This window comes from Meriones unguiculatus, chromosome 6 (genome assembly GCF_030254825.1).
Source record: "Meriones unguiculatus strain TT.TT164.6M chromosome 6, Bangor_MerUng_6.1, whole genome shotgun sequence".
NCBI classification, from domain to species: Eukaryota; Metazoa; Chordata; class Mammalia; order Rodentia; family Muridae; genus Meriones; species Meriones unguiculatus.
Window position 1 is genome coordinate 53,620,568 of NC_083354.1, and position 144,179 is coordinate 53,764,746.

The window sequence follows — 144,179 nt, forward strand, 5'->3', positions numbered from 1 at the left end:
GCCAAGTACATAAGGATATCTACACCCCAAAGATTGCCTACCCCTCAAAGAGATGGAGCCTGTGGAGATTAGCTAAACCTGTATCCTGCTCCAACTGTCTGCCATAAACCCTGCCTCCCTGTTTATCTGTACGCAATAGCTCCCCTCCCTGGTCAGCTGTCTGCAATAATCTCACCTCTCGGTTCAACTAACTCCATATGAGAAACGCCCTGAACTTCTGGGGTGCTGTGCTTTCTCCATCCAAGAGCCCAGACCACCTCACTCCAGTATTTCAGTGTCCGGGTGTCTGTCTGTTTATCTTTCCTTCATTCCGTTGATGCCCTAATAAGGTCCATTCCTGGAGTCATGACAGGATGTCACAAGGCAGGTATGTTGAAGACTGGTCCCTAGGTGGTGACATTATTGACATCTCCTAGGTGATCTAAGATTGAGTCAAGTGACAAGACGTATTAACAATCACCATAAGCATATGCTTATATTTAAAAAACTAACTGGCTTTTTTTTCCTAGACTGCCTATCCCATTTTATGATTCCATTATCAATGGGTGGGAATTCCTTTTGCTTATGTCCTCACTAGCACTGTTATGATTTGGCATTTTTAATTCTAGTAAGGTAGATAGCAAAATCTCATTATTGTTCTAATTTGCATTTCATCAATGCTTAATAAGAGGGGGGTGTCTTTTCATGTGCTTCTTTGCCATCTGTTTGCCTTCCGTGATGAAGTATCTGTTCAGATGTGCTTTCTATTTCATTGGGTTATTTGCTATGCTAATGAGGCATTAGTCTGTACATGTTCATCAGACATGGCTGTCAGATATACAATATATTCTTTAAGCTTGGGGCTTCTATTTTAATTTTACACTAATGCATTTTAAAGAAAAAAATTTAAATTTTGAAAATGTTCTGTTCAGTACTCTTATTTACAGTCCTTGATTTCTGTGTTCATTGTAAGAAATATTTACTAATCCAGATGCCACTAAAATCTTGTCCTAAGTTTTCCCAGATGTTTTATAATATCAGCTACTCATTAAGCATGGTTCACCTAGGTCTGTGATCCACTTCAAGTTAATTTGTGTCTGAGGTGTGAATTAAGGGTGGAGATTCATTTTTGTACTTTATTTTCAGCTGTTGTACAATCGATTATATGTAAATATTGTTTTGTTACACATTAGTTTGCCTCTAAACCGTTGTGGAAAATTTAAGTTTTATTATTTACATTTCCTTATTGGGGAGGGAGGGAGTGCACGCTCTGGGGCCGACATGGAGGTCAGAGGGCAGCTGGCTGGAGTCCCTCCTGCCGTATGGGCTACAGGACTCAGAGGACAGTTGTTGGCTTCGTAACAAGTGCTTGCACCTGCTGCTGAGCCACTGAGATGGCTCTCCTTGGTTTTCTGGGCTGTGTGTGTGTGTGTGTGTGTGTGTGTGTGTGAGAGAGAGAGAGAGAGAGAGAGAGAGAGTGTGTGTGTGTGTGTGTGTTAAGTAATTGTCTCTCCCACACACAGCCCTTTTCCAAGAGAAATAACCTCTCAGGGCCAGACTTAAAACCGGTAATCCTCCTGCTGGGATTATAAGCATGCCCTAACATGACCAGCTATCTTGATCCTGGGCAGCGCAAATATTCCACCTTCATCTTCATTTAGAGTAGTTTCAATTGCTCTAGGTTTTTTTTTTTTTAATTTCATACGAATTTTAGAGTCAGCTTCTAAATTCCTAAAATTATCTTCCTAAGAATAGGATTTGTGGGCGTCTTTTGAGCCTGAACACTGTAACAATATTGATCCTCTGGCTGGTTTATACCTTACTCCTCTGTTCTTCAGCTCATCTCCCATTGGTGCTGTATGATTTTCATTGTATAGGTCCTACACAGGTTTCTGTGATAAATTTACTACTAAGGTGGACCAAAGAAGCATTATAAATGATTTCTTGTTGCTGTTTTGAGTCAGGGTCCAGCGTAGCTCAATGTCCTCAAACCCACGAAGTATATAAGGATAACACTTAAAATAGTCTTTCTGCCTGCTAAATAGCTGGATCAAAGCATATTTTTTGTTCTTGTTTGTTTGTTTCCGAGAAGGCTTTTTTCTATGTGACCCCGGCTCTCACTAGACTAGGCTGGCCTTGAACTCAAGAGAACCATCCTCCTGCCTCTGCCTCCGGAGTACTGGGATTAAAGGCGTGCGCCACCAGCGCCTGGTGCATCTTAATTTCTTAAGCAGGTAGTACCTTACTGTCAAGAAAGGTGAAGTGGAACAAGTTGGCACCAATGAAAATGGCAAAATCTTCCCTGGGCCTCCTCACAGTGGCTCCAAGGGAGCACGGAGGTTACGAGCTGCCTGCGCTCTGCCCGGCTGGAAATTCCACAAAGAGCCCAGAGTTGGAAGATGGGAGAGATGGTCACATTCTACAGACCCTCTTTTCACGGCTTCTTCTGTGTATAACGAGGGAAAGAGGGGGCAAGGCTCTCAAAAACACACAACAAAGTGGAGGGACCTGGGAGTACTTTGCTCTCTTGACAGTTCATTCTGACTGAGGCGAAATCTCGGCGTGGTTTGGATTTGCATTCCCCTAATGACTAACACCGCTAAGCAGTTTCCACCTACCCGTTGGCTATTTTCATTTCCGCTTTTGTGACTCATCTGTAGGATTCATTTACCCAGCCGCCGGCCGTGTTATCTGTCCTTTCGATGTTGGGTTTTTGAGATATTACCTTCTGTCAGACGAAAGGCTGGTAGGTGGTCTCCTGTTCTGCCGGCTGTCGTTCTGGTTGTTCCTGGAACCCTTCGCGGTGTGGGGGCATCTTAGTTTGGATCAGCCGTTTGTCAATACTCTTTCCTGAACTTCTCGGTCATCGCCTATAGCTCTATCTTGAAATGTTTACCCTACATTTTCCTGTAGTAGTTTCAGTTTCGGATTGACTTTTTCTCGACTTTTTTTTTTTTAATCTGTCAAGAACAGAGGATTGCAGATAGATATTTTTTATTTTTATTTTTTATGTATGAGTGCTCTATCTGCATGTATACCTGCATGCCAGAAGAGGGCGTCAGATCCCAGGTTAGATGGTCGTGAGCCACCCATGCTGGGATTGAACTCAGGACCTCTGGAAAAGCAGTCTCCTTAACTGCTGAGCCATCTCTCCAGCCTGACATTTGAATTTATATCCAGGTCTACTATTTTATGGCATATGATGTAAGTATTTGTTGCAGATTTTTGCACATATGCTCTTCAAAACACTGGTCTATAGATTTCTTTTTATTGTGTCCTTACCATGTTTTTATTTCTTTAAATTAAGATAATACTGGCCTACTAGAGTAACCTGGAAGGATTTTGTGTGTGTGTCTATTTTATGAATAAGTTGAAGAGCACTGCAGTTGACTCTTCTGTAGAAGCCTGAATATTCTTCAGTCCTGACTTTTCTTTGGTGATGGGTTTTTGTTTGTTTGTTTGTTTGTGTATTTGTTCTTTTTTTTTTTATTGCTCTCTAGTTAGGGTTTTATATTTCTTGGTTTAATTTTGGTAGGTCATATGTGTCTATAAGAACATACCTTTGGTCCAGATTTTTAGATTTATTGGCATCTAAGTGTTTTTACATCTATTTATTTAGTGTGTATATGTGCACAGACAGGCAGGCATGTTGGCACGTTTGTGGGGCCTTGTGTGAGTTGACTCTCTCTTTCCACATTCACATGGGTTCATGGGATCAAACTCGGGTCACCAGGATTGATGTTTGAACACTTTTAGCCACTAGGCTCTCCCTCCCACCCTTTGGTTTGATTTGTTTTAAACACAAAACCCTCATGGTCCTAAGCTTCCCTCCGTGCTGTTTTCCCCAGATTTTTGGTATGTTAATTTTAATTTTCCTCTTATTCTAGGATTTTTTTTTTTAAAAAAATCCCCAGTGATTTCTTCCATAACCCATTGAATGTTTAAAACAATATTGAGGCACCACAATGGCTCGGTGAGTAAAATGCTTGCTGGGCAATTCTAATGACTCAAGTTCGAATCTTCAAAACACACAAAAAGGTAGAAAGAAAGAACTAACTCCACAGAGTTGTTCTCTGACATCTATACAAAACACCCCCACACAACCATACTAATATGTAACAATAATAATACAGTTTTAAACCCACTGCTAGTCTCCCTGTGTCTGTATATTTATATAGTTCATACGCTCTCCCTTACTGTTGCTTTCTAGTCTTACTCCATTACTATCTAGTAATGTAAGAGAAATTGACAAGTCCATTAAAATCTCTTGTTGGGCTCACAAGCATCCACTTATTAATTCCTCCCGTTCACTCCCCTTTCTCCTCCAGGGCTGGTCTCCAGAGTGATGAACCCAGGATCTGCTTTCAAGCCCTCTGGTAGCTGTTGGAGTGGCAAGAATCAACAAGAGTTCCCTCCCAGATGGCTTCTAGACAGAGAAGAGAATCTTAGCTCTCATCTACATCTTGGGTTAAACAATAGTGGACCTGTCTCTCCTGGCTGTAGTAGGCAGCTGCTCCAGTGAGCTGAGGTCTGAACGCACATCAGGGCAGCATTTTTCTTATCAAGGAGAAAACCATTAGTGATACATAGTTGTTTAGACAACATCCCTATGGATTTAGGCCTCATGTGTGAGGAATGTGATCCCTTGGAGTACGGAGGGGACACACCAACCATTTTAGTCTTTGGTTATACTTTCGTGCTGAGTGTTTAGGACCGTGCAGGTGGCTGAAATTAACCACCTTCTTTTTACTGCCAAGGCCAGCTGAGGGTCTGGTGCTCAGGACTCATTTGGCCTTGAGAGGAACCTCAGGCCCCTCCAGCCTTCCTTTGACCAGTGAGGATGAGTTAAAGGCCTTGCATGGCTGTGGCTTCACTTGAGGGCATGGGGAAAGTTTTCCTCTGGGTTGACCCTCTTCTTTGAAGACCCGGTTAGAGCTTCTTCACAGGCTTCTTGAGCATTACAGGACATTTTATAGATGTTCTGTAGTCTCCTGGGATTTAGTTGACCTTGGAAGACAGGGGAGAAACATTCTCCCCTTTCAAACCTTCCAACCACAATAGTATAGGCTCCCACATATAGGCACTGAACACCCAGAAAGTGGACTACATCAGCCTGGTACTTTAAACTACTATGTAATACTCAGATAAAGCTCAGGCAAAATCCACGCACTTTAAAAGAAGCATTGCTTAGACATACATTTAAGCAGGGTTTTGACCTTAGATGTTTTAATATCATACATAAAGTCTCACCTTTTCCATCTCTTCATGTCGCTTGCTCAGACCTTTATGGCTTGCTTCAACCTTTCCAGCTTTTTTCTATTCTGGAAAAAAATTTCAGGTACCATAAACCTTATCAATAATCAACAAGGTTAGCTATGATGATGGTTCATAAGCAGGCACAGCTGGTCTTAGGAAGACAGCAATTATTTGGGTTAGAGCAGCGGTTCTCAAACTGTGGATCACAACCTTTAACAAACCTCTGTCTTCAAAAGCATTTGCATTATGATTCATCAAGTAGCAAAATTACAGTTATGAAGTAGTATGGAAAATGACTTTATGGTTGGGGATCACCGCAACATGAGGAACTATATTAAAGAGTTACAGCATTAGAAAGGTTGAGAAATACTGGCTTAGAGACTTTGAGGGTGCAATACCACCTTAAAATACAGGAAAGTCAAGAATCTCCACGCTTTGCACAATCCAAGAAATGAAGTGTTTTTGGTTTTGAACAGGTGCAAGTAGCAGTTAGAGAAAAGCAGAAACACACAGTAAAACATCATCAACTTGATGGTGGCAACCTCCCGCTGACTCAGCTAAGGAGGCTCTGTTAAAACTGTCATGCTGGAGCTCTTGGAAAAGGGATGGCATCACTTTGTCCTTCTTCTGTATCCTGTCAATGTCACTGTAAGTGGAAAGTCAAAACAAAATCAAGGTGCCTGGGGCTTGGTGCGGAGAAACAGAAGCAGACAATAAACATGGAGCAAAGGAGTCTTAAGAAGATAAAGAATGTTGTCTCGGTCAAAGAAAAATAGGCGTGCAGATGCCAGACAGGAAGAGCAGGTATCGATACCCATCACAGACCATCCTCATCTCCAGCCTCCCATCCAACAGGGAGGATTCTCTTTGCCTCCTGCTGTGGTAGCTCCTGCTGTCAGCAGCTTGTCTATCTACCACCTGGCAATCTACATTTGGGTGCTAGTTGGGAGCTGTGCTTTTCCATGGTTCTCCTAAGGTGACACAAATTCATAGAAGCTTTCCAAGTTTTGACATTTCAGGGTCAGCTCCCTTTAGTAGTGGCTAGCGTTGGGGGCACAGGGCTGGGGAAACTCTTAAGTCCCCTTTAAGAACCAGTAAATGTGTCATGCTAAACAGCTTGTTAAAACCGAACCAAACCAGGCCACTATGGAGGTAAAGTATTGCCTCCCTAGTCTGACATAAAAATGCATTGGCCTTGCCATTTGGCAAGAGAGTCCGTGCTGGAGTCTTCTCTGGGTCTCCCATTTCCATGATTCCATTAGGCATCCAGAAGAGGACTGGGGCATGGCACAAAAATTCTAGGGATGGAGGTGATTGCCTGAGGTCTACCGGTAGGAAGTTTCATGGGTGGTGAAGTCACTTAGTCATCTTCATCCTGATGTCACTAACCAAGACAGAGGTCAAATGTCGTGGTTATTGCCAACCTGATGCCATCACTCACCAAGATACCAGCCAAGTCACATGGTTGTCTCCACCTCAGTGAGGTCACTAGTCAGGATGGTGACAAAGCAACACTTTTTGATTGTGGTGAGCTCAGATCCAAGATAAAATGGGCCCATGCCTCATCAGGGGACAAGTCCCTGTTGGACCCACCCATCTCACACTGTGTTTTCTTTAAAACAAACACTCGAGTTAGGTTGGGGGGGATGGGGGAGTTGGGAGGGGATGTGGCTTGGGTATTTTGGCCTTAACAAGAGCAAAACAAAGAGGAAGGAATTCCACGGTTTCAGCTTCAAAAAAAAGGGAGTCCATATGTGTTACCACCGATTGTAAATAGTGAATGCCAACTAAGGTCATCTGGATCCTGTTTTGATCTCTCCTCTGCTCGTAGATACAGGCAGTTGCTAGGACTGGGAACCCATGAAGGGAAGGAAGGTGTGGTGTGCCCAACGCTAGGTGGCGCTGTTGCTCTGGGAACACGTTGAGACACTGGGAAAATGAGCGTGATGTCATTTTGTCCCACCCCAAACACGGTATGGGGCTGAGATCAGACAAGTCTGTGACCTTCTGTGCTCGATGCAACTTTAAGATCCTTAGAAACCAGCTCGTTAAAAGTGGTTAATCCTGATTTAAAACATTAGGAGCCTTGTTTGGTGCCTTTGCATAATTAGAAAGGCAACTAACTGCCGGGCACTGTAAGGTGTGTTTGTTCTCTCTTCCTCTAAATCTGACTCAGAGCGTCCCAGGTTCTCTAAGAGAATAGTGTGGAGAAGGCGCGGAGAGCGAATCCGTGCCCAAAGAGCGAATCCGTGTCCAAAGAGTGGTGATGACCGAGACAGGGTGCTGAGCTTCGTTGGGTCTTGGGGGTCTTTTCCACATTCTTCAAACTCTCCTTAATAACGAGAGTGGTAGGGCGAACAGGGTGGGTGAGCCTCTGGGCTAGCCAGAGGAATTGATTCTCCTCAGTCCGGGAGAAAAAAAAAACTGCTTCTCTTTTTTGTTTTGCTACATTGTTTCCCATCCTGGTTTCAGAGCCCCTCAGTCCCCATACTGAAAGTTTTTCTCGCTCTGACTTCCAATGCTTAGCCAATCTCTGACTGGTTCCTGCAGGGCGGTGTCCTGTGGTAGGTGCAACTTAGGAGCAAGCTTCTCATCAGAAGTCACCAGAGGCACTGGCCGAGCTATGGATCAGGATTCTACCTTTGCTTATGTGTCATATCTCGTGACCTCTCTTCCAACCTCCCGGATGACCAGACAACCAAGATAGGCCTTTGCTCTTCTTGGCCTTGTGCACAAGAGTTACCTGGTCTCCTTGGTATTTTCTTGGGGCCCTTTTTGGTGGTGGTGTGGAGAAACTGTCAATCCTGGGATTGTTACTGACATAAATAAAAGAGCATAGTTCACCTGGGAGCAGCCACCACAGCATGACATGGGTCATGTCACCAAGGGACACTTCCCGGAGGAATCTGAATCCAGGACAAGGTCTCATATTGTTGGAAAAGAATAATTTCGCCGAGGCACAAAAGAACACACAGAGTAAAAGTACCTCAAGCGAGGCGATTTCTCTTTGCAAAAAGGGTTTGCTAGAACCCAGACTGAGTTAGCAAGCACTCACGGCCAAGATGGCCCCTATCTTTTAATCTTAGCACAGTGGTGACTGTTTCTCCTCCCATTTGTGGGAGCTCAGCTTCACTGAGTCATGTGCTTTGGCCAGTAGAGCTCAGGAATCTCTAGGGGTTGGGTGAAGAGTCAAGTCACAAAATAGGGGAGGCTTAGAAAATATGAACCCTTGTTGGGTTAATTGCCTTTGGTAAGGGGATGGGGGAGGTTTCTCACTTTTCCTCTAATGACATTGATGCTACCAGAATCATACATTAAATTCTTTTTGGGTGACACTGTTCCTGGGGAAATGTGAATTGAAAAAAAAAAATTATAAGGGGAGAAGTCATTTATGGTCATGGTTCTGAAGTTTCAGCCCACGGTTGGTTGGTCATTGTTTCTGGGCCATGAAGAAACAGAAGCCAAAGATGAGGGCAGAGGAAGTAGCAGAACCAAGTTGCTTACCTCATGGTGGCTAGGAAGCAAAGAGAGCAAGAACCTGGGGAAAAGATATATCTGTCAAAGTCACACCTCAGTGACCTACTTCATTCAACTAGTAGCCCATACAGTTATGAACTCTTCGGCAAGAAGGTAAGATTAGACCCTCTTGATCTAATCACTCGTCGGTAGCACCACCAAACCTCAAGCACATGATCCCTCTGGGGCAACACTTCATATTCAAACCATGACACGTGTTTCCAGCGTACAGGCCAAGGAAGGTAACAGAGCAGCTCTTCCCGCAGACAGGGAATGCCAGCACAGCCCCGGACATGAGCATCTGCGGTGCTTTTTGAATCAAGCAGAATAACTGAATAAACTGTTGCCCAACAGAAAAGGCTGGACCAGAGTCAAAAGATGTCAGAGCCCTGCTCAGCCAGTGCTCACGAGTGTGATGACCTGGGCACACAGGGCTTTTGTATGCAGTCTTTGAAATTTTTTAAATCAAATTTCTTTGGCTCCTCTGTAGAGCTGCTTTGATGTTTTTGGTTTTGGTTTGGTTTGGTTTGGTTTTTGGTTTTTGGTTTTCCATTAGAAAAGCCCAGGCTCAGTGAAAGGGCCCTGAAATATCCAGAGGACCTGGGTTCCAGCTCACTATCTTAGTCTCTCACTTTGTGGGTGACTTTGGAGCAAGCTGATTATTCTTGGCCTCAGCTCTCCTTTGGCCATAGACTTCTGCATGAATTGACGGTGACTCTCAGTATTTTAACTCTGTTTTAGCTTCCATCTTGCTACTTTGGGCCCTAAGGGAAAGTCTGTGGTTGTACACAGAACCATTCTTTTTCATGGACCCTCAACTCCAGTTGCTGTAGCTCATGTCAGTATGAACTTGAGAAATCTCTGCTGGGTCCTTCATCTCTTCTCCTGTCCTTCCTGATTTGCTTCTTATTGTAAAATGAGAAGGCCATTCATATGCTCATTCATCTGGCTTTTATAAAGTGCTTACTATGTTCTAGGCACCATTTTAGAGTCAAAACAAAAAACCTTGCCACAGCCCTTGTCTCTTTAAAAAATACTTTTTTTATTATTTTATTTTATTTACATTGGTATTCTGCCTCCCTGTGTGTCTGTGTGGTCTTGTCAGATCCACTGGAACTGGAATTTTCAGACAGTTGTGAACCGCTATGTGGGTGCTGGGATTTGAACCTGGGTCCTTTGGAAGAGCAGCCAGTGTTCTCAACCGCTGAACCATCTCTCCAGCCCAGCCCTTGTCTTTTTACGATTTTTAAATGTGACTTGTGTGCATTCTTCTAATGCTTGTTTCTTTTGTCCTTGGAAACATCTCTCAGTCGTGCTGAGAGTTTGGAGGACAAAAGAAAATGAATATTTAGATCTATGATTCAATGAATTACTCTATTTTTTTTTCTTTTGGCTCAAGGTCAGGTTCAGAGCCCTCTTTTATTTTTATTTAATGTGGTTATTTTGTGTTCTGTTTTTCCAGATTTGGCTTTATAATTAAATTCCACCCAGATAGATGGAAAAAGGAGTTCACCCCGGCCCCCTCCCCCGTTGCTCTCAGGAGTGAGAATGGGCTTTCATAATAAGCCTGGTGGGGGTTGGGGAAGAGACCACAGCTGGCAGTAAGGAAAAGGAATCATGCATGCATAAATGAGGACAGACCACCCTGGAGCTGGGAGGGGACTGCCTTTCCCAAACATGAGTTTGTGTCAGGAAGGGCAGCTGTGCAGCCACCTAAGAACAGACTTTTAACCTTTTGCAAGAAATTTTGTTCTCTTTCTCTCTCTCCAAGGTTCTGGGTTTGCAGATGTGGGGTAGACAGGACAATTTCCATTTTAACGTAAGTATTTCAGTCAGTCTGATGTTCTCTGCTGTAGGAATCGACAGAAATCTATCCTGAATAATTTTTATCTTAACCTTTAATTTTGAGCACTTAGCATTTCTCCACATTCTTGTAGTAAATGAACATTCTTGTTATAACCAGAGAAACAAAACCCACCATGAAGAGAATCTTGAAATAATATTGCTCATTTGAACATTTTGTCAGGCAGCACAGAAATCCTGTTGGCTCTAAGGCAGAACTGTGGGCAATCCCAGGCCTTTGCAGCTTAGAGACTGGTTCAAATAACGTGGCCTGTTCCTCTCCCTAGGCAGAATCCTTGGCAAGGTCATTTGTTAGCTCAGGCTCTGCCCTAGATTAGGCACCCATGGCAGTGCCTCTGTAGGAAGGGAGTGGGCGGGGAGCGGCTTCTATAAGTCCACAGACAAAGGAGGCTGTGCAAATATTTGAGGCTTTTTTTGCTCCGGAGTCCAGAGTGACGCGCAGGTGATCATCTGCTGATGGCCGCTCCAATCCAAGCAGGGATGGCTGGGGCAAAGTGGCAAGGAGTGCTGCCTAGCAGAATATTCATGACTTGGAGCCACCAGTGTTTTCAGAAGACGGGCGGGCTCAGCTTTCAATGAACGTGGAGTGTTTTTCTGGAGGCCAAATGTTGAGTGTGGCAAGGACAAAGGAGTAGGCTGCAAGCAGCCGGGGAGGGAGGGTGGGAGTCAGTGGTGCCTTGCTTATTCTGTTTTACGGTTATCCAGGGGGCACAGTTTGCTGCCCTACCGGATGTATACTGATGATGACAACTAATGTTTTGCAGGACCATGTGTGACGCTGTGCTGGGGACTTGTCCCAGTCAGGACTCTCTCGGTTGCCAGGTCCAGAGAAACAGAATTTCGACTTCACTTGGAGGAAGGTAGGGGATATTTGGAATATGTACTTGGTTGCTGTCCACTGTGAGAGAAATCTGCTCCTCCATTCTGCGTGAGGGGATCTGCCATCCGGCACAGCCTCCTCAGCTGTTAGCCCAGTGGCTCCCGCTGCCTCAGGGTGGGGGGGTTACCCTATTTCATCACTAAAGAGAGGAAGGAGATTTAATGTGATCGCTGGGCCTGATATGATTCCCTGTGTATAGTTCCCTGCAGAAACCTTTCCTTTTCTTTTCCCTAAAAACCCTCCATCCTGAAAAGTCCTTAGGAAAGGTGGGATGCTTTCTCCAGAATGGGGACGACATCCAAGCCTTTAGGGAATAGAGGATGAAGGAAAGAGGCCAGAGAGCCCAAGGGTAACAAGAAGACAATCCTGGTCTCAAGGTAAGATGCGGGATGGCGCAGATGGAAACCCTAAGTGCTTTGTGGAGGAGGATACATGCAGAGGAGGCCTGTGTATCACGTCTAGCCTGGGCACTACCAGAAGAAAGCCACGGTCAGGTGGGATAGTGGCAAGAGAAGAATGGTGCCCTGGGGATGGCACTGGACCTAGGACTGCCCACACACTCCACGTGAAGGGCGAGAAAGCGGCCAAGAAAGGGAACCAACCCCTGTTGGTTACAGTGGTTGTGACAAAGGACTGACAAGGGCCCAGTCCTGAAGAAAGAGGGCAGGCTTGCCTGAGTAGTTGGCAGAGAGAGCTTAGTTTGGGGCTGGGGGGAGAGTTGTGAGCCTGGGTCTCCTGGAGCTTCCTGTGGTCCTTAAAAGGTAGTTAGTAGAGGTCAGGTTTCAGGCCTGAAGCTGCCCTAAGCTTTATTTATTTATTTATTTATTTCTCTATTTATTTATTTATTTATTTATTTTTATTTTGGTTTGAGCTTGTATGGATGTGATCGTTTGGCATTTGCAGCCTGTTGTGACTTGTGAAGGAGTGGAACTTAGAATTAGTGCAGAACTGTCAGAGTCTCCGGAGAGAAGGAAGAGAACATGGGGTCCCGGAGGGCCGGGGCGGGTGGTTTAAGGGGGAGAGGGGCAAGTGAGATTTCATGCTCATGCACTGCAGAACACTGTCAACAGTGCTCAAAGCATAAGCAGGCTGAAGGTGGTGCTGGGTCTGGGTAAGGTGGGAGGGATCGCACTAGCTAGTAGCTAAGTGTCCTCAGGCAGGTGCCTGCTGGCCATCAAGGCTTCGGATGAAGAGGACACTCCCGATGGCTGGACCCCAGTGGTAGATGGGATTGAGACCAGGGAAGCAGAACCTTTTGAGACGTGCCGATTTGACAGGGGAAATCGGAGATAGACAGAAATATGGGTAAGATATAAAGTGTTTGGATTTAGTCATTATTCAACAAGTTAGGGAAAGTCAAGTGCTGAGCTCCCTTGGAACCGCAACCTCACAGGAAACAGTGGCTTACTGCACCTGTTTTGCCCAGATTGAGTAGAGAGAAAGGCACACAGGGGTGTCGCAGTAGACTTGAAACTGACGACAAAGGCCTGATGATTGCCGTTGGTGAGAACCCTCTTAACAACATTTGAAAAAAAAAAAAAAAAAAAGACGACACACAAACTGATCAAATAAAACAACCGCATCACAGAGCTACTGCCGCGCGGTGTTCAGCGGCAGGCCCCGGGGCCGTGCAGGAATACTTCACCGTCTGCTACCTCTCTAGGGTGCCTGCAGGCCTTGAGGGACAAAAACCACAGCGAAGTCTAGAGTAGACACAGGCCGGATGTGGCCCGCGCCGGAAGAGAAGAGCGGGACAGGCGCGTGGGTGGAGGTGGCGCGGTGGCTAGGATCTTGACAGTTTGAGTTCACGCGGCACCCGGGAAGCCACGTTCGCGGCTACATCCGCGGCGTGGGGTCAGGCACGCAGCCCCGGAGCACCCGCTGGTGGGGCCGAGGCGGGTCCAGGGTCGTGTTCCGGGGCCCTGGCATCCTCCCCGGTCCGGCGTAGGGACAAGCACAGGCCCTGTGCGCTCTGAGTTGCGCGTGCTCCCCACGTCCCGGGCTGCGTGGCCCGAGCCTGTCCGGAGGGCCGTCTGGACACCCCGAGGACGTGTCCGCTTCCCAGGCCCCGGGGCGCGGGTCGCAGTGGCCGGCTCGTCCCGCACGGCAGGCAGCCTGCGGGGCGGAGCTCCGGGGCGCACCGAGCGCGTCGGGCCGGGCAGGGGCTCCGGCGGGCCCGGCAGGGGGCGCTGCGGAAGCCCCGAACCCGGCGTCCTGCGCGCGCCTCCGCCGCTGCACTCCCGCCAGGAGGAGCTGGCTGCGGGTGGAGAGCCCTACGCACAGCAACCGAGGGAGGCCGGGACCTTAGGCGGTGAGTGCGGCGCGCGCCGGGCCCGAGCGATTCGGAGGTCCGCGATGCCGGGGTCGGGAGGCAGGGGCGTGCTTTCCAGCCGCGGGTGTGAACCCCGCCACTGAGCTTTTCGTCTCATCTATGCGCTCCCCAGTTTCCACCTCTCCCCTACACCTCCTCCCCGCGCCGGGGGTCCCCGCCCTCTGAGCCGCCTCCCTTTTCACCACCCCCCCTCCTGCGCCCTAGAAGCCTGCCTGCACACCCCACTTTCCCCCGCGAATCCTCCCACGCCTCCCTCTCCCCGGTGCGTGCTGCCTCCCTCTCCCCGGTCGCCACCGGGGGGGGGCTCCCATTCTGCCCCCCGCGCGATTGCGGCGGGAATCGGAGTTCCGGGGGTCCCCTTCCCCCGACTGTTTCCAACCTGCGGTGCCCAGGTAAAAGGTAGCTGTAACTTCACGGCCTGCCCCGGGGGTAGGGCTGCTTCTCCACCTACCTGCGGCGCCGGAACCCTGGGCCCAGCCTGGGGCCACTCCTCGCGTGCAGGTTAAGCCTGTTCGGTGCTCTGCCTTAGGACAGTGTAGATACTTCCTTGCTTGCTTTTGCTTGGTGAACTTGGATAGGCTGCGATTTCTAAAAAGAACCCGGCTTTGTCACACACAAACATGGAGCAGGATTCCTTTGCGCCGGCGGCTGGCTTTCGGTAATACCTGTGGATGGGGAATGATTAGCGGTGGAGTCAGATCCCTAACTCCCACCCACTTCGGCTAAATGAAGCGCAGGGGAACGTGACTGTCCCCTCTTGGGTGGGCCAGTGTCTTTGTGGAAAGGCAAGGGTGCTTTCTCAACATTCAACAGGTAAAAAAATCAGTTAATTTTTTCAGATCTGGTGTGGATAGGGAAGCGTGGGGTGAATGATCAAAGAGGGGCCCTGGGAGAGTTCCACCACGCAGGGTCATTTGTAGCTCTTTCCGGCATACCCTAAGGTGGACCCCGACTGTGGAATTAGACAGTGCTGAGCTCAGCCTACCCTCTGGAACTGTCGGTCGGGCTTGGCAACAGCCCCCTCCCCAGAGGTGTTGGTGCCCTGTCGGGACATCTGTGGGAAGAGGATTTAAAGCAGATGGCTTGGAAAGCCTCCTGGTCCCTGGAGAGAGGCGGAGATGGCATGGTGACAGCCCAAGAGCCAGTGTGTGCGTTCACCCCTTCCCTTCTGGGTTTTTTTTTTTTTTTAATCTTAGATTAAATTAATTGCCTATTCAGAGAAAGAACGTGTGTGTGAAGGGTATTGGTATTTCTCTTTTAGGATTGGCTCCCGGCCAGTCCACAATAACAGATCCCTTGGGAGTCTGCAGATGGTACCAGTGGCAGTACCTGGAGTACTAGGAGCTGTGCAACCGCTCTATCTGGATGTCTGGTTTTTCTTTGATAGCCCCAGTGTTCCTTTACCATTGAATAGATAAGTAACTAGCCAAAGACACAGTGGGGGCTCATCGTGGCCCCTTCTGAGTGTTCACCACTTCCTGGGTAGATCTCCTTGTCCTCACAGTGATAGGCTGCTGTCTGGAGTCCCTCTGGCAGGATGGGGGTGGACCGATTTCTGTGACCTTAGGACCTGGCCAGGAGCTAAACACTGGCCTGTTTACTCGGTGTTTGTTAAAAGAAGAAAGAAAAACATAAAATACCCTTCTTACATCAGTCTTGAGCCTACAACCCATGTCCTCTGCTGTGCTTCAGTGTTTTCAAAATATCTCTCGATTTAACAGATTTGTATATGTATGTGTATAAATGTTAAAATCTCTCTTGCTGGAGACTGACTCACTATGAGTTAGTGGGACAAGGGCTGTGAAGGGGCAGATAAGGGGGAAAAGGTTTGGTTTCTAGGTTAGGCTCTGACAGCTGGACCTATCCCTCAGTGGAGGCTCCAGACTTTTGAGGAAGGAAATAGTTCTCTTCATCCCAGAAATGGGAGTAGGGGGGTGATCAGAGTTCTGGGGAAGCCCTAAGGATGTCTCCTGAGAGGTGAGGTAAGTCCACCAAGACTGACCCTTTATACTACTCTTACTTACTTATTTATTTATTCTGTCTGGCCTGGAATTCTATGTAGTTCAGGCTGGACTCAAACTCACAGAGATCCACCTGCCTAAGCATCCCAAGTGCTGGAGTTAAAGACCTGTACCACCACACCTGGTGGCCCTGGCTTCTTGGACATCCCCAACCCCTGCCTGCTGATGGAGGAAGCTGCTAGGGAGATGGGGGTCCCTTGCGTAGCCCCATCTTACTTCTTACTCTGTCGTTGTCCCTCTAGTGGTGCTGCCCGCTCCAGAACTGGATCCTGCGGCAGCCTAGGGGAGCCCCTTCCTGCACATTCCTGGTGACGTGGTTTTACAGTTCTGCGGGGGTAGGGGGCCCCTCCAGTGTTGAGGGCTGTGCTTTGGTCTGTGAGGGCAGCTTGTGGTAGGCCGAGAAAGCACAGTCCAGCTCTTTTGTTCATGTGAAAGGCCAATTTGAGGAAGAGCACACCTAAGAGTCCGGGCTGCAGGGCCTCTGGCCACTCTGCCTGGAAATCTGGGGAAATCTAGAATTCAGAGTACTACTTGCTGTGGTTGTCAATAGCTTATCTTTCCCACCCAGACTGTTTCTGTCCTCAGGTTTGGCTCTTACCCAGAATTCCTGCAGCTGGTAAAAATCTGTTTTCCAGAAGAGGTTTAATTAATGCCTGCGGTTTGTGAGTGAGAAAGGGAGGGGGAGAGAGAAAGATGCTACTAAATGGAGGAGGCAGGAGAGAAGATAGGAGAACAGTAGAGTCCTGACAACTCAGAAGAGGGGTTTCAGCTCCAAGATCTGTCCAGGCCTGAACTCTGGTTGGTAGGTTAGAAATGTGCCTGCATTCTGGTGTAGGGGTACGGCTAGTGGCAGAGTCACTGAGCTAGGAAAAAATGGGTTCATGGTGTTCTGAAGAAAAGTTTGCTGGGCTCACTATTCTGCCTCTTAAAAGACCTGGGAAGCCATCTACGAGATGGCCATGGCCAGATGGGAGGACACTGGGCTGTTGTAAACTTGTGTCAGGAGTGTGCTCTGGGGATCTGGTCCACTGAGCCAGGTTGGTCTGGAGGCTGGCGTGGGGGAGCCACCTCATTCTTTAGGTCGTGGAAACTGTCTAGAAGAGCGCAGTGCACCTGTGTTCAGTGAGTGAGGAAGAGAATTGCCTTCTAGTAGGAGTGAGGCAGTCTCTCAGGCACCTGTTCTGGACCTGTCAGGCAGTCTTGCAGATAGAACAGGGCCCACTCTTCCTCTTGGCCAGGACATTTTTCACACAAACGTTTCACCCATGGGTACATCCCTCCATCTCTTTACCCATCGTATGTTGGAGGACCGTTTGGGAAACTCAGATATCTAATAATAGATGGTAACAATAATAGAATATTTAGATGTATATAGTATATAATAGATGGTAACTAATATATATTATATATTATATACTATATATTTATAACATATAATAGATGGTAATGTAGAACACAGACAGTTCCTGGATTTTGGGGACTTGGATATTCTTCCATTTTTTTCCTCAGTTCCCCCCAGCTAGTAGGGACTTATAGGAACTTAGAAATTCATTTAATAATTACAGTCACACTCCAGCATGCACACTCACATCTCTGTTTGAAAGGTATTGTTTTTTCATCTCCTTGCCGCCCTCTGCATCACTGTAGGTAACCAGCTTCCTTAGGGAGAGCTGTAGCCAAGAGCCTGGAAACCAGACCTTTAAAAAACAGACCAAGATCAGAGTTATCATGCTTGGTTTTGAACCCCCATTCTCCTCCCCTTCCTTTCCACACCGTGTAAATCCAACATTTACACCGAATTAACAAATACTTTGAATGCTGTTTATCCTAGCCCCTTTGCTTTCTAGAGACCTCTCTTTTCAACCAACACATTGCAGTTTGCCCCCCTCAGCTGGCCTCATTCTTGGATCTAAGACTGACCTTTAGAGATAGAAAATACTATTTTGAGCATTTCAACTATAAAATAAAATGAGTATCATGCTAATTTTGTTGATTGCAAATACAGAAGAATCTGAAGATAGAAGAAAAATACTGCTAAGGCTTCACTTCTAAAATCAGAAAGTTGGGTTGCGCTAAAGTTGTTGAAGCTGTAGCAGAATTGTTTAAAAGCTTAGAAGTAAACCTGTGTGCCTTGAAAGTTACTAGTAAAATGTAGGGAGATACATATTTGAACTTCCTTTTAAATATAGACAATGGCTGGAGCAATGGCTCGGTGATTAAGAGCAGTAGCCACTCTTCCTGAGGACCTGGGTTCAATTCCCAGCACCCACATGTCTGCTCACAACCATCTGTGACTCTAAAGAATTTGTCGCTTCCCTTCTGGCCTCTATGGCCACTGCAGACATTTGGGCAAGGACAGAAGTTTGACCCCTATTTGTATGCCCTTGGTCTCATCAGAACCCTCCAGAAAGTCAGTGATCTGTATTGCAGTGGAGTGTGATAGTTTTGATTAAGTTGACAGGGTCTGGAAGCACCTAAGAGACACACCTCTGGGCATGCCAGTGTGGGATTATCTAGAAGATCTTAACTGAGATGGGGGGGCCCAGTGTAACTATGGGCAGTACAGTTTGTTGTGTGGGTTGGGGTCCAGGACCGAATGAAAAGCAGAAAGCGAGCTGAGCCACACGTTCACAGCTCTCTGCTTCCAACTGTGGTTGGAAAGCGAACAGCCACCTCCTGCTGCCCTGTCATTCCTGCCACAGTGGACTGCATCTGCTGAACCAGTAAGCCCCAATAAATCCTTCTTCCCCTAAGCCGCTTCTTGTCAGGTCATAGCAAGGGAAGTAATAAATAGCGGAGGGACGGGTCTTCGGGGTGTCTGAAAGGCTTGCGTCAGAACCCAGTGTGATGGCAAACGCCTGTGAACCCACACCTGGGAGGCTGCCACCGGAGGATTGCGGGTGTGGGGAGTCCAGCCTGAGATACAAAGAGGGACCATGTCTTTAAGAGAAAAACAGTAATAAATGAAGTCTCTCCTTAAAATTCAGCTCTCTTGAGCAGAGAATTGATTTGGATAATCCTGCTACAATTGCTGGCTAATCCGATGTGATTATACCGCCATTTGGAGATTGCAGGTGGCCTCTTAGCTGTGTAAGTGGGTATTGGCTTTCCTTAGAGGATCCTGAAAGTCAAACAAATCAGCCTGTGTTCTGTTAACTTCCTGGAGAGATCGCCCGGGTGTGCAGCTGTGGGAGTCTCTGTTGATGGCTTTCTTCTCCTTGAGGACCTGGCTTTGGTCGTGCAATTCAGCCCAGTGTGCTGGATAGCCGTGAAGACTCAGAGTGTAATTCTAGGTGTGGCCTCACTAGCCTTGTCTCCTTGGGCAAGCTACTTAACTCCTGTGCCTCAGTTTCCTTACTCGTAACATTGAGTACTTTGTGGTGTCATGCAGTTTAATAATATTATATGCCAAGGGTTCGGAACCTGTGCATGGTACATGCTTAACAAATATTAACTATTATTGCTGCTCATATTGGTTGAGATGCAAGTTATGTTGAGTTGATAGGTTTAGAAATAGCCTTTAAAGTATTTACGTGTCGCTGGGGTTTGAACTCCGGGCCTCGTGCATGCTGGGCAAGCACTCTTCTACTATCCTTTGTCCAAGAGGATAGATACAGGACAAAATACATATGTCCTAATGGAACAAAGGGTTTTAAGCCTCTGTTCCCAGCAAAGAACTAGTATGACAGTGAAGAACCATCTCAAGCTCTCACCTGGCTCATGGCCACCCTGTCATGGCTATGAGCAGCTGAGTGATGAAGAGGGAGAGGCTGGTGACCTTCAGCTGATGTATGCTGCTGTCATGTGGTGGCCTTGACAGCTGTTTAAGTAAACTGGAAACTCATTTCACTGCTCTGTGGTTAATACTTTAACTCATTCTTGGATAGGGATCATTAGTGGGAAGTGGGACCAGAGACCGGAAGCCCAGTATTTGCTCACCTACTAATATTCCCAGCATTATTATTGCTCCCAGTTGACAGGATGCTATCCCTGCTCCTGTTTCATATTGGCTCTTCAGCTGCCCCAGTAGCCTCCAAACCACTGGACTCCCAGTTCTCACTCAGTGAGTGGCTAGCTGCTGGAGTAGCTGGAGACAGAGGCAAGGAGTCAGGCTACCTGGTCTTTTGTATCTGCCATACCAAGCCTTTTTAACCTGAGAGGCTGTTGGTAGGTTTGGATTTACTAACTGGTCCATCCTGCAGCTGGCCTGTCTACCCTGAGCCTTGGCAGAGCTGACATGGGACCTGAAGCCATGGGCTGTGCCCTGCGACACCTCTGCGATGGACTCTTTAGGAACCTCAGCGCTTCCTGCTCTGAGTGTGGGTAGCACACCTTCTATGCCAGGAAGCTGGTATCCTTGTCTCTTACTGAGCAGCCTATTCATTTCTGTTCATTACAAAACCGCTTAAATTTGAAATGAATGAGGTTTTGTCTCAGAAAAAAAAAAATCTTGCCTCATACTCAGAAATGGCAAATGATTTCATTCATGTCCAAAGAATTGAGTTAAAAGGGGGCAACTTCTCTGGCTTGGAGCTCTGACTTCTCTGGTTTTCCTCTTCTCTTCCAGCCCAGTCCTCGTTTGCCGCCAATCTGTCTGCCTCTGTCCTGGTTCTTAATGGAAACTCAGACCTGAAAAAAATCAAAGCTTGGACATTAATGATTGAAGGTCATGGCCTAGATGGTTCATTTTTTTGGCTCTGTCTCCAAGGTGAAAAATTACTGACTTCTAGAGAAAGTATATTTTGAAAGCTAACTAAGAACCAGCAGGCAGAAGGAGCCCAGCTCACCCTATTGTCTCCAGCGTTTCTGAGCTGATGGTATCTGAGTTTTGATTTTTCTCCTCTTGTGCATTCTTGATCTAATGACCGGTGATTATCCTGGAGCAGCTGCATTAATGGATGGTATTTAACGACTCTGCTTGCAGTGGGTAATTGCAGTCCGCTCAGCTACGGAAGGTGCATCCTTTTTACTTGCTCTCAGCTTGAGAAGCCTTAACTTTGGGTGCGCAGTGCCAGAAAGGAGTTGAGAGAGTCTCACCTTGGTCCCGGACCGCGAGCCAGTGCTCCAGCCCCAGCAGATACTGGGTGTCCTCTCCGTATCTATCCTTCACACTGACTGCTCAGGGGCCTGTCTCTCAGTGGCGTCTGGGGAGTGGAGGGCAGTGTACCCAGCACATCTCAGAAGTGTTCACTCTTAACACAGACTGCAGTGAAATAGGGCCTCGTACATACTGAGTGAATAGGTAACGAATGAGCGAAGCAGGCGTTGGTGAGTGTCCTTGGCTGCAGGTAGTGTGGAATCCTGACTTAGTGGCCTGAGCGTAGGGCCTCATGTAGCAAAATGTCTGAAGGTGGGAGGCTGTTGTTTTTAGCAGCTATTGTCACATTTCCGATGTTCCTCCCTTATTCTTCGGTTTGTTGTAGGTTATAGGGACAGGTGCTTCTTCATCTGCAGCATCCTTCCTCCTTCTGTCCTTTTGTCTTGCACATCTGCTGAGCACTGCTGCTTACTCAGATCCAAGCCCCTCAAGCTGGTGGGGAGGGGAGGGGAGGGAAGGCAGCTGGCAAGGAGACTGATACAGGCCTGTAGTGCTGATGGGTACTGTTTGATGGGTAAATATATTTTAGAAATGCACCCTGGGTACTGAGGTTGTTCGGTATTGGAGGAGATCACCCATCCTTGGTCAAGCTGTCTGCCTCAGAAAAGTCACCAGCCACATTTGGTAACTTCTATCAGGAAAGGAGCCGTTTTCCTAAAGACCCCAGCAGAATGTCCTTATACTTAATGGTCAGAAATTTATCACATGGTTTCTGCCAGTTAAAGGGGCCATGTAGACATTTTCAGGGTCCACGGAAGAAGGTTCATGCTAACATAAACCAGATAACTTTCTTTTTTTAAGATTTATTTATTATATATACAGTGGTTCTGTCAGCTGCAGGCCAGAAGGAGAACCAGGTCTCATTAGAGATGGTTGTAAGCCACCATGAGGTTGCTGGGAATTGAACTCGGGACCTTTGGAAGAACAGCCAGTGCTCTGAATCTCTGAGCCATCTCTCCAGCCCAAAACAGATAACTTTCATGGCTACAGTGATAGGAATATGCTTTCTGCACACATGAGTCCAGCACTGGCTGTTCCTGATGGTGGGGGTGGCACATATAGGTAGCCATACTTATATGTACCAATCAGTGGTGGAAGTAGGGACATGGGGGCAGTGTTGCAATAGTTTATGGGCCAGGCTTGAGGTGGACTACTGCCTCTGGCATCTGTTGGTGAGGGTTCACACTTTCTGCAGGGAAGGCTGGGAAATGTTATCTGTTGCACATTTAGGAGGAAGAGGAGATGGATTGATGATTAGCCACAATCTTTGCTATACAGTCTCCTCCAAAGTCAGTGCTCTGTTAGCAAGGAAGAAGGGATGAATATTGAGGGGTAGCTAGGGGTGCTTCATCATAGAAGGAAAGGTGCTTGGAAGGCTCCAAAACCATTTTAATAATTTATTTTTTATTTTACGTATATTGATGTTGCCTGTATGTGTGAGGAAGTTGGATCCCCTGGAGAAGGACAGTTGTGAGCCATCATGTAGGTGCTGGGAATTGAACCCTGGTCCCAGTGCTCATAGCCTCTGAGCCATCTCTCCAGCTCTGAGACATCTGTTTTAAATTACTGTGTCTTTGCCTCCATTCGGAATTACTAGATGACTCAGTAGGAGAATGAAAGGTCTTGGCCCATGCCATGTTCTCCTCAGCCTGGCAGAATAGCTCCGTGTTGATTCATCACAGTAGCTGGAGATTATCCCAGGGAAAGTGACCTTCAGTTCCCCAAGACCAGAGGAGCCTGGGAATGTGCCTTGAGCCTGGCCAGCATTCCAAAGTTTCCCTTCTTCTAAAGCCCACTCTTCACCCATAGCTCCACACAGCAAAGAGTGACCTTCAATGCCCAGTCGTTTTTACTTGAGAAGTGTTTTCCCATATTTCCTGCTCGTGTTTGTCAGTAAGGAAAACATTGGTGAGAAGTGGCTGATTTATTGGCTTTCTCCAGTTTGTTGTAGGTTCCCGTGACAGGTGCTTTTCTAGCCACAGAGCTCTTTTTAGTGCCCTTTCCCTCCCATTTTCCCTTCCTTCCTCTTCACCTGCAACTTGGAAGAAACTGATATGAGCCCTTAATGTTGATGGGCATCCTAGGAGGGTCAGCCCTGGGCACTGAGATTGTCCCGTATTGAAGACTGTCACCCAGCCTTGGACTCAAGGCAGCCATCTGGGAAGGTGACCTCTATGCTGAGTTTAAGGATGATCAGGAATAAAACAAGTCAAGAAGATGTCAAGGCCAAGCCAGTGCCATGGACCCAGACACTAGTTTATGAAAATGGCTTCATGAGGTTCCTGTAGTCCAGTGTGCCAAAGCTGGGGTGGAGCAGCGGGGCCATTCACTGGCTGGGCGCTGTTGGGCTTCGGCAACAGAGGTGGCAGGAGGCCGTGCCTAAGGCAGCCGAGGGCCCAGCTCGTGGCATTCAGGGCCTGGCTGTGAAGTGCTAGGGCTGCGGCATTTGGGGGTCAGAGCTGGAGCAGGTCTTTGCTACCTTTCTAAACTCCCGCTCTGAAGAGTTTGCTGCTGGAAGCTGAGGAGGCTGTGGGCTTTGTCGCTTGTGCCGTCACCTCCCATGCCCTATCCCTCTGTCGCCAGCCTCAGCTGGTCCATTGCCCAGGCATTACTCAGGTTGTAAAAATAGAGTCTGGCATCAGAGCACCATCGAGAAGTTGGCGCTGTCATCACCTATCGAGACACTTAACCCGTGGGAGTTTTGATGCAGGGCTTTCCTGGAGCTCTGCGGATGAGGCTCTGAAGCTGGCGTGCACTTTCACTTTTCCTTTGGATTCCTACCAGTACCCTGTGCCACCTGCCCAGATTCGATCTGCTTGTGGTTGTATGTACCTACCTCAACTTTAGCCTCATACCCACACCTCAGCTCTAAAACCCACTGGATGGCTTCCTCTTGCCACACGTGGCGCCTGGTGTGAGAAATCAGGTCTCCTCTGTGAGACCATTAACCGCTAACCAGCATTCCAGGGGCTTCCATCTCCCACATGTGAGAACCTGGTCAGCCTGGCAGGTGTGTGGTCAGCTCAGCCTCCGGAGGATCAGCCCTCACACCCAAGTACTGCCAGCATAGCTGTGCTGCTGTTTCTCCTTAGGGAACTGAGGGCTGAACTGAGAGAGCTGTCAGCTGCCCTCAATGTGATGAATGGCCCCAAGGGCAATTTCCTTCCTTCTCCCTACAAGTTTTATTGCAGTGGATTTGGTGGGGGTGGGGCAGAGAGAGCAAGCTTCACACAGCTGAATGAACAGCTTTCTTTCCCTTTGCCTCAAAGGAGGTTGATGTGAATCCTTGGGAGTCTCTGACCGGTGGTCCATGTGCCTCAGAGACCGAGAATAACAAGGAAGAGGTAGTCATCATTCGCAGGCTCTGCAGGCTTTGCAGGGTGCATGGTGGTGACACCCTCCCCCCCCCCCAGTCCCAAGAGGCAGGGGATGCTCATTCCAGAGAACAAGTTGCTTTTAAATTCTCCCTAGGTAGGAAAAGAAGGATGGCAGTGTGGCACACAGGGACACAGCAAATATAACAAAAAGGGTGCAGTGTCCCTCATCCAGGTGGTGGCTGTGTCCCAGCACACCGGTGGGAGGTCACCAGATGGCTTCTCGATAGGGAGAGAAGAGAATCTTAGCTCTCATTTGCTTCTTAGGTTCAACAGTAGTGGACCCGTCTCTCCTGGCTGTAGGCAGCTGCTCCAGTGAGCTGAGTTCAGCTCACATCAGGGCCTCATTTTTCTTCTCAAGAAAAAAATTATTAGTGAGAAGTAGTTGTTTGGACAACATCCCATATGAATTTAAGCCTAATTGTTGTTTTAAAGAATGAAAATTCCAACCGTTCTACTTGACCAGTAAGACTCAAGAGCCAGATGCTGGGCTGAAAACTTGCTAGTTCAGAGAGGTGGAGAAAGCACCCAGCTGATCTTCCTTCTCAGCCCATATCACAGGAAGAAAAAGCCTATTAGCTTACCTGGCAGCCTAGAAGGAAAAAAGGCAAAAAGCTAAAAGCCAAAGAGCTAAACAGCCAAAAGCCAAAGGCCAAGGAGCTGAAGAGCTTCTCCAAACTGTCATAAATGTCCCTCTCTCAAAGTCCCTCCTTACTGCTTAATCCCTGTCAGCTGGTTTCTTGCTCCACCTCTTGACCTAGGGTTAACTTTATTAAATCCTGTGTACAGAAAGCTCTTGGATTAAAGGTGTATACTAGGACTGAGGCCAGTGCTAGGATTGCATTGGCCACTGTGCTATTTCCTCCTTGGATCCATCCTACCCTAAATCAGGTACTCTTTTCCCCCCTCCTAAAGAAAAGGAGGTGACTACCTACATCTAATTTGTGATGTTCACGTACCTGTTCGAAATAAACAAAGTTTTTGGATTAAAGGTGTGTGTTAGGGCTGAGCCAAGCCAAACAAGAAACACATTTTTACCGTTCACAGTTTCGGGGTTCACAATGGGATCAAATATCCTGCAGCACCTAATGTGTGAGGAATGTGATCCCTTGGAGTGTGGAGGAGACGCACCAACCATCTTAGTCTTTGCTTATACTTTCCTGCTGAGTGTTTATTACCACACAGGTGGTCAAAATTCATCACCTTTCCGTCCCTTTTACAAACAGTCAAGGCCAGCTGAGGATCTGGTTTTCCGCCTGGGACTCTTTCAGCCATCTTTTAACCATCCATCTACATGAGGATGAATAAAGTCCTTACTTGACCATAGCTTAGCTTGAAGGCGTGGAGGAAATTTTTCTCTGTGTTGACCCTCTTTGTAGGCTGGTCATGATGGTAAGAGTTTACCACGTGGGCTCCTCCTGGCCCTTCAACAAGAGGACAGGTGATTGCCCACAGTATACCGGACATTTTAGAGATGTCTCACAGTCCCCTGTGACATAGTTGGCATTGGAGGACAAGGGGGAAATGTCCTTCCCTTCCAATTCCTCTGACCGCATCAGGGTAGCTAAGCACTGTGTCTTACTTAGTCAGTGTTCTAGTGCTGTGAAGAGATAACATGACCAAAGCAAGTCATAAAGCATTTCATTGGGGCTTGCTTACAGTTTCAGAGATTTAGTCCATTGTCATGGCAGGCAGACACGGTGCTGGAGAAGGGGCTGACAGTTCTGTGTCCATATGTGCAGGCAGCAGGAAGGGCAAGACACTGGGCCTGACTTGGGCTTGCAAAACCTCAAAGCCCGCCCGCCCTCGGTGACACACTTCCTTCAACAAGACCACACCTAATCCTTCTCAGTTGTCACTCCCTGATATCTAAGCATCGAAATATGGCAGCCTATGGGAGCCATTCTTACTTAAATCACCACATACGTCTACTGATCACGGACTACACCAGTTGGTACTTTTAACTATTGTGTAATATTTAGATAAAGCTGGGATAAAAACAAGCACTTTTAAATAAACATTGATCAGACATAGAGTTAAGCAGTGTTTTGACAGCAATGGGTTGAACTTTGACCTTAGACATTTTACTACAAAGTCTTATCTTTTACATACCCCCATGTCATTTGATCAGACCTTTATAGCTTGCTTCAAACTTTCCAGTTTTTTTCCATTCTGGAAAAAAAAAAAATCAGGCATCATAATCTTTATCAGTAATCAAACAAGTCCAGCTTTGATAATGTTCCCTAAGCAGGCACAGCTGGTCTCTTGAGGACCTCCCTGGCCAAGACGTCAACAAAGCAATATGGTTACTTTGTGTTTGTGGAGAGTTCAGATCCGTGTTAAAATAAGCCTATCCTCCATCACGGCACAAGTCCCTGTGGGGTACATTAACATCACAAATTAAGTGTAGATAGTCATCTCCTTTTCTTTGGAGGGGGGAAAGAGTATCTGATTTAGGGTAGGATGGATCCAAGGAGGAAACAGCACAGTGGCCAGTGCATGTTGGCTCCCCAAAAAGACAGTAAAAGAAACAAGAAAAAATTCCATGGTCTTAATTTGGAATAGTTACTTTTCTATCAAGAGAAAGAAGAGAGAGAGAAAGGGAAGGAATGAAAGAAAGGAAGGAAACAGAGAGAGAGAAAGACAGACAGATGATATAAAATAAGTCTATAGATGGGAGGTTTTATTTGGGTTTGTGGTTCCAGAGGGGTGAGAGTCCATCATGGCAGCAGGGAGCTAAGAGAGCTTACATCTTCGGCCACAGCATGAAGCACACACAGTGAACTCAGAGTAGGGCCACACTCTACTCTCAAAGCCTCCCCCAGTGCCATACTGCCTCCAGCACGCCTGGCCCTTCTAAACCTATCTAAGCAACACCAACAACTGGGACCAGGTGTCCAAATAAATACCAGAGCCTCGGGGGACATTCCTTACTCAAACCACCACACTGCCCAAGCAGAGGGCGTCCATATGTCTCACCACAAATTGTAACCGTGGATGCCAGGCAATGCCATCTGGATTTTTGTCTGACTTCCCCTTAATTCCTAGAGACAAGAACCCAGGAAAGAAGAGAACAGAATGGGAGGTGAGCCTGGTGCCCATAGGTGGCGCTATTGCTCTGGGAAGAAGAAAATGGCCTAGGTGCTGTTTTTGGCCCCATCCAAGCATAGTTTGGGCTGAGGTTAGATGGGTCTGCGATCCTCTGTGTTGGCTGGAATTTAAGATCCAGCTTGTCAAAAATAGCCAGTCCTGATTTGATACCCAAGTAGCCTTATCGTGGTCTCTTTTACACTATCCGGTACTCTCCTTAGCAGGGTTAGGAGAAATGTATTGAATGGTGCTGGAGCATCTCTCCTCTCACTAGAGGAGTCGGTTCACTGCTGTCTTGGGGAGCCTGTTTTCTTAGAGCTCTTATTACCCCAATTGCTTCCCATCCTGGTTTCATGAGAGCTAACTTCGCAGTCTCACCGGAATGGACGTTTCTTTCACTCCAGTTTCCAGTGCTTTCTTAGTCGCTGACTGCCTTCTTCAGCGGGTGATGTTCTGGGTTAGGTGCTTCTGAGCAAGAGGGTTACCTGAAATCACCAAGAACACACATGAAGCTGTGGATCAGGGTACTTCATGTCAGGGACACATCTCATTCACCGCCTCATCCAAACTCCAGGGTGACCCAGCCACCAAGGAATGTTTCCATTCTGGGATCAGTACTGATCCAAAGTTCACCTAAGACCCTGGGAGCCATTGAAACACGGAGTGGGTCATGTTTCTCCCAAGGGAGAGGGCATCCCAGCACTCTGCCAGATGGATTTGAGATCCAGGGTGGGACCTCACACTGCTAGAAAAGAATAATCTTGGTATCTCATGAAGAACACACAAGCAAAGCGGAAGTAACTGAGCAAAGCAATTTTAAAAATGTAAAATCTTATCTTATGCCCGTGGCTGTTTCGCTTGGATTTATTGTCTGTGCACTTCATGCATGCAGTGTCTGTGGAGGCCAGAAGAGGGTATTGGGTCCTCTGGAACTTGAGTTACAGGCAGCTCTGAGCTGCTGTGTGCATGCTGGGAATCGAACCTGGGTCCTCTGCAAGAGCAGGTGCTCTGAACCACCAAGCCTTCTCTCTAGCCCACAGTTTCTTTTTGGGAAAAAAAAAAGGGGGGGGGGGACATTACCCAGAACCCAAAGTGGGCTAGTGAGCACAGAAGACCAAGATGACCCTGTCTTTTATCCTTAGTGTAGATGATGACTGTGTCTCATCCCATTGGTGGGAGTTTGAGTTCACAACTTCATATGATCGTCTGATGGGTGTGAAGGAGAATGCAGAGATTCAGGGTACACAAGCCCTTATTACTTTTGAAAGAAAAGGACCATGTCACACAGCAGTTATTTAAAATCCATCTTTAGCACACACACACACACACACACACACACACACTTAATTTGAATGGGTGTTTTGTCCACATGTATGTCTGTGGACCACATGAGTGCCTGGTGCCTGGGAAAGGCCAGATCATCCCATCCTCTGAAACTTGAGTTATAGACAGGTGGGAGCTGCCCTGTGGATGCTGGGATTCAAACCTGGGTCCTCTGGAAGAGCAGCCAGTGTTCTTAAGCACAGAGACATCTCTCTAGCCCTTAAATTCATTTTTTAAAGAAGCACTAGGTTCTGAGTTCCATATTAGCAAGAAAAAGTCTCTTATCTTTGTCTTAAAACAGGCAAAGCTCACACTCTGTCCAGTCTTTTATCTCACTGAGATCAAACCGGACACATCACACTGCAACTTGCTTTATAGTCTTACTTTTTCACTTAACAGTAACGTTTTCCTGTTCCTGGTGGTTTTGTTAATTATTCACAGCTACTCTAGAAGGCAAAACATGTATGAATAGGCCCCGAGAAGCCCTTCCTCCCCTACAGCAGAAATGACAGCTCACCTGTCTCCTGCCAGGCTTTTTCTGTAAGTTTCTGGAAATTTCCATAATCGTGCCAAGGTGTGCAAATGTTAAGTTTTGCCCAAGTGAAAAGTGAAGTTGCCGGTGTCCTGCATGGCTTGGTCCTGGAGCCCTGATTGGGGTAACAAGGGAGTGAAGAAAGGACACAAAGATATATAGGGAAGCTGGGATAGGATGGGCTGTGCTCACTCTAATGGAGGGCACCTACTGTGCAGCAACCTAAAACCCAGCAGTGTGTTATAGACAGCACAGGAGGAGGGGTTAGCCAGTCAAGGGGGGGGGAGGGCTCAGGGGCACAGCATTGGTTGCAGTCATCCCAGAGGAGGAAGCTGCTTGTGGGTTTTGCACATACTGTCAACATCTGCACAAGCAGAGGTAGGCTCTCCCAAGTCTCTGAGCATCGTCTGGGGAAGACTTTTTTGCTAGTGCCTGTGGTGGAAGGGTTTTCAGCCGAAGAGTACCTTGACAATAGGACCAAGGAGTACCACAAAAATCATACCATGCAACAGGCACCATGCAAGAGATTTATTGGAGAGGTGGGACAAGACACAAAAAGCTGCCTCTGAGCGGGGGATGGAAAACAGAGAGAAAGAAGCAGACAGAAGCAGACACCAAGCCATGATGGTATGGGCTTTGTAGGGGGTATGAAGCATGCACATAGGAAAAATACGTGCCACAGTAGTGACGTGTGGAAAGGTGTCGTATTGGCCTTTACTGATGACGGGGGTGGGAGGTTGGGGGATGGGGGCTGGCACCTGGTTCTGGAATGTGAGCAATTTTTAGTTGACTAGCCCATGGGTCTGAGGCACTGGCGTCCTTGACATGCCGTGCTAATGCCCACAGCACACATCCACTCGGGACTTCCCATATGGGGCAGTGCTGTATATGTTGTGGTTCTGGGTGTGTGTATGTGTAACTCTTACCCTTTTAAATTCCCTTCTTTTTAAAAAAAATAATCTATTCTTTGAGACTTTCATTACACACACAATGTATTTTGATCATATCCACCCCCACAAGCCTCCAGCTCCTCCCAGTCCCCACCACTGCACCTCCCTTCCGACTTTAAGTTCTTTAAAAAAAAAAAAAAAGTTCACTGAGTCCAATTCCTGCTGTCCATAAGCACCTGGGTGTAAAGCCATCCAGTGGATCACAGATAACCTACCAGGTTTTCTTCGTCCCTGAAGAAAACCCACTCTCCCTTCCCTGCCAGCCATCAGCTGATGCTAGCTCCCCAGCTGTGGGTGGGGCCTTCTGAGCCCCCTCTTGTTTTTCACTTGGCTGTAGGCCTTGGGTGCTCAGCTTCCACACCTAAGGCCCTCTCTTTTTTGCAGCCAAGTCGTGTTCCAGTGTGTGCCAGAACTGTTTGTTGTGTTTTCCCCGTTCTCCCATAGACAAATGATGCAGTTGTTTCCAGATTCTCGTAATAACTTCTAAAGCCTTGTCTGCACGGGGTAGTGTTTCCTTGAAGGACTCTGGCCTTTGCTGTGGTTCTCCAGTTCGGTGCTGTCAGAGCTCTGAAGCAGGTGAGCAGCCAGGCAGTGTCTGCATAGACTTTTGTGAGTTAGACTCCCGAAGCTTACATAGTATCTGTCCTGTCACATTCTGTTAAACAAGAGAGCCCCCATGGCCTGCTCAGAGGACCAGAACACTTCTGATGGGAGATATGACAGGTGGTAGATACGTTAGATTAAAACTAATGTATTTTCATATTCTCTCTCTGTCTCTGACTGTTTAAGCCTTGGCTTCAAACTTCCCTCCTTGTTGTAGTTTTGAAGAGTAAATGTCTCCACAGGCTCAAGGGGTGAATACTTGCTTGATCTTAGGTAGTGGCTCTATTTGGGATCAGGTTCTGGAAACCTGAGAGGGTACAACCCAGAGCAACCAGGTCACGGGGTGAGTCCTCGTGGACTCTGTCTTGTCCTCTTTAGCACTTCGCTCCCTCTCATACTCTCCCTCCTTCCTGTCCACTATCATACAGTCCCAGCTCTGTGCTCTTCTGCCCATGTGAGGCCAAGCCACAGGGCAAACTCTGAAACCATGAACCAAAGCAAGTGTTTCTGCTCCTCAGTTACAGGAAAGACAAAGTGATAGATACACTACCTGTCTCAGTTTTCTAGAACCTTCCAGAGTGAGCTCAGGGCCTTGTGTTGCAGGTCCAGGATGTGTTTCGAGAGTTTCACCTCTCTGCTCCTCAGGCATCTCTGGAGAGCCGTAGTTTTCCCACTCCACATTTTCCCTGGAGGTAGGGAGGCTGCTCCTTCAGGTTTGGCATCCCAGATGCCTCCTTGTCCTAATGGGTATATATGGACAGAACTTCAAATCCCCGGGGAGCAAAACTCTTCTGTAAATCAAAAGATGTGGAGAAAGTTGGGTGTAGTGGCCCATGCCTTTAATCCTATCACTTGGGAGGTAGAGGCAGGTGGGTCTCTGAATTTGAGACCAGCCTGATCTGCAAAGCAAGTCCAGGGTAGCCAGGGCTATGGGGTCACACAGAGAAACCCTGTCTTGAAAATTAAAAAAAAAAAAAAAAAAGAAAAAAGAAAAAAAAAAACGTGGAGAATAGGAGGGCCTCGGTATAGGGTTGGGTCAGAGGGTGGGGCCTTTTGGTTTATGGACCATGCTTCGTTCGTTCTAGACCATCATAGGAATTAGGTAGCAGTCCAAGGGAAAGAGCTCTTTGAAGAATTAGATTTATTTTTATTTTTTATTCATTTACTTGGTTTTTTGAGACAGGATTACTTTGGGGAACAGCCAGGCTGTCCTGGAACTCACTTTGTAGACCATGCTGGGCTCGAACTCATTGAGCTCCACTTGCCTCTGTCTCCTGAGAGCTGTGCCACTACCACCCAGCAGGAAGAAGATGGCTTTGCGTTAGGTTTTAAATCAGTGTGTTTAAATGATTTGTTTTACAAAAGGAGGGTTTCTTTTAGTATATTCTGAGGTCAGAGAGAAGCAGCAGAGAGCTTTATTCTGATTGAATCACTCACAACCAAGGTCAGGGATAGGGCAGCCTGTGGTTGGTTTTCACTGAGCTAGGAGCAAAGCCAGCCGGATGTGAGATGTGTTCAGAACAGTAACTTACTAAACCACACCCTATAGCAAACATACCTCGTGCAAGTTTACGACGCACAGCGGGTGCCCAGTCTGTAACTCGGCAGAGCTTGGAAGCATGGTTCTAAAACAGGCCTCCACCTACCGCACGCAGGAGCCTTCTTTGCCCATATAAGGTGCCCATCTAGACACTCGGCTTTCAGTGATAATACAGACTACCTACTTTTTTATTTTGGTAAGCTTGTAGAAGATGGATAAAAAGGGGTGCTTTACATTCTCCAGCCTGCTCGTGCTAACAGCCTTTCTCTCTGCACCCCCACCCCTGCCCCGAGGTTTCATTCACTATCTTTGGCCCATTGGCCTTAAGCCTTGTGTTTGCATGCATTGCAATGCTGAGCTAAGCCAGGCTGACCGGCAGTATGAATAAAAATGACTCCCATAGATTCTTGAATTTGAACAGTTGGTGGCGCTGTTTTCAGGGGTTATGAAACTTAAGGAGATGGAGCCTTGCTAGAGGGCATATATCTTTTGGGGAGGACTTTGAGGATTTCTAGCCTTGCCCCACTTCTTGTCTCCATCTCCCCTCCCCACCCTCCCTCCTTCCTCCTCCTTTCCCCTACCGTCTCTCTCCTTGTGTGTGAAACAGAATATGATCAGCCAGCTTTCTGCTCCCTTTTCTGCCATGATGGACTCCATCCCTCTGGAATGGTAAACGCTTTCTTCTCTCTCTAAGATGTTTTCGGTCCTTAAAGAGACAGTAACAAACAAGTAAGGAAGACTAAGTATTGGAATGCACAGCAGTGCTAGTACCTGCTTTCTCTGCTAAGGGCTGAGACCAAATAACAGTTTGTGTTCATTCCCAAGCTTGACACCTGTGAGTCTGTGTCACAATGCTTAAGCACAACTTGAAATGCAAAGGACACTAACGTTTTTGAGAACCTATTTTAGAGATCTGAATCAAGGACTCAGTGGGTCCTGACATGCAGAGGGTACCTGGGAGTGGCTGTCCAGCGTTGGCCAGATCCATGGACTAGAAGGTTCATTCTGTACCGTGACAGTCACCGCCACCATGGAGTGAGGCTGCAGGTTTCTGAAGCAGCGTCTAAGGCCATTGAGTAACTGTCTACAGGACTAGCAGTGGTCCACGGAGAACCTGGTGTCTGTCCTTGTCTTGATCAGGGTACAGATGGTCTGGCAGTGAGCCAAGAGTGTGGTTTCAGCCTGAAAAGGGCCTCGTGAGACAAGACATCTTCCTGCAGCCAACTTGCATGTTCTGGTCCAAGCATCCAAGCAATAAAGACAGTGTAGTCGATAGCCCTCCTTCCCGTGTGTGCCTGAGTCACTTTGCACACCTGTGATTCTTAAGTTTTGGGAAAGCTTTTTTGTTTTTGTATTTATTTATTTATTACTCGAAAAATGTGACTTTTATCCTGCAGACCATCATGTGCGCCACTTGCATTTCCAGTTTACAGCCTGTTCTACCCTCTTCACCTTTCCTTCACTCCCGACCTCCACCCCTGAGCCCCAAGACAGGTTTTTTCTTTGTAGCTCTGGCTGTCCTAAAACTTACTTTGTATACCATGCTGGCCTTAAACTGCCCGCCTCTGCCTCCCAAGTGCTGGGATTAAAGGCAAGCACTACCAGTGCCTGGCTTTCCTTGACATTTTAAGAGCCTTTTAATTGACACGGTTTGCTTGCAAAATAGGATTTTTAAAAAAAAGCAGCTATGCTTTTGAAGCAGCTTTGGTGAGTTAGCTATGCCAAATGCATGTTGTCCTTTCTCTCGAGGTATGGTTGATGTTCTAAAATAAGAACACCATTTTCAGATGTAGCTGCTCCCAAAACTCCAGGAAGAGCAGAGTGATAGTTGGATGAATCAGACTTCTCCTCGAATGTCAAGAAGAGGTAGCTGAAGCATACGTGAAAAGTGAACCCCCTAGCTTGCTGAATCCCTCGTTTCAGCCTTGAGAAATAACTGGCCACCTTGACGATTTAACTGGGGGAGCAGGTGGATGGTTTTCCAAGAGAGAGTCATTGGACCTTGCAGTTGACAAATTTAGAAAGAAAAAAAAAATTATTGGGCTTGGAAAGCTGGCTCAGCAGTTAAGAGCAGGCACTTGTTGCTCCTCCAGAGACCCAGTTATGGTTCCCTGTACCCACATCAGATAGCTCACAGCCACCTTTAACTCCAGCTCCAGGAGATCTGATGTGTGCACATACACACGCACACACGTGCACACAAGTAAAAATAAAATAAATATTTTTAAAAATTAAAAATAGTTCATGCTTTTAAAAACACCAACTCCATGAGTCACCAGCTTCAGAACTTTCTTGGAAAGAAATCACAGATACATAATTCATGCTGTATATTTTAGAAAGGCACATCTTGGAATAAAAGTTCTCGTTGGTTGGACGCACAGGCTGCAGGAAACGCTGCGTGAGGTTTGTGGCTGCTGGATTACACCTGAGCAAGCCAGCGCTAAGGGTTTGAAAGCCTGTAATTATGACAGGATGTGCTTTGATGGCTAGATCTGAAAAGTGCTGGTGCTGTCATCAGCTGACTGCACGTAGGAATCGCTTCTTGGGATAATTGTGTGTGTTGTCAAACCTTCTCCAGGTGTGGGTGGTAAGAAACCCTCCCGGCTCCCTCCTTCTGTTCAGGTGGATTCTCTTGTCCTTCCTGCTTGGGCCTTTGCCACAGAGTGAATCCTGATTGGTTTCACCCAGTTGTCACATCCATTCTTAGGTTGTTGGTTTGGGCTTGGGCATGGGACTTGCTTCTAGGGAGGGGAAGGAAAGTCTGTTGGAGGGCTTCTGGTAAAGTAGAGGCCCAGGGGGTTGTCTACCTCTGCCCTCTACCAGGCATGGCTGTGGTGTTTGGGAGTGTGGCATCAGTTTCTGACACTAAGAGAAGCCGGCCTTGGGAGAGGACAAACAGGGAGGTTGCCAAGAGCATCAAGTATAGAAAGATCTTGGCTCCCCAAATGGTGGGTGCTTTTGAGCTGTTGTTTTAGTGCTGTGAATATTTGTTGACAAGGTTGCCGCATCTTACTGGGTTAGCTGGGGGTTTGTTGCTGCTTGCCGTTACTGTCTGCAGCCAAAGCATCTTCATGGCTACACAAGGACAGAATATTGGGTACCGCTCTAATGGTGGAGCAGAGTGGGAGCCTCATAAGTCAAGGTCTCCAAACACTCTGGGGCAGTGTGCCAAATTTGCTCTGTCCTGGCCTTGAACTAAATGGCATTTAAAACCTCTTCAGATTCTGACTTTCTCTGCTATTCCCAGTAGGTAGTCTCTTGCTTGGGATGGGGAGAGTGAGCGGAGGCGAGGACGAAGCAGAATAAGTTCCTCAGATTTGCTGCTGGGCACCAAACTGCCTAAGGCTCACAGGCTGGCGCTTGTAGGCAGCTCTCCACAGTGATGTCTGTTACAGTCTTCACAACCAGGGCTCCATTTCCTCATGGTGAAAACCATGATTACTAAGGGTTGAACAGCTTTAGACCTAGGCCCCTGATCTGAGTCCCTCCTTTGTGGAAGGAACTAAGCAAGGAGGGTTTAGGGATAGTGCCAGATCATCAAAGGTCCAAAAGTGGGCTGAAGAACCCTGGGCCCATTGTGACCTTTTAATTAGGGCACACTTGGGGACTGACCTATAGTTCTAATCTGTATCCTGCACCACTGTGGGCTGCACTGTAACCATCACCACGCTGGGGAATGGTATTGTCATGGATTACCTTTCCAGGTACCCTGGATGAGAGAAGTGTCTGGGAAAGTGAGGTGTAGGGCAGACATTCAGGGGCAGTTGTACCTCGGGGCTCCCGTGTGTCATGCAGAGGGCAGGGGCCTTTCTGAGCTTGCTCCTGGAGGAGAACACATGCTGGTAAAAGATGGACTCTGAGCCTAGGAAACAAGAGCCAGTGATGAATTGAGCCTGTCACACAAGCTGGCACTGTTTGGTGGCATGTTTTTGCAAATTACCATCACAGTAACATACCAACTCCAGTCTGCTCTTCAGGGCCGGTTCAAATTGCCTCTTCCAGGGAGCCCACCTGCTGTCTCCTAGTCTGGGTCTGATCCCTTTGCCCTCTCCTTCCCCTGAGGCTCTGGTTTCCTGTGGCCTAATGTTTGGCTTACTCCTTACTTCACTGATTGGACTATTAAGTTTACTTTTAAGACTGTTATTAAATAAACTTGCTTTATTATGAGGAACTCACAAATACAACCATAACACTGCCAGATTAAAGTAGCCACTGAAACAAGCCCTTACCCAGTCTCAAACTCAATAATTCATCAGTGAACCCTTGTGTAGTTAGAATGGCCCATCTGAAGTCCTGGAACTTCACTTAGTGTTTTATGCTTCCATTATCAGTTACGTTTTTATGCACTTTTCAGCACAAAGAAAAACTATAGCAGAATCGAAACTAGAAAAACTTTATATCCTCTTTAATGACTCCTGTCCTTTTGCCTGCATTCCATCTACTTTAAAAAAAAAAAAAAACTTTAACAAAAAAAGCAGGTTTTGTTTGTTTTTCCCCTTTGAATGTCAGAGACATCATGGAAGTAGAGAATCCTATGATGACCCTTAAGGCTCCACCTCCCGGCTTCAGCAGTCACTAGCATTTCACCTGCCTCGTTATCCTCCCTTGAATCCCAGAGGTTGTTTGTTTGTTGTTTGTTTGTTTTTGAGGTTTACTTTCTTTTATTTTCATGTGTATGGGTGTTTTGGTATGTGCACTACATGCAGGCATTGCCTTCAGAGACCAGAAGAGGGCATCAGATCGCTTGGTCCTGAAGTTACAGATAGTTGTGGGCTGCCATGCGGGTGCTGGGAATTGAATTCCAGTCTTTTGAGAGGGCAGCCAGTGCTCTTAACTGCTGAGCCACCTCTCCAGCCCCATCCCATGAGTATTTTTACAGCAAATCCTGGTCTCATATCCTTTCTTCTGTAAATCTGTAGTGCATTTCAGCTTTGAGTTTCAAGATGCTCCCTTTTACCTCCCAGAAGTATTCTCTGTCCTCTGCACGAGGTCTTTCTCATTTAGACTAGCACCAGTTGATGTCAGGAAATACTTTGTTCTGGGATGACTTGTACATGCATGCATGAATGAGTGAGTGAATGGATGATGGATGGATGGATGGATGGATGGATGGATGGATGGGTTGGCATCCACTTCAGAAGCCAGCTTCCAAGTTACTGGGAGAGCTCTGGAAATGGGCTAACTGCTGTGAGCTCAGAGCACCCCATTTCAGTCTGTTCTCCTGGGCTTTCCAGCTGGCTCTGTAATTAATCCATCTTCATCAGTCTCCAAGGTTGGTTTATTCTTAGCCAAGCAGCTTTGATTTTGCAATTAAACCCCACTCTGTGGAGACCTTGGAAAGAGAGGAGCCTTCAGATGCAGCCTTAGCCTTGCCTGGTTCATGTTTACTTTACAATTACATGATTCCTTTTAAAATTATAATGTTCTTTACTTAGGCCAAAATGACTATGACCGAGATGAATCAGAGTATAGAATCTACCCAAAGTAGTTTCTTTATTTAATTCTATCTTTCTGTTCCTGGTAGTAGTACTTTAGCTGCACATATGGAAGATAATTGAATGCATCTTTTCTTTCGAGTAGCCACGGTCACTTTTAAAACCCTAAATTCTGTATGCTTTGAAGGGGAAACCAGAGCCTGTTGCCTGATGTGGCATTCTTGGTTCTTACAAGGTAACAAATAGTCCAGGGCTCGGCTCTGGAAGCCTCTGTTGATGGAACGGTAGCTTAGGGAGATGCCTTTGACGTGCTCCTTTTCCCTTTAATTCAGAAACGGTATTTACTGTGGTGTAAAGGGATCTGCTTATTATCTTGTGTTGCTTCAACTCTGCACTTTCCTTTTGCTGCTCAGATTTATGGTAAAGCCAAAGGGAGTTAGCTGGCTTTTTCTGTTTGTTTAAGCAGAAATTCAATGTAATAATTCTAGGTTTGAGGTATTTTTAACCAGGGACTAGAGCTATGTCCAGTAGATGGCTCATAACAGGTAGTGCCATGAGCCAGAACGTGGACCAGCTGTTTCCATAGGACTATTTTGGGGGAGTTGCATTTGGTTATGATGTGTGTTGGACCAAGAGCATCTTTTCCATGGAAGCTGGTGGGACCTGAGAGATGTTGGGGAATAGGAAGTGAGGGAGCCACAGTCCCCCAGAAGCGCGTCACCTAGCCAGCACAGCAGTGAGTCATCCTGTGGATTTGATTATCTGGGCTATCAAGTAATAGGCTTCCCTCTAGGCTGAGGCAGTTGTGACCTGTGTGAGTGTGATAGGGTGTCTGAGGAGCTGCAGTAGCCCCCCCAGCAGTATTGCGCGTGAAGATGGCAGGAAGGAAACCCAGCATGACTTACCAAGTGCCTCACTGGCTGGCATAGCAAAAGGGGAAGAGAGCATTGGATGAGCCAGGCTGCATCCTGGATGCAGAGCAGAACAGCAGCCATCCTTGGTAATCTTTGAGTTTTTGCTGTGGGAACTAACAAGCCGAGGCATACGTTCCAGGATGAAAACCCCTGGGCATGGCTGGACACAGCAGTTGAGCTGAAGGCTTGCTATGGAAGAGGAGCCACGAATGGGGCTACAGGTTTGGCTGCCTGCCCTGATGGCTAGGGACATGGGCCAGTGAACAGGGAAGTGCCCAGCGGCCAGGATCTTGAGAAGAATGCACAGCGTGAAGCAGGAGCCACAGTTCTGGAGGGTGAATTTGGGGCTTAGGTAGGCATGGCGTCTGTGTAGTTCTACCAGGGAGTTCTGGAGAGTCAGGCATGGCACATCTCCGTGTGCCATCTGTTTTGCCTTCTGCAGTGCTTACTCCTCACCACCTTTGCTCGTTCATGTTCTTATCCCCAGGAAACGTCATGCTCTCACAACTTAGTGAAACAAAGTGAGTCTCTCCTGAGAGCGTGTAGAAAATTAGCAGCAGAGCTGGGAACGGAGCATAGATCCAGGGGCCTCTGGAGCCTCATCCTTTCCACTCCATTAGGGTTCCCATCAACTTAGTGAGTGTCCCTGTTTGGGAGTCCCTGCAGCATCCCTCCCCCTCTCCCCAGGAAGCACACACTCAACCTTCAGCATCCTAGCTACAGTTGTATACCACTGTCTTCAAATCCCTGCCGATCTTGGGCCCTGACAACATCACTTAGCTATTTTAAAGACCAAGAACAGAGCGTAGTCTCCATCCACCACATCTTCTACTGCAGTGGACTCCAGAGAATGAAATGGACACCAGAAGGTGCTGTGTGTCTGCTTCCGGGTTTAGTCAGCCTCAAGCTGGCCTGTGTGCAGAGCCTGAGGATGTGACGCAGCACAACTGGAACCAGCAAGACGCTGACCTTGCTGGAGAGTCAGATAGGGCACAGAAACCAGGGTGAAGTGTGTGCGTGTGGAAGAGAAAACATGGGGCATATTCCCACTGAAAAGTCAGGGTAGGCAGAAAATGACAGCTGTCCGGAGATTAAGAGCTGCAAAGCAGTTACACGAGCTCAGCCATCTGGTTAACCCAGCATACCTTCTCTGTTTTACATTAGTCTAAATGCAATCCCTTTCTCCAAAAGTACTCAACAAGTTGAGGAATGTGGACAGGATAGAGGATGGCATCGTGGGGTGCAGATCCTTGTGCAAGACTTTTTTTTTTTTTTTTCTCTTTCTCTTTTCCATCAGTTAGCTTTTGCTTTGTATCAAGTTCCCAAAACTCACTGGCTTAAAACAGCAGTCGTTATATTTGTATGTGAATTTGTGGGTTGGCCTTGAATTTCCTCTGGTCTGGAAAGATTCCACCAATAGATGCCTGTAGGCTTGGCTGAGCTGGGTGGTCTAGGGTACCCTCATTCATAATGATTGGCAGGCTGGTTGTTTGGAGAAAGCCTCAGTAGGGGCTGTTTTTGTTGGTTCCACATGATCTGTCATCCTTCAGCAGATAAACCTGTAAATCCTCCCAGAGCCCAGCCCCAATGCATTACAAGCCCCTGCAGGCTATCCATCTGCTCTATTCCCATTATCTAAAACAAATCTCTTGGCTAAACTGGTAGTCAGTTTGGGAGCCCGTTACATCAGTCCATGGATACAGAAGAAGGAGGAATCAGAAGCCTTTGCACTAAGAAATGCATCATGCTGCAAACCTGGGTTTAGCACAGCAAGTAGCAGTTGCTGCTATCTGACGCCCACCTGAAAACAGCTCTCAGCCACACCGTGGCGAATTTCTTAGGAAAAGTCAGTGTCAAGAGAAACTGTAGGACACATGGAGCGATTCTGGCAGCCTGTTCTGCCAGTCACCGAGGTGGGAAATCCCCAAAGGGGCTCAGGACAGAAAGTTAATGAAGGGCCAGGTGGAGCCCAGAAGCCAAAGAAAGCCATTGTCTCCTACATGCAAAGCATGGGTCAGCCAAGAGGCAGGTCTAGCCTGGGAGGTCCTGGTGCAAGAGATGCCATCTGGACCCAAAAGTCAAGGACAGTTTTCCTGGGCCAGCACAGTGAGATTCCTAAATCTCAGTTCCTGAATGAGAGACCTGATTGGAGCAGATTTGAGGGAGAACATCAGGGGGAGAGCTGCAAATCAGAACACAAGAATGTCGAGTGTTCACCCATCCAACAGGAACCGAAAAGTGAGTCGAGAAACTCCACCCTAAACTGTTTCCCTAGAGGAAGAAATCAATTGCAAAGTTAATAATAAGCCATTTTCTCTATATACCAGTCCCCTGCATGCCAGGGAGTGTGCTTATTAGCTTTGAGTTTGGTCCACACAACACCCTAAGGCAATTAGTCCAAATTTCCAGATGAGAAACAGCCTCAGGGAGGTTAAGTAATCGGCATCAGTCACCAGGCTTGTAATGTGTCTGACCCCGTGGCACTGAGCCCATTCTCTGAAGCAGGCTGCTGCTGATGTCGGACATGACAGACAGCATCATTAGGCAGCCAGGCCCATAAGACCCTCTAACAGTAGAGCTTGGGAAGACCCCCAGTGCTGCCCTCCCAGGTAGAAGCTCTAGAAGACAGCCACGTAGAGGAGGGGAGCATTCAAAGATGGCATCAGCCACAAGAGAAGATGACAGAGGAAACCATGAAGCAAAGCTCCAGTTCACGTGATGATATGAAGATGCGCTAAGCCTTTCTTCCCATTACACAATCTTTATCTGCCCCCTCCCGCCCCAAACTAAAAAGATCACCATGGCTGTTAGCTAGGAGAATGAAACAAGTGGATTGTAAGTTTGAGACCAGCCTGGGCTACATGGTGATATCTGTTTTTGTTTTTGTCTTAAACAAAGCAGAAACAACAACAACAAAAATACCCCTCAGAATCATTGTCTTAGATCATTGATACAATAAGTCCAGTTGGGAAAGACTAGGTGCAGAGGGGTTCTGAGACCCACAGCCATAAAAGGAAGGCACAGAAGTTCAGACACCATCGGGCTGTGGCTGGAATCAGTGTGTAGATGTTGAGGCCACAAGAAAGAGCTCTAGAGCCACAGAGGCCTCCCCCTGGCACCACCTCTTAGTAACTTCTCGCTCTCGGCTCCAGTTTCCTGTCTGTGCACCAGAAAGGCACATAGCAATTTAGCAGACTGTGAACAAGGTGACAGTTAGGACACAGGTGGCGCCAGCTTGCACCATGGTGGATGGTTGTGAGCAGTGAGAAGATCCTGGTTCCTGGAAGGATGGCATGAAGGTTGCCCGCTGCCCAGCAAGGAGCCACGTCTGTTGTTCCCGCAGACGGGAGTTCCTGCTGGCCCACTCTGCTGTGCGTTCTGATTTGTGTCAGTGTGTTTTAATGTGTCTTTTAGCAAAAGCTCCCCCCTTGGTAAATAAAATTCTGACAGGCCACCACCTAAAGGACAGGTGCAGGGCTGTGGGGAAGGGGAAGGGAGAGCAAGGGGTGCCAAGCTCTGGCTCCTGCCTCACTCCCAGTAGATGTACTTTTTCACAGTCTATTGAGCCAGTCCACACCCACGAGCAGTTCAGCAGCCTCTCATACTTCCAGTCAGGCTGTCTTCACTTTAGCAGGGGAGCTTCTGTCTGATCTTGCCTAGCTGGGATCTGTGGGAGATTGTGGAAAAGGCTCAGGTTGGTAATCGATATTATAATCTTATTGTTAGAATCTTAAGAAGGTAATCTAAGGAAAATGCGGTCTCCAGCTTCTACAGTTCTACGGTTCTACTTAAAATCTCAGTGAGAACCAGAAAATAAGCCTGATAACACTGGTGAGATGGCTCAGTAGGTAAAGGTAAGCCTGGTGGCCTGAGTTCAATTCTCGGGACCCATGTTAAAAAAGGACCCTTATAAAACTGTCCATTTTAAACTGTACTTTTCAGCCTTACTAATGTTATGTTTTAAGACCATCTTCAAAGAATAAAAAAAAAAAAAGGAAGGACAGAACAAAGCCATCCACTGACCTGCGCAGGCGCACATCCCCCAAACACAAAGAATAAACAAAACCTCAAATGTAAGGCTGACAGAATAAAATTACGGTACGCGTTCCCCCTCCCCCATGGATGGAAAACAAAGGATCTTACTCCGTATTTAAAAAAGTAAAAGTTCTGTTACGCAGTGCTAATGTGGTCAGAAAAGATTAGAATGCGCAGGGGGGAGGCTGCAAGAAGACCCCAGACTGTAGCCAAGAGGCTCAGTGGTCCAGAATGGGCCGCACCTCTGATGGGGCTGGCTAGTGTAGGAACACAGCCCCGCATCCCTGAAAGCAGTATTATGGGACATATTACAATGGCTGATACCCAGGTTAGGATGCAGGGGCAAGGTCATCTTGGCAAACACACTCCATCAGGAGTTGAAGACGAATGTCTGACTTAAATGGGGTGAGCTGGTCCATGTGCAGGGTTTGTTGTCTGTGGCCTTGTACATGCTCAATGAACATTCTTTGCACTTCTCTCTGGAATGTCGTGTCTCTAAACAGCCTCCTCAGCTATTGATGGCAGATAAGGGAGGTGCTAGTGGGCCCTTTTCACTCGGAAGAGTCTTCTTACTTGGGCAAAGACTTACAGAGCAAGTGTTGTTCTCAGCCAGGGCATGGGCTGACTGGATTACTTCCGGGTGATGGACTTGACATTCTCCTTGAATATTCCTCGCCTTTGTTTTCTCCTCAGGAAAGGCTTCCGTTTGGAGGTGAAACCATGAAGAGGACGTAGACCAGATAATAATGCTTTACCGCAACCGCTTCTTGGTGCTGCTGGCCCTGGCTGGGCTGCTGGCTTTCCTGAGCCTCAGCCTGCAGTTCTGTAAGTACAGAGGGGAGTTTAGGTGTGAAGGAGGGTAGACAGCTTCACCAGGGAACTAAGGGCCTGAGCTTGTGGCAGCAAGCAAGCCCTGGAGCTTTTTCATTATTGGTACTCACGGTGAATGGTTGCACGCGGGAGTCTTATACTGACACCTTTTCCTCCTTTGAGCCCAGGTCTCACTCTGTAGCCCTCGGCGTACGCCACCAGCCTCATGATACATCCTATGGACTTGTGTGTGCATTCCTAAGCTATTTGCTTATTCCCATAGTCTTCATTGACATCCATCCCCAAAGTAGAGAGGACCCATCTTGATTCCTCATGCTGAGCAGAAACATTTGGTCCCTTGAGGACTGAGTGGCTGTTTTCTGTTCAGTCACTGATGGGGCTGGAATAGTTGAGGACAAGTTGGGGAAATTGGGTCACTGGTGGGAAACCTGGCCCCTGGGTGACAGAGGCTACACGTAAGGGCCCCCAGGTAGCAAAGTAAGGACTCTCTGCTGAAGCTTGTCTGGGGGCCTCTCTGTCCTTCATTTTCCACTGGATCCTTATACTCACATTGTACCCCAAATCTGTGCTCCCCACACTTGGGGACTATCCTGGAGCTCAGATCCTGCCCCAGTGTCTCATTGATGGTGGCTCTTCAGTGGTGGTCCATTGTCCCCTGCCTCCCCCCTCTGCTTGGCCCCCTCCAAAGAACCAGTCTCTCCCTGTGCTCACCCCAACCACCCTGCATGGACCAGCTCTTCCCCTTCTTCTTAACATCCTTTCAGCCCTTGCCTCCTGTCCTCTCAATACCTTCCATTGCTCCCAGGGGTTTGATGCTTCTGTGATAGGTATCAGGATTCCCTTTCACTAGTCACGAAGCCTCACTGTGACATTTCCCTCATGCCCAGCACAGAGTGGGCATCTCTCAAATGCATGAGTGAACCTATGTCTATGCTGAAAGCATTTTCCTTTGCTTTGGATTCTGTGTCCTGGAAACTGAGGAGGCGCTGATGCAACGCTGAGAACTCTATGTTTGCGGTCACCTGGCTTCTCTGTTTTACCACCCCACCCTGATGGGCGGAGGACAAGTGTTTGTCACCCCCAGGAGCTCTGTGGGGAGGTGAGATTTCTCTTTCACCTCGAGTGTCAGAAAGAGGAGCAGGTGGCTCAGTAAGTGGGATGTGGTGAGTGTGGAGGAATGTGGGGAGACTTGGTATCAGGAGGGGGTGGTTTGAAGAAAGGAAGCTTTGAACAGACTTGCCTGGTTTACCTCCAGAGTGGTACATGGGTAGGCTCACCTCTGTGCGCGTGACAGGCTATTCTAACCCTGAAGAGGCTTAAAAATACTTACTTCACCCTTCCAGTATTGGAAGTGGTCAAGAGGAGGTGACTGTAGATGTGCAGAAATACTCCAGATGGCCAGTGACCTGCAAAAATAGAAACCCTTTCCAGAAAGTCGGATTTGGCTTTCAGTGGTTTCATTGTTCGTAATTTTTCATTGGAAAATTTCCATGCTTCGGTGAAGGAGGTGGGACCTGCAGTCAGCCTGGAGTTTTCTCCCGAGCCCCGGGCGGGTTGTGAGAGGTGACTGTGGCTGACTTGTGCTCCCCAGGTACCTCTCGCATGAGCTGGCCTGCGTGGCACTGAATGGCCCTGTGTGTCTCGCCCGTAGGCCTCTGAATGTTCGTCTGTGTTAGGAGGGCCGCTTTTCAGCCACACTTTTTTAAGGAAAATTTTGCAGAATAAATTGGCCTGGCTGGCCCCGAGCTCTTTATTCTGGAGTACCTTGCAGTTCAGAAAGCTTAAGAAATGGACGTCCGTGCTGCCTTTCTCCTTCTAGGTAAACTGCGACTTTGGGACCTGCCTGTTTCTATAGAAATGGCACTTTTACTTGTTTTATTTATTTATTTGGTTGCTTTATTGATTGCTTATTATTACAGTGTAAGAGGCTTTATTGATTCACAAAACAAAGACTGGTTCTCACCCTAAAAGACATGGGCATCTGTCTTTATTGCTCCTTGTGACAGATTCTTGAAAGACACGATGGTGACATTATTGCTTGAAATAATACGGAGTTATCGGTTGTAATTTGTTGCATGCTTTACCTGAAAGGTAAGGTTTCATTTGCTGAAGCTCTTGCGTGTCTTACTGCATCTTGTTTGTAGATTACTTTTCTTGTTGCTGCTCATGTTATGCAAACATTTAGATGCAGGTTGGGATTGAGAAATGGGATTGTTTCAATAAGCATGTCTTCCCGAGGGCAGAGAGTGCCGAGTTATCAGGCTTCAAGTACTCTTCAGTACGTGTGCTCAGCACTGTAGAGGGAGCGGAGAAGGGGCCCGCACAGCTTAAGGTGCTGTATCTGGCTTCTCAATACCCATACACCTCGGATAACGATGGCTTACATACGCTGATGGCCTTACTGAAGTTACCTGGGTTTTTTATTATTTTATCTTCAGTTTCTTAATGCTGAAATATGTACAGTGAGAAAATAACTGCCCAAATTTTAAGAATCCATTGTTACGACATGGAAAGGTTATTAGGACGTGAAGACATCCGAATCATTCGTTTCTGCTTTTTCCGTCCATTTATACCCCCGACCTTTCCTCTTTGCAGCATTTCTTCACTGTGTATTTTGGTGCTCGTTTCTCCATGCTCTCACTGTCACTCCCCAAATGGCGGTGTGACAGGCCGAGACGGGCTCTGAAATTGTGGCCTTGATTTGAATGTTGGCTTCCTCATTAGGCAGCTGGCGCTCTGCATCTTCTTCCGTGAGACAGCTAGCCATCGTAGTTTTGCAAGGCTGGCGTAAGAAGAGACATTTCTGGAAAGTCCTTGGCTTGTGGCAGCCTCCTGGTCACCTGGTGCTCCTCCTTTAAAGTTGGTATGAGAACGTAGACTTCTTGGGAAAGCCCCTGGCTCATGGCCGTGACTGTTCCTTTCACAAAATGGAGCTGAGTATTGTTGTTCTGCAAGTTTGTTGGAGAGCTGAGGGCTTTTGGGGAAACCCTTGGCCCACAGCCGCACACTGACTGTAAGTCTACACGCAAATCAGAACCCCACCAGAGTGCACGTTCATGGTACTGCGGCATTCCAGAAGGTGGTCAGCGCATACGTTACCTCAGCTACTTGGTGAAAGAAGACTTGAAATTTACCACCGGTCTATTTGCGTTTAATCGGAGCACATTGGCAGACAGTTAATCCATACGGTGCATTTGGCATTCCTATCTGAGAGCCATCATCTCCCGGGCAGGGCCCCAGTTGACCACAGTAGGGCTCATTGCAGTAGTGAAAGCCAGGATTGTCTTCAGTGTCCGAAGCATCCTTTCTGCAAGCGGTGTTAGCCTGTTTTGTATGACCCAGATTGACACAGAGACACATTTGCATGCAATAGAGCTTCCGAGGACTTGAGTGCTCTATCAGGGAGGCGTGGGTGCTGTATTCTTCCCACAGGCATCGTCACACACTGGAAGGTCACTGTCCAAGGAGTACAGTATCAGGCAGGTCAGTGGGCCCGGTCACATTTAGAGTCTGTACCCTAAACTCTCTCCTTACTGACCCAGCGCATGTGTGAGTGAGCTTGTTCTTCAGCTAACATTCGTGAGTTGTCGCTGGGCTGGGAGTTCAGTCCTTCTGGAACCATAGGCAGCTCACTGACCAGCAGAGGTACATGAGGAGTAGTGTGATGCTGGGCAGGCAAGGGACAGGCCATGGTGGAGTGGACAGAGCGTGGACCTTGGAGCCTGACTCCAAACCAAATCCCTGTCCTGCCACTAACCAGAGCTCTGAGATCAGAGAAGCTCTTTGCCTTTCCATGCCTTAATTTCCCCTCAGTAAAGCGGAAATCTTGATTGGTGGAGTTGGTAAAGGGTTATATAACATGTGGCAGGGTGGGATAGAGGACAAGAACCCTATCCAGGCTAGGGCGTCAGCGAACATTTGAGGTCGTACCTGAGGGAGCGTAGGACAGGGGTCACCTGAGGTCGTGCTCGAGGGACTGTAGGACTGGGGACATCTGAGGTTGTGCTCGGGGGAGAGTAGGAGTTGTCTGGGGAAGACACTAGAGAAGAGTGTCCTGGCAGATGGAGGCTATGCAGAGGCAGAGCAAGAGGGAGCCCCAACAGCAGAGACGCCACCATGCAGCCAGCATTCGGGAGAGTGTACAGCCCAGTTCTGTGTTTGCACAACATGACTGTCAGAGGGCTCAGATCAGCACTGCCTTGGGATCTTGTTTAAAACGCACATTCCTAAGCAAGAAAAAAAAAAAATTACTGTGGTCCTCCCTACAGAATCTGACTCTTGGTGGGAGCAGAGCCCAGAAGTCCCTGTTAAGAAGCAACGCTGGGTGCAGCTCAGGCAGTGTGAACTGGTAGGAGGATGACTCTGAGTGATGCAACTCAGGCTGTTTGACTCATGCAGTTAAAGCCTGGGGGTGGTCCAGATGCAGGCATTGGTCCCAAAAGGAAGAAGCAAAGCCTGGAGTGTCGTGGTGTGCATAGGGCTTTGTGTGGAGGGACTAGTGGGACAGAGTGACTCTGCCTTGAGACCCAGGAGTCTGGCTTGGATGCAGTGCTTTGTTCATCCTTGTATTCATTCAGTCTCCTGCAGTGCTGATAGGACAAGCTGAGGGAAATGAAATGTCCAGGACATAGGCAAGGAGAAAAGAGGGCTCAGGGCAAGGAAGTGGGGCAGAGCGCAGGAAAGAGAGGTGGGGTGAGGATTGAGGTGCACCGGATGGCTGGAGGCCTCTGAAGGCTGGATGGATGCAATGCCGTGTCCAAAGAGGATCTCGGTCACAGGTCTCGGAAAGACTAAGTCTGCGGCCGCCGTTTGTGGCTTTGTGTTCATCATCGTGCAGTCTCGGCTGGGAAGGACCTTGTTTGGTTTGGCCCAGCCAGTGTTTTCAGATTTTAGAAATTATTTACCAGCCTCGCATAAATAAACTTTCCACTCCTGTTTGAAAAGCCATTTTTCCCTGGCGCCTGAGACGGCGAGTCCCATCCTGCTGAGTCTCTGCTGCAGCTGTATTTTTCCCTGGGAAAAGAAAGGAGGGAGGGCCAAAGCTGAGATCCTGGGGAGATAGGAGGGGATGGAGACAGCCTTCACTGGGTAGGGCCGCTTATACAGGAGCTGTGCAGAAGCTGGGGTGTCCTGAATGTCTCAGGAGGACAGAATTAGAGTCCCAAGCTTAGTCAGCTCTGTGAAAAGGGTGGTGTGTGTGTGTGTTTCTGTTGGTGCCTTTTTATCAGCAGAGCCAGCATTCTTCTCGTAATCCCCAGACTCCGCACTCTGCCCCTGCCCTGTGGTGCTTTGGATCCCCTGTCTACTGGGAAAGACAATAACAGCATTTCGTGGAGCCCCATGAATTTCAGCTGCTTCTGCATAGAGGGGCCAGGAAAGGAGCAGTAACGTTGCCCTTGGTTGCTCATAGACTCTTACTCCCTCGGCTTCATGTGCTCTCTATAGACATCTATTGCTGTGTGCATCAGTTCCATGGCAGCCCCTCAAGGCCTGTTGTGCCTGATATACATGGTCTTGCTTAGCACAAGTTTAGATAAAGGTATCTGAGAGTAAGCTCATTGGCTGCAGAACAGCCTGGAGCCTGTACCCAGGCAGGGGACTGGGCCATCCTCTGTTCTTTGTCTTGTGTACATTTTATGAAGGAAGGCATGAACTCTAGCAGTGTTCGTGAACTGGGGCATTTGGAAGACGTGTGTGTGTTCCCAAGGCCAAGGTTTAGAGATTGAAACCTTTAGAGAGCAAGGCTCTTGGCTGGCAGGGTGGCTCAGTAGATAAAGGTGCCCCCAAGACAACCCGAGTTTGATTCTCAGAACCCACACGATAGGAGACAACCAACTCCCACAGGTTATCTTCCAACTTCCACATTCACACCTCGGCATGTGTGCACGTGTACACATGGGCACGCACACACACACACACAAACGCGCACACGGGCGTAAAACGTAAAAGGTCTAACATCCGGTACACAGTTCTCATCATTCTTAATTGAAATGCTTAGGAGCCGAGTGTTCCTCCTTTTAGACTGGGGACTATTTGCATATTCATAATAGAATGAATGTCTTGAGGATCTGACCCAGAGCTAAACATGAAGTTCATTGGCGTTTCATATATACCTCATGCATGTAACCTGCAGGCATTTTGCAATGTTTTTCATAAGCGAAACTGTGAAACACTTTCATGGTGAGGATTTTCTTCATACACTGTATGTCAGTACTCCACTTTACAGGCTCTGGAACATTCTGGGTTCTGTATTTTCAGATTAGATACTTAACTTATATTTGACTCTGAAAGCCACAGTGGATTCCCCCCACCTTTCCCCTGCCTTTTCTCCTTCCCTCTCTTCTTCCTTTTCTGTGAGCTGGCTCCACAAATAATGAGGAACTGAAAGCGAGACTGTGGGTTTATCAAATCTCCATCCTGCCACTGGATGAGGTTTTCACCGGGTTTGTTAATTAATTTTGATTTTTTTCTAAATTCCTTTAAAGAAGTCTTACTTTTGCTTTCTTCTCCCTCCCTACTCTATTCCTCTTTGCTTCTGATGTGAGAGAATTTCTCATAATTTGATGAAGGGACAGAAGGTTTGTTTAAAATTGTGTTTAAAAGTGCTATTGCAGTATCTTTTATAAGAGGACACAGGAGTGGTGACTGTACTGTATACAGCGGTCCAGGCTTTTCACAGACAGCATGTAGGAGTTCATAGATCTCATTCTTTGGAGAGCTGTCTGTAGCCTGTTAATGGACTATATATGGTCCATTTTATGGTGAGTATATGGGTGTGAGGGGGTGTGATTCCCAACTTTAGGAACAGCTGTCAAAACTTGTTAGTAAAAATTATATTAGTCACTGAATTCTGCGTGCCTGTAGAGCACAAGACTAAGTGGAAAGAGAGACAGAGTAAGAAGATAATTCCACTTTATGTGTAAGCTGCCATAGTCAGTCCGTCTTGAGCCCAAGAGGGCTGGAGTTGATGGGGTATGTACCCCAGCTGCGCCCCGTGCCACCTTACTCCTTACTGACCTGAGGTTGGGACTCCTGCCCCTACTGAGGTCCCTGGAGCAGTGCCCCCCAGCCCACCTCAAGTCTGAAGAAGCTGGTGGAGAAGAGGCTGGGGGTGAAATCCAGGGAGCCCAACAGTGGTCCATCTCACTGTCTTCTTCACACTGGTGGCTAGGGAATGGTTCCCCAGCCTCATCCAGACCAGGCAGGAGAAAAGATGGGAGCGAGCCGTAACAAATAGCTCTCTATGACTGACAGTTTAGAAGGAGCCTATCACCTCTCGGCCCTCCCTGCTTGTCTTTCCTGTAATGGAGGCTGGGATCACATCCCTTCTGCTCCTCCCCAGCCCCAGGCAGCTATCAGGGTGGGGTAGTCTGTGTTGGTTGTGCCCTCATCCACACAGTTCCCCCTTGAGCCGGCCTCCCCACCCCAGACCTCTCCCCACTTGGTGGACTGTCCCTGTTTTTCGAGACAGGGTTTCTCTGTGTAACACTGGCTGTCCTGGTACTCGCTCTGTGGACCAGGCTGGCCTGGAACTCACAGAGATCTGCCTACCTCTGCCTCCAGGTACTGGGGCTAAAGGTGTGCGCTATCACCACCCAGCCCTTTTTATTTGAAAAAGGAAAGATTTGCTAACCTTTTTCGAAGGTGATATTGGAAATCTGCTTGTCAGTGTGTTGTGTTTTTAGCCCAAATCTAGTGGTTTCTGTATTGTCTCGCATGGTTGGTTTTGGGAGTCCTTCAGATCCCCAGAGAGATTTGTGTCCGCCACTTCCTCTGTCAACGCCAGTAGCCCTCACTGAGCTCTCAAAGTTGGACTGGAGGTAACCCAGGACGCAAGAAGCGAGAGAGCCAGGTTCTTTCCACGGTTCTTTTCCATGTCCATTCTGACCGTCATTAGCAGTTTTCATCGTGATTTGAAGCCTTTGTCTTCACATCACAGTGGGCCTGTTGGGAAGCAGCCAATCTGTCCCATCCCGTCTCCTCCCTAATTCCCAGTGCCCTCTGAGGAATGTGAGTTTCTGGTCAAGCGCTGTCCACTGAGGGGTCTGTCACACTCTAGTACTTGATAAACTTAAGCTCCTGTGGCAAATGCTGGAGCTGGGTTGTAAGTGGCGCCAGCCTAATAGGACTTGCTGGGCCCCCAACCCCTCCCCCCCCCCCCGGAGCCATACTCTCTGTGGTCCACTGGCTCGTGCAGGCAGCCAGCACAGTAGAGAGCCTTTCTGACTTACCACCTCAGGTGGCTTGTGATAAGGCGATGTTAAAATGGGGCCAACACGAAAGGTAGATACTGTGGCGCAGTAAGTTCACAAAGGAACTTGAGGTTCAACTGTTGATACAGTCTTGTCTGCATAAGCCAAGCACCTGATCCTCAGGTGTGGTTCTGCCCTTCCCCACTGCCCATAAAACGAGACCCAGCCCAGCCATTAACACAAGTGACCAGAAGTACATGGCAGAACCACAGGCTCTTTCTCGTGGTTCTGGTTTTCACGGGCAATTACCACAGACATCTTTTTGATCTAGTACATCATGGAGACGGGAGGATGGGCTACTAAGATGGTTTTGTGGACTGAGGGAATTGTGGGAAGTGGCTGTGAGAGCAGATCATTATGATCCCTCGGCAGATGGATGAAAGAGAGAACCCAGAGTCCTTTAGATAACAGAGAGAAACTGGAGCCATGTGGAGGCGGGACAGGGGTGGTGCCTCTCAGAGAAGATGCTGACTCCGGTGAACTGCATGTGTGCAAGAGTCAGAAAGGCTGCTGCTGTTGAGGTGCTGAGGGGGAGGGAGACTGGCTCGTTGTGCTTCTGGGGCCATGGGTAACAGCACTCCTGATCCCACACTGAAGAGAATACCTTTAAAGACATTATAAGGCAGAGGTTAGGGAGTGTAGGAGGCAGAGGATCCAAGTTCACCCACATTGAGGGGCCCAAACTGCCTGGAACTCCCAGCTCCAGGGGACCCGGCACCTTCTGGCCTCCATGGACACCTGTGTGCCTGTGGTGCACATTCACTCCTGTGGCCACATACACTTACGCATAAGTGAAAATAACAAAAAAAATTTTCAAAAAAAAAAAAACTTACAAGGAACAGGAATAAACATTTGAAGGACAGATGTGGAAATGGCATATCTTGATCCCTTAACCATCTTCAGTGCACGGGTTCATCCATCACTACCCTAATGTAGGTTCAACTCCCTTTTACATTGAGAGAGGTAGAGGCACCTGCCCAGAGCCAGGACTGGATCCCATGCCTCGCTTTTTGACCAGCCCAGGTTGAGGTCCCAGCAAGGGCAAAGCAGGCCCTGGAGTTAGGAAGGGAAAATGCAAATGGCAGGCCAGACCTTGTCCTCAACTGATTCTTTGCAGGTAGTGTTTGTCACTGGAATAACATGTGGGTTGTGACCTCTTGGGGGGAGGAGTCAAACAACCCTTTCACAGGGGTCACCTAAGCCCATCAGAAAACACAGAATTCACAACAGTAGCAAAATTACAATTATGAGGTAGCAACGGAAACAAGTTTATGGTTGGGGATCACCACAAGATGAGGAATTCTTTTAAAGTTGTGTGTCAAACTGTATAGGAAGGTTGAGGACCACTGCCCTAGAGTGACTTGGGGAGCAGCTGAGCCCAGAGACAAAGATGAAGTGACAGTGTATCCTGGTCATGTTTACAGTCTCTGGGATGGATACCTGTGGGTTCCAACATGGAACCTTGGTCCGTCAGAGGTCGGTACAGTGGAGGAGGAGCAAACAGACATATGCTGAGGGGCTGGTGAGTGGGCGGGCTCTGTTTGGAGCAGCATTCTCTGGAAAGGGACCTTGTTAGCCTGCTTAGAGTCAGGTTCCTTGCTTGGGTTAGTTAGCATGGCAAAACCAGGGCATGGGGGAATAGCTTGTTGACCCAGCTGTAGCACAGTGTTGGTAAAGAGTGGAAAAGCTGCTTATCACAGTTAGGGTTTGTGTCGCTGAGATAAAACACCCGTGGCCAAGAGCGACTTGGGCAAGAAAAGGGTTTATTTCAGTTATAGTTTAGCAGGCAGGGAAGTCAGGTCAGAAACCTGGAGGCAGGAACCCAGGCAGAAGCGGTGGAGGAATGCTGCCTTCTGGCCTGCTCCCGGTGACTTTCTCAAACTGCTTTCTTGCCTAGCCAAGGCCCGTTAGCCCAGGAGTGGTACCGTCCACAATCGGCAGGGCCCTCTCATGTTATTAACCAAGACAGTGACCCCACAGGCTTGCTTATAGGCCAGTCTAGTGAAGGCATTTTCCTCAATTGAGGTTCCCTCTTCTCACATGATTCTCACTTGTACCAAGTGGGTAAGAAAAAAACAGCCCGAACATTGCTCTCACCGGGTGCGGGCCTTCCCCACCGGAGGAAAGGAGTTGTTGCCATGGATGCAATACCATCTGCCTGTGCAGTGCCCCCATCGAAGTGGGTGTGAGGCAGCTGTGTGGAGTTTGCACAGGCGGCTAAAGCTGTAACAGGTACAAAAGGGCCGGGATGTTAGTTACCTCTGTGTCTCCGTGCTCTAGATACCCAGTGGAAACAACTGGGGCAAATTTCATTTTGGCTCTTGGTCTCGGAGAGATTTGGGTTCACCATAAAGGGGGAAGTGTGGCAGCTGGAGATCGTGGCTCAGACGGCAGTGGTAGGGGTCTGTGTTCACATCCTGGCAGGTCAGGGAGCAGAGAGCTAGGTAGGAACCGGGGCTGACTGTAGTCTCAAAGGACTGCACTTGGAGATCTCCTCCATCAAGGCCCCGCCCCTTCAAGGTTCCACAGCCTCCCTCCTTAGCCTCATCAGCCAGGGAACAAGTACTCAAACGGGAGCCTGTGGGGTCGTTCCAGATGTAAGCCGTAGCAGCTGGGGATCAGTAGATCTCTGCCTTCTGCTCTGGATCAGGGCCTTGATATGGGAAAGTGAGCTGACATCATAGACACTGGCTTGACACTTTGGAGGAAGGACACTGGCTTGGGTCTCTGCAAGTCAGAGAGATTCCCACATAGTGAGCTGGCCTCACACACTTCGCTGTAACATCCCCACCGACCCATTCATTACCAAGGTTGTAGGAATAACTGATGTTACTTGAGGGTCAGCCAGGAGCTGGTGGCTAATAGACTGTGTGGGAAGCTATAATAGTTCTGACTCTGGGCCATTTCTTTCATCCTGTAGGACCGGAAATGGAATCAACAAAAGCCAGAACATAATCATCAGATGTAGGTTTTGCTCCAAAGAAGTCCGTAGCTCTGGCGGCTGGGCCAGGTTCTCGTTAGCTAGGATTTGCCTGAAGGTGGCATTCATAGCACATCTCAGCATTTCTTCCGTAGCACAGTCCCCACCATGCCCCTCTTGTACTCCCAAACCAGTGACCAGGGGTTGCAGGAGCTGTGATAACTGAGGACTCTCCCCCCTCAACCCCCTTCCTTTAAGGCTTAAGTGCTTTCCACTCCCTTTTCTTACTTATTAGCCACTAGGGGACAGATACATAGGCATTAGCCTGAGGAGATAGGGCCTGGGTTTGTAGTCCTCAGGAAGCCCTTTGTCTCCCTTTCACTTTCACCTGCAGTACACTTTCTGGCTGATACTCTGCCTAGGTTTAGGGTGAGTTGAGCCTGGTCACAGCAACGTTTTGCTTCTGAGAGTAGCGGGATGTCTTAGTCAACATTGTATTGCTGTGAAGAGACACCATGATGGTGGCAGCTCTTATAAAGGAAAACGTTTAATTAGGGCTGGCTTAACAGTCACAGAGCTTTAGTCCATCATCGCCTCGGTGGGAAGAAGCATGGCCTGCAGGCAGACGCGGTGCTAGAGAGGGAGCTGAGAGTGCTACATCCAGATCAGCAGGCAGCAGGAAGAGAGACATTGGGCCTAAACCCAAAGCCCACCCCAGAGACACACTTCTTCCAACAGGCCCTCACTTCCTACTCCCTGTCAGATAGGACCACTCCCTAATGACCAAGCATTCAAATGTTTGAGCCTGTTGGGGCCATTCTTACTCAGACCACCACAGGGACCAAAGAAGAAACTTCTAAAATGGAATGTTCTCTGTCATTTCTTTGAGACCCCGTCAGTATCTTTATTCAAGCATTATAGGGGTGAGGACAGAAATAAATAGTTGGAGGCTGATGGAAATCTTCCTTTCTGCTTAGTGATCGCACTACAGAGAAAGTTCGTGCCCTCAGGCAGCCGGTTACCAGTGAGCGGCACTTCCTCTGTCACACATTCTTCACAGTGGCACGGTAGCCCCAGGGCACACACTGAGAGTCAAGGATTTTTTTCCACCTACACAGCAGAACTCATGATCCTTCCATCCGACTGCCCACTCTCACTCCAAATGCCACCCCCCACCGCCCCTTTCTCTTTCTCATCTAAGCTGTTGTCACCTGCTTTGGGACTTATTGTCCTGGGGAGTGGGTGGCGAGGCAGGTGAATTACAGGGGACGTGGGCAAGGGTCAATGGGATAAGTGCCCTCTCAGATCCCAGGTTCCAGATATTTTGTGTGTTCCCAGCCTCTGGTCAGTGTCGCAATGCCAGGATGGAAGCGTCCCCCAGCCTCAGGACCCCGTCCTCTGTCAGGGCTCATAAGGCTTCCCATGTGATACCCATTATGGGTCAGTTGGACCCGGTCACTCAGAGATCTGAGGCAAGCCTTGAGCCAGGTTGCTGACCACAATGTATATGAGCCTCTCAGAACAAGGAAAGACTGTCTGCAGCTATCTCCTCTCTAGGCTGCCCGGGTTAACCATCGAGATTGTCCAGGGAACTCCATGAAACACCAATCAAAGCACAGAGTGCAGTGTATGACTCAGAATAGACCTTGAGCTCAGCAAGAATTTTAGGAAAGGCTGTCCTCTGCTAGTCATTAGGGTACATCAGTATAAAAGAGGCATGATCTGGGCCTTTCAGGCGTTTGAGGTAGTGGAATGACAAACTGGGCCTCTGCTTACGTGTGCTCTGGTATATGCCTAATAGCAAAAATAGATAGATTTATGGGAGAGGGGTGTGGAAACCACACGTAAACTCAGAGTGGACTTCCTGGAGGAGGCAGCTCTTGGCAGATTCAAGCAAAAGGAACTGGGTGGACAGAATTACAAGCAGATAGGACCATGAGTGGGACATGCTGGAGGGCTAGGGCTCTGAGCAGCACAAATGCCGACAGGGTGAAGATGGTGCTGAGGGGACTGCACACAAACCTGCCTGTGAGCCTGTGTGAGTGCCTGGTATCCGGAGGACTCCTCAGAGAGGCCCCTGCAGATGCCTCACAGTCAGCACAGGGTCACCTCAGCAAACTGAATAATGGACAAGATGGAGGAGCCCAGTAACAGGAGGTATCCATGTAAAGTCTCCGATGGTGACTTGTTTGTCACTTGTCAAAACACTGCTTTTTTTTGAGTCGTGCGTTGGGCCACTTGTACCCAACCACCAGAGTTTCCCAGTTGACTTCCCCCCGGCCTCACAGCTTGTGCATTTGGATAATCCAGGATACCACACACTCTGTCCTCATGTTACTCAAATGTCTACTTAGCTGTACCCATACTTGGCCCAGCCTCAGAGGAAGGGAACCACAAGCCAACCAAGGAAACAGAATTTGATGGATTCCATATAAAGCTGAGCAAAGAACTGAAGACACCACCTGGCCAGAAGGGCCAGTCGTCAGGATGCCCTCGTGGGACATCTGCTTTGCTACCGGTCTCCACACAATAAATTAGCTCCCGGCACCTGAGCTGTGCACTGGCCCCTAACGTCTCCCACCTGTGGGAAGGAAGGGGCTCCACCTGCAGGCAAACTGAGACCTGGGGAATGGTCAGCTCCAAAAGTTTTCATTGTTGTTTTAGTAAAGCGTGTAAATACAGGCATGTATATTAAGATCTAGTAATAAATGCTTGTTTTTATGCATATAGAATGCATGTAGTATGTGACTGCTATAGATATCTTTATGTTAAACCGATGCAAATTTTTATAGGAAAACAAATGTAATACATGTTCATATGTGTTCCTGCTACTCCCCAGAGGAGAGCACTGTGGCACATCTTCTGACTGTGGTGCTGGGCGCTCTCAGGGAACACAGCCTGAATACCCTGTGTGGTGGCTAATCTTGTTAACAATGGGACCAAATCTCAGGGCAAATCTGTGAGGGACTGCTGTCTAGATTAGGTTAACCAAGGGGTAAAGACCTGCTCTAAATGTATGTGGTAACAAATTCCATGGTCTGGGACCCTGACTGAGTAAAAAGGAAGAGAGGGTGATGGGTTCAAGTATTCATTGTTTTCTGCTTCCTGATGGTGACTGCGCTGTGACCGGCTGGCCTCCTGTTCTTGCCACCATGGCTTCTCTGCTGTGATCAGAATGTATCTCCTTTGACTGTAAGCCAAAATAAGTTATGCTTTCCATTAGACATTCTGCCATAGCCATGAGACATGTAACCAATATAGAAAATGGATAGTGAGAAGTGGGGCCAGGCTGTTGCTGGGAGAAATGTGAACCTGTAGCCTTTGGAACTGCTTTGTGGAAGAGTTTGGGTGAGAAATGTCCTTGAATACTATAAGAGTGCTTAGTAAGCCATTCTGGTGAGAGCTCAGAAGACAGAATGCTGAGAGATTTTGAGAGTAGCGGCCTGTCTCAAAGAGTCTGTGATGAACTGGTTTAGGGCTATATTTATGTTGTGTTCTGGCGAAGAATCTGGCTACATTCTGCCCACATCCTGAGAAGTCCAGTAGGGTTGCTTTTAAAAGTAATGGATTAACTTGGTTGGCAGAGGAGATTTCAAGATGGGCCAGCGCTCGAGCTGTGTCATGATTTCATGATTATTGCACGTTGCTTTTATCCAGATCTGCAGTGAGGAAGGCAACTAGTAGAGGGGAGAAAAGATAAAAAACAGCCACTTGGCAGGGGAGGGAGAGAGTTTAAAGTTGTAGACAAGACAGGTGGTGAGAAGCAGCTATAATTGTTAAGGGTATTGTCACCTGCTGTGCATTGGGACAGCAGGGGCCACTGTCCCAGGACACTGGGGCACCTTGTGCACTGTGGGCTGCATCTATTGCAAGTGCAAATTCATTTGATAGGAGAATGCCTACACTAATAAGATACTGGCGGGGGTGGGGAGATCACTGCTTCTCAAAGCAGCTGCCTAGGGAAATGTGTCCCCAGGGTCAACACATAGAAAGGTGATGCAGCCATGGTTCGAGGGGACCAGGCTCCATCCTGAGCTGGCAGTGGAACTTGGCAGTATCACCCATGCAGAGCTGATTTTTGTGGGCAGGAAAGATGAAGGCCATGGAGTCTTGCAGTCTGTAGTGCTATTTGGAATCCCTTCAAGGAACCCCCAGAGGCCATTGTATGAAGCTGTGAGAGCCATAGGGCATCAGCTGAGGAATGTGTAGGGTATGGAGCTGGAAAGGTGGGGTACGGCCCTTTGGAGCCAGATTCAGTTCCATCCTGAACTCCAGATGCTGGATATGGAGCTAGAGTATTTATATTTGTCTTGCTAGAGTTCCGTCTTGCTTTGACTTGGTCAGTCCTCCTTATGCTCCCATTCTTCCCTTTTGGAATGGAATTTTTATTCTGTGCCATTGTGTATTGTAATATGTAACTTATTTCTTATTTTATAGGTACTCACAGTTAAGAGATTGCCTTGAGTCCTAGGTGATACTTGGACTTTGGACTTCCAAACAATGTTGGACCTATTAAAAATTATGGGGACTTCTAAAGTTGGACCGAATGTATTTTGCATTGTGAGATGGCAGTGAGTCTGTGGGGATAAGGAGTGAAAGGTTTGGGCTTACAGTTGTGCCAAGCTGACAACCAATAGAGTTGTAAGGGTTGGTCTTGGTTGTCAATTTGATGAAATTTAGGATCACCATGGAAATCTTTGGGAATGTTTGTGAGTGGTTATCTAGGTTAGATTAATTGAGGTGGGAAAATCCCACCCTAAATGTGAGTAGTACTGTCCTGTGGGCTAAGGTCCTGGACCACATAAGAGGAAAAAGATAGGTAAGCCCACCCATATGCAACTCTCCGCTTCCTGACACTGGATGGAATGTGGCCCGCTGCTCCCTCCTGCTGCCATGTGGTACATGATGTACTGATCCCTTCAAACTGAGCCAGAATAAACCTGTCTTAGGGTTTCTTTTGCTGTGAAGAGACACCATGACCACAGCAACTCTTATAAAGGAAAACATTTAATTGGGGCTGGCTTACAGTTCAGAGGTTTAGTCCATTATCATCATAGCCAGAAGCATGGTGACATGTGTGCAGACATGGTGCTGGAGAGGTAGCTGAGAGTTCTACACCAGGAAAGCAGCAGGAAGAGAGAACGGCACTGGGCTTGGCTTGAGCATTTGAAACCCCAAAGCCCAGCCCCAGTGACGCACTTGCTCTGATAAGACCATCTACTTCAGCAAGGCCACCCCTCCTAATAATGCCTCTCCCTATGGGCCTATGGGGACCATTTCCAGTCATAAAACCGTTCTTGGAATCACTCTGTCAGGTACGCTTTCACAGCAAGCAGAGAAGTAACTAATACAGTCCTTCATTTTGTTTTGTTGCCTGGCAACTTGGCTTTTTCTGTTTTGTTTTAATTCAGATAGACTGCTCTATTCTCTGGATGTGGCATTGTCTTCATCCAGTGATGAATTTTCAGATCCTTCTCCGGTTTTGTTACCGGCAGCAGGTGCAGCTAATCTCTTTGGCCGCCTTTGAGTGTGGGGACTGATGTTTTTAGAACAAATTCCAGGGTGTAGCTTGAAATCAAAGACAGCACATGTGTGACACACTTCTTCTGGAAGATTCCATTTTCCACCCTCACCTCCATCACGTACAAGGGTCACCCCTTGCCAGTATGGTGTGCTTTTTCTTCCTGGAGAAATACATCTCATTGGTAGTGGTCTTTTGTACTTCTGTAGTGATAACTTGAGCATCATGTTTTGTTGGTTGCTGGTACTTGCGCTTAGCCTGTTTGGATCCCTTACTGGATCTTCAGTGATAGTCCTCTTCTGAACCTCAGATATCAGTCACTTGTCTGTTCTGTGTGTTGCGAACATTCTTCTCTTACTGTGTTCATTGTCTTTCATCTTTGTTTATAGCATCGGTTTGGCAAGAGGAAGTGTCAAGACACTTACATAGAAGAAATTAGGGGATTTAAGCTGATGTAGACTAGTGATCAGTCTCTTTTGGGATATTGTTTTGGGATATGTGTATATATGAATATGAATACATATGTTTTTATTACTGTGGTGGCTGGGAAGCCTTTCAGAAGTTAACTAGATTTGCGGGCTCACTTGTTTGCAAGCATGTCCTCCCTAGTAGATGCCAAAAATAGAGTGCTGCTGAGCAGGGGTCTCTAGAAACCCTGTGAAGCTATACAAACATTTCCTAGTCACACAAGGACTGGGAACTACTGAGATACAGTGCCCGTGGAAAGGCAGGGAGATGGTGAGACCCCTCCATCCTGCTGTTCAGAGAACAGGGAGAGCCCCTTCCAGCCCACAAGGAAAAGGATTGTGGCTGCCCCGTCACTGCCGTCACAGATGCTGGTCACGTGTCTACTCTGCCAAGCAGAGGGAATGTTGTCATTGATAACTAAGCCAGTCTCCCATGGGAGCTGGGACTCACTGATAGAAAGATGGATGCCAAATAGACAAACCATTACATGACCCACACTTGACACACATAGGCAGTGGCAGGGAGAGCTAGCTCAGGCAATGAATAAGAGGCATTCGGGGTCCATTCACTGCGCATGGGTGCCTTCGGCTCAGGCTTTTTTCTGTGAAGAAGCCTCATGAGGACTAGTGAGCAGATCGCTGATAGGTGTGACACACACCCCATTTAGCACTTAACAGGCGCCAGTGGATGATTTTTTCCACCTTGATATAAGCTAAAAGCTTACCGAGAAGAGGGATCATATCCTCAGGCACTTGCAGCTCCAGTAACTCGAGAGTGAGGAGTTAGTTCTTCATCTCGCCTGCACTGAGGGAGGTCTGCTACCCAGGAAGTCCCAGGTCCACCTTAACTGAAGGAGAGAGCACCCCCAGTGACATTCAGCTCTCCTTGGGCCATGGCAGCTGACCTGGCTTCTTCTTCATCCGCTCTGCTTTCCTTGCAGTCCACCTGATCCCAGTGTCCTCAACCAAGAATGGAGGAAGCAGCAAGAGCCGGAAGAGGATCATGCCTGACCCAGTGACAGAGCCCCCCACGGTAGACCCGCTTTACGAAGCTCTCCTGTACTGCAACATTCCGAGTGTGGCCGAGCGCAGCATGGAAGGTAGAGCCAGCGTATGACCCGTCACAGTCTTGGTAGCCTGGGACTCGGTACCCAGGTAGAGGTCCTGAGGACCAAGTGCTGTAAGCAGCATCACAGTGATAAGAAGCTGGCTGGCTGAGGCTCAGATCCTGCAGCAGCCACAGCCTGAGGATGTGCTCCTGGGTCTCAACACACTGCACCGAGTGGTGGAGGTGCTGGTCTTTGGTGAGATGTGGGCAAAACAGATGAGGATGAAACTGGCCCATGCCCTTGGCTACTCAGCTTCTCAGGGTGAATCCATGATATACACAGTATGCCCAGGAGGCTTTGACGGCTCTGGGACATGTCAAGCCTTTCTGTGAGCCTCTGCCCCACCTCGAGGGGTTCTTTGGCATCGTCCATCCAGCGCAGTGGCCCTTCTCACAGTTCAGGCCTCTCAGTAGCGGCTCTGCCATTTCTGGGTTGCTCTAGGTTCCACCTCCTCCTGCCCCCAGCCTGGGCATGTACCACCCAGGTACTTGCTAAAACACCGTGGCTTGCTGTGTGGTGACTGGAAGATGTGTCTCTCTCACAGGTCATGCCCCGCATCATTATAAGCTGGTCTCCGTTCATGTGTTCATTCGCCATGGGGACAGGTACCCACTGTATGCCATTCCCAAAACCAAGCGACCAGAGATTGACTGCACTCTAGTGGCCGGCAGGTAAATTGCACTTTCTATGAGTATTTTCATGCACTCCTCTGTGTTTTGTGCAGCACAGCATTATGGGAGGGAGGAGGGAGCTACACTTTGGTGGACGCAACTGTTCAAAGTCTTCACTGTCTTGCGCTGCACACCGTTCTGTGACTCCCTTGGGAACGCAAACAAGCATCTGTTCAACCCTGATAGGGCACTGTGACAGATCAGAAAATGTCTCCACCCAAATTGAGCTGGGTGAGCCAGTGATTTTATTGGAGTTACCTAGAGGAGCATGGGTGCCTCACCGAGAAGCCCCCCCTTAGTATGGGTGATGACGCAGACAGCTTCATTGCAGTAGCCTGCAGGCAGTTCCATCACGCTGGCATCTCCCCTTAATGGTTACTTCCTGCTGTTAAAACCTGGGGATGAGGCCTTGTGACTCTTGTAACTTTCTGAGCCCTGGGTCTTAAGTTTTGTGTGTTATTCAAATTTCATTGGGCTTCCTGACTCTTATGAGTCTCCCATCTTCCTCAAGAAGAGAGCAAAGACAGGCCCAGGGCAGACAGGGCATCCATATCAGGCAACTCGAAAAAAAAAAAAAAAAAAAGACCACTGAGGTCTGAGCCCAGGCAGTCTGAAGCCAACTCTTTTCTTCCTGTTGTTCAGTTGAAGAAAGAAGAGGCATCATGCTGGGTGGTGGTCGTGGCAGCGTACACCTTTAATCCCAGCACTCGGGAGGCAGAGGCAGGTTGATCTCTCTGAGTTCGAGGCCAGCCTGGTCTACAGAGTGAGTTCCAGGAGAGCTGGGACTACACAGGGAAGCCCTGTCTCGAAAACCCCAAAAGAAATAAAGAAAGGAAGGAAGAGATACAGTGAGCACTGAGTTAGCAATCATCCACCGTAGAGCCGTTCTATGGAGGCAGCATGGACAAGCCTCCTGGTCCCGCTGAGCTCAGCTCCCCCCAACACACACACCTCTGAAATGGAAATGAGGAAGCTCTCAACAGGCAGGGCCGGGCTGAGGAATGGGGTGATTCACAAGAAGGAGTGCTGACAGCTGCTAAGGCCCGTGAGTGTAAAATGGTTTTTCAGCCATTTAATTTTTCACAGCATTAGAGACGGCCCTGTCTTAGTTGAAAGCCCTCAGGATGAAAAATAATTGAACAGAGAACAGAAAGTGCGTGTAGGGAAATGAGAAGCACAGTTAGCAACAAATGATGGCTTGGCTGTAGCCAGCGTGTACATAGCACGTAGCATCCATCCTGCGCAGAGCTTACTGAATGAGATCCGGAGACACGGGGCAATGCCCAGTGGGGAAGACGTAGCTTTGATGAGTGCTCCTGGGGTGCCAGCTCCTGGGAGGCCAGCCCAGTGGCCCCATGAATTGCTTTCCTACAGCCAGGGCTGTTCTTTGAGTACAGGAACCCAGGGGTTCCAGATACCTCTTGATGTCCTAAGCCTCCTCATGGGCTGGAGTTTGGGGAGGTGTTGTACTAAATAAAAATGGTGTTGGGCTATATAATTATTATTATTTGCCCTATGATTATTGCGGCAGTATTCTTTAGCCCACTATTACAATTAATAAGACACCTGTGAGATTTTATAATTGGCTGTTTTACCTTAGGCCAGGCAGATATTTCACCTGTGCTGTCTCAATAACCTCTCCATCCACCTCCTATCCCCCACCGAATGCCATCCACCTTACCCGTTCCTATCTGGTCTGCCTTCCATCCAAAATCTTATAAATGCTTGCTTGTATTTTTTTTTTTATCTCGGTGTTTTCTCCATCCATGCCATCCTCAAAGTCCTTCCTCCTAGCACGCGTGGTTACTTCTGTACACTAAACCATTGTGGCGTCCTCCTTCCTCCTCTCTTCCTGTCTGTCTGTTTCCCGTGATTCTCCAGTTCACAAAACCCAGGAACCTTAAGCCACACCTACCCCATTCTGCCTTGCCCAGGTTTTTGGCCTTTAATCAACCAATCAGGAATAATGTCCCGGGCAGGTTTACACAATGATGATAGGTTGTCCAGGCAGGAACCAGATCTGAGGACCAGTAATTAGCATCAGAATACAAGCATCCGACCAACCCCCAGCAGGGAGTAGTGAGCGAAGCAGTTTAGATAGAAAGGCGGTGGGGTTTTGTGTATTCTTCTCTCTGGTGCTGGAGACCACAGTGCTGCCAGCCTGCATATCTATGTCTTCTTTGCTCATTGAGTAAACAAGGTGTGTACCCTAGGGTCTCATGCGAGGGGACCGTGGGGACAACAGCTCTATCATCAGAACTGAGCCCCCACTCTCCAGCCTGGACTTCAGACTTTCCACTGACATTATCTGTTCCCCAGCACCCCACTTTTTGTAGCACCTACCCCTTGGTGGCTTGATGCCGGCCATGCCTCCCTGGCTGTCCTTATTGCCGCTCATCCTACTTCCACTGTCTTCAAGACCTTGTTAGAGGCTCCCTCTTCCAGGAAGCAGCCCCGCCCCCCTTCCTAGATATGAACCACTGGGTTGGCTCCGTGGCTGGATGGGGAACTGACAATGTTCAGCTCTCATTGCAGAGGGGCCTGGACATTCGGGAATCGTGTCAGGACCGGCAAGGGAAGTCTGGTTTAAAAGCTATCCCAGCTGGGTTAGGGCCAGGGCCAGGACAGAGGCTGCCGGTCACACTACACTTTAACCCTGTGGCTCGCAGAGCAGGGAAGAACAGCGCCAAGGAGTCACTTTCTTCCGTGGGGTACAGAGAGTTGTGTTTACAGCTGGTACAGCTCTGCTCTTGCTGGATGTCTGCCTTTCCAACAGTCTGGCCATAGGTGAGCCACTGGGCCACCATTCTAGGTGGGTGCAGCCTGGCCTCAGGGCTTTGTAATTGGACTGTCACATGCTTCAGTTCCTTAGCTGTACTCACCTTTGCATTTCCACCAGGGGACTCCCGTTGGTTCAGTACAGACCCCCATACAGTCACTATGAGGGTCACCATGGCTGTTCCCAAAGAAGGAGCCTAGAGTCAGGGCCACCTGGATACCCCATAGCTTATCTTCCCAAGGGGCCTTGGCTCTGCCATCCCTAGGCCCAACTGTTACCAAACCACTGAGCCCAGCCTAGAACCTGTCAAATGACAGCTTTTGGACTCGATAGCTGCAGAATGAATGTATAACCTCAGGATCACAGGACACATTGCCGGTTTCAGTCACCATGTTCCTCATGATAGATTTGAACCTTGGCTGTTGTATCCCTGAAGCCTTTGCAACTCTTGGACCCTGGGCAGACCCCTTCTCCCCTCAGAGCCACCGTGCTCCACCCTGGAACAAGGGACAGGCCTGTCTTTCTTATGTCAACCTTGTGTGTCTAAAAAAAAGGAAGGGGCAAGTAGCCAGGTCCACACAGAAGTTCCACCCACAGTGACATGACATCACCCACAGCCCAGAGACCACCCTGCCCTAGGCCTTTCTGGTGTCATTTCTGGAGCCATTCCAGGCCTAGAAGCTGCTGCCCAACAGCCTCAGTCTTTCCTTCTCTTTGTGTCCATTTTGTGTTCTCAGGAGTTGGCCTGAGTCCTTTATGGACGAGGACACAGTGTGCGTGTTTAACTACAGCAGTCCTCTTTCTCCACCTGAGCTTTCCTCCATTTCAGCTGCTCTGGTACAACAGTCTAGCCACATCCAGTGGAAAACTCCATTCACATAGCTGCTGTGTGGGAACTCCTCTATCTTATCAATGGCCCTCATAATCTGTCACCGGGCCTCCTGACCTAGAAATTAAACCTTATCATGTGTACTGTTTGCCCAGGAAAGAATATGGCAGTGGAGGGGTTCAGGCCGTCTCTGGCTTCCAGCCCCCCCTCCCTTCCATCAAAGGAGTCACTAGTCCACTTAACATCGTTTAATTAATTCCATGTTAAACACAGTAAGGGCTGGCTTATCACTGCAAACATGGCCTTAGAGAAGGAATGAGCAGGCGTGCTGTGTGTAGCCCTGCTCAGGGCCCTCATCCCGGCGGTGCCTGCTGCCCTCCCCGCTGCTGTTTTGGCTCATAAATCAGTAATTTTGTGTTTTCCTGCTAGGCAGTAAGGCTTGGAAAGGTCCATGACTTTGGTCCATCATTAGGGATGTCTGGTCCACGGATAGGAGCTAGGTGTGTCCATATGAGTCCATTGCCTTAGAGTGCCTATGCGCTCTAGTCTAGTGCAGCGCCCCATAGTCTTTGTAACGGAAGCTATGTGAGACTTCTGTTTGAACTCTCCTGGTGTTAACATTAGTCAGCATTAAAGGTATTAACCATGTGTGTGCTGAGGTTGTTTGTTTGTTTGTTTGTTTGTTTGTTTGTTTTCAGAGCTGAGGACCAAACCCAGGGCCTTGTGCTTACGCTCTACCACTGAGCTAAATTCCCGACCCCTGTCTGTGTGCCGAGTTTTTAAATGCCCTTTTTGCATTCGTAAAGATGAGAGTGCTTTTCTGCACCTAAGAAGAAAAGTGGTCCTCTCAAATATTCACATGACAAATTTTAGATTTATGCTCCTTTTCTGGACCAGGTTGCATGCAACACACTAGCAGTCACATAAATGTAGTGGAAGAGCCACGCCTGTAAAGACCTAGGGAGAGAATGTTCTAGAGGGAAGGGCCGGAAGGTACAAGCCTGCAGCTTGCAGAGCTAAGCATGTAACACTAGGACCAGCGTGACCGGCCTGGAGAAGCAACAGGTGAGTGGGCATCGGAGGCGTCACAGAAGGTGGGCTGTCCTGTCCTCAGGGAGCCACCTACATTCCGGTCCCATGCTGGTGCTGGGTCCGCCCTCAGCAGGTGGAAGCCAGCACAGGTGACTGCTGTAGAAGAGATGGAAGAGAAGAAAACAGAAGAAAAACTAGAACATGAGAGGCTTTGGTAGCCCTTGGTAGACACTTAGGGCCTGAACCAGCACCCTGACTCAGCTTAGGGTAGTGTCTTCGTTAAGGTTTAGTTAAGGTTTTATTGCTGTGAAGAGATACCACAGCAACTCTTAATAAGGAAAACATTTAATTGGGGCTAGTCCATTGTTGTGGCAGGAAGACCTGGTACTTGGAGAAGGAGCCAAGAGTTCTACATCTGGTGTCCCCAGGCAACAGAAAGAAAGTGAACTTCTGGGCCTGGTTTGACCTTATGAAATCTCAAAACCCACTCCCCAGTGACACACTTCCTGCAACAAGCCACACCTACTCCAACAAGGCCACACCTCCCAACTGTGCCACTCCCTATAGGCCTTTGGGGGCCATTTCCACTCAGACCCCACAGGTGGTGAAGGGATGAGAAGAGAAGCCTCTCTGAGAAAGAGACCAAAGGCTGTGCAGGAGTCAGGTAGCAGCCAGCAAGAAAACAGCCCATTAGCGCTAAGACCCACCCAGGCAGTCTGGGGTGCTCAGCACCTTGGGGGCTTTGAATCTTGCCCAGGTGGCTTGAGTGTAACATGTGAAATGGGTCCTTCAGACCGCCGCTGTACTGGGGAACCATGATCTCCAGGCATCACGGAGGAGGGGTGAGATGGTAGAGGCTTCTGGCAGCCTCAGAATGTATGGGAAGGAGCTGGTGGCACATCCGTGCTGTTATGCAGAAGCAACCCAAAGCAGAGCCCCGTTCAGTGGCGGAACCCACATCCTGAAAGCTGCCTTTGCTGTACTGCTTCCAGCTGACTTTCCATGCTTGGACACACTGCTGCGCTGGCCCGTCTCCTCTCTCCAGGGGGTACTTACACAGACAGCATTATGGCTTTTTCCCCCCTGTCTCTGTGGCTCAGTCATCACCTCTGTAAGTTCTGCTTAGAATGCTTCACTTAAAATGACAGGGTGGGTGCCCCTCCCCAACTCCAGTCTCCTTTCCTACCTTCATTTGCCATAGTGTCTGTTGTTCCCATTCATTTTCTGTCTCTCTTTGATTGTGTGTCTGTCTGTCTGTCTGTCTGTGTGTCTCTCTCTGTCATTACACACACAATTAGAGTGTTTCTTGTGCGGTGTGTTTCCCCTGGCAGGAATGTAAGCTCCCTCCCTGTGTCAGAGAGTTCTCTTATTCTTGCCCATTGCCCAAGGACCCAGGACAAATATTTGTTGTTAAATGACAAATTGACGGAAGCTGAACCCTGAGAATGGCGGTCAGGTGGGATGAGCAGGCTGCATGACAGGTTAGGTGGGGTGAAAGAGAGGAAGCAGGGCCACATTGCTGATGTGCTGTCCCTCCAGGAGCCAAAAGCACTGGAGAGCTTAGGCTTCACCCCCAGCAGTTAGTTGCTTAGACACGTTGGCATACTGGTTTATGTGAACAGCCTTAGCATGTGGCCAGAGATAAGGCTAGAATGGTCTCAGGCAGATCCTGTGGCTGGAGGAAAGCAGACAGTTGACCATATGAAGTTACACAAAAAGGCCCAGCAGAGTAGGCTGGGATTGTCTTTTTATAAGCTTGTTTTGTTGGAATTAGAAATGATGTATTCCTTAGTTGATTTAGGTTCCTTAGATGTGGCCTGAATTCCTTCTGGTTTCCAGCCAGGAGAGCTTTTAAAATTACGCTTTCTGGTAATAGCTCTGCTATCCTGGATGCAGGATAACCAACCCTACAGAACCCAGATCACAGCTGAAACATAGTCTGTTTTCTCTTAAGTGTGATTGGCCGTGGGGTTCAGCCTTGAGCGTTGTAGGATAAGGGCATTGGAATCGTGCATATAAAAATGTGCATGAGAATTCCCAAGTAAGCAACTTGAAGTAATACTTTTATTGTTTCATTTGTCAGCACGAAAGCAGATTCCCAAGGAAGCCACAGTCATATGAATTGTGCCATCCTCAGGTAGTCAGGGTGAGTCCAGGCATTGTACCAGAGAGACTCAAAAATCCTTGCCCGACACAAGGAAGTTTACCTCTTCCTTGTGTGAAGGTGGACTCATGCCACTCAGCCCCATTCAGCTGTTCAGGGCGGGAGGTTCCTTCCAGGTTGTTGCTTCCACCAGTCTCCAGAGATGTCTCCATAGCTGCCCCAGGATGCTGCTGCCAGAGAAAAGAACAGAGCAGGAAGGTGCCAAACCCTGGGAGTAGTATGCATTCTTCCGTAGCGGGTGCTAACCAAGTGGCCAAGAAGAAATAATAGAATTTGGTATGCAACCGTAGCCTCACCTACCATAGCCTTTGTTTTTAATATCCCATCAAAATCTCCATATTATAATAACTGCTGTGGTAACATAATATTCATTATTCTGAGTTAGGGAAGATACAGACATGCCGTTTCCACAATGCACCTAAGGATGGGACATGTCACAGTTGAAATCGTTCCCAGATGCTTTTGAAGCATCTGCAGATCTGCTGTAGGCTCCAGGGATGGAGCTGGGGATGAGGCAAGCAGGCCCAAGCAGTGGGATCCAGGTCAGGGCCCAAGGACTCCGCAACCTAGTCCTCCTACCATAAAGAAGATACAGCCTTTAGCTCTCTGTCCTGTAAATGTCTCTCTTCCACAGATCTTCACATTTCTGTCCCTTGGGGAAAGGTTGTAATGAAGGGACGGGGGTGTAATTTGGTGGTTTAGCATGCGTGACATGCTTAGCATATCCAAGGCTCAGGGTTCAGTCTCCAGGGCTGCAGAATAGAAGAAGACGGGAAAAGGTCATGATGAATACCATTAGACAGTGCAGCACCGGTGAACAGTCACGTGGCCTGAGAACCTGGAACATCTCCACAGACACGTTCAATAGGGAAATTCCATTTCTAAGATTGGCAGCCAAGTGTTTTCAGAGCCTCAGAAATCACCAACCTGGAATCATGACCCAGAAGCGGAGATCTGAGTTGTGTTGATGGATAGCCAGTGTTGATGTGAATTCACGTTGACAGCCGTGTTGTGGGTCTAGACATTTTATTTCCTAGTTTATAAACATTTATGTGCTCAGCCTCAGGCAGAATAAAATATGCTCTGTTTTTATGAGACACAATTCCCAGCAGCTATCCTGGGGCCTTTATTACACTACTGCATGTCTAGATTAGCAAACTCTAATTTTAAAACATTTTTTAAAAGATAAATTTTTTTTTCAGCTTTCTGCTTTTGAAAGATGTAAATCCATTTTGGCATCAGGTTTTTTTTTTAAGTTTTTCCAAAGTTAATTGGGCTTTCAGACAGCAGGGGTTTGCCGTTAGAACAATTTATCTGCTGTTTTCATGCCAATTTGCATGCAGTTTTCCTGCCAATGGCTCTATCTGTCCACTTCTGTTCAGCTGGAAAATGTAGACACACTCATGGGCCATGTTACTATTCAGAGAAAAGGTGTATGTATTCACAGTTCATTTAGTTTTACAGAGAAAAAGTGTTTTTCATAGGTAATCACTATCTAGGGAAATTGTACATTAGTGGCGAGATAAATAAAGTGTGTTTGTTTCTGCCATATATACTCTGTGACAGGCTCAGATAATCTCAGATCTCACAGCTTTTCTGAGCATCCATTACTCCTCAAAATTAAATGCGGTAGTTTATTTACAGAATGCAAAGCAAACTGTAAAGGGCTGTAGAGATAGGCGTTGGTTGTCTTAGTCAATTAATGGTTGTCCAAAGAGAGATTCCCCCTCCTCTCCCCCAGAGGTCAGAAATGGTAAAGATTAGACAGCTCCTCCACGAAGATATATAAGAAGGGTGGAGACGGGAAAGGATGGAATGTGTTGTATGCTGGGGGAAAGGAAGATGGCTGCCTCTGTTTGGCCAGCACACCATGTCAAAAGGATGGGAGTCTCTGTGAGGGCACCTAAAGCAAAGTGACCAGCTGTTCACACCCCTTTCCAGAAGGTGGCAGTGTGAAAAGGCAGTGATATGTGAGAGTGGATACCCTTGATGTTGATCTCTGGAGCTGTAGAGCAAGCCAGGTGAGGGCAGGGTGAAGCTGAGGAAGACCAATAGGGTCCACAGCTCTCCAGGCAAGGCTGTCTAAAGCCAGAACCCAGGTGCGAGAAGCCGTAAGACTGCCAGGTGACAAGTGTCAGGGAAGGAAAGAAAGAAACTAGAGCAGCCTCCTGCCTACCATGTGACGTGACGCAGAGGCAGCAGGATGTGGGCATGTGGATGACGCTGATGGAGGGCAAAGCCAAATCCCAGTGTATTGTATTCAGCAGAGGTCGGAGACCCAAGCTTACCTCCATTGTGTGTATAGTATAGGTCAAGTCAGAACGAAATTGTAACCTTAAAAAATGCTTTTTCCTTTATTTTCGTGTTGATGGGTATTCTGCCTGCATGTATGTCTGTGCACCCCAGAGACCAGAAGAGGGCGTTGGATCCCGAGATGGCAGTCACAGATGATTGCAAGCTGCCCTGTGGGTGCCTGGAATCAAACCCAGATCCCCTGGAAGAACAGCCAATGCTGCTCTTAAAATAATTCTGGCGCCACAGAATTCCTGAGCCCCGGGACCTGGTTTTGGGGGCAGCTGAGGCCATGACACACGCGGACCGTGCATGCTGAAGAGGGACTGCTTTGGAGCCTTCTAATTGCTGCTTCTCTCCTCCCTTTAGGAAGCCGTATCACCCTAAACTGGAAGCTTTCGTTAGTCACATGTCGAAAGGATCCGGAGCCTCTTTTGAAAGCCCCTTAAATTCCCTGCCTCTCTACCCTAACCATCCTCTGTGTGAGATGGGAGAGCTCACACAGACAGGTATGTACAACGCTGGCCCTCGCCACACGCACACACCTTCCATTTATATATCTTGGAAGATGACAGGTAAAGTGCTGTGGGATGCAGGATATATGTGTTAGCAGTTAGCTGTGTGGGGGTTGGACTATACCCAGATGGAAATCATCAGTAAGTAGAAGCTCTTTAAGAGCTGGTAGTCCTGGGCCTTGAGTGCTCAGAGCCCAGGGACTAGTGTGACAAACACAGGTTTTGTTGTTGTTTTGTTTTGTTATTAATCTTTTAAAATTTTTTTTTTATTTTTATTATAATTTATTACAGTTTATTCACATTGTATCCCACCTGTAGCTCCCTCCCTCCTCCCCTCCCCAAACCACCCTCCCTCACTTTTCTCCACCCATGCTTCTCCCCCAGTCCACTGATAGGGGAGGTCTTCCTCCCCTTCCTTCTGATCCTAGCCTATCAGGTCTCATCAGGACTGACTGCATTGTCTTCCTCTGTGGCCTGGTAAGGCTGCTCCCACCTCAGGGGGAGGTGATCAAAGAGCCAGCCACTGAGTTCACGGCAGAGACAGTCCCTGTTCCCCTTACTAGAGTACCCACTTGGAGACTGAGCTGCCATGGGCTACATCTGTGCAGGGGTTCTAGGTTATCTCCATGAATGGTCCTTGGCTGGAGTATCAGTCTCAGAAAAGACCCCTGGACCCAGATATTTTGGTTCTGTTGCTCTCCTTGTGGAGCTCCTGTCCTCTGCAGGTCTTACCATCTCCCCCTTCTTCCATAAGATTCCCTGCACTCTGCCCAAATTTTGGCTATGAGTCTCAGCATCTGCTTCACTACCCTGCTGGGTAGAGTCTTTCAGAGGCCCTCTGTGGTAGGGTCCTGTCCTGTTCCCTGGCAAACACAGGTTTTTAATCTCGCAGCCTTAACTAAGAACTGATTGCTGTGGGCTTAATCACTAGCCGTCCCGGCACTTGGCAGGCACTGTGGTCCTCAGCTGCTAGCGGCAATGAGTGGCAGCAGCAGACAGGGGAAGCAGGCAGTGCAGAGCGGCTGCGGATGATGCCTTCTGGTGTTAAAACTGGCAAACAGCTTAGGGTGCTGGTGGCCCTACTGGGCCCTTAAGCTTTGGTAGCTTCCTGGAACTTTCCAAACCCGGGCCCACAGTCGCTATCCCGTGGCTCTCACACGTCTTCCGCTCTCCTCCCTCTCTTCTCTGCCGTTTCCTCAGCTGTCATTTCCACTACAGTTGCCACAGCCTGGGTGGCTGCTGTTGCTTCGCCCCTGCTACTGCTCTGTCTACAATGATAAAGAGTCCAGGTAGACAAGGGAAGACCCTTCAGAGGCCTTTTCTTAGGCTTGGCAACAAAGGGGTCAGTGCAGGAGGAAGTAGCCCAGCTGACTAGCAGAGCAAGCTGAATAGCCAGGAAAGGGGGATGGCACCCGTGTTTGCACTAATTATAGCTGTGTCGTGTCCCCCCCCCCCCCCCCCGCAAACAAAGGACTGTTTGCACCCGCCACAGGCCTTCTTCTGGGCCAACAGGGAATGCCCTCTAGCCTGAGAAAAATGGCTTCAGGGTTGGTTAGAGTTCAGCAAGGCTTGTGTTGCTTAGAGAGCTGCTTTTCAAGTCTGGAGCAGACTGTCTCTCCTCCGCGTGTTTGTAGTGGTCCTCTGAGGTTGCTGTTGTGTCCTCAGGGAAACTGTAGTGTCCAAAGCAGCCAGGTTGCCATGAGGGGCATCTGGCCAGCCACCAGGAAAGGGGCTCTGGGATGACAGTTTCCTGCTTAAGGCTGCCAGGCACAGAGGAGGAATCCTGCTCCTGGTTTTCAGTCACGCACAGAGAGCATTAAAAGAACGCTTAGAATTAACCTAATAAAGACTTAACACAAACTCAATACAGAACTGACGGTTTTAGCAGCATTTAATGGTATTTAGTGACACATGACAGTACTTAAACTCCCGCCTCAGCTCTAGGGAGAGCTCCGCCCTATCTCACGTGGACTGGCACCTCCGGGAACTCGGAGGCCCCGAGTACAACAATGAATGAGCTTTTTACAGAGATGAGAAGGATTTGTCTCTTGGCAAGGGAGGGCAGCTCAGAAGTTCCCTGATTTTTTAAAATTAAAAGTAACCCTGTGGGCAGGGTGGCTGTCCTGAGTACACCGGATCTGCCGCCAGGCCTGGCGACTTTGAGTTCAGTCCCTGGGTCCCACGTGGCAGAAGGAAAGGACCAACGCCTGCAAGCTGCCTTCTGACCGCGGTGCACCTGCACACACGTGCAAAGTAAAAAAGAGAAACAAGTAATCGTCGTTTTTACATGAGCATTGGTGTTCATGGTTGCAAATGACAAAAGACGGTAAATCAGAAGGAAGTACCATAGTCCCACCTGACAGATAGACCAGGGGCTGAAGAGATGGCTCGGTGGTTAAGAGCCCTCACCTGCTCTTGCAGAGGACCTGGGTTCAGCTTGGTACCCAGCACCCACATGTAGTCTCACAACCATTCATAACTCTAGTTCCAGGGAATCTGACACTGTCTTCTGACTTCCGTAGACATCACACACCCAGCTGGTGCACATACGTACATGCAGGCAAAAATACTCATAAAATAAAAAAGAAACAGACCCTTACTGCTAACCTTTCTTCCTGTGCCCACGCCATGGTGTCTTAGTGAGCCCACACTTCCTTCTTTGGTATCACTACGTAAGACTGTATCAGGAGGTGGCCAAGAGAGCTCAGCAGGTAAAGCTGCCCGCCTCATTTGGGCATGGGAGTCTCCAAACCATTTGCATCTGACTATAACTGACATTACTGCCTGTCACCCTGCCTGTGTGCAGTTCACATCCTTAGAGGATGCCCACCCACTGCTGAGGTGGCTGTTTCTCACACTCTGTAGGCTGGAGGGCAGGCCTGCTTTTTCCCTTTGAGTTGCTCTCTCCTGCCTGGAGATAAAGCCTTCTCATTTCCGTAAGAAGTTCACTCATTATTGTACTCTGGTGGCGCGAAGCCAAGACAGAATTCAATGGGAAGGTACAAGTCTTGCTTCTACCCACCCCACCTGTCTCACCTCGGTGCCCTCCGTTCCCTGGAAGCCATTCCCACTGGCTTCCTGTACGTCCATCTGAAGCTTCTTTATGCAAAAATGCAAGCAACTGGGAACCTACGCTCTTGCTTTTCCTTCTTTTTCATTTAAAAGGAGCACAATCTACTGTCTCCCCACGGTTCTTAAAATACTCTGTCTGGATATCTGACAGTGCAGAGCATGAGCTAGTTGGCTGAGCCTGGAAAGCCTCAGCAGGGCCAGACAGAATGGCCCAGAGGGTAACAGAAGCATTATAATGGAAACAGGGTCAAGGAGGCAATATCCCAACAGTAAGTAGACTAGGCAGAAAGCAGCCAGTGGCAGGTAGCCATCCCTGCCTGAGGACAGCTCTGTCCCCGGACAGTACGCTGACTGTTCTTGGGTACGTTCCTTGTCTCTGCTGTCCCTAAGGAACTGGGGAGTCCCGTGGGTAGGGAGGCTTGGGACAGAGGCTGTCCTCCACACCCCATCCCTATGCTAGTTGACACACACCTGTTCTCACAACTTCTGCTTCCCTGCGGGGAGGCAGGACTCATTCTGGTAACTTTGACTGTTCAGACACACCAGAGACGGGCGGTGGCCCTTCGTGGCCCCTTTGCTGAACTTGTAGTGAGAACGCCTCTGTGTGCCCTGGTTTTGCAGGGGTCGTGCAGCACCTGCAGAACGGCCAGCTGCTGAGGGACATCTACCTGAGGAAACACAAACTTCTGCCAAACAACTGGTCCTCGGACCAGCTTTACCTAGAGACCACTGGGAAGAGCCGCACCCTGCAGAGCGGGCTGGCCCTGCTGTACGGCTTCCTCCCGGATTTTGACTGGAAGAAGATTCATTTCAGGCACCAGCCAAGCGCCTTGTTCTGTTCCGGAAGCTGCTACTGCCCGCTGCGAAACCAGTACCTGGAGAAGGAGCAGCGACGGCAGTACCTCCTCCGGCTGAAGAACGGCGACCTGGAGAGGACCTACGGGGAGATGGCCAAGATCGTGGACATCCCCGCCAAGCAGCTCCGGGCCGCCAACCCCATCGACTCCATGCTGTGCCACTTCTGCCATAACGTCAGCTTCCCGTGCGGCCGAAGCGGCTGCCTCGGCATGGAGCACTTCAGGGTGATCAAGACGCACCAGATAGAGGACGAGCGCGAGAGACACGAGAAGCCCCTGTACTTCGGCTACTCGCTCCTCGGGGCCCACCCCATCCTGAATCAGACGGTCAACCGGATGCGGCGCGCTGCCGCGGGCTGGAGGGACGAGCTGTTCACCCTCTACTCCGCTCACGATGTCACTCTGTCGCCAGTCCTGAGTGCCTTGGGTCTTTTGGAGGCCAGGTTCCCGAGGTTCGCCGCCAGGCTGATCTTCGAGCTCTGGCAGGACCTTCAGAAGCCCAGGGAGTATTCCGTCCGGATTCTTTACAACGGGGCTGACGTCACCTTCCACACCTCTTTCTGCCATGACTTCCACAAGCGTTCTTTCAAGCCCATGTGTCCCCTCGAGAACTTGGTCCGCTTTGTCAAAAGGGATATGTTTGTAGCCCTGGATGGTAGCAGTACTAATTATTATGATGCGTGTCATGGGGAAGGGGCCTAAAGGGTATTCAGCACAACATTGTTTCCTCGCTGGTTCTGTCTGTTGCTAAGATGTCAAGGGATGTAGTTATAATGGATGCAAATTAAGTTCCCCTGGTTCGGGACAAACAGGAAGCCCGTAACAGTATGTTACTTGGTACAAAATAGCCGGTTTGCAGAGGAAAGAAGGTACGTTTTCACAGCCATGTGTAGCCTAGAATGCCAGCATCAGATTCAGTACTCCAACTGGCCAGTCCAAGCTTATGTATATTTTTGGCCTGCCATGGAACCAGCAAACCTCTGCCAAAATCTTCCACTTAACCTTAACCTTGTTGAGTGGAAAATTTCCCGAAGTGATGAGTGCAAAGTAGGCATGGCAGCCTATTCCCGAAGGGACCACAGTGGTCCGTGTCTTAGACTTCCTGGACCTGAAGGGCCACAGAGAGTCTTCTATCTTCTCGCTTGTGCTCTGGTGACATGGCAATGCATAAATGGGTGTGAGTTACTGTGTCCCACAGACCGAACGAAACAGCCAGCTCTGGCCCACTGGCTGTGTCTGCCGACTCCTGCTCTTCAAAAGCAGCCTGCTACCGTTGCACTTCCCGCACTTTGAGAGAGGCAGCTGAACGCCGAGTTATTTGGCAGGTCCTTCAGTAACTTCTGCTAGAAACACAGAATTGGGTCTATATCTGACACAGTGACAAACCCGAGGGGAAATGAACATTGGGTCAGAAAGCGCGTAGGAAATTGATGACAATACCTGATGCTCATAACGATTGTGGCACAAAATAGCTTTAAGTGTGTTTTAGATGTTTGTCTGCTGTAGTCTATTGGCTGCCTCTGGTGGAATTTTTGTATCCCATTTAGTATTTTTATAGTCTAGGAAAATATTTTCTGAGACCAGTTTTAGATGTGTTCTGATTCCTATAGAAATATTCGATTTAGTGCACCTGCTTGATGTTTGGAAGGAGGCCAAAAGCTGAATTCAGGCACTTTTATCCCCCTCCAAAAATAAATAACTAATGACTCATTCCCTTTGACAAGCTGTAGAATTGGGACTATTTTTAAACCATTTTCATCAATTTCAAATGCCAAATTTCAATTGATTTTTAAAGAGGTTTCTAGAAAAAAACTTTGGTACTCGATAGTTGAGTAATCCTTCTAAAGTATTTTATATATTAGGCATAATCACAACTAACCGTGTGGTTCCTGGGTTAATGGTGCTAGCTTGTTCTGAAGACATGGCCCACGTACGTCGGACGCTCCAGCACTGAGCATTCCAGCCTTTTCCTTTTTGTCTGGTGTTGCATTTGAACACGTTTTGTTTTTAGAAATAAAATTTTTGAAGAGTTCTTAGTCTCTACAGCTCACTGCGTGTATCTGTCGGTCCCTCAGGTTCTTTTCCGGGGCGAAACGGTGTTTTAAACTTTTACGTTAAGTGCTTCATTTAGTGCTGAAAATTGTGCGCTCGTTTTTTTCCCTCTCTTTCTCTCTTATTTAAAGCCTGTTTGGATTCCTTTCTCCCACTCATAGGCTGTCAGATTTAGAACTGCTAAACACAGCTCGAAGATTTAAAAATAAAAGCAAAAAGAGGGAATTTTTAAAACACCAGTTTTTGGTATCTGTTGATAAGAGTCAGTATTTTGGGTGAGAGCCAGCATCAAAACTTAGAGATGAAAGTTTTACCTCTTACGACACTGGCAGCACCAAGGGTAGAGCTCTGAATACCTTCATTCCACAGTGGAGTAACTTTAATACAAAATAGGAAGCTAAATATATACAGGAACATTTCCAGACCTTGGATTCTTGGAAGTGATCTCCTGGCATCTTTCATGACAGGCCTGGGAGTGTGCGTGTATATATTTAGCTTCATATTTTTATATTAAAATTAACACGCTCTTGAAAATAACCTTGAACAGCTCCCAGAAGCGAAGTTCAGCCTTACAGGGAACAAGCAATCTCAGTTTCCACCTCAGCCTCAGTTTCTCCCACTGTGCTCTCTCCACACATTCAAGACAGCGGGTGTGTACAGGTTTTTCACCACACAAACAAACGGGGCGGTCGGTTCCACAGCTGGCTGCCTTCCAGTTGTGTCCGGAGTTAACCTATCGTACCTACGGTGTCAAGACCCCTAAGGTTGAATACCCGAAACTCACACATGGCTACACCTCACTTGCTGGTTTTCTTGCCTGTGCCTCTGACCACTGGTCATAAGTTTAGGTGTATCCGTGCTGGAGCCATCACAGAGCTTCGGGGAAACCAGTTTATTACAAGGGATATTGCAGAGGAAGAGGTGGGTGTGGCGTGGGGGAGGGGTGCAGGGCTTCCAATACCATCTTGCTGAGCCGCACAGTCCGTTAATTCCCTGTACCCAGCTGCCCAGCTCTCCAAACCCTGTCCATTGGGTTTTTAGGAAGATTTCACTGCATTGGCATAATCAACGGTTGTGTCTTTGGTCATTTGGTAATCAGTGTGACTTTTGGCCCCTCCCATCTCTGAGGGTTGGGGGGGATGGGGTTGAAAGTTTCCCCCTCTGATCATGCCTTGGTCTTTTTACCGAATGGTCCTCATCTTGGAGCTACCTAGACGCCCCCTGCATCAGGCAACTTACTGTAGCATACGAAAATGGATTATTTTAGGAATCCTAAGGGGAGGGGCAGAGAAAGGGGTATGGGGAGGGAGGGAAGCCACAGACGTGAAGGTAAGGTTGGGTGAGTAAGGAGGGTGGGGATAGAGTGGAGGATGGGGCCGCATATGATAAAAATGCTGCATGAACTGCAAGTGGCCGTTACCATGCTGGGCTGAGCATTCTTAGTCAAGCGTCACTTTGAACAGAACTAAAGAACTTATTAGTGGCCATTAGAATTAGAATGTGTTCGATACCAGGAATTGAACTCAGGCCCTCATATATGCTAGGCAAGCACTCCGCCACTGAGCTACATCTACAGCTCTTTTTCTCTTTTAAGAGAGGGTCTCAGTAAGTTGCCCGGGCTGGCCTGGAATTCTTTAGACCCCTGCCAAGCCTTGATTATATGGGCCTCCTGCTTAGCCTCCTGTGCATAAGCCTGTGCTACTGGACTGGTAGTAATAATTAGCAGTACTAAATGGCCCACCAAGCAAACGACTAGATTGCGACACTATTTGAAGGTCTTCATAAGCACAGCAGGATTAGACTTGGAGAAGACTTAGATAAGTCCTTTTCCCGGAACTCAAGAGCTGGTACAGGAAAGGTGGGGGATACATGCTTCTCTAAGTCTCCAGGAAATCGTGGAATAGGCTCAGCAGCTTAGGCGGGGTGGGTTGCCCTACTGTGTCAGATGGAATACAGCTACAGATACATGGTACAGCATCTGGACTTGAGTAATGGCTAGTGGGATGCCAGCCCCACCCCCATTGCTTGGACCGTCCAAGCTGAGTCTTAGGACCGTAGCCCTGTGTTTGTTTCTGCCCAGGAGCTAGCTAAGTCATGAGAGTCTGTTCAGTAGGAAGTGGCTGAGTAAACAGGCATGATCAGGCTCGCCTGGCCCCTGCGGTCGGGCTGCCCGCCAGGTAAGTTGGTGAGGAAGGAGTTACCAAGAGGAGAACCCGTCAGAGCCGCAGCGTCCTCAGCAGAGGGTCCTGGGGACTGCTTTCAGATGTGTCAAGGGAGCGAGCTTGAGCGGCCTGCCTCCCTACATGGGGTCCTTGCTTCTCTAAACACTGTCCTGACTCTAGCCCAGGTTGGCACAGCACGTTCCCAGGGCCGCAGTGTCACCAGGGAAAGGCTGAGATGCAAGATAAGGAGCCTCCTCTGTAGCAGTTGCACCCCGTGTCCTGTTTGCCGAAGGATGTCAGTCAAGTCATTAAACAATGGAGCGCAGCAGTTACAGATTTAAATCTAAATGGATAGGGACTATTCCAGCCTTGGAATTGTTTCTCTCTCTCTCATTCTCTCTTTCTTATTTCTTTTTTCTTTCTTTCTTTTTTTTTTTTTCAAGATACAGTGTCTTTGTGTAGCCATGGCTGTCCTGGACTGGCTTTGACCAGGCTAGCCTTGAGCTCACAGAGATGCACCTGCTTCTCCTTCCCAGAGTGCTGGGTTTGTTTTTCTTAAAACTATGCAACTTCTTTCAAGGTCTGTAAAGAATTGTGTTGGCAATTTGATGGGAATTGCATTGAATCTGTAGATTGCTTTTGGTAAGATGGCCATTTTTTTTTCTATGTTCATCCTGCCAAGCCATGAGCATGGGAGATCTTTCCATCTTCTGATATTTTTTTTTCTATTTCTTGAGAGACTGAACGTTTTTTTCATACAAGTCTTTGACTTACTTGGTTAGAGTTACACCAAGGTACTTTATGTCCTTTGTGGCTATTGTGAAGAGTGTTATTTCCCTAATTTCTCTCTCAGCTCTTTTGTATATAGGAGGGCTACTGATCTTTTTGAGTTGATTTTGTATCCAGCCACTTGGCTGAAGGTGTTTATCAGCTGTAGAAATGGATAATCATACTAAATCTGTACACCTAAGGAAGCTAATCAAGAAGGAGGACCCTGGGTAAGAGGCTCAGTCTTCATTCAGAACGGCAAATGAGATGGACATCGGAAAAGGGAGGAAACAGGGAACGGGACAGGAGCCTATCACAGAGGGCCTCTGAAAGACTCCAAGCAGCAAGGTATCAAAATGCATGCTGAGATGCATAGTCAAACTGGGCAGAGTGCAGGAAATCTTACGAAAGAAGGGGGAAATAGACCTGGAGGAAACAGGAGCTCCACAAGGGGAGCAACAGAACCAAAAATTCTGGGCACAGGGGTCTTTTCTGAGACTGATACCCCATCCAAAGACTATGCATGGAGATAACCTAGAACCTCTGCATAGATGTAGCCCATGGCAGCTCAGTCTCCAAGTGGTTAATCTAGTAAGGGGAACAGGGACTGTCTCTGGCATGAACTCAGTAGCTGGCTCTTTGATCACCTCCCCCTGAGGGGGGAGCAGCCTTACCAATCTACAGAGGAAGACAAAGCCAGTCCTGATGAGACCTGAAAGACTATGATCAGATGGAAGGGGAGGAGGACCTCCCCTATCATTGGACTGGGGAAGGGGCATAGGAGAAGAAGAGGGTGGGATAGGGAGGGGAGGGGAAAGGAGGCTACCGCTGGGATACAAACTGTAACTAATAGAAAAAAATGGAAAAAAAATATGCAACTTCTTTGTAGTAAGCAACAGTATGCTCAACCACTAGAGGGCAGCATCAAATAAACCTTTGGACTTTAGGTCTGGGTTTGGCCCACAGAAAAGTAGGTTAGCTTATGCCTTAAAAAGTTAATCAAAAAAAGAAAAAAAAGTTGACCAACTGTCCATGTTTGCTAAACATGGCATGGAAGAGTTTCCACAGGCAAGCTTTTCAGTGCTAACAACTGAGAGAGCCTAAGGCAAACTAAACAAGCCAATAACTCTAGAGTTAGTTACACATTAGAATAAATGTTTTGGATCATTCCCATTGTATAGAAAGGCTTGATGGGATGACTTGTGCTATGTCACAGAGCTAGCTGTGAAGCAGAATTGGGTTGCCAATCGTGTCCACTTCACTTAAAGAACCATGATGTTTGTTTGCTTGTTTGTTTGTTTGTAGTTGCTGTTTCAAGACAGGGTTTCTCTGTATAGCCCTGGAACTTGATCTGTAGATCATGCTGGCCTCAGAGATCCACCTTGCCCCTCCTCCAGAGTGCTGGGACCAAAGGTGTGTGCCACCACTGCCTGGCTAGGACATTGTTCTTAAACCGGATACCTGATAACAACCCTCTGAACAATTTGGGTCAGTATGAGGTTACATGTAACCCAAACCTGATCACCATGGCTTAAGCAAATAAAGTCAGCCATCATCTGAAATGGGTACAGGGTGCCTCCTGATGTCACATGGCCAGAACAGGGCTCCTTGACCCACCTCTCGTGCAGAGGATTCTAGGAAAGCAGAGCCCCTTACTCCCCTCCACCCCCGCCCCGAGACAGGATTTCTCTGGGTAGCCTTGGCTGTCCTGGACTGGATTTGCAGACTAGGCTGGCCTGGTTAGCTCCCAGACCAGGCCTCTGCCTCCCTGAGTGCTGGGATTACAGGTGAATCTCAGGCTAGGAAGCAGGGACTTTATTAGGCACATTGCTGTTCCAAACAAAGCCACTCTCTAAGTGCATTAGTTACTTTTCTATTGCTCTAATAAAACACCATGATCAAGGCAACTTACACAAGGAAGGGCTTATTTGGGGCTTAGGGTTCCGAAAGGATAAGAGTCCATGACGGAGGAGTAGAGGTAGCAGGCAGCAGGTGGCTTGAACAAGAGCTGAGAGACTACCATCTCGAACTACAAGGGGAGACACAGAGTGCAATGAGCATGTGCGGCTTTTGAAACCTCAAAGGCTGCCCCAAACACAGCTCCTTCAACAGGACCACACCTCTTAATCCTTCCCAAACAAATGGAGACTACATATTTAAACATATGAGCCAGCGGAGGACAATCTCACTCAAACCACCGCACTAGGAAGACCACCCACTAAGGAAGAGTGGGTGCTGGGTTCGGAGGTGACGGCGAGCGCCCTCTCCAAACCCTCCCCACCGAAGCTGAGGCTGTGCGAGGTGCTGTACCACATGGACCCCCACTTTAGGACTTCTTTCTCCTCCTGCTGGCAATACCACCAGCAAGCCTTTCACGGACTGGAACATGATAGACCAAAGACAAGCCTCTTTCCCAGGGCAGCCACAGACCCTGACTGGTCCATTAAATAGCCACAGCTTAACGCTGAGATCCATGCCCAAATCAGAGTTCTCGTGGGGGCAGCAGAGGCCTTGTGACTGTATCACAGCCCGGCTTCTGCTTCATCGTCTTCCTGTTCCATCCCTGTAGGCTTTCTGTGTACACACCTCCCCCCAAGGCTGCTTCCTGGGACAAGAGGGTAAATGCATCAGAGGTCGACATCTACATCCGAGGTCGCTACTTTCTTCTGGGAAAGGGAAATTTATAAATTCCTCCACCATGGAGGCATTTATTTTATTTTCTTTTTTTTGGTAGGAGCCAAGCACAGCCATCCTTCTATGTCAGGAGAGCCCACACACTCAAGTTGCACCAACAGTGGGTACAAAATGTTTGGCAGGGGTGATGCATTTCTCTTGAACATATATAGATTTTTTTTTTCCCTTGTCATTATTTCCTGACGTTATCATCTCTACTGGGCTGTAGAGGTTTAAGTGTAAAGAAGGGTGCATACATTGCAGGCAAACATAAGACCAACTTCTATAAGATTTGAGGATCATCACATCGTGGAGTCTGGGCTACGGAAGGTCTTGTAACCAATCCATGGATATTGAATAACAGCTACATATACAGATTAAGCACTAGGAAAATGTGATTGTGGACAGTTCAAGGCTAACAGCAGAAAGACTCTTAAACCAAGACTTAACATTTACTGAATACCTACCATCGGCAAGAAAACTTCAAGCAGCATAGACTGAATAATCTCATAAAATAAGTAACCAGTAATTCGCTAAAAGACAGGGGAGGTCCAAATTAATAAAACTGAAAACGAACAGAGACACAAAAGAAGTTCAGAAAATTATAAATGCCTACTTTAAAAATATACATCCTACCAAGCCAAAAAACACAAAAGAAATAGATGAACTTTTAACTGCATCTGACTGACCAAAGTTAAACCAAGATAAGATCAATGATTTAAACAAACCTGCATCCAGCAAGGAGATCAAAGGAATAGTAAGAGTTTTCAAAACAAAACAAAAAAACCCAGAACCAAACCAAACAAAAAACCAACAACAAAACCAAAAACCCTCACGTCCATATGTAGTCACAGCATATGTCTCCCAGATCTTACAACAAAAAACACAGACAGTGCTTCTCATCTGTCCATAAAATAGAAATAGAAGCAAAACCTCAAACCTTCCTTTTTAAAGCCAGTATTATGCTAATACTAAAACAAGATAAACACACACAGAGAAATAAAGAAAACTATAGACAAATATCCCTGAAGAACATAGATGCAATAATTCTCAACAAAATACTTGCAAGCCAAATACCGAAACACATCAAAAAGTTCATCACCATAATCAAGTTGCCTTTATTCCATAGGTGCTGGAACTCAACATCTGCAAGTTAATAACTGTAATAACTCATATAAATGGGCTTAATGACAGAAACTGCACAGTTATCGTGATAGAGGCAGATAAAAGGGCCCTTGACAAAATTCAAACTCTCTTCATGATTTAAAAAAAACTCCAGATAGACAGGAATGGATAGAACGTACCTAACATAATAAAGACAAACCCATGACTAATATATATATATATATGACAATATATATTAGTGTCTATTAATTAATTTATTAATATATTATATTAATGTAATTTGTTTATATATTATATTAATTAATATATATGACAAACCCATGACTGATATTATCCTAAATGAAGACAAACTTGAACTTGAAGACGTTCTTTTGAAATCAGGAACAAGACAAAGGCTGCCCACTTCGCATTCCTAAGCAATAAACGAGAGAAAGAAGTAAAAAGGGGATGCAGATAAGAAAAGAAGTCAAGGTTACCCTGTCATCAGATTGTATGGTTCTGCACATAAGAGACCCTGAAAATTCCACTTGGGAACTCCTGGAACTGATAACCACTTTCAGCAAAGTAGCAAGACACAATTGGCTTTTGGGTTTTTTTTGTTTTGTTTTGTTTTTTTGGGTTTTTTTTCTATTTATCAGTGTCAAACACACTAAAAGAGAAATCAAGAAAACTATTCCATTGACAATTGCTTAAAAAAAATAAAATAGGAGAAAACCTATTGTTTAGAAGGAGGTGAAGGGCTTCTGTAAGGAAAACTTTAAAACACTGAAGGACAAAATTGAGGAGCAGTTTGAAGATAGAAAGACCTCACATGCTCATGGACTGAAAGAATCAATATTGTGAAAATGAACATCCTACCAAAAACAATTTAGAGATTCAATGCAATCTCAATTAAAATTCTAGTCACATTCTTCACAGAAATAGAACGAGTAACCTTAAAATCCATATGGAAGCACAAGAGGCTCCAAGTAGCCAAAGCAATCCTGACCAAAAGGAAGGATGTTTGAGGCATAACAGTACCTGGCCTCATGGCATACTCAGAGTAATAAAAACAACAAGGCATGGCACAAAAACAGACACCTAGATCAAAGGGATATAACCGAAGACCCAGATATAAACACAGACAGTTACAGCCACCTGAAAGGAAGCACCTACAATAACCGGTGTTGGGAAAACTGGGTATCTACGTGCAGAAGAATAAAACTAGATCCTTAGCTCTCACCCTGCACAAAAATCAACTCCAAGTTGATGGGTGGCCTAAATGTAAAACCTGAAACTCTAAGACTGATAGAAGAAAAGGTATGGAAGTGTGCTGAAGGGTCTAAGTAGGACTCTGAATGGTAAGGACGTAAACCTAGCAGTGATAAATGAGACCTAATGAACCTAAAAAGCTTTTTTACAACAAAGGAAACAACTGAGTGATGAGGCAGCCTGCAGAATGGGAGAAAACCTTGGCCAGCTACACATCCAGTAGAGGATTAATATCAAGAATACAAGAAGAACTCAAGGAACATTATGAAAACAAACAACCCAGGCGGGGTGGTGGTGGTGCTCTCCTTTAATCCCAGCACTTGGGAGGCAGAGACAGCCTGGTCTACATACTGAGTTCCAGGACAGCCAGGGCTTTGTAGAGAGACCCTGCCTCAAAACAAACAAACAAAAATTTTAAATTAAAAAATTAAAAGTAAAAACGACAATTAAGTAAAAAAAAAGAAAAAGAAAGAAAAAAAGAAATAGACTGTAGAAATGAGCACAGAGTTCCCAATTGACCACTAAACATTTTTAGAAGTGTTCAACATCATCAGATATCAGGAGAATGCAAATTAAAACTGCTTTGGAGATTCTGTCTCAGTCCAGTCAGACTCACTATCGTAAAGAAATGACAATAAATGCTGGTGAGAATACGAGAAAAGGGGAACCCATATGCTCAGTGAGAGTGTAAATTGGTGCAGCCACTCTGAAAATCAATGATGTGCCTTCTCAAAAAAGTACAAGTAGAATTACCGTTTGATCCAGCTGTACTACTCCTGGGCATATCTCCAAAACACTCCACAATACCATAAAGATACTTTATTGCTGCTCCATTCACAATAGCTAGAAAATGTAATCAGCCTAGATATCCATTAACTAATGAATAGATCATCAAAGAATGGTGCAGGTATACAATGGAACTTTATTCAGCTGTAAAAACTGAGATTATGAAATTTGCAAGAAAAACGATGGAACTGTAGAAAATGTACCAACCGTGTGTAGTAACCCAGACTCAGAACAAATGCCTATACTATATAACGATAGTACTCTATAGTTCCTATAGAAACCAGAAACCAGAAAAGGCTCAGGGAGAGGATTATCCTCAGGGAGGGGTTAGTAGAACATAGATAATATGAAAGTAGAAGGGGGGAATGCTGAGAGTAAAGAGATTTAAGCAAGGTTGGGAGTGGAGAACTGGGGAGGTGAACGGGTAGCGAGGGAGGGTTAACCAAGACAAAGGCACATGAAAAAGTCACATTGAAACTTGTAAGAGTTAGGAGGGAGACGTCCTGCTTAGCCGGATAACACTGCCCCTAGAAACCATGGGTCACTAAGCAAAAATCTCAGTGCTGGGGGTGGGAATCTCTCTTTGTATTTGTTGGGCAGGCAGACCCCAGAGGCAACCCCAAAACACAGACCTAGTGGGACATGGTGGAGCGTTCCTTTAATCCCAGCGCTGGGGAGGCAGAGGGAAGAGGATCTCTGTGAGTTCGAGGGCAGCCTGGTCTACATAGGGAGTTCCAGGACAGCCAGGACTACACAGAAAGCAAGCAAGCAAGCAAACAAGCAACCCCCTTTCCATAAACCCCACAGGCTTTTGTCATTGCTCTTGGTTTTCCTGCAGAGCTGAGTGGGAAGCTGGCTAGCTTTCAGGATGCTAGAAGATATCAGCTGTGTTTTTCAGCTGAGAACCTAGTGCACTCCAATATCAACCCACCAGGTAAGATGTGCACAGTTACAATAGTGGCACAACTACTGTGGGCACAACTAACCTCTCTCTGATTGTATTCAAGTCTGAGAGTGTAAACTCAGTCAAAAGACCCATAGTTAGGGAGGTAATAGGCCCTAAAGAGGACATTTATACCACTCTCTAAAGACAAGAGAATAGATGGAAAGAATAAAAGAGCCAGAATCTGTGGAGGAAGATGGTTAAGTGTTGTCCTCTGTGGACGGCACAGCCATTGCAATCAGGGGCTCATAGTAGCTGTGGATGCCTGAACTACACCCATACGAGACTGGACTTCAGTAGCTATTTATGGTTTTAGGAAAAGGGGTCGTACCCTTCCCTTCAGAACTATCGGCTACTGAAGGAGTCCAGGGAAGGAGAATCATTAGCTTCAGATGTGTAACCATCAGTTACACATGTTGAGTTACACATAGTGAGTTACACATGGTGAGTCCACGAGATTCCACTGTGTTGTTACTCACGGTCACACAGACGGCGCTGGTAAACTCAAAGGCCCCAAAGCAAAGCAAAAAGTCAAGACCACAGGAAAAGACACGTAGAAAGAGTTAACAGGGGCAAGGGGGATTTTAAGAAAGAGTTAGGGAGCGAAATTAATCACATATATATGTCTGTGTATAAAATTGTCAAAGAACAAATTTATAACTAACAACATACAGTGTCATTATCAAATGCTTCTCATGGTATACACTTACAGTGAAACTATAATTAAAATATTTATGACACTTCCTCACTACACATTCAGGCAGAGCGGGGACCTATCTGTATGCGATGGTGAAACCTTTGCTGTGCTTGCTTATTTGTGGAGGCAAAGCATGCCACAGCTCCCAACATCCAAAATCCTACCCAAGTCTCCAAAGAAAATAACTGCAAATTGCATTAATACTGCTTTCATTATGAACAATTGCTGTAATAAAAGAAATAAACATCATATATATTTTTCAACGACCTTTGTTTTGGAAAACTAAACAGTATAAATAAATCTCCAGGTACAAATCATAGCAAAACTATGAAGTCTTTGAGCTCTTGGGGATATAGTAGCAAAACTGTTGCCGTGAAAACCCCTCACCAGGAAAAAAGACCTCTTTTATTTTTCTTTCTTTCTCTCTTTTTCTTTCCTTTTTTCTTTCTTGTGTGTGGTCTTGGCTGTCCTGGACTCTCTTTGTAGACCAGGCTGGCCTCAAACTCCCAGAGATCCGCCTGCCTCTGCCTCCTTGAATGCTGGGATTGATTACAGGTTCACTGTGCCCAGTGAACAAAGGCTTCTTGTTTGCTGGGATTGTGAGCGAGGATAAGGGAAACATGCCCGAGGACTGCAGAGAACCTATACCAGTGGCAAGTAAGAAATAAACTTTGCCATGAGCCGACCAACTGAATACTTTCTAAATGACTTTGATTTAAAAAATAAATAAAAACGGAAATGCACCTGTGTTTTCTCAGAAATTAATAAAAAATTAGTGTTCTACACATTTGGAAATCCAAAGTGGATGCTGAGTGTGCGCGCACACACACACACACACACCATGTAGCATTTTAGAAAGTTAGCACATGGAACCGTGTCTCTGGCAGCTGATAGGCACAATGATGCTCCAGGAAGGAGGTTGTCATCCTGTCATCAGACGGCGGACAGACAGGGGTCCACTGTTCCCGACTCTGTCTTCATAGATGTTATGGAAGGTGGATAATCGTCCTTCAGTTCCCCCAACCACAGTGCTCCTGAAGGAATGGAGGCTGGAGAATCAGGTAAAGAGTGTGGTCTGGAAGGCCTTAGTGCAAAGGATCCAGCTAAGGAAAAGAGAAGCTCAGAAATTCTCCAGCTGAGGCTGGCCACATCCAGCCACTGGCGCTAATGCAGAAACACTCCAGTGTTTGAAGGTGACCTAGAACCATTATAATACCAAAACGCATGCCCCTGAGTATAGACTTAAAATTCTGAAGAGACACTGTAAGGGCTAAAGTTATGTTTGAAGTTTAAATCACTGTGATTACGAGATCTATAGAACAAAAATGCCTCTAACCCGTAAGCCCCACTTGCCCAAGGACCGATAACTTCCTGGAATGCTGAGGTTGCGGTTCACGTAAGATGACAAGCCATGTGTTTTCACTTCCGTAAACAACAGTTGGTTGTCTCAACTTAACAGGATGTTCCTGATCACACGTAGGTGGGAGGTACACAGGCTAGAACTACCTTGTGTGCTTGCCCCCACTGGACGAAGGCAGCAAGTGTGTAGACTTACGCATTTTGCCTTTATGAGCGCCTGAATAGTGGACTTGAGCACCATCCTCTGGGGATACAGGTATGGGCCTGGCCGGTGTCCATCCTCCTGAACAATACTCAGTGAAGCGTGCTTCAGATTTGGCTCAAAGACTGTGGTAGTGGTCTCATTCTCTCCCGGCGGGATTAACGACATGCCACGTGTGAAGCCGCAGGAAGAACTACACTTAGCAAAGTATTACAGCCGAGAGCAGAATCCACCCCTACATGGAAGCATGCCCCGGCCTCCGTTCTTAAGAGTTCATCCAAAGTCCAGACTGAGATGTCTTTATTACTTTCCTCCCCTCAAGGCCCAGCGGTCTATGTGGGAAAAGAGGCTGAAAGATTTTAAGAGCCAGAGGTGATGGACAACTCTAAGGAAACAGCGCGTTTTCCAGACACGACAGGACAAATACACTGAGGCTGAGACAGTATGTAAGGCCTATACAAACTCAAGCCAGACAAAATCCCAGCATGCAGAAAGGGGGGTGGCACAAACTACCACTTGAAACCACGAAGCTATTTGTAATTGGTAGCTGCTGGGAGAGGGAAAAATAATCAGTTTTCCCCAATGGAGTGACACCGGGCATATCCACCACACTCCAGGAAGTGCCTCGTGCTCAGGAGTTGTTCACGCAAAATGGACTCTCTCTCTCTCTCTCTCTCTCTCTCTCTCTCTTTCTCTCTCTGTTGTGTGTGTGTTTTAAGACAGAAAGAACATGAAGTTGGGTCGGTAGGGAAAGGGAGGATCTGGGGTAGGAGAAAGAATATGATTAAAATACAATGTATGGGAAAAATTTTTAAATTAAAAATTAAAAGTGAGAAGCCAGCCAGGCCCACAGCTGCCTGGTCGGCAGGGACCCTGTTGATGTCTGTGGCACATATTACTACTGAGGGCAATGTGGATGTACTGCAATGGTCTGTGCTGCCGCCCGAAGCTACGTCGATGTCCGTGGACCGGGCCGTAGCCAGGGGGTCCATACCAACCCAGGTGGCCTGCGCTGCCACCTAAGGCCATGTTGATGGCTATGGTCTGGTCAGCCTCCAAGGGTCTTGTCTGGGTCCATGATCCTACTGCAGTCGTGGTCTGAGCTGTTGCCAGGAACCTTGTGGAGGCCCATGATCCACGCTCCCGCTGGCTGTGAAGAGCAAGGAGGCTTCTGCCACTGTGATATCAATGACTACAGATGCAGAGCTGGGGGGGGGGAAGCACGGAAGACGTCTGTGGAGCCCAGACCCCCCCAAAAGTAACAGCCTCGGCAAGGAACAACCAAAGAGAACTCTGAAAGAGTGGGACCGAAATGCTGAAGGGTAGCCCTCCACAACGGATGGCTTCCGGGAGGGGTGTGGAGGGGAAGGACTCAGTTCTGTTGAAGGGGCAGGCCGACGAGAGCTTGACCACACTCCGGAGAGTGTATAGTTAACACAGAGTGGACTTGTTGGCTTTTAGTTTTCTATTTTTTTATTTTGCTTATTTGTATTCCTATTTTTGCTTTATTGGGGGGGGAGGCGCAAGGGGGTGGGGGCAGACATGGACGAACTGGGAAGTAAATGGGCACATGATGTGTAATTTCCCAGAGCATCAATAAAAAAAAAAAGAAGAAGAAGAAGAAAGTTATGTTGAAAAAGACTTTAAATAAGAGAGTTAACCTAGTAGGGCAGGTTAAGGACCTGCCTAAGAGACCATGCCTACGAAGATGGGTTCTCCTTCATTCGGAACCTTTCCTTCCCAGGATTCCTGCCTCCTCATGCAGTCCCTACATCTACCACAAAGTCTTGCTGGGTCTGCCTCTCTGCCTGAGTCCCCACTCAGAAGGCACGCGTTTTCCTTTGTCTTCTCTCTTTTTCTTTGGGATGCTGGCCAGAGCCTTTTTTTTTTTTTAAAGATTTATTATTTATTATGTATACAGTATTCTGCCTGAATGTATGTGTGTGAGCCAGAAGAGGGTACCAAATCTCATTGTAGATGGTTGTGAGCCACCATGTGGTTGCCAGGAATTGAACTCAGGACCTCTGGAAGAGCAACCAGTGCTCTTAACCTCTGAGCCATCTCTCCAGCCCCAGGCCAGAGCCTTTTAAACTCCCTGGTACTTTGGACTTCCCTATTTGTTCTCTAAAGCTCCCATCCCCACCGTGTGACCGCCCTCCATGCTGGCTTACCTCAGAGGCATAACTTTCTTTTCCCTTCTGTCTTCTTTCTCCTCCTCTAGGCAGCTGCAAGACTTAAGCTTGCCTGCCTTGGAGCTTTTCTTTCTAAACTCTGATCAGTTGCCCTCCGGCATCCCTTTGCGTCCATTCTTCACCTGGTTTAATAATGAGACTAAGGCATTACCCTGCCCCCCCCAGGGGGCACCCCAAGTTCCTTGTTATTATATGGGAGCTTCATCAGGAGATTCCAGCAACACTCCCCCTGCCTTTTAATTCTTTAATCTGCAAAGAAAATCAGCCGGTTCCTTCCACATGCATCCACATCCCTAGATGGCATCAAAGGCATGCACAGAGAAGCCTGCCCTGTGCAAGTGACCTCAAAAGCCCATACTCTGCGCAGCAGTGAGAGAACTACTGAGCTCTCCTCTGATCAGACCTGTGTCCTCCCTTGGAAGCGTATCTTAATAAACCTTGCTGCTACAACTGTGTGTCTCTGCTCAAGAATATGAAAGCTCTTTGGGGGTGCCTACTGAATCCCAACACCATTAGTAGAATACTTCTAAAGTCAAGAATTGAGTTTGGATGAGGTGAACATGGATTTCTGGGAACTAATGTGCTGGCTACTTTTATGTCAACTTGACATAAGCTAGAGCCATCTCAAAAGAGGAAACCTCAATTGAGAAAATGCCTCCATAGATCCGGCTATAGGGCAGTTTCTTAGCGACTGATGGGGGAAAGCCTAGATCATTGTGGGTGGTGCCGTCCCTGGGCTGTTGGTCCTGGGGTTTATAAGAAAGCAGGCTGAGCAAGCCATGATGAGCAAGCCAGTATGCAGCACCCTCCATGGCCTCTGCAACAGCTACCTCCAGGTTCTTGCCCTGCTTGAGTTCCTGTCCTGACTTCCTTCCGTGATGACGGTGATATGGAAGTATAATCCAAATAAACCCTTTTCTACCCAAGTTGCCTGAGTCATGATGTTTCCTCACAGCAATAGTAGCCTAACTAAGACAACAAAGGAGTGAATTAGAAAAGATATTGATGGCATGGACAGACAGACAGACAGAGGGCAAGAGTATGGTGGGGGCTCTGAGAATTCAGGCCCTAGCTCTAGAGGCAGATAACATGGTGGAGTCTCTGAAAAGAATCAGCCCACTTGGCAAATAAAGGAATCTTTTCTTCCACATTTTGAGGATGAGGGGAGATTTACAGCAGGACCCTGTGACCAGGCTCTTTGATTCCCAGGCAGGCAGGAGGCAGAGGAGAGGGAGGGGTGAATGTGGTCCCAATCCCTTAACCTCAATACCCTTTGATATTAACTCACTTCCTGGGTAATAAATCTTGGCTGCAATGTCCCAGCCCAATGCCTGTTAGTATTTGTATTATGGGGAGAGCCATTGCAGGGGAGAGTCACTGCCAAAAAACAGCAGCTATTTAGGTAACTACATTGTTACCTAAATCAAGCTAGTGCTGTGTCACCATGCATATGGTTCCTTTAAAAAAAAAAAAAAAGATTTATTTTATGTGTATGTGTGTGAGAGTCTGAGTGTATGCTGTGAGCCACATGCATCCACATCCCTGTGGAGGCCAGAAGAGTGAGTCAAATCATCTGGAACTGGAGTTACACGTGATTGTGAGCCACTGGATGGGTGTTAGGAAGCAAACATAGGTCCTCTGCAAGGGCAGCAAGTGCTCTCAACTTGTGAGCCATCTCTCCAGCCCCAAGATCCCTTTCGTTTTCTATAATCTTGTTAATAGCTGATAGGGCCAGATCCCGGGCCCTGGCAGCCCCAACAACCAGGCTCAATTAGACAATAGTGAAATGAGGTCCCACATGACATTTACTCCTTTCTGTCCCAGTCCCAGCGTCTCCTACAAGGGCTTCTGGAAAGTGGTGGGAACTGGCGAGATCTCGTTCAGCTCCTCCCCTGCCTGGTACCAGGCTTCAGCCTTCTTCTCCCAGCACACCAGCTCCTTGACAATAACCCAGCAGCCAAGGGAAGAGTGTCCGAGTCTTTCTTTAGAATATCTTTACTCCTATGGCAAGTTGACTTTAGTTGCTGTGGTGGTTTGAATGAGCAATGTCCCCCGTAGTCTGAAGCATTTGAACATGCAGTTCCCCATTGGTGGAACTGTTTGGGGAGGTTTAGGGGGAGCAGCCTTCCTGGAGGAAGCGTGTCATGGTGGGCGGGCTTTGAGAGCTGAAATTCCCCCACCACTCCCGGTTCATTGCTCTCTGCTTCCTGCTGGTGGTTCCAGATGTGATCCCCGGAGTCTCTGCTTCTGCCACCATGCCTGCTTCTTGCTGCCGTGCCTCTTTCCACCACCATGGATTTCAATCTCTCTGGGACCCATAACCCACAATAAAAACCTCTTCCTTAAGTTGCTTGGGCCGTGGTGTTTTACTACAACAAGAAAACTGATACAGTAGCCGAGGGAGGGAGCGGCATAAATAATTCCATGTTGATGACAGCAATCCCCCCCCCCCCATTTATCCCTGAACCATGTTCTCTGAAGACAATCTGATAAATTTTCTTGGGGTTTGGCTTTTTTCTAGATTGGTCCCACTTGAGGGGGAGGGGCGGTTAGAGAAGCCATGTCAAAAGCTTATTTTGCTAGCCACATTTGAGCACCTGGGAGGTCTAGAGCCAAAGGTGATCGGGCTAAGTTTACCTAGGCACGATTCCCAGTTCTTTGTGCATCTGGCAGAGTTCTCTGTTTCTAGGTCCATTATTGTGCCTTTGTAGGCTGGGAGACTTTTCTTCTCAATCTCTTTAAAGGTCAGCTTTAAGTTCAGCCTCTTGTGGTGTCTGTTGAATGCACTAATTGTATAATTATAATTGAAAGTGGTGAGGGTTCTTGTTCTTGTTTTTCATAGAATATCAACAGAAAACAGCTATAAAAAGTGCAAGGAAAATACAAAACACAACCAACAAAAGCAGATTTTAGAGTTAGGATTTTACAGAAAGCTTGGCAATTGACAAGACAAAATGGTCTCGTTATTTCCACTGTCTGCAGCATAACAGTAGACTTTCTGTGTGACCAGTGTTTACTCCCTTTATATAAAGTGTGACTCTGCTTAGAATGCAAAGGTGTTTGAGTCACGCTGCTGCCCAGAAATGAGGGTTGTAACGGGAGCACACGTGTATCAAAAATGGTTTTATGTGACCCCAGCTTGGTAAAGCATTTGCATTGTTAACGCAGATCACAGCTCTCGCTAGGAAAGGAATAAGATACAGTTTAGCCTGGAGCCAAAAATGAGTGACCATGGCCAGGACAGAGGCTCCTAAGTCCAGGTCCAGGTATCTGGTGCCCTCTTCTGGTTCCCTGGTGCTTCTACATACATAGTGACCCAAAACTCACACATGAATATAGGTAGGAAATCATACAAACAATACTTAACGTATAGCTAATTACATATTAATCTTATAAGATTTCATTTTAAATCCTCTTGTAATTATATAAAGCTTTCATAATTCACCTAGACTTTAAGAAACAATCCATAGATTGTTATAAAATGTTATGTCCAAAGTCAAAAATTATATATACCTTTAAACTATCCAATTTTTCTTTTTAAAAATTTGGCCTAGGATAAGGTAAGATTATAAAATTAGATGTTTTAATTTATGAATTTTGATATTATGCTTCAATAATGGCAATCATAAAATTCTTTAGAATATTAGTTTATGTGTAACTTTAGTGTACAGCCTCATTGCTGTTTTCTAATTAATATTTATATAAATGTATATCTATAGTACAAATTCTAGATGTCACTAACATAGCCATTAAAAATGTTTATCACGTGAAAAGAAAAGTCTTGTTTATTTTTCTCTAAATCTTTTTTCCTAATGGGATTTGACAACACAGAGACTTTTGTCATACAAAGAATTACATATGTCTGCATTAAAAAAATATGACAAAGAGAAAAAAGTTTCTGACGTGTTTTCATCACATTGTATATCAGACTTCTTACAAGCCATAAAGACATTTTAAAAATACTTGTTGGGAACATGAGTTAAGCATGAAACATGATACAGCAAAGCTGTGCATAGTAGCGCATTATATGTCCGTTAAAAGACGCGTGCAGTATTAGATTACATATATCGTAAGTACATTTTCTGCTATGAATCCATCAGGTCGGATGCCACCAAGAACTAGAGACCGGCCCCTTTTCTAGGGTTCTGGAGCAATAGAAACCTCAACCCGGAAAAACAAACAAGCCTGCGACCAGGGACCTATAAAAACTACAACTCCCAGAAGTCACTTGACAAGAGCTGAATTTCCCAGGAAGCTTCGCTCCCACCCTCCCAACCCCGCCTTTGGTTGAAAGCGGAGTGTTGCGGTTCCTCTGGGGCCTTCGCGGGCTGTTGTCCTGCAGGGGTCGACTGTGAGTCACAGAAAGCCAGACTTTGTTAGGATGGCTTGATTCGTCTCTGTGTGTGGCTCAGGCCGGTGCCATATTCCCCGCTGGTCCCCAGGCGTCTCTTGGAGAAGGACCGTGGTCCCAGCTCCTCCTTATTCCCAGCCAGAGTCCCTTTGAAAAGATGTGACAGTCTGAACCTCCAGGCATAATCTGTAGGCTGGCACGTGTCATTGTTCTCTTGCAGCTTCTGCTGTGGCTGCGGACTGCAAGAACAAGTGTGAATATTACTGCCTGAGTCATTATCCGTGGCTCCTGACCATGTTTTTCTGTGGAAGATAAATTTTCCTGTGGCCTTGCCCAACCAGTTCATATCAGTAAACACCTGGGTTCTGGAAGTCGCTGGTCTCCTTGCTCAGACCCTCCATTCAGTGTCATTCCTCAGACTCCAACCTGTTGGGGCTACTGCCTCCCCCAAAGCAAAGTCAGCCCTTATGGATCATAACCCCCACCCCAATCCTCTGCCTTAAAAATAAATAAATAAATAAATAAATAAATAAATAAATAAATAAATAATTGAGACTTGAGATGGGGCATTCAGAAAATGGGAAGAGGAATCTAGGGCCTGAAAATTAATAGCGGGAGATGTTAAAGTACGGGGTTGATGGAGTGAGAGGGAATGAGGCTGCCAATACCCCAGTTTTTCCCATTAGAATCACCCCCCACTCCCTTCACTGAGTCACCCTGACCAGGCTAGCCTTGAACTCATAAAGATCTACCTGCCTCGGCTTCCCAAGCGTTCTGATTAAAGGCATGTGCCACCATGCCCCTCACTTTTGATTTGTACGTCCGTCCGACACTGTGTAAGTAAGGCTGGCCTCCTGAATATTGGGATTATAGGTGTGGCCTAGCCCACATTATCATTCATTTTTTTGGCTTTTTTTCCCTTCATCCTGGGGTCCTGAACTCAGTTCCTTGCACATGCTGAATAACTGATGTACCAATAAGCCCCTGTTTAGAACAACCCATCGTAATTTAGGTTTTTTCTAAACTCCTAAGTCAGCTGTACCTTTCCCTAACTACTGGGGAGCTACAACCACTGGTCTTTGTGTGTTCTCTGAGGCAGTGTGAGGTCAGTCTTGAGGTCGGTCCTGAAGAATGACCACTCAGAGGTGCTGACATATCCCCCATGTTGCTCCATTCCTTGAACCTTGTACAGGTCTCTGAGACCTTTTTGGGGCATTGACCTAGTCAAAACTAGTTATATGAACTGGATGTAATCCCAGCATGTTGGGCCTTGAGGACAGGAGGATAAAGCATTTAAGGTCATCCCTACCTGCATATTAAGTTCAACACACATGAAATCCTGTCTCAAATCCCTACTCACAAAAAGGAAGAGAAAAATTTTTACAGACTCCATCTTGGGAAGTTTAGTTGGGCCCCGGAACAGAAGGATGAGCCCAGCTGGGATGGCTGGCTGTGTACATCCCTTCGTGGAACTGATTTCCGGTCACTCCCTACCACCTTGTCATTCGCAATTCTGCCTTAACCCTATGTGGCCTCTGGGAGTGGCTGTAGTGGGTAGGCCCGGCAAGACTAGGGAAGAGGGCAGCTTCAGGGAAGCCCTCATCCCTGATGAGTGAAATCTTTCCAGGCGTGGCCTCTGGGGGAGGAGAGCCTCCATCCTCTGTAAGGAAGCCCTCACCCGTACTCTTTCTTTAAGAAAGCCTTTGAACTCACTGGTTCCCCAGAGAGAACTGTGGCAGAATTGTACCTCCGTTTGTCACTGGGACCTTAGGGAGAGGGGCAAACCATGTTTACACCTTCCCAAGGAGAGGAATTTTATTTACATATATTACATTTCAAATGGTGGGCAAACTTGACCTTGGCGTGAATGAATCAGGCACCGAACTGTGTCTGTGTGTGAAGTTGCACTTTTGAACTTGTGGAGAGAGGATATAGACGGCCGACGGCACTTTAAAATGTCCTTGATGAGCTGTGTTCATTTTACTAAGTTCTGAACCTTAAGGACACGTCACTTTAATAGTCGGTTAAAGTAGGAAATATTCATAGAGCAAAAATTGGAAAATGTGTTTTTAAAAAATACTGCCTAATGAAGTGGGGGTGCCAGGTGTAAGATGTGCACCCCAGCATCTTTGCCTGTGTAACCAGTTACCCCAAACACAGGGACTTAAGACAAGAAATTGTTTCTGTTTCACAGTTTCTCTGTGTCAAGACTCTGGGAATACCTAGGTGGTTCTAACTTCTGCTTCCAAGACGGAGAACTTACGTGGCTGCTGACGCAAGGCCTTCGGTGCTGACCATAGGGGCCTCCCCTCAGGCTAGAAGTAAATGCTAGTCTTACCCAGATCATGTGATACGAAAGAGAGGAAGCAAGATAGGACTCTTGATGTAATTATGATCTGCCCTTACACGTCACACTCCTTGTGAGGAACAAATCACCCTGTTCTACATATATGTCTCAGTGCATCTCCCTCTTAGAGGCAAGCAAGACATCACCATCTGTGATCTGTGCCCTCATCTGCCGGATTCTCTCATCTAACTGCCCAGATAAAGAGTTGAGTAATCAGTTCAGTAGTTTTGCCATCAGTCACATTCTCAATCTAAACTCATTTTAGGAAACCATAAAAGCATCTAAATCCTAACTTCCTGAGATGAGGACATATTGAGCTAAATCCCCAACCCCTTAAATCCCAGCTTAAACCGTGGGTCATGACCCCATATATTTTGTAACCAAAGGTTCATGCAAAATCAAATGGGTAAAGAATACTACCAGTTTCTGGCAGGCTTGCCTGCGTGGCTTTGGGTGACCACCGCAGCCTTGGTTCTGAACACACAATATGTGCACTTTGCCATGAGCATACTCTGCTGTTTTGTACCGTGCATTTATGCGAAATGATATTCCCAGCGCTGACAACGATGAAGCCAGAATCCTAAATAGCCCTGAGGGAATAGGCCCCGATCCTACAATATCAAATGTGCAGCCAGTTTGATGTTTTGTGCAAAAACAAACGGGCACATCTGTCTGGCTGTCATGCAGACTTGCTTTTGTCTACAATGCATGGTAAAATTATATGAGAAGCAAATAATTGTTGTAAACAAATTTGTGGCATCAGTAAATGTTTGATCACACAACTGTTTCATAAATCGAGATGCTTGGCGTTGGCTAAAATTCAGTCATCAGGGGAAAGTTTAAGAAGCCCCATGTGATTACAAAAAGAAATGAAGGAGGCTGGGGAATGTTAAGAGTACTTTCAGGGGACACAGGTTCGGTTCCCAGAACCCATGCGACAGCTCCAACTTTCTGTGCCTCCACTCCCAGAGGATCTAACACCTTCTGGCCTCTGTAAGCACCGGGCATGCATGTGGTGCACAGACAAACATGCAGGCAAAGAACTCGTATACGTCAACTAACAAAAAGAAAAGAAATAACAATAATACAAAGGAAACACTGATTTTTAAAACTAGACAGGCATGGTGGTGCACACCTTTAATCCTAGAATGTGGGAGGGAGAGTAGGTGGAGTTCAGTGAGGTTCGGACTAGCCTGAGTTCCAGAGCTGTCCACTGAGTTCCAGGACAGCTATGGCTACCTAGTGAGACTCTGCCTAACACACAAAAAAGAAGGAAGTCATTGCTTTGAAGTGTCTGAGACAGAGATGCAACTTAGGGAGACTTCTCAAAAGGAAAGGTAAAATTAGGGCTGGGGATACAGACCAGCTGTAGAGAGCTTGCCTGGCATGTATGAATCCCTAGGTTCTGTCCTCATACAATAGAGAAATATATAAATAATAAAAGACCAGCTCTGTTGTCCTACTGTATTGGGACCTTGAAGGCTCTATTCCAAATACAGGCACCTTCAGGAAGACGGAGAGCTCCAACACACAAATTTATCTTGTAGCAACACACTATTTATCTTATAGCAGCCTTCCCTGCAGATTCTTGCTCTCTGGGTATCCTCTTACTCCATGGAAACTGCACGAACCGTTGAGAAAACCAGAAATAACTGGGCCCTCTACTTCCTTTAAAAAGCATGTCAACGCAAAGCCAAGCACAGTGGCTCATGCCTGTAATCCTAGCTGTAGGGAATTCATTGGTTAACAATGGGAGTGGTGATATTTCTCAACAAGGCAGACTAGTCTGAGACTTTATTTTTCCACTAAGAGCCAAGTGCCCTCTCACCCACTTACTCCCAACTTGGAAAGACTCTTGCTCTCCAGAACTCATTTTCATCAATAGTGTTCCCCCTTAGGTCCTGGAAAACACTGGGTTTTATCCTGCTCTGATGTTCTGAGGGAATACTTTATCAGAAACCTACCTTGTGTTTTGATGTGTTGTTTCTTAGCTTGTAATTGTGAGATCCAAAGGGGAACGGATTGTGCCTCCTTTGTCAGTTTCTCTTCAATTATATATCTAGATCACAGTGTGTGACCAAAAACAAACAAAAATCAGGGAGCAAAGGAAAGCAAGCCACGTGTCTGGCCGTGGGATATTCCTCCCAAAGAGGCCAGCACACCAGCCATTTGTCTCTCATTTTGAACAGCTCTGGGGATTCTGTGGTTTGAATTTTAAGTGTATCCCGGAACCTCATGTGTTGAAGGTGGGTCCCCATAGCTATTGGAGTTTTTAGGAGGTGGGGGTCTAGGTGGAAGCTTTTAACTGGGGCCTGCCCTTAAGCATATGTTAGAATTCTGGCTGCTTCCCTTTCTCTTTCTTCTTCCTGACTGCCATGGGGGGGGGGGGGGCTCTGCTCTACAGTGTGTTCTCTACTGTGACGGTCTGCTTTCAGACAGGCCCAGAAACAACGGAACAACTGACAAACTGAAACCTCTGAGATCAGGAGCCAACGCCACTCTTTCCTCCTTTAAGTTGATTTCCTTGGTATTTTGTCATAGCATCAGAAAGCTAACCGACACATAGTAATGACTCTTCCGGTTAGCTCTTTTGAGTAGTTATCTGTTCTATACCTATTTTTCAGAATTAAATTATCTTTTCTCTGTTTTTATTTACAAAGAGGCCCTTATTCTCACCAGCAAACTATCAATAACCCAAAATGCAGCCTGAACTATCAGAGAAATATGAGTCTTTTTGTTTGTTTGTTTGTTTTTCTAAAGAGGATTTCTCTGTGTAGCCCTGGCTGGCCTGGAACTCACTCTGTAGACCAAGCTGACCTCAAACTCAGAGATCTGCCTGCCTCTGCCTCCCCAGTGCTGAGATTAAAGGCAGATGCCACCACCACCTGGCTCACTCTGAGTGTTTTAGAAACAGCAGGTTTTCTGTTTCTGCCTCCGGACTCTCCTGCAGGCTGACACAGGCTCTAGGTGTTTAACCCATTTGAAATTTGGATTTGCTTACCTCTGTTCATTGACTACTCTCTAAGCGCTCTAAATAGGCTGCCACAGGCTATTTAACCCTAGGGGAGCCCAGTTCCCTCGGGTTAAGTTGGGGGTTTTAGTGGAGTCATAAATTTATGGGTATCAGGCAGAGAACATTGAGTAAATGTTGAGTTGGGAAATCTATGGATATGAACTGAATTTGTAGAGGGTCAAAACAGTGAGGAAATCAGTAATTCAAGAAGCCCAACCATAGGCGAGTGCAGACAGCCAAGGGTAACATGCTGTCATGCCTAAAATATGGAAGCTTACATAGTAGGAAAAGGAATAGATGACAGTTTATTCCACTGGGCTTTGGTATTCCAATGAAGCAGCCAGGGCTGTCAGACCCAGGTTCCAGCGCTGCCTTCTTAGCATAATCCCTGCCTGTACACCACTGGCCTTTTCAACAAGCTTTCAGCATGCTGACGAGTTTTAAGTGCCATAAAGGCTTGCATTCGCAATCGCTTCAGTGTCCCCAATACCATGTTCTGGGACATGGGTATTCAGTAGGTATTTGGTGAATGGATCTACAAATGTATGGGTTCAGATGTCCGTATGGGTGGATGGACACACAAACAAATCCTTCTCCATCCGTCAGGAGTGTACCCTCCTGGTTCCCACAGGGGTTTATCTTTGTCATAGCTGTTTGTCTAGCCACCTGCCCCTTGATAGCCCTGAAAGCCCTTAGTCATTTGCCTCTTGTGCCCCAGCTTTGGCGAGTAGCTTCTTATTAACTAAACCGTTGTACCACTTTCTCCTGTAACCTTAAATTAATTGGAGTTAATTCTTAACTGTTTCCCTTCTGTACATGTGTCATGTAATAGTTTGCCTTTATCTGATTTTCCCCAATTTCCTGTGCATTTGTGGTTTCTGCTGGGGCCCTGTAGCTGGAGACTCAGGCAGCTGTGGCAGATGAGAGTGGGCGCTTGAGTTTTGTAGAAAGTTTCTTCAGCTTCCCTGGGTCCTGTCCAGTCGATGTCCTTCCAAGCACTCCTATCTGAAGTGATCGATGCTGAGGAGGAAGACTAACTTCCCCACATCCAGTTGTCGGAGAAAAGAAGACTGTTAGCATAGCCGGAGTCCCTGAAGAAGATGAGCTACAACAGCTAAAGGTGGGTGACATGCCTCTAGCTCAGTTAAAGCTGCCCACGCTGGCTTTCTTTTCCAGGGATTCCAACTGTGTCTTCTCTGTAAATGAGTTTTAGATCAGCAGCCTAAGCTTTAGGGAGTCCTAGAGTTTATCCGTCATTGATCAGCGGCATCCAGCGTGGTGCTTGTTTGACACGCTGGTGCTCAGAGCGCCTTTGGAGAGAAAGAGGAAAGGATTAGAGGATGGACATAAATAGAAAGAGTGCTAATGCTGTTTAGAAAAATGTGCTGATAACCATCTTGTTTTCAAAACCAGTCAGGTGTGTTATCACTAATACCAGGAATAATTAAATCTAATATCACTTTGCAAAAATGATAAAAGATAAAATAATAGAATATGATAAAAGACAAAATAATAGCAGAATGATAGCAAAAGTACATTCTTCAGTGCATAAATATAAACAGTAGTGATCATATTTCAAGATAAGGTCAAAACTTCCTAACTTTAACAGCCATTTGTTCTGTGCCTATGCCAATTCTGTGTCTTTCTTTCTTTCTCTCTCTCTTTCTTCCTTTCTTTTTCTTTCTATGTCTATGTCAAAAGGAAATTGTCTAACCAAAATTTTGTTTTGGGTTGGCAAATGTGTTTTGGGGATAAATGGGAGCTGATGGTGGAGGCGATAGAATTGACTACAACTGTTCCATTTGGCATTTGGAAAAGGTCAGCTAATCAGAAATGGTGTGCTGAGGAAATTCACTGAGCTTCCTGCTGTTGAGAGAGATTAACCACAGAGTAATTTGGCAAGTGCTCCCCGTATTTAATCATGTGTCAAGGAAAAATAACTCGGTGCAGGAGGAAAAAAAAAGATAAAGGGAATAGGCTTTTTTTTTTCTTTTAGTATCAATCTTTCATATATTTGAGATCCTACAGCTACACAATTCAGGTCTAGCAAGTCAAGTTTGAATAGCGTGGACATTGGATGGAGAAGGGAGTGATGAAAACATCGTATTTACAGTCAAAACCTCAAGGCTAAGACTGCTTCGTCGGCAGCCCAGAGAGCAATTTCTAGTAAGGTGAAAATGCCCATGTTAGTAAAATTCACTGTAATTTCAAACTATCTCTTTGTGGGAGGGGGTCGATTAAAATAATGCATTGCAAAGTCTAAAAACATCTCTGTAGAAAATTCAGAAAGAAAAAAAAACCTTCCCCTTTGATACCAGTTTCCCATAGATTACATGGATGAAGCATGTGCTGGGGTGAACTGAGGAGTTCTCTAGGGAAATTTGGATTAATGATTGCCACAACTGTATTAAAAACAAAAAGGCCAGTGATTGTTGCTGATACAGGTAGTCAGCGGCTCAGGACCAACAGAAGGGACACATGCACCTTAGATGGCACGGGTTATTCTAGAAGCTGAAGGAAGCCTAGGGTTTTAATCTTCAGTCTGTGTCATATATGAATCTCACAGTTCAGCCAGAGAGTTTTTCCCCTCCTCTATTTCTTTTCTTTTCCTTCTTTCCTTCCTTCTTCCTTTCCTTTCTTTCACCATTTTTACTGCTATATAGCATGCCTTCTCTGTAAGTCAACAATCTTTGAACTTAACTATATCTAAAAGGAAATGGTGGGAGGCACAACCATAAATCATCTCTAGTAACTATTCTTTGCAGAACACTTTGATAACAAATAAGTGAAGAGTGTTTCAAAATAAATTCTGTGAACTTGAGACACACTGGGAGAGAAATCAGACTCCTTAGAGCTCATGGGAAATGTTGTAAGTTATATGCTCGGATTACAGTTGCTCTTTGTGGTTTTAAGAAGCAAGTTAATGTTTACATGACATTGGACTTCAAAGTCCAAGCAATAAGGAGAAGAAAGTGAGGGAGAGAAATAGTTTATTTGTGAAGAGTCATGGAATTGTGGTGGGGGGGACGACACACACAGCCACTCAGGGAAACTGAAGTAGGGGCAGGTTCTTATCAAGGTGCAATGATTGTCTTTATTAAATCATAAAATTTTATTATGCAACAATGCAAGTACTGTGTCTTGTGACAGCCACAGCCGTTTTTCTTGGTCCAGTTTTTGAAAAGAGCAGTCTTCTTTCCCAGTGTGGAACTCTGCCTGGCTCCTCTCTGTAACCATGCGATGTTTGCTCTCCCTGAGTCTTCTTCATAAGGCCACTTTTGGTTGGTGGGAATGAATGTTCAAGGTAGGACTTCGTGTTAGATAATGAAAAGCTCTCTCCAACATTACCTCTCAAATCCTTCCTCTGAGACCTTCCTTCTGGGGGAGGTGAGGGCCACTTCCTCCTGACCATGTGGGTAAGCCAGCCGCACGTGTGGCACTGGCGTGAGAGAGACAGATGTGAGTTTCTGCTAGGAGGAATCCTGGAAAGCAGCCATCCAGGCTTGCTTCAAGGGAATGTTGAGGTCAGAAGTGGAGTCACCTGACCACCATGTTACCATCTTGCCATGTAGTGGCTTAGACGTATGCACGTTTAGATACATGTAAAGAGTCTTATGTGTATGAGCAGTTTGCCTGCATGTATATCTGTGCACCACCTGAATACCAGATGCCCACAGAGGGCATTGGATCCCCTGGAACCGGAGTTACAGATCATTATGAGTTGCCATGTGGGTCCTGGCAATTGAACCCGGGTCCTGTAGAAGAGTAGCCAGTACTTTCAACCACTGAGCCATCATCTATCCAGCCCCAATGTTAAGTCCCATTAAAGTGCTCTTAAAACCAGGCCCCACAGTCAGTGGACCCATGTGTTTTTGAAAGAGTATTCAAAAGACAATGGAGCTGAAGAGATGCTTCCTTCCAACAGAAATTGCATGGTGAGATTTAAAATGCTTAGTGTCCCCTCTTGAGGAGGCAGAACAAACCTCTGCCCCTTCAGGATGGCATGTGCCCAGAGGCTTCCTTCCGAAGAGCACAGTGATGACAAGGAAGGAAAGGGTAACACTACTGAGAAGAAAAAGACAAAACACCTAATCATGCGATCGATACTGACATCCGCAGGGATGACTGGTGTTGACAGTCCCTATCTTGACAAGTCACGATGTGTGCTGAGATCACTTCACCTCTGTGGTCTTTACCTCCCAAGGCCAGAAAGGACCCTGCCTGCTCTGACTATGAGAAAAATAGCAAATCCTAATGGAAGGAAGTTCTATAAATAACTGACCATTAGTCCTCAAATCTGTCTAGGGCAGTGGTTCTCAACCTTCTGAATGCTGCGAGCCTCTAAGACAGTTCCTCATGTTGTGGTGACCCCCCCAACCATAAAATTGTCTTTGTTGTTGCCTCATAACTGTAATTTGGCTATTGTTGTGAATCGTAATGTACATAGTTTTGGAGATAGAGGTTTGCCAAAGTTTCTGTGACCCACAGGTTGGGAGCCTCGTTAAAAACAAGGGGAGTAGAGAAACCATGCGAGGCCAGAGGAGCCTGAAGAGTGACCATCTTGCCATGTAGTGGCTTAGAGGTATGCATGCTTAGATACATGTAAAGATGTCACTACCACAATGCTTTTGTAGAACAGAAAAAGGAAGTTGACTTACAATTAGGGAAACAGAATGAAGCTCAGGCTTAAGCCTAGAAATAATGTATTGTAAAGCAAATATCCCACCTAATAAAAGGAATTAAAGGAATTTATATGGTAGGAAAACTGCTACATGAGCGTACTCCACACTGTAGTCTCATTCATTCATTCATTCACTCACTTATTCATATATACATACATTCATACACCCCTGCTCCCCGCCCAAACATGACACCTTCTCTCCCAGCTGACCTCCTCGTCTCCTTCACTGACTCTGCACATATCCATCATCAAAGGTGTTTTTTCCCCCCTGCACTTGCGCATAATAACTGCCTTGTTTACCTGCAGAGACTGCCTGATCTATAAATATACCCACCTGATGAAAGGCATCTCCACCGGGATATCCCACAGGAAAATCAAGTCTGGCAGTGTGCTCAATGCAACCCACTCCCACGCTTCCTGAGCTCATCATTATTTTGCAGGGAGTATTGCGGATCCAACCCAGGGCGTCATGTACGCTAAGCCCAGGCTTTCTATTCCAGCCACCCAATTGCTTTTTTAAAATATCTGTTCTAAAAAAAAAAAAGTCTCCATTGTAATAAATTATGTCATTACCCTTATCTACTTAACTGGGGACTCACCTTGGACTCTTCACTCATCCCGTAAAATCATTCAACTACCAAAGAATGCAGGGTGTGTCTGAGTGGCTCTTGGATCTGGGATCCTCTCCAATCCCTGCACCTTGGTTGTTGGGTATCACATCCCTTTCACAGAGTTGGCCTTAGGTCCCTAGCTGAACGGCTGTCTCCAGCCCTGAACCCTGAGTTTACAGGGATGTCTCGAAACCAAGGTCCAGCCATGCTACTCCTATGCTGACAACCCTTCAGACTCCTGCCACCCCAGGATGAATCCAGGCTGCTCAGCCTACTAAATATGTCGCTATCCCCCACCTCATCATCCTGCCCTGTCCCCAAGCTCACCTCCCCTTTCCCTGTTTCTTCCATGGCCTATTCCTGCTCAGTCTTCCATATTCAACCCAAACTGGGAGCCTTGCAGCCTGATGTAGGAGTCCTTAATGTCCTCACAAGTGCCCCTTCCTAAGCCTGTCATCATGCCTAACTCTGGCATTGCACTCAATAGTTGACTAGTCTAAACACTAAAAAGGCAACAGTGAAAAGGGGTGGGGACCACACCTTCTTGGGCTATTGCTCTTCACACACTGTCTGATATTTCTGATCTTCTCCCTTGGAAGGCTCAGCCCATGGTACTCAATACAGCTAGACACACAAATGTCTTGATTTCTGTCCTCATCTTCAAGCCACTCAATGACAGAGATTAAAGAAAAATACCTTCAACCTGTTGAGGAAAAAAATAACCAATTAAAATTTCCATTCCCTCCTTAAACGGTCTGCCACTGTAGTTAGTTTTATTTGTATGTGTGTATGTGTGTGTTGGTGATTAAAGTCAGGGTCTAACTCAAGTTTGGTTCCCAGACCCAACTCCAGGTAACTCCAGATCTACGGGCGTCTAATACCTCTGGCCTCCACAGACACCGAATTCACGTGCATGCCCACATACCCACACACACGTGCATACATAATATGTAAAAATGAAGGTCTGAAGCATGCTGAGCCCTTGCCCTCACACTGAGCTACGTTCCCAGCCCTCTGAGCAGCACACATTGTGGTGCTCTGTACATCTTCAGGGACTGAACTAACTGAGGCAACGAGGGAGTGAAGAAAGGACAGACAGACACAGAGGCACAGCTGCAGAGGAGCTGGAACTGGGTATGTTGCTCTAATTCAGAACACCAGTTGCAGACCAGACTCTCGGCACACTGATTTTATACACCTGAGTCAAGAGCGGGTTTCTCATACATCCGAACTGAGGAGGCAGGTTTATGGTCCAGGGTGGAACCGGAAGGAGGCAGGCTTGACTAATCTCGGTAGGAGGTCTTCGTAGGGGAGCAATCTCAGACTGTAGTCATCCACTGTGTTGACAGTTTCTACTCACTCTGTCAATACTCACACTCAGACCAGAAGGAGGCTTTACCAGCACTCTGAGCTTGACCCTCGACCCGATGAAGGTGGCTTTGCCAGTTCCCATGGGTCTGAGGCGTTGGGGTCCTTGACATGGCTCTGCTTGTGCCAACATTTCCTCGGGACTTCCTCTGTTTCCCACGACACATGACCGCATATACTTCACTGAGATCTCTACTTGTCTGTTCAGAAGAATATGTCTATAGCCGGCCTGTCACAAATGCTGGTGGTGCTTGTGTATAGAATCACGCTAAGCACAAAGCACAAACGATGAAGTATTCCTATGGCAGAATTCGAAATCTCTCAGTGTTGCTGCCGTGTAAAGTGACACAAAGGGGGCCCGGAGGCTGGGGCGGGTGTGGAGGATTAGATCTGCTGTCCTAGTTTCTTCCTGTTGCTGTAACAAAACACCATGATCAAATGCAACGTGCGGGAGAATGGCTCTAGTCCAGGTTACGGCTTCCAGTCCACTGTAGTGAGAATTTTGGTTTCTTAAAAAAAACAACAACCACCACGGGAATGTTATGGGAATATGTTTTCCTTTTAATCCCAGATGTGGGATATGGAGCCGCGTCGGTTTATCTACAGCAGATGACTATGATTTGCCTCGTGCTCTTGCAGGGCATGATTTTGCCAGCTGCACAGAGTTTCTGCAAGTGGGTGACATTTGGAATTCTGGGGGCTCTTGAGAGGGTAGATAAATGCTAAATCGTCAGGAGGGGCAATGGCGACGGCTGCTCCTCCTACTGCTGTTGCTGGTTTCTGGTTGCTGATGTTGTAGTTTGTCAGGTGGCCCTGTGCAAAGGGACAAGAAGAAGAAATTTAATATCTTGCTGGTGAAGATCAAACTTACCCCAAGAAACTCGATACCCCTAATCAGCAGGAAGTAGTCTAGGATAACTTTGTGCCCTTTCCTCTCTATCCTTCTTTCTCTTCTACCTAGTGCTGGGGCAGGGGTTGGAAGGGTGGAATAAGGGTGGAGAAGGGTGGAAGAGGGTATGAAACCCTCAAAGTAGCAAACTCGGCTACAGTCCATCATCAGTAGAAGCCTAGGAAGGAATCTGGAGACAGGACCTGAAGCAGAGACTCTGGAGGAAGGCCGCTGCCTGGCTTGCTCTTGCTCTCATGGCTCTCTCCTCGATGCTTGCTTTCTTAACACAACCCAGGATCACCTACACAGAGGTGGCCAGGCACTCCCACATCAATCATTAACCAAGAATAAAACCCTACAGGTGTGTGTACAGGCCAACGTGATGTAAGCAGGCATTTCCACAACTGGGTTCCTTCTTCCCAGATGACTCTAATTTGTATCAAGTTGATTACAAACAAACAAAAACAAACAAACAAACAAACAAAAACCAAAAAACTCAGCAGCATCTATAATTGCCCATGCTGTTTGAACAAAATGGACATGATCCGTTCGGCAAAATAGGCCAGACTCAGGAAGACAAATTCGTGCTTTCTCTCATATGCAGAAATACAGACTTTGTTAAGACATGGAAGTAGAAGAGAGGCTATTTAAGAAGAAGGAGGAGACTGGGAGGACAGACATGACAGAAAGAAAGGACAGCAAATACAGTCCAAGTACGTTATATACACGTATAAAGAAGTCATCGTGAGATCCACATTTATCATTTGCTAATTAAATTATCATATGCTAATTTAAAATAGAATGATACAGTATTTGCTAACATCTCCCATATATTTTAAATCACCTGATGCCACCTTTATTAATAGCATGTAAATAGTTGCTAAATGTGTTGCTAAGGAAATACTGACTGTTCTTGTTCAGAACAGAGGCCATGTTTTGTTTTGTTTTTTATTAACAAAATGCAGACCTTATTAGGATAAAGAAGGCAGATTGTACCTAAACCCCTGTTGCTTTTATTATTTTTATGGGTTTTTAGTTATTGTTGTTCTGGTTTAGTTAGAAAGACTAGCTGGACGCAAACATCAGAGACTGTGGTATGTTTATCATGAAAAAGCGGCTGCCAGCCCAGGAAGTCTTGAAAGAGTTCCTTCCTTTGGAGTCCAGGGCTGAGTGTACCAGTGACCCCATCGAGGGGATCTGACCTTCCCATCAGGGCTGAGTCATTGGCTGCCACAGCAGCTCACAAGCATTCCTCCTGACTACAGGCCTCAGAATGCCCAGCCTCAACTGGAGCCTTCAGATCAGAGTTCTGGGAATTTGGAGATGGGGCTGGGAAGTGAATTCAGCCTTTGGCCTAGAGTAGACCCCCTTCCTGGCTAGGATGCCTCATGTGGCAGTTCCTGCCCTCTCTCTGCCCTTTTTCTGACCCATCCTGTAGAGTTCCTGCAAAATAGCCCAGTTTTTGGAACCCGAGGACCTGAGAAGAGGCTGTGTTCCTCTTTGTTCAGGTTTCTTCCCACCCAGCCCACCAACTAACATGCTTTCCCATGTCCTCAGATTCTTGTAAGGATCAAGGGATGAAGAAAGTGGGGGGCCTTCAGCCATTAACAGTCTCTCTCTTGAGGCCAGTGCCTCTTTGAATTACTGCTCATAAAATTATCCCCACCTCAACTTGATTAACTGGCTCTGACATCAAACCTAAGGTCCAATTTGCTTTTACGTTGGTGTGTGCACCCAAGCGATAGTGACAGAGATAAACACGTGCTGGCATCTGAGTTCTGGGTAGCAGGCAAAGGCCATCATCGGTTCCCAGAAAGGGAATCTGTTTCACTCCATGCAGTCATTGAACAAAGTCAGGGAGAGGAGGCTAGCCCGAATGTGTTACCATCATGGTGTCTGCAAAGGAAGCAAAAGCTAAGGCTATCATCTGAGGCTGTCACCTGTGTCCTTTCACATAACTCTGCCTCCATAGACTCCCGCTCAGTCAAAGCACATACCTGCTACAGATGACTCTCTCTCTCTCTCTCTCTCTCTCTCTCTCTCTCTCTCTGCATGCATGTGTAAGTGTATGTTGATGGTTTGGGAGCAGATAGAGTACCCAGACCAGTACTCTTCGGCTACAGAAGAGTCATAGGATGCTGGCACGGCGGCCATGGTTATGGTTCTTTCTCATACGAGTGTGGGTACTCAGAAAAGTTCCAAAAATCCCCAGCCTGGTTGGTCAGAGGGCTGCTCATCTGCCTGGTGGTCATGCGCCCTTGCCCAGAGAGGATTCTTGCGGGAAAGCCCATGAGTCAGAGCCCCTGGAGCCTTTGGATGAGTGACTCCAGATGAATCACCATGCTTCTTGATGCCTGACAAATAAATGGACGATAATGCAGCTTACTGTCAGCAGGCTGGTGGCTTGTGACCCTTCGGGAAGAGGCTGCGCACCAGACAAGTCACCCATGTTCCCTTGCTGCCCCTAGGCTTCCCTGCAGGTTCATGCCAGACACGGCAGCTCAGCAGCGTGGCGTCTTGTTATTACTTCTTGTTTTTCTTTCTCCTCTCCCTTGGTTAAACTGTTGATTGTCTCTTGAAAAGCATTGAATCACTTGTCATTCACGTTCTTACTCCCTCCCATGTTGGCTCTGTCTCTGACACCACACTCCTCAGATTTCATTTTCCACTTCTGTGTAAAGCTGGTAAAGAAATCCTGCTCTTGTCCCGTCTCCCCTTTACCTGCCCCCAGCCAGTCTAACCCCTGGTCACTTCTCTATCTCTTAGCCCCACGGCTCTGATATGCTTACAACATCTCCTTGCTGGCTATGGGCTCTGGCTGACATTGGCATTTGTCTTATCCGGTACCTTGCTCTATAGTTTGGATCCTGGAACCCTGGCTAGGGGCCTGAAGGGAATGAAAAAGGACAGACACATAGACACAGGCACAGTAAAGTCAGGATCAGGTGAGATTCTCAAACAGCAGCAGCCCAGAACCTCAGTAGAGAGGAGGAAGCTGTAGATGCTAGCCTTCGCTCGCATTGATCACTCATTCATAAACGTGCTTACCTGGGTTCCTAAGGAGAGCTTTGCCACCCCTCCTTGGAGCCTGACCCATAGAAGGAAGTGCATTTGCCAAATGTCCCATAGGTCCAAGGCCTTGGAGTCACAGGCATGGCTGTGCCCATATCAAAATAAGCATTCACTCAGGACTTCACTTAGGGCCTCCTCTGCTCCTGCCTGTCTTTGACTTTGGGCTTATACCTTTCGCTGTGCTACATTTGCAGGCCTTGGGAGGGGCTATAGTATCTATCGAGTGCTCTGGGATGTTTGCCTTGGTAAGGATGAAGGACCTACTGCCCCCAGCAGTAGCCTGAATACCTATTCCCAACACCTAGGCATCTGGAGAAGCCCCAGGTAGCATGGAAGTATGGAAAAAAAAGTCAGAGACACTGGCTCACTTATGTCTGTCCTGTATGGATGTTTCAAAACCATTAATTTAAGAGTAATTAAAAAAAAGATGCTTGCTGAAAATTCAGCAACCATTGCTATTATTTCCATGGCAAATGTGATGAACAGTGGAGGAAATCTATGCTCACGCTGTCAATTTCACCTGTAGCTCAGAGAGAACATCAGAGGAATGGTTTGGACCAGAATGGATGTTTTATGCAACATCAGCAGAAAACAAACAGCCAATGGTAGGGAATGCTAAAATACCATCTAAATTCTGCACATCCTCAAAAGGCCATGTGTGACTGAAAGTCAGGGGGAGTTCTACAATGGAAGAGACATCTCTAGTTTCCATGCCTTCACAGTTTTCTGAGGACTCCAATGGATAGGATATAGCCAGGTGTTCAGTAAAGTCTTATTTGGGCACAAAATGCAGAATTGCATGCTATCTAGCTCCATAAAAGGAGTGAGGGTTGAGGAATGGAATAGTGGGGCTTATGAAATCGAGTCAGGTGTGGTCAGGCCCAGAAACTCTGAGTGGGAAATTGCTCACAGGATGGTTGTTCAGAACTACCTGTCCTGTTTCTCTTTGCCTGTCTCTGCTTGGCATCTACTGCCGCGAGCTTAATGTTATAGACACACACAGACACATCTCTCAGTAAGGACATCATAGCTTTTTTTCTCAGCCCCAGAGCAGACCATAATTATTTTCTTGAAAACCAAGCAACATTTTTGGCTTGCATCCAAAGGCACAGCTTCTTAAAATGTGGGCTAACATATAACTGAGTGTAGAAAAGGTTTAGGAAGGGGCTGTTCCAGGCTATGCTTCATGAGAAACCCTTAGACAGAAAGCTCTTTGGGGACTGCAGTGTTAAAGAGGCTCCCAGTAACTGAAGAAGTGAAGGCTTGCTCTCAGGTATCCCCTCAATGAAAATATGGAGGTAAGCCCCAATTTAAGTGTTTCCCTCCCTTCCTCTTATCCACCCTCCCTTCCTCCTTCCTTCCTGCCAAGGACCTGTGTTAAATTGACCCAAGAGTCAAAAAAGAGAACAGTACCCCTGTCTGTCCCTATCTTCTAAGTTCTTAAATATATTTTCTTTACATGGGAATGAGCTACCTTTTCAGGCAGGGTCAATGTCTTGTGGTTTGCAGGACCCCAGGCATCATGGGTGCCAGTCATTTGCACGCACTCTATCCTTCTTGAACGATACTCAGTTTACTAAGTTACTGGCCATTTTAGTAGTTCAAATGGGGAGGGGGGGAGCCCTTACTTGTAAGGTCAAAGACTAATATGCAAGTATAACTATTTGAGTTTTGTACAGTTTCACACTAGTGCTGTGGCAGGCACCTAAGCGGGGTATGGTTGTATGTTGTGAGACTCCCCTGAATAGGATATTTAACATCTCCCATTCCTAGGGGATTAAATACCAGTTGCCTCCATAACAACCCAAACTGCTCCTGGCATTTCTAAATGCCCTCCAAGGGTAGCAATTGAGAATACTGACTTGTGGGAGGTAGACCATTTCATTTTGTCTCAAATATAGTATGATTGGGCATCATCTCATTCAGGTAATATTTTAAAATAATTTAAGAGCTGGAGAAATGGTTCAGTAGTTAAGAGCACTCACTGCTGTTCCCAACTCCCATATCAGGTGCTTTACAACCACCTGAAAGCCCAATTCCAAAGACTCCGACACCCTCTTCTCAGCTTTGCAGGTACCAGGCACTTGTATGGTACAGATATATACTTGCAGGCGTTCACATATGCAAAAAACAAAAACAAATACATTCTTAAATTAATAATTTTAATGAGTAAGCAATACAGCGGCTTTGCAAAATATTTCCAAATTTAAAAAAATGTTTACATATATGAGTGTTTTGCCAGGGTGACTTATACGCATGTGTGTGCCTGGTGCCCAAGAGGAGCAGAAGAGGGCCTGGAACTAGAGCTACACATGGCTGTGAGCCACTGTGTGGGTCCTGGGAACTGAACCCTGTTCCTCTCTGCAGGAGCAGCAAGTATTCTTAACTGCTGAGCCATCTCTGCAGCCCCATCACATCCCCTTTGTAATTAAATATCCTAGGCAAGAACTGAAGTTATCTATGGCTCTGCATCTTCAGGTTCAATCACTTTTACTCTTTAAGCCACTGCATGGGTGTGGTAAGGTATTATTGCTGTGAAGACCGCTCTGTGTTTATTTGCACATTGGGTTTTTAACTCCAAAATACATTTTGGTTCATTTTCCATGTCTAAGCACAGAGAAATGCCTTGCTCTTTGTAACTGCTGCACAGTATTTTATCAGCGCGCCTCCAAGCAGACAGCGGTAAAGGAAATTATTACCCCAAATAAGGTGCTGCCTGTGGTCTGGTCACAGGACCAGATTAGACAAAAGCTGAGGTCATCTTGACCCATCTCCTCTGTCGTGTGACTGTTCCCGAGCAGATGTGAACAAACAGGAGACTGACAACAGACAAGAGAGACCACTCCATCCACATGCAGCCTGCTAAACTAGCGAGGCCATCGAGGCTTCCTTAAAGCAGCCTGGGTGACTCTTGGGCATCTCTCCTTTCTCCATTTCTCCCTGGCAAATCAGAGGCTAATGTGGAGGGCAGCATCTGCAAATGTTCTTAGAGTTCTTCCCCTGGATGGGTAAGTTCTGTCTGGGAAGATAGCTGAGCCTCAGTGGCACATCTTATCACCCACAGCAAAGGCCAAGCAACTGCCACCGCAGCCTGCTTCCAATCCCATCCTACACGTGCTACTTTCAAAGTCTGCAATATATTTCCACATGCGTCCGCCACGTGGGGGCACATTTCTATACACAAGTGTCAGTTCTCGTTCATCGAGGAAGCATGCCTTAGCCTGTTTCCTGCTTCTGTAACAAAATGACTGAGACAGAGAAGCTCAGCCATCTTTCTGTTACTATAATAAAGCACCTGAAGTAATTTATAAAGAGGGAAGGTTTTGTTTTGGCTCACAGTTTTGGAGGTCTTGTTCTAGTGATTGGCCTTGTCACTTTGGGGTCTGTGTCAAGGTAGCCATTGTGACAAAGAGTGCTTGGGAGAGCAAAACTGTTCACCTCGGGGCCAGAATGCAAAAGAGGAGACTAGAGTTTTAACCCCCCTCAGAGAGGACCCTTAATGACCTAATATCAACCCACTAAATCTCACCTCTTGAAGTGAGAACCATATCACACCCGCAGCCCTCTACTGAACCATTTCTCCAGCTCTTAAATTATTTTAAAATATTACCTGAATGAGATGATGCCCAATCATACTATATTTGAGACAAAATGAAATGGTCTACCTCCCACAAGTCAGTATTCTCAACTGGCATATTGCAACCAAGCCTTTAATGCAGGGCCCTCGGGGGAAATCTAAGATCCTGACTTAATGCTGGATAACTTATAAGCAATGTAAGGTCATTTTCACTCACGGCTAGAGGCTGCAAAGTCTGAGAGCTTGATGCCAGCATTTATCAGGGGCCTTGACACTGCGTCAAAATGTAGCAGAAGAGGAAATACGTGGGCAGGGGACACAGAGAGCTGGGTTTTACAATAAAACCACCACAGTGACAGCAACACTAATTCATCCTCAACTTAATCATCTCCTAAAGCTCCCAGCTCCAGTCCTGTCACAGCGGTAATTAATTTCAACATGGTTTTAAAATGAACATTCAAACCATAGCAATGATTCTCCTTTTTTTTTTCCTTCAGTTAAAGCATAAAGACAATTATTTTCTTTTGAGTATAATTCTAGATCTGTGAATTGAGCACCTAATATCAAGCTTCATGCCTCGTTTTCAATTCATCCACAGTATTGCTAGCTCAATTTGTAGGTGAGAAGAAAGACTGGAAGAGATGATACAGTTTGCCTGGGGGAAATTGGTTAGTGAGTGGCACGAACACAGTGCTTGCTTTCTGATGATAATTATGATGCTCCCTGCAACTCAACAGTACGAGTTGAATTTCTATGAAGTACTGGGATGGTCCTTAGCATTAGGAATACAGCAGTAAACCAAGGAAAGACTTCTTCCAGCATAGACCATGCATGTTAATGAGAGGTGGAAGCAAAGGCCAAAAGAAACAAACAAACAAATAAACAAAATTTGAGAATATTAGGTTCTATAAACGAACACAAAGCAAAACTAAGGGTTAATGGACGATAGATGGAACTTTGAATATGTCTGATATCGTGACACTGAAGCAGAGACCTGAATGAAGCAAGAGAGAGGGGAGGGAAAGGAGAGAGAGAGAGGAGAGAGAGATTTCCTATGCTGGCTATATTGGTCAGGGTTCTTTAGAGGAACAGAACTGATAGGATGAATATATATTATATATGAATAAATGTATATGGGAGTTACTAACGTGGCTTACAGGTGTCAGGCTGTGGTCCAGTTAGTCCAAAAATAACTGTCTACCAATGAAAGGTCCAAGAATCCAGTAGTTGTTCAGTCCATTAGGCTGGATGTCTCAGCTGGTCTTCAGTAGAATCCTGAAGTAGCAGACTCTAATGCCATCGAAGGACCGGGCTTGCCAGTGAGAGTAAGACAAGCTTCTTCATGTTCTTTATGTAGGCTGCCAGCAGAAAGCGTGGACCAAATTAAAGATGGATCTTCCCTAGGAAGGCAGTGGTCACGCATGCCACCAGCCCATGGGAGGCAGAGGCAGGCCAATCTCTGTGAGTTTTAGGACAGCCAATGCTATACAAAAAAACCCTGGCTCAAAAATCAAACAAACAAACAAACCAAAACAACAAGAAGATGGATCTTACCACTTCAAAAGATCTGGATTAAATGTGGGTCTTCCCAATTTCAAATGATTTTTTTTTTAATCCCTCACAGTTGTGTGCCCAGCAGCTTGGGTTTCAGTTAATTCCAGATGTAGTCAAGTTGAAAACCAAGGACTGTCATTCAACACACGCAGAGGGCAGCAGGTAAAGAGAATCAGAAGACTAGACTGGAGTCCTCATGTGAGAGAAAACTAGGGGGGGTCAGTCACTTGAGGTCTCAAGATTAGGGTTAGGACTGGGATTTTTGTTGCGTGTGATGCATAGTCTTAGGAGAATTTGAACCACAGAGTGGTATGTTCTGCTCTGAGTTTTAGTAGCATCATCCTGGCTCTGATGTGGAGAAAATACTGTAGGCAGGTGTTTTAGTTCTTTCTTTTTCTTGTTGCTATGGAAAAAAAAAAATTAGTCCGATAAGAGCAATTTAAGATAGAAAGGGTTTATTTAGCTCTCACTTCCTGATTATGGTCCCTCATGACCGGGCGTCACAGAGGTAGCCGACTGAGGAGCTGAACTCACCGCATGCGTAATCGAGAGGCAGAGAGCAGGCTCTTCGTGTTCTCACTTCCCTCTCCCCCTTTCATTCAGTCTAAGACCCGCCCCATGCTGTCACCCACAGTTAAGACCCGTCTTCGCACATCAACTGACATAATCGAGATATTCCCTAACACAGGTGTGCCAGGGGCCCGCCTCCCAGGTGATTCTAGATGCTGTCAAATTGACGTGATCCAGGAGAGTCAGGAACATCAGAAAGATGTTCACCAGAGAAACTCAGGGAAGAGAATAGAGCGATCTGGGAACGAGAGCGTTAAACTCTGGAAAGGAAGGGTGAGAAGGTAACAGGGTTGAGTGTGTTTAGAGGGTGAGGACGAGAGAACATTGGCCTTGGACATTGATCTGGGATTCCCTTGTCTCTGCTCCACAGCACTGTGCTTACAGGCATGTGTGGTCAGTGCTGACTTTTTTCATGGTCGCTGAGGACCTGTACTTATGTTAGCCCAGGAAGTGCTCTGACGTCTCCCCAGCCCCAGGACAAGGCTTTTGGAGGAGTTGGATAACCTTCAAGGAAGAGGAGCAGTTATAATAGGTGGGATCACCTTTTATAATTAGAAAGCCTAGTGTGGGTCAGAGAATGGAGGAATACATTTAGGAACCAAGGGTTCTTTTTTTTTGGCACAATTATGACACTCGTTAGGCCTACAGTTGGAAGTACTGAATCAGCTAATTGGATACGCTGGGGAAAGAATCTAGGGATATAAATCTGGATCACACCATTTTGATGATTGTGGTGGTTTGAATAGGAATGGGCCCCATAGGCTCATATATTTGAATGCCTGTCACCAGGGAGTGTGGCTATTAGGAGGTGAGGCTTTGTTGGAAGAAGTGTGTCCCTGGGGATGGGCTTAGAGAGTTGAAATGCTCACACCAGCTTGCCTTCTTGCTCTTCCTGCTGCCTGCTGATCTGGATGCAGAATGCTCAGCTACCTTTCCAGCACCATGTCGGCCTACATGCTACCATGCTTCTGGCCTTGATGATAATGGACTAAACCTCTGAACCTGTAAACTGGCCTCAATCAAATGTTTTTCTTTATAAGAGTTGCCAGTGAGGGCTGGAGAGATGGCTTAGTGGTCAAGAGCACTGGATGCTCCTCCAGAGGACCCAGGTTCAATTCCCAGCATCCACATGGCAGCTCACAACTGTCTGTAGCTCTGATACCTTCACACAGACATACATGCTGGCAAAACACCTATGCACATAAAAAAAAGTATGTACCAACACACACACACACACACACACACACATACACACACACACACACGATTTGTCATGGTTGTGGTGTCTTTTCACGCCACAATAGTAACCCTAACTAAGACAATGATTTTTATAGCTATGGGACTTAATGGCTTTAGTGGGGATTTAGCTTATTAATTACTACGTGTAAGCCACATAGCTTATTAATTACTATGTGTAAACCACAGAACTGGGAGGAATACAGAAACACCTAAGACAGACAGTGATTATTCTAAGTGTCTTTCTCTAAGGCCTGCATGCTGCCAGGAATGGCTGTAAATTTTGTTATTAATTTTCTTGAATGTTAGAGTTAGAGAAGTAAGCTTAGAAATTGGTCGAGCAGATTCCAAAACCTTTCTCCAATTCATAACCGAAAAAAATTAGGCCAGAAAACATTTAGTAATTTTATTTAAAATTTTATTGCCTAAAAATTATTTGAGGGAGGTGGCTGGAGGGGTGGCTTAGTGCATTAGAGACTTGCTGCTCTTGCAGAGAACCCGGGTTCCATTCCCAGCTCCTACATGGTGGCTCACAACCATCCCAACTCCCATCCCAGAAGACCCAATGCCCCTTTCTGACCACTGCAAGCTCCAGGCATGCTTGTGGTATACACACAAGCAGGCAAAAGATTCAGGCAGACAAAATAAAATAATCTCCTTTAAAAAAGTCATTTAGGGACTGAGGAGGTGGCTCAGTAGATAAAGCATCTGCTGCCCAAGGATGAGACAAGAGTTTAAACCTCCTAGAACCTACGTGAGTGGGCACTCAAAAAATAGAGATGTGGGATCCCCAGAGACAAGCTAGGTAGCTGGGCCAGTTATATTGGCCAACTCTGGATTCGATCTAGAGACTCTGCCTCAGCGAATAAGGTGGAGAGAAACTGAGGAAGACTCTGGAATAGCCTCAGGCATTCATGCACGATGCACAATTATGCACACACATACACACCACACACACAGATACTTGAAAAAAAAAAAGGTCAGTTGTACTTTAGAGTCTTAAGCTGCTGTGATTTAAATGTTAAATGTCCCACAAAGGCTCATGTGCTGAGAGCTTACTGTGTACCATGGCACTATTGAGTGGAATTTAGGAGGTGCAGCCTATTGGGGGGTCTTCTGGTCATTGTGGGTGTGTGGTTGAAAGGAATAGAAAAGCCCCACCTCTTCTTGCTCATCTACCCTCCATGAAGTGAGCAGTTTTGTTTTACCATACACTTCCTGCCATAATGTGTGGCTTCACCACAGGCCAGGAGCAGCAGGGCCAAACAGACAATGCCTGGAACCCCCAGAGCGTCCTTTAGGCGAGTTGGTTACTCAGGCATTTGTCATGGTCATAGGCAGTCCTCTAACACACAAACAGTGCACGTGTCATGTCCCAGTTGTCACGTAACAAGTAAACTGAGGCTTTTACTTGCTCCAAGGAAGTTGGAGCTGATTGGAAAGTAAAAAAGATGATAAAAGACTTTGCCACAAAGGCCTGTGAGGATTCGCTTGAATCCAGGAAACTCTGGTTAAAAATAAGATTAAGAAACAGCCTCCAGGCTCCAGCTGTGTCACAGTAGGTAAAGTACTTGTCTCACAAGCAAGAGGACCTGAATCTCAAAATAACAGGGGTACTGGTGACGTGATAACGCCAGTGATGGCAAGGCTGGGACAGGTGCATTCCTGGGGCTCTCTGGCCAGCTAGCCTCACTGACTTGGTGAACTCTAGGGTCATGAGAAACCCTGTCTCAGAAAAGCAAAAACAAAACAAAACAAAAGCCAAGGTGGGTGACAATACACACACTAAGGTGCACACATACATCTGTACACACATGAACACACACACACACCCCACACACAGAGGCATCCTAGAACAGGCCACAGAATAGGAAAAATTACTTGCAAATTATTTTTTAAGGGGACTTGTATCTAGACTATATGAAGACTCACTTTTTTAATAATAAAAAGATTAATAACCCAAGCAGACATTTCTTGAAAGAGGATACACAAGTGGTGTGAGTTGATAAGATGGATAAGTGAGTAAAAGCAACCAATGACTCGATTCCAATCCCAGGGCCCAACCCACATGGCAGAAGGGGAGAACTGGAACCCGTGAGTTCTCCTCTGATTTACACACACATGCACTCACATGCACACACATGCACACACATATGCACACATGCACAAATACTCTTGCTTGAGAGTGAGCGCACACACATCCACGAATGCACACACACAAACATAAAATAAATAAATTTTTTAATGCGGTCAACAAACGTGGGAAAAATGCTCAAATTATTCATCGCCAGGGAAACGGCAATCACGGTGACATGTCGCATCCCTCTAGGACGGCTGCAGTGATGAGGATGGAGAGATAGAAAGGTCCACACACCGCTGGGGGGATCTTAAAACAACACAGCTAGCCGGGAAAAGAGCGTGGTAATTCTTTAAAAGGTCGGGCGTCCCATATGACCCAGCAATGGCTCTCCTAACTATACACACAAGAAAAAACAAAAATAAGCCCACATAAAAACCTGTGTGGGTGAGCAAATGATCGAACGCGTGCTGTTTTGTTGCAGCACTATTCAGAGTCCCAGCCGCCACCGCCAAGTCTAGTCTCCCCTCGGCTGGGTTCCGCTGCTCTGAACAGCGCTGAGGTTTCTGGGAAAGCTATGCCTCTGCCAGGAAGTCCTGTTGCATTCCCACCCAGTGTGCTCAGGGCTCACTGGGGCTTCCCGACACTGCCGCGTGCTGAAATCACGGAGCCCTTCAAAAACTCCTGACTGTCCAGACCCCCCTAGAGACTGCTCCAACTGGTCTGCGTTACAGTTGTCCGTACAGTCCTGGAAACTTCCCTCTATGCCTATTCTTGAAACAAGGTGGGGCCTAGCCACACTGGACTAAGGGCTAACCATTTGCCTGGGAAATGTATCCTCCTTACCCCCTTCCCCTCTGCCTTATTGCATATTCTTCTTTTTCCCCTCCCACTCAATTTTGTTACCATTTTTTTAGGATGGGTGTGGGCTTCTTTTTGCTCTCAAAAGCTGTAACGTCCTTGCAGCAAAAGGCAGGGATGAACATCCAGAACAACCCATAGCTTCGGGGTTCCAAGTTGTTTATTATTATTATTATTATTATTATTATTATTATTATTATTATTATCTAAAGTCTGCCTGCAGGACCCCGAGGATTGGTAGACAGCCCAGGCTGAGGATCCACTGCCCCTCCGCCTTTCTCATTTCCTTGATGCCCTCAGCTGAAGAAAGCCAGACTGCAGCATTCTCCACATGCCGCATAGGTTCTGGAGTCCGAGAAGGTGCTGTCTGTGACGAACGCTTTATTCTGCCTCCAGCCAGATGGAGAGGATGAGTCAGCACTTCTCCATCAGCTCTGAGGCAGGGAGGGAAACCAGAGAGCAGGCCTTTGTCACCTGGGAAGCCCGGGTTTCGAAACGTTATTCCGTTATCTTCTTGTGAAAATTACCCAAAAATGCTGTCAGGCTTAGATGGCCTTGGTTTAAAGGACACACGGATGGCGCTGTGTGTGTATGGCTTGTGTGGCATTTATGCAGTCACGGGAACGGTAGCCGTGCATTTGGGACCAGACAGCTCCTAGTGTTATGACTGGAAATAAAACCTGAATTTGGAAATAATGTTCTGTCCAAAGGCGGATGGTCAGTAAACTTCCTAGCTGGTAACGTTTTAAATGGCACGTCCTTGATGGCCATATTAGCAATGGGCTATGGCTCATTTTGACTGATTGCGGAGAGCTGCAGAAGCATTGACACACATTGCGTTATGCATAATGTCTCACTATCTATTGAACCTAAGGGGTGTGCATAATCTGTACAATACAGAGCACAGGTCATGGCCCATTTGCTTTCAGATCCGTTCTTCAAGCTTTTGCTGATGGCTCCGCATTGCAGGCACTGACCCCTGAAGACAAGTTTCTCAAGCTTAATGCGGGTCAAGGAAGCTCTAGCTGGACTCAGCCCGTGAGAACCGCAGGAGGGTGGAAGGAAGGAAGGAAAGGCCAGACGTCTTGCTAAGCTTGTAAGTGTGGGGTGGCTCCAGCCAGAAAAATCTGCCCCGTCTCCAGCTGCTGACAGTGACTCCAGCTGATTGCTCCTGTCGCACAGACCGGGAGGGACTGCCTGTTGCTGATTCTCCGTCATCTGCGTAACCGATTTTCCACTTTAAATTCCATCTTGACGACACGTTCCCTGATCACGCTGCTCTGATTAAATGGTGACTGATTCAGATGTGACTGAGAAGACGCCCCGTCTGTGAAAGTGCAACCCTGTTTAGCGCAGCGTCGTCGTGCGGTCAGAGACAGCGTGGAGGAAGGGTGGGGCTGGCTGGCGTGCTGGTTTGGCAGGAGATTGGTGTCTAAAGGCGATCCCTGCCCTCTCCCCAGGTACTCCAGAGAGTTACAGTACTTGCACTGTTCTAACACCACCTTCCAAGTCCCCATCCTGTTGGTCAGGATGCACAGCTTTATCTGATGGACCCCCTGGGGCTGGCTACTGCCCCTTCCCAATCATGGCCTCCACCATGTCGCAGACTGCAGGGAACTTTCTAACTCTTAAGAGTTCTGAGAAAGTCACCTGCCAGCTAGGAGGAGGGGCCTAATGCCTCTGCTCACCTGTGAATCTTTGATGGGCTCAAAGTATACCTACTACTGAAAATTGTCCAGAGTGATTTATTTCTTGTAATATGACTTTTTTTTTAAAGCATGAACAACTATTATCAGACTAGATCAGGCACGTTCAGGGTGATATGGCTGTAGACCTGGTCAGCTATTATCATTATCTTTTAATTAGGGATGTGATTAAGAGTTTAGTTTTATTTCTGGCTAGCTGGCTGCAGAGTAGGTCTTCACCTGATGAAATTATAGTCAATTGCCAGTAAACGTTTTAAATGGCTCAGGGGCTCCTTAATTCCTCTATCATTCAGCATGTTCCTATTGTAAACGTAACGGTGAGAGTGAATTAGAAGCCAGTGAATTACTCTTATTCAGAATGGAATTTTCAGTACTCCATTTTCAAGGAAGAATTTTGAGCTAAAGTGGGACCTGTTATCATTAGTCTGATTCATACAGCAAGCAAGAGGTGACCGTAAGTCACCACACAGGAAAGCTGTCAAATAAGCCCCACCCAAGTACGAAAGAAAACCTAGCTGAACTAGAACATTACCTCCTTTAACGCCCGCAATAAAAACAGCCGAAGGGGCTGGAGTAGTTCTCACAATCTTCTCACAGAGGTCACTTTGGACCATTGGAAAACAGGTATTTACAGCATGAATCGTAACAGTAGCAAATTTACAGTTACGAAGCAGCAACAAAATAATTTTATGTCTGGGGACCACCACAACATGAGGAGCTGTATTAAAGGGTCTCAGCATTAGGAAAGTTGAGAGCCGTTGGGCTGGAGTGGCAGCTCAGTGATTAAAGAACATTGATAACTCTTCTAGGGGACCCAAGTTCAGTTCTCAGCACCCAAATGGTGCCTCAAAGGTATCGGTAACTCCAGGTCTAGGGGATTCTGAGGCCCTCTCCGGGCCTTTTCAGACACTGTGCACATGTGGTGCGCTTACAAATACACAGGCAAAACATTCAAACACATAAAATAAAAACAAATTTTTTTTTAAGTTAGAGAAATGACCATGTATTTGAGGAAGGGCTACAACATAAAAATGGGTAAAAAGAAATATATAACCACAACACAATGATGACCCAAAGAAAAAGTACAAACAGGAAATGGAAGAAACTTCCAATTAACATCCTCAGAGAAACTTAAGAAGACATTGATGAAGACAGGATGGAATGAAAAAAAAAAAGAATAATTAGAAAACTGAAGACTCCTTATGGGTGAATAGCATGTTTGTGGAGCTGGGAGACAGTTCAGTGGGTAAAAGAGAACAAGTATGAGGTCCTGAGTTTGGATCCCCAACAGCCTTGGAAAGCAGAGCATACTTTTAGGTCTCCCATACTTGTAACCCCAGCACTGGTTGGGGGCTCAGGAGAGAGATGTAGATACAAGGTTTCAGGGGCTTGCTGGCACCAGACTGGGCAAAAACAGGCAAGCTCCAGGTTCCATGAGTGATACTGTCTCAAGGGAGTAAGGTGGAAAAGAGAACAGACACACGGACAAAGAGGATATTGTGACTATAAAAAACGGCTGTGTCGTGTGGTGCCGGCAGAGCTGAACAGTTCTTGAGTGAGGAGTGAGGATAAAAAGAAAAAAAGAAAGAAAAAAACCAAGACACTACACATGGGATCTGTTCGAGAAGGCAACTAGTAGAGAACTAGGCACTGGGTTTAGCCCACAGTCCCTTTTTATAGTCAGAGCAAGCACTTTGATACAATGAAGTTCATCGAGAAGTCAAACTTGTTTACCTCGAGCACCTGTCTGTGTGATCCTTACACAAACAAAAGGAAGTGAACTTGGCAACACATCCTGTCTATCCTGTGTCCAGGTGAAGGCCAGTGAAAACATGTTTTTTCACTGAGAGCTCAACAATAAAGCATCCTGACAAGCAAGTGGCTCTCACAGTGTGGTGGTAGTAATCATTCTGATTCACTTTCCTTGCCATTCTAAGAACCTTTACCATGACTCTAGCCCTCGAGTTTATATATCAAGCAATGTACCAAGTCCTCTGTATATCTGAGACCTCCCCTGCTCAATTTGGGCAAACTGCTCTTGAGACCCAGGGTCTTCCCAGATCTGACTGCTTACATGAGCCTACATTTTGTTCTTCCTAGTTTTCCTTCTACTCTTTGCTGATACAGGTCTTCAGGAAACTTCTTTAGGAAAAAAAAGAAGGAAGGGAGGGAGGGAGAGAGGGAGGGAGGAAGGAAAGAAGGAAGGAAGGAAGGAAGGGAGGAAGGAAGGAAGGAAGGAAGGAAGGAAATGTAGGTAAATTTTCTTTGACCTCATAGACAATAATTATATTTAATTGATATCTTGCTTAAGGGTGTTGTGGTATTTTGAATAATAATGACCCCCACAAAGGCTCATCTATTTGAATTCTAGATCCCTAGTTGGTGGAACTGTTAGGGAAGGATTGAGAGGTGTGGCTTTGTAGGAAAGGTGGGTCATTGAGAGTAGGCTTTGAGATTTCAAAAGCCCACACCGTTCCCAGCTGACTCGTTCTCTCTCTGCCATGCCATTCCCAGTTACTGCAAAACCTGCACTCCCGGTGCAGGGTCTCCATACCGCTCCCTCCCCCAAAGAGACTCACAGACCAGGGTTCGATGCAAAAGCAAGAGTCAGTTTATTCCGATTGCAATGGGGGTCGTCCCTTCAAAGCAGGAGACGACCCCGAGCATACAAAACACAGAGTTTTTATACCTAAAAAATCAGGCCTTTACATTGACTAGTTAGCAGAAAAGATAGCAGTTTTGTGGCTGGCAGCTTACAGCTTCAAGGACAGTCCTCCCATCTTTCCCATCTCTCGGTTCTGTAGCGGGCAGCTTACAGCTCCAAGGACAGTCCTCCCATCTTTCCCATCTCTTGGGTCCCTTATCTTAAAACAAGCTCGTCCAGTTTTTTGAGGAGGGTCATCTGGTCTGGCCCCTGCTCAAGATTTAGTAGCCCTAAATTGCCTGACTTGTTTTTCTTTCTTAGCTGACCCTTATTCAAGGTCCAGTTGTTTTTCTTTCTAATTTGGGATGGTCCCATTTCTCATTACCATGCGCTCTCTCTCTCTCTCTCTCTCTCTGCCTCTGCTACTGGGTAAGATGTGAGCTCTCAGCTATTGCACCAGCACCGTGGCTCTGCCTGACTGCTACCATGCTCCCCACCCCATGATGGTCATGGATTCACCCTCTGAACTGTAAGCCTCAAAGTAAAGGCATTCCATTATAAGTTTCCTTTGTTATAGTGCTTTGCCACAGCAAATACGATTTTGGACTCCAGCACCCATGTAAAAGTTGTATGGGTGGTACATGTCTGCATCTCAGTGGTGGGGGTTGGGAGGAGACAATGGATCCTGGGAGCTTGCCGGTTAGCCAGTTTAGCAGAAATGATGATCTTCATTTGAGATCTTGTCTCAAAAAAAAAACAAAAACAAACAAACAACAACAAAAAAAAAACAATAAAATGGAGAGTCACAAAGAAGCTCAAAGTTGACCTCTGGCTTCCACACATGCACACACAAAACTACACACACATGTGCACCCATAATACATCACACACACACACACACACACACACACAGCAAGTTTTTAGGTTTGGAAATACAGAAAAAGCCCTTGCTCTTCTATGCTAATTCTAGGGCTAATAATTACATATGCTAGATAGCAAGTGATAAAGAAAAAAACCAGGGAGGGTATGATGCCTACTCTTTTTTTTTTTTTTTTAGATTATTATTTTTTAAATTTTGTGTGTATGAGCGCTTTGCCTGCATATGCGTCTGTTCACCACATGCATGCCTGGTACTTACGGAAGTGGTAAGCCTCCATGTGGGTACTGGGGCTTGAAGTCAGGTCCTTCGTAAGAACAGCAAGTACTCTTTAAACCACTGAGCCAACTCTCCAGCCCCACGATGGCTATTCTTGGTTGTCAACTTGACTACAGCAAGAATTAACTAAAACCCAAGCAGCTGGGTTCACCTCTGAGTGATTATTTTCTTAATTAAATCATTTGAAGTGGGAAGACCCACTTTTATTCCAGATCTTTTGAACTGGGGAAATCCACCTTTAATCTGGGCCACAGCTTCAGGTGACAGCCTATATAAAGGACATGGTAAAAGAAAGCTTTTGCTCTTTGCCTATTTGCTCTCACTCTTGCTGGCAAGTCCATTCCTCCACTAGCTTTAGAGCCTGCTTCTTCAGGATTTTTGGCATATACTGAAGATCAGCTGACACATCCTGCTTTGTGGACCGAACAACTACTGGATGTTTGGACTTGTGGTTGGAAGCAGCCATTGTTGGACTGGCTGAACCACAGGCTATAAGCCATATTCATTCTATCAGCTCTGCTCCTGTAGAGAACCCTGACCAATACAGAGGTCATGCCATTTCATTCAGAGACCTTAATGGAGTATTGGAGGGATCACTTGCTTATCTGGGGATAAGTCAATATTTCCTTCATTCCCTCTTGCTAAGAATGTAAATTAAATTTCAGGAGATGCTAAAACCTTTGGCTTGAGGCTGTTCTGGTTTGCATCACTATCTCAGCCAAACCAAGGAAACTTTTTCCAACCTACATAGAAGGTAGAGAAAGATAAGGAGTTCTAGAAATGTCTTTCTAAAATGAACATCTCTTCTGTTACTAACCAAAATGCAGAAGTTGACCCTGAAAGAAATCTGCAAACATATTACCCCCCAAAACAGTGTCTGTTTCCCCAAAAGAAGAGATGGCAGGGAGAGCAAGTGGGAGAAGGAAGGAAAAAACCATGACTGAGCTACTGCTGTTTGGCACACCCGTCTCACTTCTGTCTTCACCACTGGATTATAGAGACGGTGGCACACATTGTTCAAGCCGGAACCTTTCCTAGTGCCTTAGCAGACATAAAAGCATTAATGAATATGTGAACGCATGACCTTGGCTTCGAGGCTCTCGGAGGTGCCACGTGACAGTCCCAGCTCACTGTCGTTTCCAGCAGCTCTGGTGCTTTCTTGGAAACTATCCTGGACTCCACTAGTCTTAAGGACACCCCTGTTGCTCCTCCTGCAAGTGTGACTGTCCATAACTACAAGCTCATCACCCGGCTCCTGCTGCAATCTGCAGCCTCCTTATGAAGTCAATACTGTCTGAGCTTATTCCAAGTTCCTTTAACTCACACCCTCCTGGCTAGGCTTGTTAGTTTCCTAAGTCAATATTTCCTTCATTCCCTCTTGCTAAGAATGCAAATTAAATTACATTTTTATCAAAGTATAAACTATCAAAATTATCAAAGTATAAACTATTTTAGAAGTTCCATTCATATTATACACGATGCTTACAACCCAAAGTCAACGTTTAACAACATACCATGAGTACTATTGCAAAGAAGTCATACCCAACCCACAAAACCGCTAACATTTGGTGTCTTCCATGGGAGCTCTCTGGTAGGCCTTCTAGCTCTCCTTTCAGCATGCAATCCTCTCATAGAAATCCTAGCTCCTTCATAAGACCCTCTGCCCAACACTAAAGCCCATTTTATTCCCCAGGTCCAGCTCTCCATTGTTTCTGCCATCCACAGACTGCCTTACAGGCAAGTAGCGGCCACTCTTATCTCTCTCCCTCTATCCTTTCTTGGAGCATCGCCTCATATGGAGACTTTGGACGTCAGACTAAGTGCATTTTGCATTACGATATGGCTCCTGGCCTATAGGGCCCACGGAGCAGAATGGGGTGGTTTGAATGAGACTATCTCTCATAGGCTCATGTATTTGAATACCTAGGTCCCAGGTACTGGCACTGTGTGGGAAGACTTAGGAGGTGTGACCTTGCTGGAAAAAGTACCTCACTGAGGATATGCTTTGAGACTATAAAGATTTTTGCCATTTCAAGTTAATTATCACTGCTCCTTGCTCTCTGTTTCAGATGAGAGCTCTCAGCCACTCCAGCATCCATGCCTGCCTCCTGCCATGTTTCCCCACCATGATGGTGATGGCCTTTTAGCCCTCCAGAACCATAAGCCCAAATAAACCTTTCCTTCTATAAGATGCCTTAGTTGTGGTATTTATCACACCGACAGAAAAGTGACTAGAAAACAAAACAAGCAAACAAACAAATAAAAAAACCCACAGCAACACTGATACATAACCAATATGCTATATAAAGTGCTTGTTTCAAGCATATAATTCAATATAACTCAATGGCCTTTAGAGTCATCACAGACATAAATGCTAATAACTATAGTCAATTTTAGAAAATTTTTACCACCTCAAAAAGAGGCCTCAAATCTTTTATCTGTCACCTTCCCGAGTCTCCATTTCATTCTGGCCCTGAGCAGTCACCACTATATTTTCTTCTCTAAAAATCTCCCTGTTCTGGACATCTCGTGCATGCCATGGTATATTGCTAAAGGCTCAAGCTAGAATTCTCCAAACCAGCTCTGCCGAGAAAATGATGCAAGTAGGGGGATGGGCTGGGAGGCCAATGGGAACCATGAGGAGGACAGTCAGTACCGGTTATGAGGTCATATGAGTGCTCAGTGATGAATCTCTTGGCTGTGAGTAAGAACACTGAGCCGCAATAGTTTAAACAAGAGAGACGTGCTGTCTTGTTGACAGGAAATCTGGTGATAGGTTGGTCTGACATTGGACCGTGTCTCATCCATGTGCCCCAGGCCTTCTATATTTCTCTCCATCAACTCAGTGTCCTGGCTTTTGTGCCTAGATTTTCCCTATCTTCATTGCAAGATGTTCTCCAAGGCATCATCTCAAAATAATGGATTACAGAAGCATGAAACTGAAAAGAAGATTCTTTTTCCCCCTGCATAACCTACCTAAAACACCTCCTATTATGTGCTTCTGTTCCGGACCACAGTGCATTACTCTGCCTTGGCTGCAGGATGGAATAAGAAAATACATCTCCACCATTGTCAGCAGCTATGAAGCTGTGAGTACTGTCCCCAAGAAAGAAAAGAAGGCGGGGCATATGATGCTATTTGTTGCAAGGGACAAAGAGAACCCACAGTAATCCATCTGCAGCCCAGCAAAGGCAGTCTTTTGTGAAGATGGGCATTACTAACGGTATCAAATGACACTGTGAAGACAAGAGAATGAAGGCCAAAAGGACCTGTGATACTGTGTGTTTTATAAGGTTGTCAGTAACCTTCACCTGCCATATTCTAGTTACAGAGAAGAAGATGTCGTCAGATCACAGAGCAAGAAGAGAGGAAGCAGAAGATGGGAACTCTTAGAACCAAGCAGGAGAGCAGTTTGACACCATGATCAGAATGAGGCGTGCTTTACAGGAAGTAAACTTACATACACAGTCACCACCATAAATCATAGTCAGAGAGTGTAACAAGCGGGACAAAATAAATACAATATAAAAATTCATTTCCAAATTATAAATACATTTGTTTAACATGAGAGGTCAAAGAAACAAAACCTAGGACCCGTTAAGGGAAGTGGCTACATACAACTTAATATATGGCTCATTTAAATATATATATTACACTTCAAGTCAAGAGACCAATGTCAGAGTGCAGAGTGTATTTGCAATACATATCTTACACGTGCCCAAATAGTCATAATATTAAAAACACCCTATAAACTGATAAGATATAAACAAGTCCACAGAAAAAATAGTGAAAGGATAAAGAACAAAAGCTCACAAAGACGCCATGGTCTCTAAATGTATATATATTAAAAAAAAAAAAAACTGTTCAAAGTCACTATATGGTTAGAGCTTTCAAGTCAAACTCTCCGGCAGCATTAACACGCAGTGAGGGCTGCCCCACCCAGGCACTTTTCTTACCTGCATATGAGCTCACTTAATTCCCACAGCATCTCTAATGGTGGGACGCTATTATCTCCTCTTGACAGGTATGAAGAGGACCAAAACTCTCAGACATAAAATCATAGCCAATACAGCAGGCTCACCCTCAGTGAGCGTGGCTTCAGAGCCTGTGGTCAAGTCCTAGACCTAAACCTAGTCTCCAAAATGCCACATTTACCAGATTCGTAAAACTAAAAGAATGATAATACCCAGTGGCACCTAAAATGACAGGGAAGGCTCTGACTCATACACTGTTGGTGGAGAATGAATTATTTCAGCTTTGGGGAAAATTATTTAAAATTTAAAATATGTAAAAAAAAAAATCAGTCTCACTTTGGACAGAAATTCAATAGAAATTAAAACATGAAAGGATATTTACTGAAGAATGTTTTGACAAAACTTTTTTTTTTTTTTCTATTTTAGCTCCTGGAAATAAAACTGTTTATTTATCAGTTGCAACTGCTGAATGACATGTGATCAGCCATACCAAGATTTATTGCTCTCAATATCAGTCAGTCTTGTTCCAGAGATGGCTTACCGGTTAGGAGAACCGGCTGCTCTTCTACAGGGTCCAGGTTCAATCCCCAGCACCCACATGGTGGCTCCCAAATATCTGGAACTCTAGTTACAGGGACATCCTTAGGCCTCTTCTGCCTCAACAGGCAGCACACGTGGCACATAGATGAACATGCAAACAAAACACCCACACCATAAAATAAATAAATACAAAGTAAAAATTTTATTTCAGTTTTATATAAATTTGCTATAAATTTCATCTCTCCAATCAACAGAAAGATGTTACATTGTTTCTTATAACCAGGGTCTATTTTTTTTTTTTCTGTTCTTTTCTTTGTTTAAGTTTTTAAAAAAAAAAAACAAACAAGATTTCACTCCGTAGCCCAAGCTGCTCTGGGACTCACTATGTAGAGACTAGCCTATGTACAGACTAGCCTTGGGATTGTGGTAATCCTCCTGCCTTCCAAGTATATGGGCCACCAGTTGCCCAGCTGTTGGCAAAAAATAATAAACACGACAACGAAATAATGTTATTAAGTTTCTACTTAGCCTCTCCACACAGTGAAATCCCAGGCATGTACCGTTCCATTCTGTGTCTTTATTGCCTGTGGTGGATGGTCTTAACTCCATGGGGCTGAGCATCGTAGGGATCTGGAAACCTATGAGAAGAGCTCATCTTTGTCTGAAGGGACGTTCCCTCAGTAAAATGTAAAGTGCTGTTGACTCCAACAGTCAAAAACTCCTTTTATGTGCATCGGCCCTTGTTTCAGGACACGCACGGGGAGAAGGTAGACATCGTAGCCATAGGAAGCTGCCATTTTGGTCAAAGTGGTCTCCAGTTGGCATTTTAATACAGTTCAGTGTAACGAACTCTCAAGGATGTTAACATGAATTGTGGAAAGGGGTGAGGAAAGAGAAATTTTTTTATGATTATTATATTGCTTTTATTTGGGAGTATGTATTACTTTTGGATTTTTAACAATTCTAATACAAATTTGCAGCAGATGTTTGTTTGTTTGTTTGGTTGGTTGGTTGATTTTGGTTTTTCGAAACAGGATTTCTCTGTGTAGACTGTCCTGGAACTAGCTCTATAAACCAGGCTGGCCTCGAACTCAGAGATCTGCCTGCCTCTGCCTCCCAAGTGCTAGGATTAAAGCCATGCGCCACCACCACCTGGCTATTTGTAAGAATTTATAAAACAAAAATGCATGCTCAGCCTGAGCCTCCATAAGCGTACGAATTTGCCACCATTCTGAGGCGGGACACATCACGTTCTGGCCAGGGTTCCTCCACATCTGCCCCCAAATGTTGTCAAAAATTCTGCAGGGGATAAAACTCACCTCTGCCTGAGAATCTCCGTTTCTCATCAGGGAAGAGAACCCAGAGCCCTCAGCTCTCTGCCCTCTTCAATGCCGAAGCTGTAATCTGTTGATAAAAGGTTATTTTCTCCAAAGCCACTAGAGGGGATACTCTGCTGTACAAACAGCAAAAAGAACAGCAGGAGCAAGTGGGGACTTAGTCCCTGCCCTTCCTGACCTGCTTCAGACTCTCTGGCTTTAATAGTCTTTGGTGTTGAGACTAATAACCCTTCACCTGGAGGCAGGAAGCACCTGCTGTCTTGTGCTTTCCTGGTGTTTTCAGACATAGCGGGGAGAACCTTATTGGTCTTGGCTTTTTAAAACATTCTTCCTAAGGCAGCCAGATGAATCATCCTTCTAAAAAAAGAAGGGTTTCCATGAGAGGAGCCTGTGGAAAGTCGAGGCTGGGAGGTAAAGACCCTAGTTCTCTTCTTGATCCTGCCAATTCCAGGCTGTGTGGGGTTGGTCAAGTTCCTCGGCCTCTCTGGTTTTACATATAACAGAGCAGAGGAGACCGAGTCTAATGCATTTAAGTAACTCACCTAAGGTCCCTTGGTGAGATATGTGGTCAAACAGGGATTTGAATCTAATCATCCACTTCTTGGGTTAGCTGAGAGAATGAAATGAGATGGAGTGTGTGAGAGTCTCAGAAGGTATTAAACCCCGTATGAGTTCAGTATGAAGTTGTGCACACACTGTGGGAATGAGGAGACCACTGAGAGGAGCCCTGGGGGTAGGGGAGTGGACCCGGTCCTTCAATCTTGCCAGACTCCATCCCTTGGTTTCGCTCTTCATGATGAAAGTGGCAGGTGTCCTCTGCACTCTTAGGAGTTACTTAAATGACTCGATAAAAGAACAGGATCTACACCTACCTTTGTCTTTCTCTCTTTCCTTTCCCTCCTTCCTTTCATCCTTCCTTCCCTTTCAGCCTCTCCATCCTGCTTCCTTTTCTCAGCATGGAAAATCAAACCTAGGGTAATGGGCAGCAGTCATCTGCTGTACACTGAACAGTGTGGTACCAGCATGAGGATACCTAGGCCCACGGGATGGAAATTATGAACTCAGAAATAAAATTACTAATATTATGGCCAATCGATCTCTTACAAAGGAGTGAAGATAATTTGATAGGGGAGAGACTAGGTTGTCTTTTAAATAAGCCCTATTTTAGGCCAGTTTTAGAAGTGCACTATCATTGCGAGAACAGTTTTTTCAACAAGCGATGCCCGGATATCCACATGAAAGCACTGAACTTGGAATTCTACCTCACACCATCTAAAACCATAGAGCTAAGTGTCAGACTGTTATAGGAAACTCAGGTGGGCATCTTCATGACCTTGGGGTAGACAAAGGTTTCTCAACTGTGACATAAAAAGCACCAGTGGTTAAAAAAACAAAGAGAGAGCAAGAATTTGTATTTCTTGAAAATCTGAAGCATGACATGGCTGTGAAGAAAATGGGCTGGGGTGACCATCCATCAGTTACGAGCCTTGCTGCTCTTATAGAGGACTAGTGGTCACGGCCTGGCACCAGATTGAGCAGCTGAGAGCAGCCTGTAACTCCAGCTCTAGGGGATCCTACACCCTCTCCTGCCCTCTTTGGGCACCGCACACAAATGCACACATTGCTTAAACAGGTATGCACAATACACAGAAATAATAAAAACAAAATCAAATCTTTTTTAAAATAAAGGAGCTTGTAAAGGGCTGGAAAGATGGCTCAGGAGCTAAAAGCAACTTTCTGCTCTTTTGGAAGACCCAACCTCTGTCAGGTAACTCACAACCTCCTGTAATTTCAGCCCTAACACCCTCTTTTGGCCTCTGAGAAGCATCTGTACACACATAATGTTTACTCACACAGACACACACACACACACACACACACACACACACACACGTGAATAAAAAATAACGATCAAAGTTTTAAAGCATGTGAAGAAAGAACCCACAGCCAGGGAGATGGTATAAAATAGAAAGGATTTAGATCCAGAATAAACTTAAAAGCTAGAGAGCCTCTGCACTCAAAGATAAGAAGGGACCAAAAGAAATTTAAGGGTGGACAAAGGATTCGAACAGACATTTCTCTAGAGACGGTATATAAATGGCCCACTAGCTCGTGAAAAGTTACTCTGCATCATTAGTCATTAGACAAAGGCACTTCGAAGCCACGATGGGCTAGCATAGCTCTCTTACTAGGATGGCTATAATAAAGAGTGAGACAGGGAGCCTGGTGACGTGGATCTGGGGAAATCAGAAACTTCACACACCCCTGGTGGGAGTGTAAAATGAGGTGGCATTTTGCACAACAGTTCAACGTTTCAGTTCGGAAATGTTAAACACGGTGTTTCTACAGCGTCCGTGTCATGGCTTGAAGATGAAATGTCCTCACAGGCGCGTATGTTAAAGCTTTAGGTCCCCAGGAGGTAGCTCTATTTTGAGAGGCCCTGGGAACTTGATGAGGCAGGTCTCTCGGCTGGAGGAAGTAGATCAACAGAGAGGAGTCCTATTGGGGGTGAGCAACAGGGGGTAGCTTGCTGGTGCACTTCTCTTATTCCCATCCTTTAAAAAAAAAATACTTATTATTTCTTTCTCTCAGGTCTTGTTTCTGCATGTGTATCTACATGGTAACAGTGCATGTGTATGTGTATGGACACGGGGGGGTTGTGTGCACATGTGCATGGACACATGAAAGCTTGAAGTTCACATTGTCTTCCTCAGTCACTTTCCACTTCATTTACTGACTCACGGACCCTGCAGATTTCCCCTGTCTCTACCTCCCGGAACCTGGAATTACATGCTTGCCTGCTTTGTTGTTGCTGTTTGTTTTAAGAATCCAAACCCTGCTTCTCACGTGCACATGGCAATCACTTGGCCAACTGAGCCATCTCCCCAGGGTCGCTCCCCCTTCTCTCTGCTTTCTGCCTGCCCCATGTTCCTGGCACCCAGATATTGCACAAGTACATGGGCGCAAGCAACCACGGGCTGAGCCTTTTGAGACTATGAGCCACAATGGATCTTTTCTTAAATTTCTTTCTATTGTATCTTCATAGCAACGATAAAAGTAACTAACACAGCTCAGCAAACATTCTCCTTGGTATCTGTCCAAGAGAAACAAAAGCTTAAGCACGTGCTTGCTCATACTCGTGTACACACACTCACAGAGACATACACACTACCACCAACAACAACCCTGTACGCCAATGTCCATAACCATATTGTTCAAGCTAGTTTAAAAGTGCCTGTGTTACGGACCTGCAATCTCAGCTACTGATGCAGGAGGGCTCTAAGTTCAAAGTCAGCCTAGGACATAGAGTGAATGCAAGACCAGATGGAAATTTTTTTAAAAGGATTTTTTTTTTTTTAATGCTGGGGATATAGCTCAGTGGTGGAATACTTGCTTGGCTTGTGTGAGACTACAGGCTCAATCTTCAGTGTTGCAGCAAAAAACTCCAAAACAGACAAACAAGTAGAACAATTCAAACTTTTATCAACTGATTTAAAGATAATGATTTGTCTTGTATCGATGCAGTAGAATATTATTTAGACTTAAAAGGAATAGGTGTGGAAATAGTCTACAACATGGACACATCCGAAAGGTATGTGTCCTGGCTAAGTGAAAGAAGCCAGTCACGACAGGCCATGTGCTGCATGATTCTATTTGTAGGAAATGCCAGGGGGTGGGGAATCCTCAGAGCTGGAAAGTACATGGTGGTTGCCTATAGCTAAAATACACAATGTTTCTTTGGGAGGGGGGGAATATATGACAAAAATGTTGCAAAAGCAGATTATGACTATGTAAACACACTACATATATGTAAACACACTAAAATTCATCAAATTACACATTTTAAGTGGATGAACTTTCTGCTATGTTAAGATATATCTTAATTGTGTTTTTAAGAAGACTGAAAGAAGTGAGAGAAATCAGAGGTGTTAAGTATAGATGGGGCCGAGGAATTCCTTGAACCATTAAAGGTTTTCCAGAAGATTAGCAGTATACAGTTATATTATTGTAGCCAAGAAGGAGGTTTCCCAGACCGGGTACAGGGAAGGTGAGCTCCCTGGACCACTTCTCTGTGTCTCCAAGTGGATGGATGGTCTGCTCAGTTCCCTGCTTTATCCCTGCCCCCTGCAACCCCCTTAGCTTTAACCACAGCACCTGCACCAGAAGGATTTGCAGATTAAGTTTACTGGTCATTTCTGCTTTTTCTTTTCTGTCCATTTTCTGTTTGCATTGTCACTAGAAACAATGGAAAATAACCTCTAGTCTTCTTATTAAAGAAATAAAGAGTGGTATCTGTGAAGTGGGCTGGACCACCAAGCCCCCAGGGAAACCGAGGCATCCAGCGGCATTTCTGTAGACAGGGAAGAGACGGATAAATAAGCCTACCATAAAAGCCTGAAACTTAGCCCACTCTCCTCAGGCCAAAGTCAGGCTCTTGTGTGGACACTGCCAAGGAAGCTGACTATTATCCACTCCTTTGATGAAAAGTGCTCGGGTTTCTTCTCTGAAATTCTCTGCTTTTTCCACCTGCCAAACAAGTGTGATTCCCAACAATCACTGAATCACAGAGCTCTGGTAATCACAAAGTGTCCCCTGGCCATCAGAGACTGACTCTGTGAGCCATGGAGAGAGAGGTCTCCATGACCAGAACCTGCCCTGCCTCCACAGAGGGAGGAAATGCTGTGAAACCACATTACTGAGACCAAAGTCTCCAGTCCCTTTCCCTAAGGGGCTGGACATTCCTGGCTTTTGTCTTCCTCTTGAAATGAGACATTTGAGAGTTATGGAAAAGTACAAGACAGTATCACAAGCCACCGTGGAGAAGGTGCCAAGGGGCTCATCCTGATAGGGGCCCAACCCTGAGCAGACTTTTTTCCTGCTTCCCCTTTGCCTTGGCACAGTAGATCACACACAGCAGGGACTCCCACTGTGTCTTAGCCCAGTCACTATTCCCAGTAGGGCACCAATAACAGAAGAAAGGGACTGTTACTGTTAGGTGGAGGCCCTTTCTCATCCTCCAAAAAAAAGAAAAAAAAAAAAAAAAAAAAAAAACAAGAAAACATGATAGTTTCAACTCCTCATCTGGGCCTTCCAGTTCCCAAGAACATTTATTGTGTCTTCCCCTTAGCTTTTCTATCTGCCCAGACTCATCGCTTTAATCCCCCTCATCCTCTCACCCCTGCACAAGGAGTCCAGAAAGACGACAACAAGGTGGCTATGGCTTCCTCTGAGGTGCTCTGTCCACTGAGGCTCTTCCACCACTCACCAGAGCTTCAACCACTGGGATTCCCTTGCTTTGACTTCTGGCTCCGGCTTCTCAGGACATTTTGGTTATCTGTCAAGCCTCAGCTGTGGCATTCGCCCATTAAAAAGACAGGAGGCCCACCTCACCCAGACAGAGCACACCTGATCATTCTGCCACGTTCTTGTAGACGGGTTTCAAGACCCGTCTTTATTCTTGTCTTTCCTCTCCTGGAAGGTCATCCATCAGCATTCCTTCATTCATCCCAGCCTCTCACATGGAGGCTCAAAGAGAATCTGAGGTTTGACAGCCCAGGCTTTGAGACTTCAGAGAAGTCTTTGTGCCTCTGAGGACCCATTTCCTCATCTATAGATGTAGGAACCACAGCTTTGTCACAATAATACGTGAAATATTGTCATTAAGTACTCACCAGGGTGCAGTGAGAATTCTGGAATTTTGGTTTCTTTAAAAAAAAAAAATGGTTCCATTGGTGTGGGGATATGGGGCTGCTTTGGACTGTCCAAAGCAATTGATATGATTTGCCTTGTGCACTAACAAAGACATGGTTTTGCCAGCCACCGATAGTTTCAGCAATTGAGTGACATTTAGAATTCTGGACGTTTTTTAAGAGGCTATATAAATGCTAGATCCCCGATAGGTGTTGTGGGTGGTTGTTGGTCATTCACGGGGGCTGGTTGTGGTTTATTAGTAGTCATGCTCAAAAAAGATACAAGAAGAAACAAATTAGACTCGGAAATCTCTCTCTCTCCCTTCTATCCTTCTTTCTCTCCTAGCTAATAATAGGGGGTGAAGTGGGGGGGCATAAAGGATGGAAAAAACGAACCCACAAAGTAGCAAAGTCTAGCTGCGTTATGGAGACTTAAACCTTTGCCATTAGTTTTCAGTTCATTGTAAAGTTTTCACCCATCCATCCATCTATCCATCCATCCACCTATCAAAACATCCATCCATTTATTCTTGGTGTACTTAGGGGTCTTCATGCCAGGTACTGGGGACTAAGTCTTCTAAGAGGAAAGCCACTTAGACCCAGGAGGAACAGAGCAGAGAACTGAGGCATGCCTCCACAGCATGCTGAAGTGCTGGGGGCTGCCCAGTGACGGTGACATCCAGTCCATATTTCCATGGTCTTTAACTACCATTAGGACTCTGTGCTAAGGTGGGCACCACAAGAAGGAAGGCACATGACAGATGGGAAGTGAGAGGGTCCTGGGGAAAAATCCTGTTCCTCTCTGCTTCTCGGTTATAGAAAGTGGTCATGCCTTGGCTGTCCAGGAGGGCGATGCCCTTCAGGGAGGCCTTGTTGAATCTGTCTGGGACTGTTCCGGAAGGAGGAAGGGCGGGTGGGGCGGGGAGACAGTTGGAATGTTCTGGCCTGCTGTTTAGTGCAGCCAGCCTGCAAGAGAGGAGGGCCTCTGGACATCAAAGATTCCTTTTGTCCCTTTCCGAGTGGCAGGGCAGCCGGGCCACTGGCTATGACTCAGGCCTGGCCCTGACGTCACCCACGCCCTGCCACTGGCCTCGGTTTGCATCCAGGAACCTGGCCAGGGAGTGGTTCTCATAGCAGCAGCAAATCTCAAAACGAGAGGTCACTGCTGTGTTCTCTCCATCTCCCCACAACCCACCTCAATTTTCTTCTTTTTTTAAGCCTTGAAGAGGGCTTCCCTTGTAGACCAACTTTCCAAATGTAAGCAGTCAGATTGAGTGACATCATGAGAGAATTATGTGGAGCAGATCTCAAGCAGGAGTTGAGGAATCCAGAGGAAGAATGTGGTGGTAGCTCCTGAGCCCAGGGAATTGGCAGCGTGTGGGCTTCCGAGGAGCCAGCACCTCTGAGTAAGTGAAGGCCTACCCTTAGCCCCTCAGTTATGGCCCAACACTGCTGGCTGCCATCTTTCTTCTGAGAGGTAGGCCTAATGGGCCCAACACAGAGCGGGGAGTGGGCACAGCCTTTGGGACACCCTCTAAATACAGCCTCAGAGGGGCCTGCTCTCTCTCTTCCCCACAGAGCCAAACAAGACGCCTAAACAAAAGCTACTCAGAGGGAAACCCTGGGTTCAGGCTTCTTGTCTTTTTTTCCCAACCTGAGCCCTGTTTCAAGAAGGCCAAAATATTTGTTTGGGGTTCTAAATTGTTTGATTCTTAGATCTTCTATGGCATGATCAGACTTAAAAACAAGCCCCATTCTAGGTAAACATATGCTCTATGTCAGTCAAAAAGCATTTTCACACTTTGGGGGTTTGGGAGGAGCAACCCTCATAGGAAAGGGTCCACAGCCTGTCTTGAGAGCCTGGTCCGCTCTCTGCATGACCCATATTCATTATCTCAGGGCTGTCCTGGTTACAGTTTTCACTTACATAGGCTGCTGCAGGGACATTAAGCACAGAGGCGAAACATTGTTTGTCTGTTTTAATTTCATCTAAAAACTCCTAGGTTTTTTGCATAACATGTCATTTATGAATTCTGAAAGTTTCTACTCAAGAAATTTCCATTTCTGGGAAAAAGCTTTTTTTTTCCCCCACATGCGTGAGAGCTGCAAAGCAGACAGGCATAGAGATATATCTCTCTCCTGTCTTCTCAACTTTCAAAACCTCCTGAGTGAGATTCTATTTTCTGTGCATTTTCCTCAGCACAGTAAGTCTGCTCTTCATACGCTAATGTGGTTGCTGGTATTTTAAAAAACGGGTCTTACTTTTAGGCAATGACAAAAGTTTGTCATTTAGTGGGAAACACAAATTCTGTTGTGAACAAATGGCCTTTGAGATTAAGTATCACACTTTGGTATATGTTTTTTGGGTCTTGTGTTTTACCTTTTAAATATAATTTTACAGACTGGGCTGTCTTCAAGGGAGGCTATCCCAGCGTACTGTTCCTCTGGCTGAAAGACCGGGTGCTGTGTGACAAATACTTCGTGAGTGTCCTTTGTTTCTGGTGAGTCCCTACATTTAAGTCTGTAATGCTACTTTTCATTTTTTTTTTAAGTTTTAGAATAAGAAAGGGTACACGCCACAGATAATTCTGCACACAATGACAACAGCCGCGTGAGAGGGGGCACACGGCACAATAGGCTAATTGCTATCATAGATCCCCAAATCTATATTGGGTCAAATACACTAGTGTTTACGACAATGCAGCTTAGTCGGGGCTAACTCTCTTTCCTGCATTCATGCAGGTTCCAGGCCGGGCGTGTAGTTCAAAGGGAGACTCCTTGCCCGATGTGCCAAAGTCTCGTGGTTTGACCCCCAACAATCGCTGACAAAAACAAAAGCTTCCAAGTTTGAAGGAGGCACTGCTGTGCGGTCTTCAAAAGTCACCAGGGCGCATCTTTGCTCCTCGGTAGAAGAAGCAAAGAAAGTGTCCGTGGGTGCTTCTTATGGGTGGAAGCGGCGCACATCACTTCTCCTCACATTCCACTCACTGTCTAAGACCCAGACACGTGACTGTAGCTAACTGTGGAGCACTTCCCACAGGCCACTATGGAGAATTTCTGGGTAAAAGGTAATTTTCTTCGGCAATGAATGTAAAAACTTGGAAATGCTGGGATAGAAAGCTGTAGAGTGTGTGTGTGTTGGCGGGGAGGGGTGCCTTAGAAGATGGGCTGGACTTGTCTTTGCAGAGGACACAGGTTCAGTTTCCCAGCACTGAACACATAGGGGTTCGCAACTATCTATAACTCTAGTTGAAAAGCATCTAACTCCTTCTCCTGGCCTCTTTGGTGCACAAACATACTTCCAGGCAAATAAATGCACAGACATAAAGCAGAAATAAACATCTTTAAAAAATTAGGATGCCAGGCCTATAGGTGCATGCCTGTAAGCCCACGTAGGAGACCGAGGCGAGAAGGTTGCTTATGAGTTCAAAGCCAAATGGTCTGTATCATAACTTCCAGGGCCGCATAACAAGATCCCATCTCAAAACAACTGCGACAAATGATGGGATATGTAGAATTCCCTAACGGACACTCGTGGGCTTTATCTGGCCATGTAGGCGGAGAACAGTGAGAGCAATTCCCAAGATGCCTCTGTCCACTCTAATCTTAAGACTTGAGGTAGACATATCCCGGCTGCCAGTGGCCAGTGAAACGGGAAGGGCATCTCCCCATTGTTTTTCCTTCCTCCGTTCGCTTGTTCTAGGTCTTTTCTGGCTTTGTTCCTTATGTATCCTTGAGTCAAGCAAACTGGAGGGAATTTCTCAATGAGATTCTATTCCCACAACCATGCGCTGCAGGAATCTATAGGAACGTACATTCCTGTAGTCCTGAGCTCATAATTCTGCCTGGTCCTGGGGACTTTGGGAGACCACTTTACCCCATCTGCACCAGGTGCTGCGATGCTCTTCTAAGAGACCTTAAAATAAAAGTATTAGAAAAATACTTTAACATAGACTAAAAGACTTGGGCAGGAACATTAATAATAACCTCCCCAACCCCTGCCAAAATATATTTTAAAAAAAGAAATTATATCTGATGTACAAGTTCAGCTTTTTCTTTTTTTAGGAAAAGTCTCATTTATTCAAATAATGAGAGGTAAAGGTATGATCTCTATTTGGGATAGCTCATTTCATAATCTGTGTAGAAATGTCACGGTTGGTCTTTGTACAATTCTCTTCTCACTGGTAAATGTCAGGCGAGGACTCCAGTAAATTCCCTGCCTGAGCTGCATGGTGCATAGTTCTCTAGTTTTGTGGTCAGTATCTGTCAAAACAGATTAAATGTTGCCCCTGGACTTGATATTCCTGGCTTCCACATCCCCACCCGGAAGAGTGAGCATTGTCCATTGTGTGGGAAGATCTGTTTCTGGCCAGTTAGATCGCTAGTCCCTTTACATCAGGAGTGGGCTGAATAAATAACAAGCTGATTTTTTTTTCCCCTCAGAAATATCTGTACCTCAGAAAGTTCACTTTCCCAGGTTGCTGAGGACTAAGAGTGTACTGAGCGGGGGGCTGGCTGGGATGATGAGAGAGTCAAGAGTGAGATTCGCTGAGTGTAGGGACGTATCTCCTGCTGGAAGCAGCACCCGAAGGGGTATGTTGTGAATAAGCACAAAGTTTCAAAAGCCTTAGCCTAACAGAGCCAAAGGCCACAGTCAGAAAGA

The 144,179-nt window shown here is 46.6% G+C and overlaps 1 protein-coding gene across 3 annotated transcripts; it reads left to right on the top strand.

Annotated features, from left to right (window-relative positions):
* Positions 1 to 11,306: 11,306 nt before the first annotated feature.
* On the top strand, positions 11,307 to 78,084 carry Pxylp1 (2-phosphoxylose phosphatase 1). 3 transcript variants are annotated; one of them, XM_060385462.1, is made up of 6 exons: positions 11,307 to 11,474; positions 43,435 to 43,566; positions 61,674 to 61,832; positions 62,386 to 62,512; positions 71,978 to 72,117; positions 75,817 to 78,084. In XM_060385462.1, exons 2-6 carry the CDS (start codon positions 43,488 to 43,490, stop codon positions 76,752 to 76,754), a joined length of 1,443 nt encoding a protein of 480 aa, XP_060241445.1. In that variant the 5' UTR covers positions 11,307 to 11,474; positions 43,435 to 43,487; the 3' UTR covers positions 76,755 to 78,084. The 3 variants fall into 3 exon arrangements, with proteins under 3 accessions (XP_060241445.1, XP_060241444.1, XP_060241446.1); XM_060385461.1 differs by lacking the exon at positions 11,307 to 11,474 and adding an exon at positions 13,260 to 13,805; XM_060385463.1 differs by lacking the exon at positions 11,307 to 11,474 and adding an exon at positions 14,056 to 14,218.
* Positions 78,085 to 144,179: the final 66,095 nt, after the last annotated feature.

Excerpts from the sequence above, each read along its gene's own strand:
- Pxylp1 (XM_060385462.1), top strand. The coding sequence starts at position 43,488 with ATGCTTTACCGCAACCGCTTCTTGGTGCTGCTGGCCCTGGCTGGGCTG. Across the intron at positions 61,833-62,385 it reads GGCCGAGCGCAGCATGGAAG|GTCATGCCCCGCATCATTAT; the intron begins GTAGAGCCAGCG and ends TCTCTCTCACAG. Across the intron at positions 62,513-71,977 it reads TGCACTCTAGTGGCCGGCAG|GAAGCCGTATCACCCTAAAC; the intron begins GTAAATTGCACT and ends TCCTCCCTTTAG.